This window comes from Rhinolophus sinicus, linkage group LG15, assembly GCF_036562045.2.
Source record: "Rhinolophus sinicus isolate RSC01 linkage group LG15, ASM3656204v1, whole genome shotgun sequence".
NCBI lineage: Eukaryota > Metazoa > Chordata > Mammalia > Chiroptera > Rhinolophidae > Rhinolophus > Rhinolophus sinicus.
Window position 1 is genome coordinate 49,964,433 of NC_133764.1, and position 138,735 is coordinate 50,103,167.

The 138,735-nt window shown below is 43.9% G+C and overlaps 5 protein-coding genes and 1 long non-coding RNA gene across 18 annotated transcripts; 3 read left to right on the forward strand and 3 right to left on the reverse strand.

Annotated features, from left to right (window-relative positions):
* The first annotated feature begins 13,611 nt into the window (after nt 1-13,611).
* Nucleotides 13,612-26,582, forward strand: MEIOC (meiosis specific with coiled-coil domain). Its single transcript, XM_074319415.1, has 8 exons — nt 13,612-13,958; nt 14,523-14,654; nt 17,350-17,507; nt 19,455-19,559; nt 20,476-22,345; nt 22,843-22,977; nt 25,744-25,924; nt 26,343-26,582. The coding sequence occupies exons 1-8, from the start codon at nt 13,893-13,895 to the stop codon at nt 26,570-26,572; spliced, it is 2,877 nt and encodes a 958-aa protein (XP_074175516.1). The 5' UTR covers nt 13,612-13,892; the 3' UTR covers nt 26,573-26,582.
* A 2,794-nt stretch (nt 26,583-29,376) lies between these two features.
* Nucleotides 29,377-37,107, reverse strand: CCDC43 (coiled-coil domain containing 43). Its single transcript, XM_019752313.2, has 5 exons — nt 36,864-37,107; nt 34,797-34,884; nt 33,492-33,627; nt 32,165-32,223; nt 29,377-30,989 (listed from the first exon to the last, which is right to left on the reverse strand). Exons 1-5 carry the CDS (start codon nt 37,065-37,067, stop codon nt 30,802-30,804), a joined length of 675 nt encoding a protein of 224 aa, XP_019607872.2. The 5' UTR covers nt 37,068-37,107; the 3' UTR covers nt 29,377-30,801.
* Nucleotides 37,108-44,704: 7,597 nt separating this feature from the next.
* DBF4B (DBF4B-CDC7 kinase regulatory subunit) lies at nt 44,705-64,595 on the forward strand. 3 transcript variants are annotated; one of them, XM_019752330.2, is made up of 13 exons: nt 44,705-44,899; nt 45,371-45,433; nt 48,259-48,416; nt 50,493-50,678; nt 51,121-51,171; nt 51,695-51,782; nt 52,925-52,998; nt 54,622-54,655; nt 56,132-56,177; nt 58,438-58,554; nt 61,210-61,318; nt 61,469-61,593; nt 62,480-64,595. In XM_019752330.2, the coding sequence occupies exons 2-13, from the start codon at nt 45,400-45,402 to the stop codon at nt 63,423-63,425; spliced, it is 1,968 nt and encodes a 655-aa protein (XP_019607889.2). In that variant the 5' UTR covers nt 44,705-44,899; nt 45,371-45,399; the 3' UTR covers nt 63,426-64,595. The 3 variants fall into 3 exon arrangements, with proteins under 3 accessions (XP_019607889.2, XP_019607890.2, XP_019607891.2); XM_019752331.2 differs by lacking the exon at nt 44,705-44,899 and adding an exon at nt 44,913-45,010; XM_019752332.2 differs by lacking the exon at nt 44,705-44,899 and adding an exon at nt 45,042-45,207.
* LOC141568870 (uncharacterized) lies at nt 51,184-57,679 on the reverse strand. The gene is made up of 3 exons (XR_012492105.1): nt 57,515-57,679; nt 51,673-51,804; nt 51,184-51,295 (listed from the first exon to the last, which is right to left on the reverse strand). It is a non-coding gene; the product is annotated as an uncharacterized LOC141568870 (long non-coding RNA).
* Nucleotides 64,596-70,220: 5,625 nt separating the features above from the next.
* On the forward strand, nt 70,221-89,854 carry ADAM11 (ADAM metallopeptidase domain 11). 4 transcript variants are annotated; one of them, XM_074319576.1, is made up of 27 exons: nt 70,221-70,494; nt 70,945-71,120; nt 79,258-79,334; nt 79,522-79,588; nt 80,585-80,670; nt 80,755-80,830; nt 81,192-81,258; nt 81,331-81,398; nt 81,760-81,834; nt 81,909-81,980; nt 82,168-82,334; nt 82,841-82,925; nt 83,041-83,131; nt 83,265-83,316; nt 83,833-83,932; nt 84,014-84,085; nt 84,200-84,292; nt 84,606-84,686; nt 85,258-85,308; nt 85,422-85,485; nt 85,711-85,810; nt 85,995-86,114; nt 86,206-86,374; nt 86,464-86,578; nt 86,666-86,756; nt 87,302-87,319; nt 87,829-89,854. In XM_074319576.1, the coding sequence occupies exons 1-27, from the start codon at nt 70,431-70,433 to the stop codon at nt 87,842-87,844; spliced, it is 2,313 nt and encodes a 770-aa protein (XP_074175677.1). In that variant the 5' UTR covers nt 70,221-70,430; the 3' UTR covers nt 87,845-89,854. The 4 variants fall into 4 exon arrangements, with proteins under 4 accessions (XP_074175677.1, XP_074175679.1, XP_074175678.1 ...); XM_074319578.1 differs by lacking the exon at nt 87,829-89,854 and having other exon boundaries at nt 70,243-70,494; nt 87,302-87,486; XM_074319577.1 differs by lacking the exons at nt 70,221-70,494; nt 70,945-71,120 and adding an exon at nt 72,588-72,735.
* Nucleotides 89,855-106,257: 16,403 nt separating this feature from the next.
* GJC1 (gap junction protein gamma 1) lies at nt 106,258-136,449 on the reverse strand. Of its 8 annotated transcripts, none has more exons than XM_074319628.1 (4): nt 136,123-136,449; nt 135,085-135,127; nt 112,886-112,961; nt 106,258-111,970 (listed from the first exon to the last, which is right to left on the reverse strand). In XM_074319628.1, exon 4 carries the CDS (start codon nt 111,948-111,950, stop codon nt 110,760-110,762), a length of 1,191 nt encoding a protein of 396 aa, XP_074175729.1. In that variant the 5' UTR covers nt 111,951-111,970; nt 112,886-112,961; nt 135,085-135,127; nt 136,123-136,449; the 3' UTR covers nt 106,258-110,759. The 8 variants fall into 8 exon arrangements, with proteins under 8 accessions (XP_074175729.1, XP_019607838.1, XP_019607833.1 ...); XM_019752279.2 differs by lacking the exon at nt 136,123-136,449 and adding an exon at nt 135,664-135,986; XM_019752274.2 differs by lacking the exon at nt 136,123-136,449 and adding an exon at nt 135,664-135,986 and having other exon boundaries at nt 135,085-135,192.
* Between the last annotated feature and the right edge of the window lie 2,286 nt (nt 136,450-138,735).

Sequence of the window (138,735 nt, forward strand, 5' to 3'; positions counted from 1 at the left end):
TTTTTTTTAACAGGTGAGGAATTTTACTAGGACTAAGTGCCTTGTCCAGTCACAAAGGTCACAAAGCTGCTAAGAGGCATTGCTGCATCATGAATCAATACCTTCTGTTTCCACACCCAGGGCCTTTGTCCTCTGAGAACTCAGATCCAGGACTACACCATCCCAGAAGTGGCCTGTCTTTCTGCAGCTGCAAGAGGGAAGTTAGGCTGGTAGGAGCAACTGATTAGGATTTGCTAAAATACCCCAGCCCTGCCATGCCATACTTAAAAGTCCATTTGGTCTTGGTCCCATGTAGTTTCCTTTCCACTTTAAAATATGAATCTCTTCTGAGGGAAAGCCAATCCATGTGTTTCTGATTCATTTACACTTAATTTCTCCAAATAGTGCTCACCCTGACATCCCTAAGTTTCACAGATTTTCTAGAAGATAGGAAACAGGGAGACGCCAAGTGTGGGAAGAGATGGAGCTCCCAGGCACCCACTGGGATTATCCCCCTTAGGACAATAATGTCTCCTATCCTTACAGTGGAATCTGAGTTGAGCCTGACTTCAACTCCATTTACCAGCTTCAGCTCTAGCCAAGGTGATAGTTGTAACACCTGGGCCAGCCAGCATGGGACTCCATCCGGAACATAGAACATAATAAAGCTAGAAATGAACTTGATCCTTGATAGCTTGGCCAGGACATGGAGTAAGGTCATGTGTGAGAGAAGCAATGATTCTTTGGTGCTTCCACTATCCTAATCATATTCCTCAGCAGGAGGGCTTCAATGTCCCCTCTAAGCAAATCTGACCATAACAATGACATAGAAACATGAACTGGAATAACATGATAGGTAGCCCTTGATGGAGAAAATATAAGGAGACAATACAGCAAAGTGGGAAGTGCTGTGTAGTAAGGCAAACCTGGGTTCAAAGCTTGGATCCAACATTAAGCCCAGGGAATTTAGGCAAATTACTTAACCTCTGTGAATATCATCCATAAACCCTCACCCCAGAAGATTGTTGTAAGAATTAAATGAGATTCTGTGTATGGAGGATAATTAATATGCACTTAATAAATGGCAGCTAGTAGTGTCATATTATCTGAAAGTAAAATGCCATATGGTGAATTCATTCTTTATTCCCATTTAAATCATGCTCTAAGCAGTCTCCTTGGACCCTGTTGAGTCCAATATGGAAGTTTTGGTAATAATCAATCAACAATAATCTAATGAGAATGTGATGTTGTAAAGCTAGTGCTGGATGTTATGAGGGTGCACTGGAGAAAAGAAAAAAAGTAGCAGGTTTACAACGTTGTTGAGGAGACATAACACTAGTCGCAGATGCTTGAGAAAAAAATCACAAAATAGTTTAGCAGTAGATTAACAGAATCCAAGTTGAGCCTTGTGCTACTGGGGATGCAGAAGCAAGCTCGGGGGACACAGAGGTATGCTGCAGGATGGCCTTAATCAGGAAAGGCCTCTTTATAATTTTGAACTTGGACTTGAATTTTAAGCTTCCTTAGTACACTATGAACCTGAAGCCTGGGATTTTATAATAAAAGTTCAACTTTTTTTGTGTGTGTTAAAAATTTATGGAGAGGATGGAATGGGGGGAAACTGCTTAATGGGTATGGAGTTTCCTTTTAAGGGATATTTTGGAACCAGATAGAGTTGGTGGTTGCACGACAATGTGAATGTACTCAATGCCACTGAATTGTTCCCTTTAAAATGGTTAACTTTATATTACATGAATTTCAACTCAATTTAAAAACTCAAGGAAATAAAATTATATTTTTAAAGGAGTAGCTTTCCCAGTTATTAGAAAATATTTTTAAGCTACAGAAATTAAAACAATGTGTTATTGGCACAGGAATAGACGATAGATCAAGGGAATAGAATGGAGTCCAAATGCAGACTCAAGTGTATTTGGGATATTAGCTAAATAAGACAGTTAAACTCAGTGGGGAAAAGATGGATTGTTCAATAAATGCTATTGGAACAAGTGGCTAACTATTTGAGAAAAAAAATAAAGCTAGACCCATACCTCACAGTTTATACCAAAATGAATTCCAGATGGGTTAGATAATTAAATGTAGAAGAATGGAACTATGAGAGTTCTAGAAAGAAAATATGGTAGCACGTTGTATAATCCTGGGGTGATGGGGGATTTTTATAGGCTTGACATGAAACCCTGGAACCAAAAAGGAAAAGACTGATAAATTTGACCATACACACAAAACACACAAATAAAAGCAATTTCTGTATGTTCTGCACGGCAAAAATTACTATAAACAAGGTTGAAAGACAGATAACAAATTGGGAAAATATTTGCAATTCTTATTATAGATAACTAATTTTTTCAGTATACAAAGAACTATTTCAAGAGAAAGCCAATCACTTCTGTTGAAAATAAGAATGGGGCCGGCCTGGTGTCTCAGGCAGTTGGAGCTCCATGCTCCTAACGCCTGAAGGCTGCCGATTCGATTCCCACATGGGCCAGTGGGCTCTCAACCACAAGGATGCTGGTTCAATTCCTCGACTCCCGCAAGGGATGGTGGGCTGCGCCCCCTACAACTAACAACAGCAACTAACAATGGCAACTGGACCTGGAGCTGAGCTGCGCCCTCCACAACTAAGACTGAAAGGACAACAACTTGACTTGGAAAAGGCCAGGAAGTACACACTGTTCCCCAATAAAGTCCTGTTTCCCTTCCCCAATAAAATCTTTTTTTAAAAAAAAAGGAAAGAAAATAAGAATGGATAATTTATAAAAGAAAAACTGAATGGTCAACAGACATATAAGAATATGTTAACCTCATTAGTAATTAAAGAAATGTAAATAAAATCAACAAGGAGATTGTATGTATTACTTACCAAATTGATAAAAGAATTATTACCCAGGCAGTAGATCCTCTGTACTTCTGGTAAAGGTATAATAAAATAGTATAACTTTCCTGGAAATTTTTTTCTTTTTTTTTAATCCTTCTAAGTCTATAGATAGACTTAGAAAGGTCTTCAGAAAATATTGTCTGGTGAAAATGGGGTACACATCACAATGTGTCCCCCATCTCTTTTATAACATTTTCCAAAGAAACCATGTAATAACCATAAGCCCCAAAGGTAGGAAATTTTTATAACCACCCTAAGTGTAATAAAACACACACACACACACACACACACACACACACAAATATGTCCATGAACAGGACAGCACATGAACCCAACTATATAAATTGTGAATTGTAATTTTAGAATTTTCAGGACAGAAGCTAAAAATAAAAATATTCTTTCAGCACCATCTCATAGAAATATTTACCACTATTATGTTAAATTATGCCCCAGTGTTTCTATTTGTGACGAGGAAAATTAGATGACATGTGTTTTCCATTATGCTTTGGTGCCTGTGTGTGTGTGTGTGTGTGTGTATACACAGAAGAAAGAGACTGAAGGCTTTGACAGTAGGGTGGGATTTCTAGGGATTTAAAAAAAATTTTTCTTTAACTTACTCTATATTGTTTAACCTCTCCAGAACAAGCAGTGTTATCTTTGTAAACTGAAAAAAAAATTTAAGAAAAGAGAAAAAATTAAGGTGCAATGGATATATATTTTTAAGCTGAGTTTTTTAGTAACTGCTTCCAGCATGGGAAATTTCTGAAAGAGAAGCAGTCGCTATCAAACAATGTTAAATTCATTGTAACGGGAAGCAGGAGGTCAAGGTTGTGGTCCTAGTTTTGCTGTTAACAGTGATGAGATCACTCACAAGACAAATCACCTCTCCCAGCTTCGAGGTTAAGAGGAGACTAATACCTTTTCCGCACAAAGTCAGGGCCTGAATCAGATAATATCAAAATTATCTGTCAAAAGCTTTGGGAACCCCTGATCTCAGTTCAGTTAGTATTCATTTTGATAATAAGGTGGCGAAATTGTTCTTGGTCTGGCTTACAGGGAGCGAAAATAACAGCACTCCAATTCATCACCATCACCTGCATCATTCACTGAATTCACCATTTAGTACTCAGCCTCTTGACTGAAAGGCATGGACAGAGCAGAAGTTCTCAAAATGTAGTCCTTGAAGCCAGAGGTATCAGCATCACTCCTGAATTTGTTAAAAATGCCAATTCTGGGGCCACACCCCAGATCTATTCAATCAGAGAGAATCTGGGAATTGAGCCAATCAACAAGCCCTCTAGGAGATTCTGATGTGGGTTGAAGTGTGAGAACCACTGGCATAGGTGAAGCTATTCAACTGATGGCTGAAACCAGCCACGTTGCTTATAACACAAGAAGTACTGTTGTGGGGGCGGCTGGATGGCTCAGTTGGTTAGAGTGTGAGCTCTCAACAAGGTTGCTTTAGGTTCAATTCCCGCATGGGATGGTGAGCTGCGCCCCCTGCAACTAAAATTGAAAATGGCAACTGGACTTGGAGCTGAGCTGCGCCCTCCACAACTAGACTGAAGGACAGCGACTTGGAGCTGATGGGCCCTGGAGAAACATACTGTTCCCCAATATTCCCCAACTAAAATTAAAAAAAAAAATAATAAAGTATTGTTGTGGCAGATCAGAACAAGACGATTGGCACAGAACATAGCTTCTAAAATGTGTTCAATTCCTAAAATTTGTGTAAAATAGCCACACATATAACTGGTGTCTTATTCCAAAGGTCCACAGCATTTGTATGTTTTATGTTGAAGAGCTACTTTTTATTGTCTTAGAATCCTTGATTGTGTTTGTTATAAAACTATATATATATATATATATATATATATATAAAGAGAGAGAGAGAGAAGGGATGAAGTACAGTGAGAAAAAGCATTATCGTATATTACGTTCTCCTTCCTACCAAAACAACTGATGCAAACCCTGGACAGTTGTTTCTAAATTTATGGGTAAATATCTACTAGTCAGGGAGTCTGATCTACCTCATGCCAAAACATCTAAGTAAATAATGAAAAATTTCACAAATGAAATATTTGGTGCCATGTAAGCTTTAAAATGTTGGTTTTTAAAAAAAACCTTATATTTTTATCTTTGTAAAAGCAAACAAACAAAAAACAGTATTAGTGTAGACCTACCTGCCTCACATTTTGCTGATTATTTCCAAAAGACAGAAGTATTATCCTGGAAATTATAGATAGTAGGAAATTATCTTGATGGCTGATTATGATGGTGATTACATGAGTAGATAATTGTGAGAAGATAATAATGCCTTACTACAGACTGAGAATTAAAACAAAGTGACTGTGATCTTATAAATGTCCATTTCTCCAGGAGCAATCCTTGTGGAAAACATGAGTTCTAGAGTCAGCTCTGGCACCTCCACTTCTGTGATTTGGACTTCTCTGAGCCTCAGTTTTCTCATGTGTACATTTGAGGACTGAGTCAAATGACCCTCAAGGGCCCTTCCAGATCTAAAATTCTATAATTCTATGGTTCTAGCAACTTGAATTTTTCTGTATTCTAATTTTGTGAGGAAAAGAAATTATAAACAAAGCTTTCAGGAAGTAATTTTAATTATATACTGTTAGCCCAGTCCTATCTCATCGAAAGCTCCAGTGCTATACAATGATTATGAGTTCAGAATCTATTCTGAGGGCACTGTAAGAGACTGAACCACAAAGTTTATGTTATGGTTATTATAATTATCCTATTGGGCATTTTATTCTGTTCTAGTTATATAAATATTTGCTAATACGTATATGGTCTAAAACAACTTCCATTTAACCAACATATGGAATGCATTGGAATACTTCATTTCTTGCTCATTCTGATTAAGTGGGAGTTCAGTGAATTTCTCTCTCTTCTGAGGAATTCAACAAGTTTTTATGTCTGGCAGTTCATTAACATCACTCAATCTTTGAATGATGAGGCTAGAAATTGTTGTCTCTAGGTTATAGATGGGGATGTGGAATCAGAACAATTTAGAGTTGTAAGGAACTTTAAAGGCTGACTAATCAGACCCTTTATTTTACAGCCGAGAAAAGTGAAGCCTAGAGAAGGCAAAGGCAAAGACCCAAAATTTGGAGATCGTCTGGACAAGACATGGAATAAAACACTAGGCCACTTGATCTCCAGCTTATTTTCCAACAGAAACTCCCCAATACATTTCCCTTTTGGTGCCCAATATTTAAGACCTACATAGGAAAAGCTAGTTTTATTTAGGGTTTACCTATGTTATAGGTAGTTTCTATCTCTTCCCAACCCCAGCCTAGGGCCTAAATTCAATTCAACTGTACAATGGTCTGGAGGAGAGAGTTCTTAAATGAATGGAGATGCAAGACCCCTCCTTAACTTTGACAATGAAGTGTGGTTGAAATGGAGAGCCCCTTTTAATCGTTAATATTTACATAATCTCAATGTTCAAGGAGGTTGCTTACAAACTAGATCATATTAGAGAATTAAACAGTCCTTGGTACAATCAGTAGAGCAAGGAAGAAAAGAATGAAGGATGCATGTGTGTTGGGGAGGAGGGAGGAGACTGAGAACTCCAGACTGGTGCAATGTATTAAGGAATGATATTATGGGTAGAAGGAACAGGTTAGGGAGGACAGCCAGGAAGAGCACTGTTGCCAAGAACTGTTATCAATTAACATTCTGGAAACCACAGCCATACTTCTCTTCTTTGGGGATCCTATAAAATGAGACCATAAAGATTCACTGAGCCAACAGCGCTGGGGTTGCACATTGGTGCGGGTGGTAGGGAATAAGGATCAAGAGGCTCACAAAGGCATCCAGACGTCTGCTTCACTGGAGTGGAAAAACCATCACAGTGATTTCTACAATACATCTGGCAGGACAAGGTGCCGCAGAAGCCAACTAAACTAGCTGAGAGTAGGCATAAGCTGCACACACAGAGAGAGGTTTAATTCAAGAGGTGTTGCTGAGTTGTGAAAGAAACGGGCCTGCCCTAAATCATAGGCTCACCTCTCAGTCTGATGGAAATGTCAGTCCTGTGTTCTCGTCCTTTAAGAAGGAAGGCCCTACCTTTGGAGAAAGAAGCTATTGAACACCTCTGTTCTCATTTGGGGGGTCCATAAGTTCCCTGTGCAGTTCTAGGAAGCCAAGAACATTATGGGCCTGCCTCTTTGTAGCCTAAATAATGCATAGGTCAAATTTTGTCACTCCAAAATACCACTGAGATTTGGGCAAAGAGTTGGACCTAAAAGCTATGCAAAGGTTGGCAACAAAGAAAAGGGGCAAGGTAAAAGCAGGGTCCTCTCCCAGGGAGTATGTGGAAGCTGAAAGTCTAGAACAGGAGTGGGCAAGCTTTTTCTGTAAAGGGCCAGATAGTAAATATTTTAGACTAGTATGCCATAGTGTCCTTGTCACAGATACTCTACTGCCACTGCACAGCAAAAGCAACCATAGATGATACATAAGTGAGTGTGCCTGTGTTCCAATAAAACTTTATTTATGGACAATAAAATGTGAATTTCATATAATTTTCAGATATCATTTTTTGTAAAAATTATTTTCAACCACTTAAAAATTTTAAACCATTCTTAGTTCGTGGGCCATATAAAAACAGGCAGTAGACCAAATGTGGCCTGCAGGCTATAGTTTGTAGACTCATAGTCTAGAATAATGATGTCCAATAGAAATATACTGACAGCCACATAGGCAACTTAACATTTTCTAGTAACCCCTTGTAAAAACTAAAAAGAAACAGGTGAAATTAATTTTAATAATATATTTAACCCAATCTATCCAAATATTATAATTTCCTTATGTTATCAATACAAAAATTACCAATGAGATATTTCATACTCTTTTTTCATTCTAAGTCTTCAAAATCCAGAGTATATTTTATACGTATAGCCCATCTCAATTCATTCCAACTATATTCTAGGAGCTCAACAGCTACACATGGCTGGAGGCTACCATGTTGGACAGTGCAGATCTAGAACAGCATCAGAAACACATGGAGAGCTGTTCAAATACAGATTACTGGGCCCCATCCCCAGAGTGTCTCACTTAGTAGGTATGGGTAAGGCCCCAAAACTTGCATTTCTAACAAGTTGTCCGGTGGTGTTGATGCTGTTGGCCTGGGGACTATGCTCTGTGAACCACTTGTCTATAAACTGGAGCAGAAAGAAAAACTAGAGAAGCAATTAGGAGCCAGGAATATGTAAAAGGAAGAGGTGAAAAATAAATACTAAACAATGAGATATCATTATACACCTAATAGCCAAAATTCAAAGTACTCATGACACCAAATGCTGGCAAGTTTTTGGAGCAACAGGAAACCTCATTCATTGCTGATGGGAATGCAAAAGGATACACACTTTGGAAGACACGTTGGCAGTTTCTTATAAAACTAAACATACTTTTACCATACAATCCAGCAATCATGCTCTTTGGCATTTACCCAAATGAGCTGAAGATATGCCTACACAAAAAGCTGCACTTGGGTATTTATAGCAGCTTTACTCATAACTTAGAAGCAACCAAGACGTCCTTCAGTCGGTGAATGGATATACAAACTGTGATACGTCCAGACATAAAATATTATTCATTGCTAAAAGAAATGAGCTATCAAACTATGAAAAGACATGGAGGAAAGTTAAATGCATATTACTAAGTGAAAGAAGCCAATATGAAATGACTCCATACTATATGATTCCAACTATGTGACATTCTGAAAAAGATAAAATATGGAGACAGTAAAAAGACAGGTGGTTACCAGGAGTTAGGAGGGAGAGTGGGATGAAGAGGCAGATCACAGAGGATTTGCAGATCACAGAGGATTTTTAGGGCAGTGAAATTATTATGTATTATACTGTAATGGTAGCTACATGTCATTATACATTTTTCAAAACCCATAGAATGTACAACACCAAGCATGAACCCTCATGTAAACTGTGGATTTTGGGTGATAATGATGTGTCAATGCAGGTTCATCAATTGTAACAAAGGTACCACTCTGGTACATGATACTGATATTGGGGGAGGCTATGTGTGTGTGGGAGCAAGGAGTACAGGGGAACTCCCTTACTTTCCACTTAATTTTGCTGTGCACCTAAAACTGTCTATGAGAGAGAGAGAGAGAGAGAGAGAGAGAGAGAGAGAGAGACAGAGAGAGACAGAGAGAGACAGAGAGACAGAGAACACCAGATTATTAAACCAGACTAGCAGTAGGACTCCAGATCAGAGGAAAAGAACTGGAAACAGAGGTAGAGCCTTACAACTGGGACAACCTCTCTTACTCCACCCTCCAAAGCAGGAGTTAAGGAAGTAGCTTCTCCAGATTTCAATTTTGTAAGTGTCCTGGGGGAAGGACAGAGCTGGAGAACCCTGCCTAATTAGGGGCCAGCTCAGAATGTGAGTCTGTTTTAAAAGCTTTTGCAATGGAACAATTATCTCCAGCCTCTGACAAACTCCAAAAGATTCCAGAGCCTCTTCTTGTTTAACACAATGATCTACAAAACAACCCAACCATCGTATTGGACTTATATGTATGTCCTCTCACAATACCTCAGACTGCTGAAATAGAAAGTGAGATAGATAACATAATATAGAAATGTGGGCTTCTTAAAGATTACAATAATTAGGAGGGCTACACATTTTCAGGAAAAGTCTATAAATTCAGAATCTATTTCCCCCCCTTAAGGGTATATAATCACGCAATTTGGAAAGCACTTCTTACATGAATGTCCTTTGATTACCCTTTGGAAGAAAGCTTGCTTGCAGCGGTACATCACAACACATAAAGCTTTCCCGGACCTTTAAAAATGGGTCCCCTCATGAGTCCTTGAACCTTGTGGCCTAAATTAAAACTCTGAATCTTACCTTTTCTTTTTTTAAAGAAGCTGTTGTCTGGTCCACTGGTGTCAGAAGACTCTTCATTATAGTCTCAGGGTCGCTCAAATTCACGAGAAATTCAAAGGTCTAAAGAAAATTTATAAAGATATCTTTTTAAGGTGTCTTTTTCTGGTGGCACTCTTCTATGAACACTTTCTAACATCTGTTTCCAATCAAATACTGAGAAATAGAAACTCAGTTTTTGAGGGCAATGAAACAGAGATATTCAGAACTTTTCATTTTACAATGAAAACCCTAGTTCAATGTCTAATTCATCTGTTTAAATATCAAATATAATTCTGTTAAAATCCATTCAAGAAATGTTATATTTAGAAAATATCAAAATATAAAAAGATGAGAAAGAACAATAATTCTGACCTCTGAAGGGATAGGAGACGTTTGCTATAGAAAAAGCACATTAATATTATCTTTGATAAATATTGATCAACTCAAGTATCTTTCCCCACTCTAAGCAGAAACATTTACTCAGCAAAGGCAAATGCATGAATCTTTCAGGGTCTCATCTCAAACTAAAAAGAAACATACAAGTTTTCTGGAGCACAGATTAAGAGAGAGTGACCTGGAACTCCATTCAAAAAGCAGAAAAGCAGAAATAAGCTAACCTCATACAAAGGAAGAAGCTATTCAAATAATGCTGGAGAGCCAGAAAAACACTAATTTGAGTATCCTAAAAAAGGAAAAGCAGTTTCAAATAGGTTTAGAAAGGAGCATTTTGTAAGACTTCCAATAAGCTATTAAAGGTTGAGAAACCATATCTGGCAGCCCAGTTAATTTCAGAAGGAATAATTAAAGGAATTTAGTCCCTCAAGTCAGAGAAGCCTGTGAAGAATTGCATAGTTTGAATTGCAGCAGGTTTGCAGCCCATTTAGGTCATTGGATCACTAGTCCATTAGGAAACTGGAAAAACAATTCATTTGATACTTGTGAGTATATATAACAATCCTGCAGTCGTTAAATTATATACTGATTTGGAATTATATCATTGCTCTTTATCAAGGATTAATTCAGAGTTCTCTCTTTAGCATGGAAGTTGTGCCCCCATACACCTTCAACTTTCAAAAATAAGTGCTTTATTCAAACTCAGAGTTTTACTTGGGAAAATAATGAAATTATTTACTTTATCACTCAAAACATTTCTAGGTGGCAGACTGACTTATTTTTAATGAAACATAATTTTTTGTTCCAAAACAAAACGTTTAAGTATCTGTAAAAATATAAAAAGGACTTCATTAATGTAACTGAAGAGTACCTCATTGTACATTGTCTTCCAGAGTTGAAAAAAAAGTTAACCTTTAAATATATTTTGGAGGAGAAAGTCTGCATTCTGCACTAAGTTTTCAGGATGAAATAGGCTTAAATTGTTCCTAGTTCTATCAAAGAATGTTTTTAAATATCTTTTTTAAATATCCAACCATAAATTTATATTCACTTAACTATCCCCAAAATAGCAAGGGGTAAAAATGAGTTTGTTACTTGAGGGCACCATCATTCTGAGTTGGGTCAAGGTTACCAAAATGTGATCAATCTTATTATATAAAAATCTTTCATGGTTGCACCTATATAGGGACATTTAATAAATGGAGAGAGAAGGTCACCATTGCCCCTCAAAATTTTAAATTCAGATGAAAGCAGAGAAAACATAAAGCAATTGAGTATTTCTAACTCCTTCTCGCCTTAATCTGAAGTTTGTGTATATCTTTGGATAAGATTGTGAAACCAATCTCACCCACATCTCAACATACACATGCAATGAATGAGATCTTCCAAAAAAAAGATACTGTATCACATTCTCTAGAATGGCTATACTTAAAAAAAAGGAAAAATGTTGGTAAGAATGTGGAGAAACCCTGGTGGATTGCTGGTGGGAATGTAAAATGGTGCAGGTGGTGTGGAAAACAGTTTGGTGTTTCTCAAAACGTTAAACAGAATTACCATACGTGCTGGCAGCACACGTAGCCCGCCAGCCCAGCTCCAGGGAGAGTTGTTGTTCACAATCATAGCTGTAGAGGGCACAGCTCACTGGCCCATGTGGGAATCGAACTGGTGACCTCAGCTTTAGGAGCACGGTGCTTCAACCACCTGAGCCACCCTGTAGCAGTATTATTAACAATAGTGAAAATAATCCCAATGTCCATCAACTGATGAATGGGTAAATAAAATGTGGTATACACATATAGCAGAATATTATTCAGCCATAAAAAGGAATGAAGTTCTGACACATTCAACAATATGTGGATGAACCTTGACATTATGCAAATGAATAAGACCATCACAAAAGGACAAATACTGTATGATTCCACTTATTATATATGAGGTCCCTAGAATAGGCAAGTTCATAGTGACAGAAAGTAGAATAGAGGTTTCAGGGGTGGGAGGTGAGGAAATGGAGAATTGTCTACTGTGTACACAGTTTCTGTTTGGGATAATGAAAAATTTCTGGAAATGGATAATGGTGATGGTTGCACAACACTGTGAATGTACTTAATGCCACTGAATTATACACTTTGAAAATTATTAAACCAAAATATACAAGGAACTCATGAAACTCAACAACAAAAAAACAAACAACCCAATTGAAAAATGGGCAGAGGACCTGAAGAGACATTTCTCCAAAGAGGACCTACAAATGGCAAATAGACATATGAAAAAATGCTCAACATCACTAATCATCAGAGAAATGCAAATAAAAACCACAATGCGATACACCTCACCCCAGTTAGAATGGCTATCATCAACAAGACAAAAAAGGAAAAAAAAGAAAATTATTAAAATGGTAAATCTTATGTATATCTTATTACAATAAAAAAGATATATAAGAAGATGCACAGTTTTTCAAATTCTTCTTGGTACGCCAGGAGAGAGACAGAGAATAGTAAGTTCTCAATGCAAGGAGGAGAAATGAGCTCCGTGTCAGCAACTTAAGGGTGAGGTAGGGAAAGAAATGTAATTGGTACAGCCACATCACCTGGTCAGCTTTCTAAAACCAAAACTGAGTAGAGATCCAAAATAACTATGAAGACAATATGGGCCAATAAAACTCATCCGACTACCCTATTTCTATTTGTGCCTGAGTTATAAGAACATCTTCCACTTAACTGAGTGCCTCTCAAGTTTTCGTTTTAAATATAAACACCTTAGAGGTGCTTACTGTGTTTACTTTTATCAACTTCAATATTTCAGTGCACACAAAAAATTTTTTAGCATTGGAGACAAAAACTCGCATTTTTCTGAGATACCACATCCCCAAATGGGACTGCCAACGTAAATGACTGGTTGGGTGCGGATAAGTGTACTTTGTTCAAGAGTTATATTAACAGCAAAATGCCTTCACACCCACTGTAGCCTGGGGCTGACGACAGAGACCGGCTCTCCCTCGGAAGGGAGTCCCAACAGGCAGCTCCAAAAGGGGTCCCTCACCCTCTGTAAACGAGCACACGTCTATTATTCTCTGGGTGGCTCCAAAGGATTCTGGGAATTGGGGAGGGGCAAGGGGCAAACATGAAATGTTGGCACAAGGCTCACAGCGGATAGGTTTAGGATTGTCAGCCAGTTGCTGAGCTATTTCTCACTTCTCACACCCGGTAGACCCGCGTTCCTTCCCCACTCTCTACGCCCCGCCTGTTTGCCCTATTAGCCAATCATCGGGCTAGTGCTTGCCAGTCTGGGCCAATCCCGGACACGTTTACTTTGAGCGGGAAAGGCTCAAAAGCTGCAGGAGAGCGAGGGCCGCTAACCGCCCATTCTTGGCCTTGTCTCTAGGAGGTAACAGGCCCTGGAGGCAGTTGCCCATTGGCTGGGCAGCGGGCCAATGAGGGGGTGCGAAGCGGGGGGCGGGCCTCACAAGAGGGGGCGGGGCGGGGCGGTGGCGAGTCGCGTGCCGGGGTTGGCATGTAACGGCCTGTCCCCCCCGCCCATCCTTCCCTTGCTTTGACCCCCCACTCCCCCGCCCACAGACCCGCTCCAGGCAGCGCCCGGGGCGGCGGCGGTGGCGGCAGCGGCGGGGTGCGGGCAGAGGGAGCCGGGCCTCGACGCCCCCCTCGCCCCCGTACCCCAGAAGCTGTACCTAGTCCCAGAGGGGCTAGGGGGCCCCATGGAGGTGAGAGTGGCAGACCTCTGGCCGCCCCTTCACCCCTCAGGCCTGAGGGAGGGACTTGAGGTAACCGGTGGGGACGGTCCGGGTCCGGGTGGCGGCCAGGCTTGGAGGATGGCGACGGTGAGGAGAGGCCGAGGAACGGGTGCATCCGCACATGGGGTTCTCTGAGGAGGCCGCGGCAGGGCGGGAGAGGGTAGGTCGCTGGTGAGGAGCCCCGACGGGGCGCCCGGGCCGTGCCGCCAGGACCTGCGCAGGAGCGAAGCGACAGGTCGGGTCGTAACTGGGGATCGCGGTGCGGGCTGACAGGACGGACCGGGTGGGACTAGGGACGCCCCGGCTGCCTCCGCCGCCGCCACAGCCGTCGCCTCCACGTCGGGCAGCGGCGGCGCTGAGGTGGTGGCCCGCAGGGTAGGCCTGTGTGGGCGGGTGAGGGCGGCGCCTCTGCGTCGACCCGCAGACAGCCTGAGGGCAGGGAATCCCAGCGACCGAAGCGCAGGCTCCAAATTAGCGTCGTCGGGGATTCCGAATTGTGCTAGGGGAACAGTCGAGGGGAACAGTCATCCGCCGGCCGTTTCGGCCGTGACTTCGCACTGCGTGATGTCTCTCTCTGGTTTCCTGTTCGTGCAGCCCAAGGTAGCGTTCCGTGGAGGTGCGAATCGCTGCTGGAACCTCAGTGCCGACGCCAGCAGATTAACGGATGTGTTCAACAGCGTGATGCTGACCGGCTCCACTTCCTTCTATGATTCCTACAAATCTCAGGTGCATTAATCAATTGCCCTGTGTTTGAGGATTTATTCTGAATCAGATCCGTTTACCCGAGCCGATTCATATTGGTGTTTAAATTGCTCCATTTAGAACCAAAAAGCCGTAACAGTTTGAATAGTTTTTACATAATACATGTTTTGCTTTAAAAATAATAAGCTTTTTCACTGATTCTTGCTTTCATCTTGTGTTCAGCATCACATGATGCCAGATATGTAAGAAAATCCATATTTTCTTACTGAGACCTTAAAATACTTTTTCCTTCAAACATTTATTGTTAAATACAAGATTTTTGTCCCTCCTTTATTATCTGGCTTTAACAATGTCTTACATTATGTGCTACCTTTTACCTCACCTAAAACATTTAATTTTGTTAGGCATGTTAAATTATTAGTCTTAGGGCAATGTAAGTCATTTTTACTTGAAATCATTTAAGCAGGACATCAATGTTGATATTGTTATTATATATTAACAATATCCTGAAATAAATTATTTAATACACACTACAATCTTGTATTGTGCTCACTGTACAGACTGAGAAACTGAGGCTCACAGAGCTTGTTTTGTGCTCTAAGTGACAAAGACCAAGTGGAACCCAGATTTTTCACAGCCAAGACCAGCATTCCACTGCTCTCTGTAATGTTAACATCGCTACTAAAATTTACTTGAATTTAATTTCAGTTGTTTTAAGTATATCAAGGATATAAGTGATGCATTTTGAAGTTACCCAGACTAATTAATATGCCAACCCCAAGTATTTGCATATTTAATTTCCATAAATGTTTTAACTGAAAAGGATCCAGGTATTTATGTTTGAATCCACCACATTACTTTAGTTGCTTGTTTTATCCTAGAACCTGAAATTTAAATCAATCTTTTAAAAGGATTCATTTTTTTATTGAAAACTTATTTTTAAATGTGAAATATATTTGAAAAAATACTCCCAATATATATTTAGTTTCCAACACTATTTACCTCCTTATTACATAATCTGAAAATGCTCCTTTTGTTTAAGCAAATATTTCAAGAAGATGAACAATTATTTATGTCGCTTTGGATACTTCACACCTAAAAAAGAGTCAAGGTGGGCCTATGATAAAAACTTCAGAATTAAAAGAAAAAATTATGAAAGGTTCTAAAGGTAAAAGCTTTTGTAAAAGTTCTAACATCTGGAAAGGTAGTTTTTAGTGGCACTCTTAGCAAAATTTCTTTTGTGCCTCAGTTTCCCCAGCTTTAGACTAGTCATCATAATATAAGCTATAAACAAGAAAGTTGTATAGTTCAAACAATCACCATAACCACAATTTAAGCAAATGGTTGTAAAATATTTGAGATTCTTGGAGATTGGATAATTGGAAGGTGTTAATTTTCATATTTTATTGCTATAGTATAAGCTCAGTGTCATATATTTTAAATGTTGTTTTTCAATTATGTCTATGAAGAACAAAAATTTAGGAATACTTTGATCTAAGTATGTCTTCTCTCAGTGTATAAATTTTGACCAATAATAAAAGCAATTAGAAAAATTTTTTAGCCAGTATTATATTTCTTCTGTATTTATAAGAAAATATAATTTCTACTGTGTTATGTTTGGATATTATCGTTATTACATCTCAGGTTTTAGTAGTTCCTATTTGCACAGTTAAAAATACTTTCAGACGTCTTTAAAGAAGCATTTTTCTAGAATAAAATACATCTAAACGCTTAATCTTTTTTATTTGTTGTTTATTAAATTCATTCTACTATTTAAAGTATTTTTAAATTTTTCAGTGTACCTCAATCCATTTTGTAAGGAGGCAGGATTTTAAATAATTCATTAAAATCTTAAAATTCAAATGTTTTACTGCATTTACTCAAAGTTCATTATAGAAGTGTCATAAGAAAAAAATGAACTAGTATTTTTCTTCTAATTGAAGTAATATCTTTAAAATTTCTGAAAAGATCATAACATTTTATATATCATCTCATTTTGCAATCTCTTGGAAATAGAGACTGAAAATTAAAGATACTGTTTTAAAAGGTCCTAGAGTAGAATTAAGAAGACCTTGAGTTTGGGTTTTAGTTTTGTTAGCTATTGGCTCACTAACTTATAGCCTCAGTTTTCTCACTTTTAAAATAGAATACCCGTATCACAAGGTTGACTGAATACAATAACATATATGGAATTTCTTTGAAATTCTATATAAATGTACATTAACTTTTTTAACAGATTGAATGCATTAAGACTGAGTTTTGTAAATGATTTATTCAAAGTAACATTGATAGTTTCCACATTATGCTCCTCTGTTCAAAAAATTAAAACTGCAAAAATTGTAGGTGTTTTATACTAGGGATAAGCAAGAAGTATCCCCCAAGGGCTACATCTGCCAAGAGCCTGTTTTTATAAACAAAATTTTATTGGAATACAACCCTGTCCATTTATTTACATATTGTCTGTAGTTGCTTTGGTGCTACAACAACAGAGTTGAAGAGTTTCAACAGAGACCGTAGCAGCCAGCAAACCCTAAAATATTTATCTGGCCCTTTACAGAAAAATTTGCCAACCCCTAGCGTAAAGTAAGCTTAAGTAAGTCTAGATTTGATTTTGTCTCCCAGCTCTTACGCATGTGTTATTTCCTCCTATTTTGTATTATATCACTAATATTCTGTAATAAATATAGTATTGATGTGTCTAATTTTTTTTAAATTTCAGAGTGAAGACAATGTTGACTTAAGGCAGACCTATACTCCACTTTCTTCATCTACAGAATATTCAAGTTCTGTAGATTCTTCACTTTTGTATGCACCATGGTCTACTTATGGAGATGATATTAAACAGCCTTCTAATTCTCAGATCAATGTAAAAAACAGGTAAATTAATAAATTATATTTCTCTGGCTAAGTAAAGTGTTTTTAGTTTGATTATATAGGATTAGCTCTTTGTTCCCTAGATCAGCATTTTAATTTTTATACTATGGCATTATAATGTTATGTTTATCAAACTTTTAGGAAACCCTCAACTGGGAAGTCATGTGTATATAATTGTTAGCTTATTACTTTTTTTTTATTCATTAGAGACAACCCTTAGTGAGTAAATCTTAAGTTCTCTTTTGAAAGATATATAAATGAGTCACAATTTTTAGATTTTTTTTCATCCAATTCTAAATTTTTTTCCTTCACACGTACACAATAAACAGGATTTTATCAAACATAAGATACTTTTAATTATTGTTCTGCTCAATTCCACCAATAATAAGGGCCTACTCGAATCAGATTCTCTCCTACTGGGAATATTAGCATTAACATGGCAAATATTATCCCTGCCTTTATAGATCTTACAATAATGATGATGATGATGACTTGCTAGGCACTGCAAGTATAGTGAGATTGAAAAGAGGAAGTATAAAATATTATGGGAGCCTATTGCAAAGAGAAGTCTAAGGGACTGACATCTACATTTATTTTAATTATACACAAGGGAGCAGTTGATAGAGGCTGATGTGTGTTTAGTATAAGCAGGAAATAATTCTTTTAAAAATCTTATTTAAAAATTGTTAAAATTTTTAATTTTTTTGTAAATTCTCTATAAAATAGTGATTTTAGAAAGACTAACATAATTTTATAAAAAGCAAAAGTATTTTTTAAGTTGATACATGTTCATTGAAAAATTAAGACTTTACAGAAATATATAAGGGAAAGTAGAAGTCTACCTTAACACTGCCTCCTCATCTCCCAGTAACAACTATTAATAGTTTAGTATATATTACATTGAATATTTTTCTAGATATATACTAATATGCTATTATACAGAAAAACTTTATATTGAATATTTGTGAGATAACATGTAGTAGAAAAAGCATTAGACTTGTTGGCAGACCATTTTGTTTAGCACGTATAAAGTTTGGCAAATCATACACCCTTGCAAAATACAAGTTTCTTAATATCATAAATGATCATTCATTCAACAGCTGAATGATTACTAATACTTGCCCTTCTTGTGTTATGAAATGTTTGAGTTTCGTGCAAATATAAGGTATTATTTCTAAAATCTTCTAATATTATGAAATGTTAGAAATAAAATATGAGAAAACAAGAAGTTACAATTTAAAACAACATATTACTTCTAGGAACAAATCACTCCAAATCCACAGGAGGTAAAAAGGCACCAATTTTCCATCATTTGCTTTTTACATTTTGTATTATTTAGACAGTATTAGTAAGTCACCAGGTAGAATTTCAGGTACATGGAACTCCAGTGATCTCTTTGGCAAAGATTTAGGGATAGCCCCCAAATATGTTACTTTTAAGGAACTGCAATATCACTGTAGTATTGACAATAACCATATCACATTTCACTTTTTAATCCAGCATTTAGTATAAAGAGACACAATAAGAGAGCAATGGGTCCATCTGGTTTTCAAATCACAATGAAAAAAACTGAGCAACTGTTGATGGAATGATGTATAATAGAACCAGACATGCTCTCAAGAGCAGCCAAGGTACTAAGTATCATAGGTCAGAGATTTATATTTTGGTCACCTAAAATGAATAGCATGTGTTTTGGAAAAATAAGAGGTAAGCATACATTGTGAACTAGACATAGGATTTGAAATGAAGGAGAAATATTTATGTAGCATAGACAGTATGCTAAAGGAGAAATTATTCTTGAGTTCTTGTTCCCTCTTTATTTGAAATGATGGTATAGATTCAATCCAAATATTTTATAGAAAAATAATGGTAGAATAACTCTGGAAATAAAAATCAATATATTGTATTTCATTGTGAGTAAAATAACTTACATGTAATATTTATTTGTAGGATTCAAACAGAAAGAAATGACTATGGCAGTGAAACAGACTTATATGGACTTGTGTCTAACATTTTGGAAGAACAAGATAAGTCACAGCCATATTTTGCTGATGGGTTAGTATATTATATAAGCTATATAGTGTACAGTAAACTTTCAAATTCACATATAGTAGATTACCCTATTAACTTTTATTTTTACTTAATAAAGGATCATCTGACAGTAGACATCTTAATTCAAATATCTGTTTTTTGGAGCCTTGATTTGTTAAGGTCCTTGCCATACAATTGAAAGTTTCAATCTAAGGTTTGATTTGCTATTAAGAACTTTCATTTGGAAAATTACTCTTGCATAATTCAGAGCTATTTCCCATGAGTTCATGAGCTAAAATTTGGCTTAAAGAGTATAAATTCCAAGGAGCTTTTATATCTATATCCCAAAGAATAAAACTATCGTTTCTGCTTTCCAGAAATCCATGTGGATTTTATTCACTGGTAAAAAATGTTTAAATATGCTTTAATTGTTTTATTTGGGTATGAAAGCCATATTACCCAAATGCCATATTTCATAAATAGGGAAATATGTAGCACACATGTAACCAATTAAAATATTTTAATTTCAATAATAGTTTGAGCAAAATACATCTTTTTTCATTGAAAAAATTGTGGTCAACACCACTTGTATTATGTTAATAACCTAATTAAAGGAAAAACTTGTTTTCTGCTTACAATAGATGAAAAATTTATGTAAGATCATGCAGTCATCAGCCTCAGGCCTTAGTTAGTGACTCTTGGCAAAGTATAGTGAAGACATGTTAAGATTAAAATACATCATTTATAGAGCAAATAGCACATTTCAAGTGATAGATAATTATTTGGATGTCAATTATTTGGTAGCTTATAAGGCAAGGTTGGAAAGGATTAGAGAATGGTGAGGGGGGTAACATAAATGTTTTTGAAAACCTTTCCTTCTCCACTGAGGAGATAAAGTCTTAAAACCTAAGTTGTAATTAAATATATTTACTTGTTCTAGGACCTGCTCCTCCAATTTAAAGTCAGTTTGGCCATTGAACACAAGCAGATATGCAGATCACCATGACCTCTTAACAGAAACCAAAAGGCCAATAGATACAGCCATCTCTCAGCAAGCTTTTTATAGTGGTGAAACTATGTCAGCAGTGGAAAAGCAATACCTGCATAATAGTAATCTCACACCACAACAAAAAATAGATGAACTTTATCATGGATTTACTGGTTTAGACCTTGAAGAACAATGGATGTACCCTTCACGAAGCGATCATTCTAACTATTACAATATTCAGACAAATGATACAGCTAAGACAACATTCCAAGAATATCCATTTATCAAAAACTGCTTCACACCACAAGCTGGTCTGTCTGACATCATGAAAGAATCAGGAGTTGATACTTACCCTTACGGAAGAGAGAAAATGTGTGTTAAAAGTCTTGAAGCACCATTACAGCAGAAAAGGGCAGAAATCTTTCTTTCCCAATTTAATAGATACAATGAAAATGCAGATTATTGTAGATATCCAGAATATGCTCATCCTAATAAGGCTAAGCTTAATAAGTGTTCGAATTTTAGTGTCCAAGATAGTAAAAAATTAGCCAACGGCACACCTGAAACACCAACTGTAGAAACAGATACCTACACAAAGTTATTTCAGGTTAAACCAGCAGGTCAGAAAAAAATGGAGGAGACAATACCTGACCAACAGAATTTCACATTTCCAAAAACTACACCACACCTGGCAGAAAAACAGTTTGCAAAGGAAGCAGCATTCACTGCTGATTTTGGCTTAAAATCAGAATATGGACTAAAACCTCACACAGCTTGTCCAGCTAATAATGATTTTGCTAATGTCACAGAAAAGCAACAGTTTGCTAAACCTGACCCCCCAAATTCTGAGTATTTTAAATCAGTGAATTTATTGTCAAACTCAGCAACATCTGCAGCAGGTATCAACTTAAATAGACCAACTTGGATGAATATCCAAACAAAAAATAACACTCTTATTCCTTATCGAAATCAAGGTAACTTGATGAAATTAAGTAGTCATTTAAGTGCAGCTTCAAAAGGTTCTAACCATTCTTCAGATTTCCCCCAACTATCATCCACAAATTTAAACCCAACTAGCAATTTATTTCAGAAGTATTGCCAAGAAAACCCTTCGGCATTTACTAGTCTTGATTTTAATTATAATGGTGCAGAAAGAATTCAATCTGTCAATCACATGGAAGGACTGACAAAGACTGCAGAAGAAAACCTCTTTGAATCGGTTACTGATAAAAAACTAAAGCAACCAAATGGATTTTGTGATAACTATTCAGCTCAGCAGTATGGGATCACTGAAAATGTAAACAAACATAATTTTCAAGCCAAGCCCCAGAGTGCGCATTATGATCTTCAGGAAGGTCCAAAGCATTTAGATGGTTTATCTCAAAATACATACCAAGATCTGTTGGAGGCACAGGGTCATTTTAATAGCCACAGACAGGGAAGTGGAGACAACAATATTAATAGCCGTGTGAATCACACACAGGCGTCATGCTTTTCTAATTACATGATGGGAGATTTAAGGCATAATCAGAGTTTTCAACAACTTGGTTCAAGTGGGTTTCCCCTAAGATCCACCCACCCATTTGGCCATTCAGTTGTTCCACTGTTGGAGTCTTATGATTTGTTTCCTTATGATGACTTAAGCCATTTATATCCTTATTTTAATGATATGATGTATGGTGATAATTCCTTTTCTGGTTTCGTGCCAACTCTTGGACTTCAAAGACCAATTAAAACCCGTAGTGGACCAGCCAGTGAACTTCATATTCGTCTAGAAGAGTGCTATGAACAATGGCGAGCATTAGAAAAGGAGAGAAAAAAGGTAACACAAAGCTATCCATTTAGAAGTAACTTAAGAAGATAGGCAGCGTGTCCCTCTGCCTATCTTCATTTTGTTTACCTTAGTGTAGTTTGAGTACTTGCCTTATTTCCAAGCCGAATTCTCTAATAAGTAGTATTTGTTAAGTCCACGACTATAAGAAATTAATTAGGTGACTTAGACTAAGAAAGCTTGTGATTTAAAAAAAAAATTACTTATGTAAAGTTCATTTTGCCTATGAAGTAGACTTTTTCCTTAATGGGTTAAAAGTTAATTTCTTTGAATTTTTAAAGTATTAAACTGTTGGGAGTGTTCAAGTATTTTATTTATTAAGTATGACAGAAAAATACTGTGGGACTGTGGTTTGTATTTGCTGCCTTTTGATACCAAAACAGTTTTTAAGGGAGTAATTTTCAATTTATTGCTTAGGCCTATGAGAAATATTCACAATTGAATCATATTTGGAAAATTCAGCACCTAAAAATTATAATATTTTACAGACTGAATTGGCCCTTGCCAAGAATTACCCAGGAAAAAAAGTATCCAGTACTAACAATACTCCAATTCCAAGGCTGACTTCCAATCCATCTAGAGTTGATCGCTTAATTGTGGATGAACTTCGAGAACAAGCCAGGGTAAGCTATAAAAACATCCAATAGTGGATTTTTAAATTGCTTAATAAGATTTTAAAACATTTCAACAAGTCAGAGTTTTAAAGGATTTTTAAATCACATTTATCTGTAACTCTCTGAAATATATTCTTTTCCATGTTTGGTCCTAGAACTATGATTAATATTTAGGAAAGGGAAAATAGCCCCCCTCATTCATTTAAAAAGTAAGTTTAGTAACTTAAATGGTTCCCCTTCAAACCCAAATTGGCAGTGGAGCTAATCCTCAACAGAAAGAAATTTTTTAAAGCAAAAACCATTTTGAATATTATTTATAGGGAAAGTCCCATTTCTTTGTCACAAGCATTTGTTTTCTAGATTGATGAGCAAGCTGTGCTTGCATTATAAAGATGATAAATTAACAGGGAATTACCATATTTAATTTTCTTAACCCTGCACTCATGTAATTCAACAAACATTAAGTATACACAGCAGTGTATTAAATACTGACAAACAAGTATGTAGGTATGCATAATTTTATAAAATAGCCTTGTTTTGGAAAAGTAGTATATCATTTCAAATCAAACGTAAAGAATCCTGACGTTAAGTCCTTTTGTAATTTAACGAATTATTATTCCTATTATCTCTTATAATTTCAGAATTTTCTAATCAACTATAATAAATTCTTTTTTCTTTTTTGACCTTCCTCTCTTAAAAAGTGAAACTATTTTCCAAAAAGAATCTGATGAAAATGTCTGAGAAAAAGCATGCAGTGAAATATAATGCTTCTGTGATTGAATAATTTTTGGAATTATAAAAATCAACATAACAGTCTATTTTATTGAACATCAGTTTCTTACTTTTACCATACTGTCTTTAAAATATAGATATGAACTATTTCAGTGGAAAAAGATTGATTTTACCTAGCTTTCAGCCTTAGTCAGGTGGGATTCTTTTATCAAATTTGTAAATTTGTACAATGGAATTTATCAATGGTATAGTCAGATACTGATATGGGTTACAACCAGATGTTATGTTAATAAAAACTTCAGTCTTTTATGATTTTTTCTTAAAACTGTTCCAAGTTAAAATTCCTTTTTCTTAATAATACATTTCTCAGCAATAAATTAAAGGATTGAAAACTGTGGATATTGGATTAGAAAGTGCAAATTAGTAGACACAATATAGTTATGGGGATATAAAATACAGTATGGGGAATATAATCAACAATGTTGTAAAGATTATGAGTATGTAAGGTGCCAGATGGGCACTGGACTTATCAAGGGGATCACTTCATGGTCTGTACAGATGCATGACCAATGTGCTGTATACCTGAAGCTAAAGTAGAATAATATTGTATGTCAACTATAAATACATATGGTCACGGGAGGTGGAGTATATATAAGATAGTCAATGGTATTGTTAACAGTTATGTAAGATGTCACTGGGGTAGCAGCTTGAGGGAGGGGGGTTATCACTTTGTGAGGGGTGTAAATGTCTATTATGTTGCTTTGTATACCTGAAACTAATAAAAAGACTGTGGATGTTAAGAAATACACTTTTACCAGCTTTGGTTATGCATCCCATCAATTTAGGTTATGTTTATAGCTGTTACAATAATTTTGTTTTATGTATATTTAGCAACATTAGATCAATAATACAGAGGGCAAAAATATTTTCATATGTACTACTCTCTAGGTTGCTAGTTAAAAAATATTTTTAAAGTTTATTAAAAATCACCAGTGCAAATTTCTTTATACTGATCAGTTATTCAAAATGATTATTTTAAAAATATGTAATTGATAGTTCACTGGAGTTATTTTTAATATCTTTTTTTTCTTTTGTTGTTTTGTTATCCCTTCAAGGATCTAGGTGGTTGTACAGTTGGGAGCAAAATATTTAATACTTGTACACTTTTGTTTTCTCCATGGGCCTGAACCAGCATATACTTATTCCAAAGAAACTTAATATGTATGAGTGTGAGGGTAGAGGTGTTCATTCAGGTGCCTTTAGCTTCTTAATAGAGAGGTATTTTCCTAGTCTCTTCAATCACTAAACACCAAGTGCTTATGCGAATTTTAAATCATTTAGTTCCCAAAGGAAATTATTCAAAAAGTTCTTTCCTCTACCTTTCAAGATTAGAATTTGAAACAAGTTAGGTATATACAACTATGAAACATTCTCCTTACTGATCTAATATATCAGTGCCCTTTTTAAAGCTTAATTAACCAGAAGATTGAGAGACTTCCTAATTTTTCTTAGTTCTGATAATCGTAGGATTCATTCTGTATTATTTCAACATAAATTTAAAAAAGTATTTTCTGGATTAGGGATGCCTTAAAACTACAACTAGGCAATATCATTATCTGAATATTTGTGATTTCCAAAAAGAAAACATTGGAGGCCAAGAGAAGACTTGCTGAGGTCAGGATTAATCAGTGTAGGACTTCTCCCCTTTAGCTTAATTTTTTTTCCCTTTAGATTATAATACCTCCTCACAACACTATTTGCAGGCTACTCTGCCAAAAACAGTGTCGGATCTATATTTGCATTTACTGTTAATGACATAGGAATGTTTGAATGTTTGACTTTTTCATTGTTGCTTTTTCTCATTAATTGGTTACCTGAAAGATTTTAGAATTAATATACAAGTAGGTACTGAAGACTGACTTTCCATCTTTGTTTCCTCCAGCATGATATCAGGACACAGTATTGAAGATATGTTTTTACCTAAGTTAATGACAAGGCTATGTGGTTACATGCCCTTATCAAAATTTAAAATGTTTCCCTCAGGTTGTGACTTTACTAGGCAAAATGGAACGTCTTCGAAGCTCTCCCCTTCATGCCAATATCTCTACTGCTCTTGATAGACACTTGGAGTCCATTCACATTGTACAGTCACGTAGAAAGGATGAAATTGTTAATGCTTCAAATCGACAAAGGCAAGGAGTTCCTAGATGCCAAGATGACAGAGGTACAAATATTAATGCAAATTCTTCTGATAAGGCAATGAGATAGTTTGAATGTTAATAAAATCAGATTCTAAGGTTAAAAGGTTAGAGTGCTATAATTTACACTTATCTAAAGAATAAATTGGTAAATGCTGCCGACATAATCTACTCCAAAAGTACCTTGATCTATTCTATCCATTTAATTATAGTAACTCTGTCAAAGTCTGTGTTCTACCCAAAGCATAGTTGTCATACAAGTCAGAAATAAAGTATTAACACTTTTAAATATTACGTCAAGTACTTTGGTTAGCTCAGTCAATACCCATCCTTCGTTTATAAAAATAATGTTTGATCATTTAGTAGCACAGCACTGGGTCTTAAGAATTAAGGGTTACTTAAATGGTATCTAATGTGAACTGGCCCTGAATGTTTCTTTTATAGATGTTTTTGCCCTTGCTTCAGCAATTAAAGAGATGTGTGTGGCTACTCGGAAAGCACGCACTACCCTGTGGTGTGCACTGCAGATGACCTTGCCAAAAACAGCCAGTACAGCTGGCCAAACAGATGTGGAGAAGTCTTTACAAGATATAGTAAACTGTGAAGATAAAGTCCATGAAAGCATAAATAGTAGCAATCCAGTGAACCAGAGAGGTGACGCAAACAAACATTAAGGAAATGAAATGCCAGCAGAAAGACTAAAAAGCTGATAAGTAAATGTATCAAGACATGCTAAAAAACTTTAATGAACTTGTCAAACTTGAAAATTTCAGTACATTAATTTTCTTTCAGATTTAAAGTTAGTACCTTAATGAAGTCTAACTTCTATTTAAAAACCTTCTGTTTGGAATGAATCAGATACAGTTTAAAGTGAACTCAAAGGTAAACTTGACTACGAGTTCTGAGTAGTCAAAGATAAGTTTAAGTAAATATTTCCTAACAGCTAAAATATTGCTTAAACCCATTCTGCAGTGCAGGTAAATGCAAAAGTGAAATTCTTCTAGAAGATAAGTTTCATTTAGGTCTGCCTTAGTAAGTATAATTCCAAATAATGACTCTAAATGACTGTAACCCAATTATGGCTACAGTCTAGTAAGCAAGACAAGTTTCGATTGTGATATAAAAGTGTTTTCCTTATATAACTTGATAATACCTAGGAAACAAAGGAAAACAAAGATGAACCCAATATTCATGTAAAATTTTAATATTTAAAATACTACCATATTTATAAATTTGAAATCTTAGTGCCTAAATATATGGAGGGAAATGCAGCTGATTCTCCTAAATTAGTGATAAAAGTGCCAGTGTAAAAACCATGCAAGTTACTGAATATAAAACCTGTTCAAATCATTTGTGTACATTCTTAAAATTTAATTACACTATCAATTATTAAATAATTCCAATTTTAAAGTATTTAAATTGAATCAAAACATTTCCTTTTTCGGGATCTTTTAGACTTGATGCACAGTAACTAAAATAATGACTTGTTTCAGTACCCTTAGTTTGCTGCCTTTTATGAGGGTATCACGAAGTTCTAAAATGTATTTTTTTAAGGTTAATCTTTAGTTTGCAATTGGTTAGTGTATATTTTATGTAGTTGTGTTCATTAGTTTGCTTCTGTATTTTTTTAAAAGAGCTCTTGTAAGCTTGGCTTTTTCTGTTTCTCATCACTTAATAATATCTTTGTATGGAACCCGAGTAATTTATTCATTAATATGAAATGTTGGTATTATGTGACTCAGAAGATCTTGGGTTTTAACATTTCTAGCATGAGTTAAACTATAATATAATGTACTGATGAAATTTATTTGAACTATCCTTGACTAGAAACACTGATGTTTTAAATGTTGGTGTTTTTCCTAGTTTTAGAAATCCTGGTATTAAAAAAAAAAAAAAAAAGTGTAATCACACCACATAAATTTTCTTTAGATGATGTGCAGAAGAAACTGATTGAGAATGCAGGAGTAACTGTAGGGAGAAACATTTTGATCACTGATATACCTTAGAACTACCCAAATGAATTACATTGAGGGTAGTCAAATAAAATAGATCACCCCACCAGTCACTGCATAGAAAGTGGTTAAGTTTGACATAAGACATGTTGGATGTTATGAAAACAAATATTGTACTGAATTTAGTCTCTCAGGAAAAAAAATAAATTACTTTGTTGAAAATATTTGGTTTCCATTTTTTGCATGTTTGTATTATTTCTAACCTTAAGATTCATTCATGTCAGAAAGCCAGACAAATTTCACGTAACTGATAAGAACTGGTGCTAAGTTTTAAATTTCATTACTAATTAACATGTAAGTAATAATGTTGGTAAAGCAATGCCATTCAGATATGCTTGGATCTAACCTTACCTCCTTCAAAGATGAAATTTTTGCTCTGCCTTTATGCTAATCCAGGCAAACCAGGATGAAAATTCAGAAATGAAACACTAGTCCATGAACAAAAACCAAACACAAAAATTCCTTGAAATTTTGTTAATCACATCACCCTGTAGATAATTCTCAAATTGGTTCGTTGTCCCTTTCTATGGTATACCCTCTAATGGATGGTTTCTTATGTACTCGTATTTCTGAATTACATAAAAGCATTATAAAATTAACATCACACAAGATTTGTGGTAGAACTGATAAAACTACTGCTCTCATCATTTCTAATCCAAAAGAATTTGGCATACTCCCATTTTTTTAAATAGTAAAAGCACTTTATATAAACGTGGTTGAAAATTACCTTGAATTATATCAGTGTCCTTTTCACTTGAATAATCTTTTACTATGAAGTTTTAGAGTTGAATAATGCTATGAATAATGCAGTGAATAATGTTATGACTGAAATCCCAATCTGGCTTAAAGTCATCATACCATAGATGATGTGGTTGTTTAAAATTTGCCCTTTGCAATACTGAACATTTTAGACATAAAGGATTTATTAGCACCTAAGTTACCTAATGAGTTGATCCTTTTTTTCTGTTTAAACATTAGTTCAAGTGTACACTTAACTACAACATACAGGATACAGTCCCAGAAGAAAGAATTGACTACTGTTACAGCAGATTGAAGTACCCTTCAGAGGTCCATGGATATAACCTGACTGTTTCAAAGACCCAAATAAAGAAAACAAAAATCCAAAATCAGGGGTTAGTAAATTAAAATAGGCTCTCTCGTACACTATCATAGTCACAGCCTGTTGCCACTGTCACATAAAGAACTAAGTAAGACTCCAACAGTACTTCAAAGAACTTCAAAGCAAATTTACTGACTACGCAAAAAACAAGGTAATCTTTCTGATCTCCTAATACCCAACCTCACAGGCAGAGAATTGATAGATTTCAGGAAGAGGTTCTACTAGTAAAAGATTAGGGCTAATCAAAACAAAGCATAAAGTAAAATTTAACACATTCCTAAGAGACTATCCACACACAATTCATTTCTATGGATAGCTGGAAGGAATCAGAATAAATCAGAAGCCACTGATTTAAATAAAGTTTATTTTTTAAAAAGGTGGTTTTAAAAAATTTTTTGCAATGCCACGGTTATAGGAGTGTTGATAAAGGTAACACATCTTTTCCTTAACCATGCTTCTGTTTACCTTCTGCACAAAGGTAAAATCTCTAATGGTATAAAACAGACGTCGGCAAGCTTTTTCTCTGAAGGGCCAGATAGTAAATATTTTAGGCTTTATAAGCAACATAAGGTCTCTGTCATATTCTTTCTTTCACAATCCTTTAAAAATGTAAAATCCATTGTTAGCTCGCACCACACAGAAACAGACTGAGCCAAATGTGACTTGCAGGCAGTAATTTGCTGACCCCTGGTATACAGTATCTACTTTGTCTTGTCAGAGAAATTGCTCTCTGTAGGCTTCTTGAAAGACTGTTGCCTAAAGTAGAGAAAGGACTTATTTAAAATTGAATGTGACAGAAAGTAGAAATGGAGAGTTCCTGCTCACTTTTGACTCTCCCAAGCAATTTTCCCATTTACTTAGTCAATTATATTGTTGAGCTCCTACTATGTACACTCTTAAATATCTTTGTGTTAGCAGAGATTTCCAGTGTTTCTTCCTTAAAAGGGTGGTTCCTCTAGTTTCTCTAAACCTGTAATTATCAGGTCTTTATACTCATATGCTTTAGGGCCAACCAGCATTCAAATCTCCACTAGCAATTGAGGATTCATGATTATAAAAAATGAATCTAGCTAACAATGATATCCTTGCACACAATACTGACACACATCCTTAAACTCACAACCTAGACGAGGAAAAATGTAACTATCTCCACTTAAAAAGATACTTCTTTTCCTCCCATAAGCTGAACTTTAAAAATTTTTTTTCTCAAGTCTAGAACATCCATCAAATAATTTCTTCTCATTTTCCTAGTTTGTTGCCATGTAACATAAAATCTGGATCCAGGTAGGGCTCTCCATTAGCTTTCCATTCCAGCTGTAAAATAACACATTTAGGGGTGAATATTACTTCTGAAGCAATTTACACTCCCACATTTCATTTCAGGGAAGGAGTGGTCATGATTCTGCTCCTTTAGGATAGAAACTGTAACTTAGCTTTCTGAATATTCCTGCTGTTTATCCAAGGTGAGGGAAGACTTTTGAAAGTGGCCAAAAGTTGCACAGGATTTCAGTATTAAAATATATAAAGGTTGCCCCCATTCCAGATCTTCGGAACAGGCATCAACAATAACCTGATTACCCACACCACAAGAGACATGGCACAGTTTGTAATTAGAAGTGTTTGTCATTTTCCTTTTGACCATGTAAACAAAAGTGTAAATGCCTCGGGAAATCACTCTGCAATGTTCTCTCATTTCTCTTAAATAACGCATGTGCACAACCAGCTCTCCCTTTGATCAGTTCATGAGGAGAAAGGATAGAGTGGACTGAGGTTATCGCTTTCGCTCCCCTCTTTGTGTCCTTTTCTTTTCCTTTTCCTTGCGCTCCTGCTTGGCTAGTTTGTCCTTCTCCCTCTGTAGCTTGTCCTGTTCCTTCTTCCTTTGGGACTCATCCCGAAGCGAGTCTCGCTCCAGCTTTCGGGCATTGAGGACATCTTCCACATTGGTGTTTCGGAACAGAGCTACAGTGAGTTAAGGGATGAGGGCAGAGGTCACCCAGGTCCCAGCTACTGCTCTCTTTCCTCATTCTTGCTGTCCCCTCTACGTGCTGAGTGTTGAATACTCTCTACCTACTCCTAGTTTGTTTTTGTTTTTTAAATCCTTACATTTATCTTTGGTCTAATGGGAAATCCTAAAACTACCATTACAAAAGTTTAAAACTAACCCCCAGGATAAAAATCTCATTCAGACTTATCTAAACATTTTATGAAAATGAAATTTCATTCCAGAATAAGTGCTTACATCATTCCATGGCAGACTATTGTTGGAGTAGCTAAGCTAGTTTTAGTGAATAGAATGTTAATATAACTGGCAAAACTTTTACGTAATAGGCACGGTTAAAATGCCTGAAGAGTAAAATAAGTTGTTTAACGTTACTAAACTTTATTTCAATTTGTTTTCCTACACCTCTAAAGCTTAAGTGAAAACCATGTTCTGACAAACACAAACTCTGAATTTATAAAAGATATAAAATAGTAAGTTTAGTCAGTTAGAAAACTACCTAGCCAAAAACTTTACCCTTCATTTCTTACAACTTTAAAAACAACCTGTTAAGCTCCTCTCTACTCTTAAAACATCTTATTTCTGCTTTAGTCCTTTAAAAATAACGATGTCTCCCTAAAATTACCATCCCTCTTCTCTAATAATCTACCACACTTCTCACCTTTATGGAGGTGGATTTCTAAATCCACTTTCTCTGGGAAGCTTCTCATAAGTGACTTTGCTCAGCTCATGTTTCAATCTGTCCATATTTTTAGCTTCAAAATATTTGGTTTGTGTTCTCTTTCCAACAAATTATAAGGTCTTTGAGGACAAAGACCAAAACTGCAATATTATTTTAATTGCTTCCACAGTGCTGGGAAAGCCAGGGCTATCCACGGAGAATACAGATTCCTACTTCCCTGAGCAATCCTTCCTCTAAGCTAACCTTTTCACAATACATGTTAATATGCTTTCTTTGGGGAAAGTTCTTGCTAAATTGACCAGTTAGGGCTGTCCTAGAAATGGGGCTCACAATACCGGCCTGACATGAATTCCTGGAAGTACAGGGAGCCCCCAGCAATGACAGCAAAGTAAAAAGTGATCCTGAAGAGGATTCTACAGAGAAACACATGGGGATGGACACAGAGAAGGATACACTTGTGAGAACCAATGTTCAGAGTGGTGGCCCCTGAATCATCCTTCTCATCTGCTTCGGTGAGTGACGTTAAGGAAAGTCAGATGAAAAACAAAGGTTAGCATATCCCAACCCGGTATCAGAAAACATTCACTAAACTGATGGGTCAGACAAGCGCAGTGAATGGAAGGACTCTGCCAGGGGCGTGGTAGTAAAGCCAAGAATCATCTTTAGAAGTCTCAACTTGAGGAAGATTGTTCAGAGCTTCTGTAAAATCCTTTTCTCTTGGAGGCTGAAAAGAAACTTAAGCTGGTCTGGGCGGACTGCCACATTACCTGGAAGCCAGCGGACAGTGAAATGACCTGTGAAACAGTGGTTCTCAAAGTGTGGTTCCCAGAACTCCCTGAGAACTTACTAGAAATGCACATTCTTGGGTGTCACCCTGGACCTAATAAATCAGAAACTCTGGGAGGTAGAGCCTGGCAATCTGTGTTTCTACAAGTCCCCCAGAGAACCACTGCTTAACATACTCTTTTCTAGCCTGAGAAATGAGATTTTGTAATTGGAACCATAGCTATGCCAACCCTGGCAAGAAAAATCATGAGGGAAAACTATAAGAGAAGTTGGTCCAAAAGAGCCTAAGAATTCTTTCCTAAACTAGTGCTTAGACAGCTGACATTTCTGGTATGATGTCCACACCATTCAAGTGGGCTCAGGAAACGAAGCATTTCCTAAAGAAACGTCAGTGTCACAGGGAAGTAAACCTACTTCTAGCAACACTTTTCTTTTTACACAGTCCTCACTCAAATTCCAGATTTCTGGTGTTGCTTGGGGGTCCAGTCTCACTTTTAATTATGTGGTCACCAGAGTATTAAAAAAAAAAAAGAAGATTCAAATGAAACTGCTTCAAATTTGGGAATCCTTCACCCCAAAATTTCGAGGTTCTAGTTCTGATTTTGCCACGAATTCTATGAATGTCTCTGGTCACCCATTCATCTCTTTGTGCCTTAGTTCTTTATCAACTGAGAAAGAATATAAAGACGGTTGTACGCAACACGGTACTGCATAGAATGGTCAAGAATCACAGCTCTATCTTGTTTTCTGAAAATATAAATGGTCCATTACTAAGGCATTGTTTGTTTTACACTTAAGTTTTCAGGAACATTCTGATTACTTGCACATGTTGAAAATGTTAGTCTAGTATCAACTCTTCCAACATTATTCCTCATACCCATGAAGGGCCACAGATTACTGCCGTTTTAGAAGAGAAAATCAAAGCTCACTGTAAAGCAGTAAACAGTTCTGGCTTGAGCCTCTGGGAATGGTGCCGAGACTCCGAAAAGGATATTCCTCTTCATCTGTCACGTCAGCATACTGGGCCAGGAGGGCAGCTTTTCTCTGCTTCTCCTCTTCTGATACCATCTTGGGCTTCACCACAATCTGTGCCTGTTTCTCAATTAAAGTGGCAATGGCCTGTACCTCATCTGGGAGGTGGTGGAAAGGGAGGGAGGGACAACAAGGTTGTATGAGAAAAAACAAGCTCACCACATCACTAGTCCACCTAGACAGTGCTCGAAGTAAAAGAAAGGGCATCTGCTGACTCCTTAGAGCCCTGGGGTTCAAAGGAGGTACCTCGAGGGCCAATGAGAAAGGCAAGGAAAGGCCATGCAGGCCAGGCTTTAGGTCTTGTATCACTTCAATCAGAGGAGCTCTGCTTTTACTTGTTTTATATATTGAAGTTCTGCTCTTAAAAACAAAAAAAGGTGAAAAGCACTGCATTACAACTGTAGGAAATTAAGCCTCCAAACATGCAACTGTCTTCTCGCTCAACCCAGAAACCTAAAAAGGAATCTAGAATCAACTTAAGCTGGTCCCTTTCATGTTGCTAATTGTACCAGGTGAAATCTTAAGATTATTTTAAAATAAAATCAACTATTAAGTTCTCCATTCTCCCAGAAAAGACGTAATAGTGTCAAGTAGCAGGTCTCTTGCCTGGCTGCACATTAGAATCATCTTGGGGAGCATCTAACATAATACCAATACTTGGGCCCCCACCCCAAAGATGTTTATATAATTGGCTCATGGTGTGGCTCAGGGACTGGCATTTTTAAAAGTACATCAAGTGACTCTAATGTACAGTCAAGACTGAGAACTATCAGTGTAGAATAAATTTTATTAATGTTTGTTTTTCATGATTTGAGTTTTCTGCATCCGAATGGTGAGTATATTCACTCACTTCTCTTTCATTTTAAAGGGTGACGGCTTTAGCTGAATAAAGGAAAAGACCAATCATAATTTGTGTTGTGAAACGAGAATATGAAAAAGGTCAGAGGTGGGAAAATATAGTTGACCGTTCCCCCCCCCGCCCCCACACCTACAATGCAACTCTACAAGGGGCAGTGGGAAAAGGATGAAAAAGAAAAAAGCAAAACCACAGTGAAAATAACTGTGGTCAGCTGAAGTGGAAAAGGGGAAAAGGAAACTAATATTCAGTTGAAAAGTTAAAGTAAGCTGCTGGGTGTTTGCCAGTTTAAACTATCTTAGGGAAAATGAGTATCCGACTGAGAAAACTAAAAACTCTCACCCTGACAGCTGTAAAGTAAAGGTTGTTGGAAAAGGCACTGGAGGTTAGACATCAAAACTCCAACTCTACCTTCTTTTTTCACTTTGGTAACAACATTCTGAGTCTCTGTCCATCGTTCCACAATCTCCTTGCAGATGTTAAGGAGGGAATCTTCTTCCTAGTTGGAAAAGTAGACTAATTAATTTCCTGAGAGGGCCCTCAATTTGAACCAAACCTATGCAGAGGGCACAGCTCTCCCTGCTGGTGAGAAGAAATCACCAGAGGGTTTGGGAGCCACGGAATAGAGTCTGTCTCTCTTCTGAGGCTCTGGTTGCAGAAATAATCCTGTGTGAGATTCCCAGAATCCATCCTGGCAAGCTTCAGGGAAAGGATTCCCACCAAGTCAGGGCAGTCTTCCTCACTCTTTTGGAGCAAAAATCTGTTACCTGAGTCCAAACCCTCCTCTGTGAAATCTTCCTCTGCCGATATACTCAACTTACTACATTCTCCAAGGTTGATCACTTTCATGCTAAGAAACTATTAATAGGGGCCAGCCAGGTGGCCCAGGTGGTTGGAGCACTGTGCTTTTCTAATGCCGAGATTGCCAGTTCGATTCCCACATGGGCCAGTGAGCTGCGCCCTCTACAGCTAAGATTGTGAACAACAGCACTCCCTGGAGCTGGGCTGTGGTGAGCAGCCAGTGGCCAGCAGCCAGCGTGAGCGGCCAGCAGCCAGTGTGAGCGGCCAGCAGCCAGTGTGAGCGGCTGTCAGCCAGCGTGAGCGGAGGGCAGCCGAGAGCTGCTGTGAGCTGCTGTGAGCAGCCAACTGACCCCCTCAGCCGTGGAGCGCAAGACTCATAATACCAGCATGGGCCAGGGAGCTGTGTCCTACACAACTAGACAGAAACAATGGCTTGAACCAGAGTTGGGGGAAGGAGGAGGCGGAAGAAAGGGGGGGAAAAAAGAAACTTAATAGTTTAAGGCAAAATTCATGCCTGCCTTTATCAGCAGGCATACAGCTCCAAATAATGACACCATGAAAATAATAGATTAGGGAACTGGTACCGATGGGTACCAAAATTACTTCAACCTTTTTTTTTCATAGAGTATTTAGAAACTTCTCAGTTGGAAATAAAAACTAATGTAAATTGCTTGCCTCCAACTCTTTCTCCCTATAACCTGCAATGTCAGGGTCCAAGAAAATAATGTATGCCACTGGGTTGTATTTCTACTGAAGTTATGAACTGCATCACAAGCTGTGTTAAAGTTTTCCCAATATAGGTCAATCTCACCAGAGCAGGCTCTGGGACAAAAAGGGGTCCCTTACCAGTAGGTCCTGGGACACCTGTCCTAGTGTTATATTTCAACCATGTGCCCAATCAATAAACTCCACCTAGTGTTAGTGGAGATGAAGGCAGAAGAAATGATCAGGAAAAGTGGACAATTTGGTGACACAGCTCAAAGTACACATTTCTGAATTCCTGAATCTGGCTTTAAGAGGCTAAGTGTCAAGATTATCTCTCTTCTTTAAAAACTGATCTCTTATTCCTACATCTACTCCCCCCACAACACACACAACAATGGTCACTGCATTTCTAAATAATATAAAGGATAAAGCACAATATTTGCTTCTGTTCTGCCTAAGCATCACAAGACCTCTACCGCAAGCTTACCTTTTTGGACGCCTACCTCCAAAATAGGAACCGAGAGGGTACTTCCTGCAGGCTTTAGACATGGGACAGCCCTGGGCATTGCTCTTGAAAGGCACAGACATCCTAGAACGCTTTATTCCCCTCCTTCCCCACCCCCGCCGCCATGAACAGTGTCAATGGATGGGAATGAAATTGGTCGTTAGACGTTTATGATAAAACTCTCATTTAGACATTTCAACGCCTTTAGAAGAATACTCACCCACGGGCATGACAGAGGGCCTTGACCCCCGAAATAAGGGAAAGCCCTTTCTTTCTATGCACCTGCACATTCCGGCTTCCCAAAACCCTGGATGGGGAGCAACTCTCTTCCCCCGCGGCCCAGAGCTCAGAAGAGTATCCTTCTCCCAGGTGAGACCACTAATCTTCTGGGGCACCGGGTAGAGGAAAGGGGATACAAAGTACTGACAGGAGCTGGCAAGAGGCTAAAGGAATGAGTTTGGGCTTACCAGGAAAGCAGAGAGGATACTCTGCAGAGCGTCCAGCTTCTCTTCTTCCTCTTCCTCCTGCAGAATACCCAGGATGTAGGAGCCGTAAACGGCTCGGTCCACTCCCAGCGCCTCCAACCGTCCGTCCAGCCAGGATCCAAAGCCGCTGCCCTCGCCATCGCCTTCGCCCGAGGAAGCCGCGTCCACTTCACTGGGCGCCGCCATCTTGGGGTCAGGGTCCTGCCAGCCTCTAGGGCGCCTACCGCAGTGCCTGACGGGCCGCGCCACGGGCCAACTGCGCATGCTCAGAGAGAGAACCCAGGCCGGGACGCTTCTGGCTTGAGCCGGGTGAAACTCTACTGAGTGCCCTTGGCGTTTTTGACCTTGCGAATAGAGTGCGTCGTGGCTTGCGCACCGTCAAGTGGTCTCTCAGGGACACTGACGGGTGACTGTTCGTAACAGAATCTTTTTTACAGTTGGGGAAGTTCTGACAGCTTTAGTAAACTTGGCGAAAGTCACGCGGCTGATAACTAAACAGTACTGGAACTCAACTTCGATTCCAGCGCTTCGGCCCACTTCGTCGAGCTGCCCTTACGCGCACCCTCGTGTGATACTAAGCCACCCACTCGCACACAGCTTTCAAGCAGGGACCTGCTGACTCTGTCCAGAGTACCCACCGTTGCTATCGCCTTTCCAAACTCCTCCCCTATCAAAACTCAAACTTCAGAAAACCTTCCTTGATTCTCCACCACTAAGGTGTGCTGCAGTTGCTTCTGTTCGCTTAGCATGATGTACTTAACGCAATACCGGACACATGATAGGTGTTCAATAAATGCACAGGCAACCTCAAGTCATTTCTTTCATTCATTCATTCAACACTTACACAGGAATATCTTTGAGGCGCCTTCTTTATCTTTTGCCAGGCCCTGTACTAAGAGCTTTTGATGCTTTGTCTCTTGTAACCCTTCCAACAATCCTGTGAGGAGATGCTTTTATTGTCCCTTTATTGAAGATAAGGAAACTGAGACCCAGAGTCACACAACAACAGAGAGCCTAACCAGAGGCAAGAGCTGGTACACAACAGCCAGCGCTTCAGCTGACTTTCCAAAACACTGGGCTGAAATGAATTACCTAAGAACCTGGGTTGGCTTTCCCTGAACTGCAGAGGAGGGTGGCAGGTCACTGGCCTGACTCCTTCCTTCATTCACTAAATATTGAGTACCTACAGCGTGGCATTGCTCTTAAACACTGAAGATACAAAAATGTATGTCACAAAATCTCTGCCCTCAAAGGGTCTTCAGTCCAGTGAGAACAGACATGTTTAAAAATAATAACATGAGATAAATGTGATAATGGAGCTTTGGCTAATGGAGGTTGCAGAAGGATGCCTAGAAGATTAAATTAACGTTGGAGTGGGGTTGGAAGCTGTGGAGATGGGGGACTCAGAAAGTCTTCTGAAGGGAGATGATGCTTACACTTTTTTGAAGAATAAATAAGAATTCTTAAGGCAAAAAGACTGGAAGAGAAAGGGAGCAGATCCAGATGGAAACTATGTGCAAAGTTTTGGTAGGGGCCCTCCAGAGAATCGTGTTTAGCTTGGGCAACAGAGTTCAGATGGAAGATATTCAGGTGATGGCCACAAAAAGAAGGGGAAAGCCTTGTCTACCTTGCAAAGGGCCTTTTTCGAGAGTTCTCTACCCTTATTATCGTTGAGATAATAATGTAAATGAGTGGACATGGAATACTATAAAGCTCAGTAGAAATACAGGATAGTGTGAATACTCGCCCCATGACTTCTGTGTTCTCACTGAATTAGAATGTGACAGGAATGGAGCCAGAAGCCAGAGTCAGCCCCCAAAGACTTGCCCCAGTTTCAAATCCTCAGATGTATCTATTAAACCAGTGGCTGTCTTGCAGGTGGGGGCTTGTCAGTTGAGAGAAGTGGTAGCCATCATAACTCAAGAATCATAGTTTGAGGTCAGTGCAGTGGCCCCACAACCAGAAAAGTTGTACTAAATTATGTTAGGGTTTTTTTGTTTGTTTTATTCTTTTACTTTTTATTTTGAAATAATTACAGGCTCACTGGACGTTGCAAAAATAGTGCATAGAGACCTGTGCACCTTCACCCAGTTCCCCCCAATGGTAACATCTTACATAACTATAGTATAATATCGAAATCAGGAAATAGACACTAGTACAATTCACAAAAGTTTTTTGAAGGAATCGCAAGCTTCTCACAAAACAGTGAAGCCTCTTCAGACCCTGCATTAAAAAAAATATCCTCATTGGCTACTTTGTTACAAAAGTAATCTCTCATGGTTCAAAACAGCATTCATACTACTAGACAAATGACAGCTTACAGAAAAAAATCAAAATGGCTTTTTACACTACAAAAAGATGCTGTAGCATTTGTAATTGTAAAAATATGCAAATTAAACTTGTGATAAGATACCATGTTTGCTTCTCAGGTCAAAAAGTCTGACAATACACTGTGTTGAGCTGTGATTGGGTAACAGGCACTGGAAAATGTTGGAGCAGGAAGTAAATCGGTACAATCTTGTTGCAGGGCAATTTGAAAAGACCCAGCATTTCTACTTCTAGGAATTTATTATAATGCATAGTCTATGCAGAATGACATATTTATAAGGATATTCGTTGCAGTGATGTTTATTGTAGTGAAAGGATGGTAATAGTCTACATCTATAGGAGACTGGCTCAAAAACGCTACAGAAAGAAGTATTGTGCAGCTGTAAAAATGGAGGAAACTCCTTATGTACTGATGTGTGACAAAATTCAAGATATGTTTAAAAAGTAAGCTCAGAACAATATGTAATGTTTGCTACCATTTGTATTTAAAAAGAAGATGGGCAGGAGGGATTACATATAGATACATGTCCTTGCATGTGCATGATATATCTCTGGAAAGATACACAGGGATGTGAGGATGGTTGTTACTGAGCAGGAAAACTCAGGGAAATTAGTTTTAAAGCATCTTGTTTTAAAGGTATGAGTTATTTGTTATATTTATCTATCTTCCATCTTTTCTTTTCTTTTTTAAAGAAATAAAGCCTACTTGAAACATTTACTCCAGTCTCATTTTCCTCCCTCTGTCCCCAGAGGTAACCACTATTCCTGGATTTGGTGTTTATCTTCCTCTTGAATGTTTTGAAACATAGTACTTATTGCTACATATGTAATACATATTATGATATATGTGTGTATGTATCCATCCATGTGTATGTATCCATAAACAATATATAACTTTTTTTGCATGTTGGACTTTTTGTGCTTTTTTCACTTTTTTGTGTGTTCTCTTTTCACTTAAGATTGTTTAAAATATTTACCCATGTTGATACATGTAGCTCTTATCCATTCATTTAAACCACTGTATAGTATTCCATTGCTTGAATATGCCCCAGTTGGTACTTTCCTCTGCTGATGGACGTTTAATTTTTTTCCAGATTTCTGAACAGTGCTTCAATTCACATTCTTATATATGTCTCCTTGCCCACCTTTGGGAAAGTTTCTCTAGGCCAGTGAGCATCAGATATATTTTTGCCACATACTCTTAGCAGTAAAAATATTTTCACCATGCACCCCTAATGTATGAGTATATATTTATTTATAAATTAAATATGTGAACCAATATATCAAATTAGTATGTCCATCATAAGATGTACAAAAAGACAACGATAAAAAGTAAAGTAAATAATATATAGCAAATATTTATTTATTTGTTTTATAAAAATCCTTAGTGAAAATAATGTGGTTGAATATGTTTTATTACTTTCCCCCCTCCTTATATATTATTTTTAATGGTGGTAAAATGCACATGACATAAAATTTACCATTTTAACCATTTTTAAGCATACACTTCAGTAGTGTCAAGGATTCATTACTGGCAAGGGTTTTTCTTGAACTTCAGTGATTTTTTCACTGTCGGCTAGCCGACTCCCTCTGGATGCTGATTGGATTTTCATTGAACCTGAGAGTTTGTACCTGGAGTGTTCACCTGGGTATGAGTCATTAGGATTCTTTGTAATCTTAATGTTGCTTCTTTGAAGGAATTTTGTTAAACCCTAGTTCACTTTGGGAGGCATTAGGAAAATCCAGATAGCATAACCTGTAAATGCATTTATCTGGGCATATGTAAATTGCATAGAACACTGAAAAATAAGCACACCATGGAGCACAGAAAGAAAACACAGACACAACCCCTCCAAATAGGAAGCCCCCCTTGCCCCTTACCCAGATAACTAATTTACTACGTAATCCAGGATGTCTGACAGGAGAGACCCACGGAGGGCGCCAGTATCAATCTGCTTACTAAAGATTAGTCAAGTTTACTTGGTTTTCTTGTAGAGAAAAACAAATTTAAATTCTAATACTTCCTTTTAGCACTTTGGTCATTATACTGTGCCTGAGGGATGCACACCTCTTTGGAGACCAGAACATCCCTAGAAACAGAATTGCTGGGTTGAAGGGAATGTACTGAATATCATCAAATGGCTCTCCCAAGCACTTTGCTCCAGTTTACATTCCCACCCTTTTCTTCAAACTTTTATTGAAACTTGGTTTTAATATACTTTATTTTTTTGCCAGCCAAAAGGGTGGGAAATGACATCTAATTGTTGTTTAATTTGCGTCTTCCTAATTACTAGTGAGTATGAGCATTTTTTATGTTTATTAGCCATTAAAATGTCCTCAATTTGGGATTGCCTGTTTATATCTCTTGTGGATTTTTCTTTTGGGTTATTTGTCTTTTCCATACTGATTTGTAGGAGTATACTTTTACTTTTTTTCTATTTTATTAATTTCTATTTATATTGCTGACTATCTGCAATTTGGGGTACACTTTGTTCATTTTCTAATTTCTCTAGGTGAACACTTAGCTGATTCATTTTCGATCTGTCTTGTTTTCTAATATAGAGTATACGCTTAAGGTCATATTTACCTCTAGGTATTTTAGCTGGATGTTATTTTTTAAAAAGGAATCTCACAACTTTTGATATGTAGTTTTTCATTGTTGCATTTCTAAATATATTACAATTTCCATTGTTTTATTCTCCTATTATGAATTCTTTAGAAGTATGGTTTTAAATTTCCATAAGTATGCATTTTGTTTTATTCCTTTTTTGAAAAAAAATATCTTCTTCTTATTGAGTTCTAACTTCATTATATTCTGGTCATAGGATATGTTCTGTATGATATTGATTCTTTGATACTTTAGTGGCCTGGTGTAAGTCAAATTTTATAATGTTCCATATGTACTTGAAAATAATATTTGTTTTCTAATATTTGTATATTGAAGTTTGTTAGTTATATCACTTAATCTTTTATATGTTACTGATTTTGTTTTATGTTTGTTCCCTCTGTCATACTTTTTAGGGGAAAAGTATATTAAAATGTCTCACTATATTTGTACATTTTTCAGCCTTCCCTTGTATTTCTGCTTTAAATATTTTGATGCTTTGTTGTTAAATTCATATAAATACTAGGTTATTATAGTTCTTGGTGAATTGTTTATCATCAAGCAATGACACCTGTATCCCTTAAAGTCTGTTTTGTCAGATTTTAAAATCCCTGTATCAATTTTCTTTCTCCATTTTGCCTTAAATTGGGAGGCAGCAGAGAGCAATGTTAAGAGCATGGCCTTGGAAGTCAGACTGCCTGGGTTCGAATCCCAGTGCTAATACACCCTGGCAGTGTGACTTCAAGCAAGATATAACCTCAATATTCCCACGTGTAAAATGGACATAGTTATTACCTACCTCCTAGGATTGTTCTGGGGATTACACTCATTACTATTTTTAAAGCACTTTGAACATCATAGAAAGCACTCCATCTGTATTTGTAAAATAAAATAAATACATCTGCATCCCTTTTCTGTGTCATTATTTCACAGGTATAAACACCATACGGCCAGTAGATACTGAAATGCTGCAGTAGATACCTTTATTACATAAGTCATATCACATATGTGTGAGTATATCTGCAGAATAACAATTAGACATGGGGTTGCTGGGTGGAAAAATATGTACATTTGTAATTTTGCTAGATAGCGCCAAATTGCCTTATACAGGAGGCTGTACTAGCAAAATTGATCTTTTCCAGTCTGTTAAGTGAAAAATGGTATTTTGGTATAGATTTAATTTGCATTTCTATTACTTTAAATGAGGTTGAGCATATTTGAATGCTCTTTGTATTTCCTTGTCTGTGAATGTTCTCTTTCGCTTACCCATTTTCATTTGGGTTGTTGGTCTTTTCTGTATCTCTCTGTACAAATTTTTAAGGAAATTGGCCCTTGTTCTGTGCTATGAGCTGGATTTTCTTTTTTTTTTTTTTTTTTAAATTCTAAGCACTTCCCTTCAGGAATCAAGAAATATGGTGAGAAAGAAAATTTTGAATTATTATCTCAAAATATTTTCTGCCACATAGTAAAAGCTGCCTTTTTCTGGTCGTTGACTTTGTGCTAAACACATCTTTAATCTTTAAAACCTCACTACTTGGTAGAAAATATTATCTTCATTTTACAAATAAAAAACTGAAGATCCAAGAAATTCATTCATTCATTCAACAAATAATCATCAAGCACCTACTCTGTTCTTTACTTTAGGGATATAACAGTGAGTAAAACAGAAAAGGTCTTTGTTCTTATAGGCTTACATTGCCGGGGGGAAGGGGGAATATAGAGATTAAACAAGTAAACAAATAAGATATGTTCTGATAGTGGGAAGTGCTGGGAAGGAAATAAACCGGAGTGGTGTACCTGGCAAGGAATGGGGGAGCCACTGTTAGGTTGAGTGGTCTCAGAAGTCCTATCTGAAAAAGTGAGATTTGATCTGATGCCTAAAAGGAAACAGAAGATCTGGGAAGTGGAACTGTTAGTGCAAAGGCCCTGAGGCAGGAAAGAGCTAGGCTTGTTCAACACAGAGAAGTTTGGTCTGAGGAACAAACAGGGAAAGCCACCAGGAGTTTTTGAAAAGAAAGGTAATTTGATCCGATTATATTTGCATCAGTCAGGATAGGCTAGGTTAGCAATTCTGAAAGTTTTGGTTTCAGGCCCTTTTCCATTTTTAAAAATTGAGGATCCCAAACAGCTTTTTTGTTTATGTATTAATTATCTGTTGTTGTGTACAAGTCACCCCCAAATTGAATGACTTAACATAACAATAATCATTTATTTTTCTCTGGATTCCTGTGGACCTGGAATTTGGGAGCAGCTTGGCTGGGATTTTCCAACTTGGGATCTCATGAGGTTGCAGTCATCTGAAAGCTTGACTAGAGTTGCAGGATCTGCTTGCAAGATGCCTCAATTACGAGTGCTGGCTGTTAACAGGAAGCCTCAGTTTGTCTGCACAGTGAGCTTCTTCACAGTGTGCTCATGTCATGAATGCTGGCTTCCCCCGTAACTGGCCATCCAGGAAACAGCAATACAAATGTTGAAATGTCTTTTATGACCCAGCCTCAGAAACCGTACATTGTCATTTCCTCCTTATTCTATCAGTCCATAGCCCTATTTGATGTGGGCATGACTGCCAAGAATCCAGGATCATTCCAGACCCTCTTGGACACTGGCCACCACAATGTGGGTACATGTATTCTTAAATTTATATTTATACAAATATATGGTGATGGAAGGAGAACTGACTCTGGGTGGTGAACACACAATGTGATATATAGATGATGTAATACAGAATTGTACACTTAAGCCTATGTAACTTGACTAACAATTGCCACCCCAATAAACTTAAAAAAAAAAATCACTAAAACTAATCCCAAACTTGCGGAAGGATTCGCTGAAGTAATATTGTCCTTCTAGGGCTCCCGTAGGGCAGTCCTGCGACTATTATATTGTTTTAGGGGCGGAGCCCACAGGAAATTTAAACCGTAGCCGCGACCGAGGGCGCCTAGAGAATGATGTTATAGTTGCAGAGCAACAGCCAGCGCTCCGGAGTCTGAAAATGCTCTTGGCGTCCGCGAATGTAATACGACGGCCTTGAAAAACGAGTACGGAGGCCGAGAAAGAGCCGAGAATTTGGGGGAGCCGCGAAAGGGTACGGATGCCGGGAAGGGGAATAAGGCGTGAGAAGGAAAGCGGAAAAGGGTCCTAAGAGTTGTAGAGAGGATAACGGGGTCGGGTAGTAGGCACAGGAATTGGAGAGTGGGTAGGTGCAGAAGGTGGGGAGGTCAGAGGGGCCAGGAAGCGTCGCAGTTGAGATCTGAGGGTGCAGAGGGACTGAGGGGACAGGAGCCTGGAGGGAGGCACGGGCTTTGAAATGTACCAGGGGTGGCCAGGAGGCCCCGGGAGTTGAGGAAGGAGTCTGAAAGGAGGAGGAGGGACTGAGGGACAATTGCCTGGAAGGTAGCGCGGGAGTTGAGATGGGTTGTGGGTAGGGGTGTACTTACGTCTTGCTGTTGCTGGTAGCCGCGTTGGGGACTGTGCGGGATTTGGGGGGCGAGGGAGGAGATGGTGGAAGGTCGAAGGCCAGGGAAGGTGGTTCAGCTGCTGTTTTGTCCATTTTCAGGCGACGATTGCCTTGAGCTGGAGAATTCAATGGCTGAGAGTAGGCTCCGGCCTCCGGACCTAGGTAGGTAACAGATCAAAACTAGTGATGCGAGAGGTTCAAGTTGTTACTCCTGCCCCAGAGCCTCTTGGGAGGAAAAGGCCGAGAAATGTTAGCCTTGTTGGGGTATTCTTAGTGGTTTTGTGTGTGTGGTTATGTTGAGGGATGTCATTGATCATTTAGGAATTCACGGTAAAGGTCAAACAAGAGCTTTCTGTCTGATATTACGAACAAGATTAGCAGACAGATGGGCAGTCAGTGTAGAGCTTATTAAAGCCCTATTCATGGTTATTTTTACCGTAAAATTCTTAACTTTATCAATAAACTTAAACACCCCTATCCAATTATGTAAGTATTTTAGTCACTTCCCTGGATACTTTCCCCCTCCCCCTCCCAGTATCATCTAGCTTTAGTTCTGGATTATTACGGATACACCATTTGGTTGTTGCCTTTTAAACAGTAATATCCTTTACTAAGTTACTTACTCTTCCTTCCCATGTCTTGTTGCTTTCTTCGGGATCTATCTCTCTTTTTGCTGGAGAACTTTCTCCAAAAGTGTTTTCAACAGGGGGCTTTCGGAGGCTTGTATGCCTGAGAAGATCTTTATTTCACCTTGTATTTAAATTCTTGGGTCAAAGTGTTTTTCCTTCAACACATTAAAAAACTACAGTAATTTCTTCTTGCAAAAAGTAGATGCTGTTGAGAATTGATGTCAATCTGATTCTTGTTTCTTTGTACCTGCTTTTCACTTTAGAAAGTTTAGATTATTCTCTTTATATTTGTTCTGAAAATTCAGTATGACTATGTGTGGATTTCAGAGGGTTTTAGTAGTTTTGTATTTACATTATTATGATTGTGTAAAGGTTATTCACAGCTGAGCCATATAGTAAACTGTGAAATATGCTCTGTTTTCTGTGTATGGATCACTAATTCACGTCCAAACTCTTTACCAGAAGCCTTTTTTTTTTTTAACCAGAATCTTTTCTCAATACTTTCAAGTTCATCAGAGAATCTGTCAGTTTCTTCTTTGTCTGGGAGACATACCTTCTGAGACCATTTGTCTTAGTACTCAGGTCTCCTCCAGCTGTGCACTAGACCTGTCCCACTGATTTCATCCTAGGATCTCCCTTCATCATTCTATGGAATTCCCTTTGCTTCTTTTCTATGTAGATTCCCTATATGCTAAACTCCATACTTTCTTCTCTTTACTTCCTGTTTTGGATAGAGTACATCTTCCAGTATACTTTCCTGAGGAAGGGTACATTCAAGGACATTTTTTGACATCTTGCAAGTCTGACAGTTCTATGCTATTTACATTCAAATAATAATTCACCTAGGTGAAGAGTTCTAGGTAGGAAATAGTTTTCCCTCAGAGTTTTGAAGACACATTCCATCTTCTCTTAGCTTCCATTGTGCCATAGTAAAAAGTCTGATGGTGTAAATATTTTCTAGCCTCCTGAATACTCCAAGGGCCTAGACTTGCCCTATCTCTGACCCACCCCTCCCCTCATCTAGCATTATTGATCTCTGGCAACAATCTTATTATTACTGACTATCTTTCTAACTTCCAAATTACTCATTATTATTATTGGTTTATATGGTCAGTGGTTGTTTAGATTTATACATATTTTTACCAGTTTTTTTGGCATTTCACTCCTTCCTGCTAGGTTCTGTTTCCTTCTTTCCAAAGTACACCTTTTGAAGTCTTTTAGTAATAATTGGTTGGTGATAAACTGTCTGGAGTTTTGTTTATTTGAAAAATGTATTTTATCCCCATTCTTGAATAGTTGCTTAGTCGGATATAAAATTCTAAGTTGACATTTATTTTCTCACAGCATTTTAAATACTTATTTTAATAAAATTATTTACTAATGTAAATACTTTATAGTCTATAGCTGATCATTCTTTTTGGCGCTCTCAGGGATCTAATCTGGCTGTCTCTTATCTCTGGTGATTCTTATCCATGGAGGCTTGTTTCCTTCGTGTATTTTATAGTGTTAAAGAGTGAGCTAATGTTTGATGATGCTTTTATCTGAGGAACTTCTGGGAACTCTGACTGAGCTGTCCACCCCTAGAGTTGTTTTGCTTTTGATTCTTAGAAGTATGCCCAAAGTGTTATTAGCTGGGATTACTTTTTACATTAATTTCTGTTTGGTGGTGGTGGTCGTAGGTTCTTAGACCAACCACATAAGTGGTATGAATTTGAATTCCAAACTCTTGGGAGGCCTGTGGTTTTGAGCTCTCAGGGAGACTTTCCTTTCACGCAGAGCCCAGGCTAAAATAGATAATATTCCTTTTTGTCTCTTCTGGTAGATGGATTATTTTCTGTTTTACCTTTTCTCCTAGATTCATGCAAGAGTTCTCAATACTTTTCTTTACCTGCTATTCCGGTTTTTATGATTCTAGTATCCTCCCTTGCTTTTTTTGAGGATATTTATCATCCTTTAAAATTCTTTTTCTGTCTGGTCCATTGCTTACAACAGATAGATAACCTATACCAAGGAAAGCATCTTTCATAGTACTTGCTTTCTTTAGTTGCCTCATATTTTCTTAAAAGCTAATGTTCGTTCACTTGAGACTATTAGCTACACTGGTTGGTAATGTGCTCCTGGAAGGAAGATCCAAAGGCTTAGACCCAGTCTTATGCCCCTCCAGTGAGTTTAGGGACTGGGGGTTGGATAGAGGAGGAAAACCAGCCCATGGCAGGAACACTAACCTCACATTTGTCTTTGTATGCCCAGGGCCTAGCCGGGTGCACACCACACACAGGCTGTTGGTGAGGGTGCTTGACTTGTAGGACTCCGTCTTACCTTAAGTTTCTCACTTTGTTCCTCTTTGTTGTTTTCTAGGGGCTCAGCTAAGAGTTTCCAGTTGTCTGGGAAAATGCCAGAAAAGCTCACCAGATGCTGGGAGGCGGCAACCCTTTTCTGGAAAGTCCTTTTACTTGGATTTGCCTGCTGGCAAGAATCTCCAGTTTTTGACGGGGGCCATCCAGCAGCTGGGTGGGGTATGTAACCTGCTTCTCTCCTGTGGTACCATGTGCCTTGGCAGGTTGTAGGGTAGGAGCTGGAGATGGATTATTATCTGTGTCTTCCAGATATGAAAAGTGGTATCACTACATTTTCCAAAGCAATTTTACGTATAAACCATTTTTTTTAAATAAAGTTAATTTGTTTGCTAATGAAAAAAATATATAATATCTGTTCATTCTTGAAATTTTGGAAAATATGGATCTGCTCCAAGTGCCAACAATTATTTTGATGTATTTATTTTCTTCTGGACTCTCTTTTCTCCCTTTTCTCTTTCTTTCTTTCTTTCTTTCTTTCTTTCTTTCTTTCTTTCTTTCTTTTTCTCTCTCTATTTTCTTTCACGGCTTTACTGAGATAAAATTCACATACCATACAATTCACACATTTAAACTATATAATTCACTGGTTTTTAGTATATTCACAGAGATGTGCAGGTGCGATTACACAGTCAATTTTAGAACATTTTTATCACCCCAAAAAAGAAACCCATACCCATTGTCAGTTACTCCTCATTTCCTCTCAACATCCCAACCCTGGGTAACCACTTATCTACTTCAGTCTTTTTTTCCTGTGTTTTTTTTTTTAATGCTTATTTTCTGTGTAGCTATGATCATGAATACATTTTTAATTACCAGCGTTTTGCCCATAACCTTACAACATTAGCACTTTCCTATTATTATTGCCCCTCATATGCATTATTTGTATTGAGAATATAATATTCTTTTGAGTGGATTATTAATTTACTTAACTTACCCTATGGACATTTAGATTATTTCTAAATTCTAGCTCTTACAAATAACACCGGTGAACAACTTTGGGTAAAAAGCATTTGCTGTATTTGAGTCCTTTAAAATATTTTTAAAGCAGAGTTATGTCATGTGATACTTTTAGTAAAAGGTTGACAGGGATGTCTCTTGTGTTTAGGAAATAGGATGACAGTGCTTGGTCCAAAGTGGGCAGGTAACTGGGGAAACTGCCCGAATAGGCTTGGGATGCAGAGGCTCTTTGGTTGTCAAACTAACAGAAACTCAAGGATGTAGAGACTCAGCAGTGGGGATGGACTGAATGACAATTATATACACAAACTGGCCCCAAATTACAGTTTGAACTTTTAATCTCTTCTGTCATTTAGCCTTTGCTGTATAAAAAGCCACCCTGGAATTTGGGCTTAAAACAAATGATTATTTCTTACTGTTCTGTGGATTGGCTGGATGGTTTCACTGCTGGTTTCATCAGGGCCTCACTCCTGCAGCTGCATTTGGCTGCAGGGTCAGCTGGGCTGGAAGGGCCTCACTCACGTATCTGATAGTTGGTTCCGTCTGCCTCTGTGGCTTCTCATACTCATACATTGCATGAGAAGCTTCTTTTATGCACTGTATGAATTCTATTGTGTGGATACAGTAAGTGAGACCAGCCAACATACACAGTGGTCTCAGGGCAGCCTTCCCTCCAGGGAGGTGAAGGGAGAAGCTACAAGGCCTCTTGAGGCCTAGGCTTTAGAACTCACACCCATTACTTTGCCATGTTGGGCTCTCGAAATACAAAGATGAATCAGACCCCGTCAGTGCCCATGAGGGGCTTATAGGTAAGGTGAGCAACACCTATGCAGCTGAATAGTAGCCAAACCCTTTCTGGTTTCATATTTTAGGTTTCTTTTGGTAGTGCAGTCAAGTTTACAGGTGTGGTGTCTGGATGTCCCAGTGTATCTTCATGGAAAAACCATGGCTTACCCAAGCTACCCTTTAATCCTGTCCAGCCCCTTCAGTGTGCTGTCGTTCTGTACAAACTTGAACTGGTCAAATAACTGAAAGCCTATGGCCTGGAGCATAGGCAGTTCTGGAGACAAAAACCTGTATTATATTATATTATATATAATCCCTATTATATCTCAGGATGATGTCTCCTTGGGGGCCCAGCGCAGAACTGCATTTGGTCTATTTAAAGACATTGATTCTAGAACTTCTGGCAGCCAAGATTTCCTTCCCCAAGCTCTCAGTATTGATGATTCCACATCTGCCCTTTGGTTTTCAGCCACCTCTGTGATCTGGTTTCAGGTAATTGAGGGTTTTCTGAGCAAAGAAGTAAGTTACATCGTGTCTAGCCGCAGGGAGGCGAAGACAGAGAGCAGTGGGATGAGCCACAGAGGGTGCTCCAGCCCCAGCGACGTCAGAGTGGAAATGTCGTCCATGACCGATGCCAAAGGCAGCCACAACAGGCCTTCACAGAAACCCGTAGACTCGGTAAGAACCTCATGGAGCAGGAAAGGTGTGTTCTATACACAAAGAAAGGAAGCCTCGGTGAGCCCTTTGAAGCAGTCTCTGGTTTTAGTTTCATCCAGTTTAATTGAATTTCTCATTTGAATTCTGGGGCTAAAAATATTTTATCACAACTCTGGATCTAAACACTTCACAACATGCTCCCTCCATGGTATTTCTTTTATGATGTATTGTCATCTTTTATGGGACTGCAGAGTCAGGTTCAAAAATAACACCCTGTTTCCCTGAAAATAAGACCTAGCTGGACAATCAGTTCTAATGCATCTTTTGGAGCAAAAATTAATATAAGACCTGTTATTACATTATATTATATCACATCATGTCATATCATATCATATCATATCATATCATATCATATCATATCACATTATAAGAGCATGCCTCATTGCTCTTCTCTTCCCATCAGGTGCCTATGAGCAGAGGGAAAGAGCTTCTACAGAAGGCCATCAGAAACCAGGTGAGCTGAGGGAGACAGGTGGAGGTGAATGTCTCTGACACACGGAGGGTGAAGTGGCAGGAGGAGGAGTTACGGAGATCTTGTGAGAAGAGTCATTAAAGTGACATCAAGATGGGTGCATTGGCTGTGATGAGAGAAGATGACTTGTTAGACGTGGGCTGCAGGGCGGGAAAAGTCTGCAGCCAGCATAGCTCCCTGCTCCACCGTGGTGATGGGTATTTATTGCTGCATGCTGAGAGCTTTCCTCAGAGGACCTTCCAACAGACAGCTCTCTTCTAAGCTGGTGTTCCTTCCTAGTTACAAAGTGGCCGGAGCAGAGCGCGCATGTGGATAGACCAGCAGTCCATCACCGCCTGACGTGGCCTGTGTGGAGGGTGGGGGTCTCCCTGGGGGTGGGGGTAGACTCTTCCACAACATCCCTCCATGTGGATGACCCAGAGCTCCCAGACAGGACAACCTGTCTCTGTAGTGTTCAGGTTTTGTGACGTGTCATTCTCCTACCTGACGGCTTTGTCTTTTCCAGGGAAGCAGCAGCGGAGGAGGCAGTGGGAGCAGCAGCAGCCTCCTGACCAATGCCCGCTCCTGGGGAGTGAGGATTCTGCATGTGGATGGTACCGTTTCTGCCCGGGGTTCCTGTGGAGGGGAGAGTTGGTGACTGACAGGGAACGTCCGCTTTTAGAGGGATCACAGTTGTGGAAGCTGGCTGGAAGCTAGGTGGACTCGGTTACTATGTCGATCCACAAAGGTGGGAGGGTGTGGAGACCAGCAGTAATGAGAGCAGAGTGTCAGTACTGGAAGGTGCCATTCCGTTTAACCTGCTCAACAGCATTTCCGCAAGCTGGTGTCATGATCTGGTTTTACAAATAGGGAAATAATCCTAATATCCACTAATGACCACTTATCAGGTATTTACTCTGTGCTAAGAGTTACCTCATTTAATCCTCACCGCAGCCCTCTGCCTAGCATACAAAGGAGGAAATTGAGCCTGAGAGGGATTAAGTAAATTATCCACGGGCTCACCAGGAGTGAGTATTGTGGCCCAACCTGGTTTGGCCCAACTGAAATCCACATTCTTTCTTTTCTATAGGGTTGCCTCACACTGTCACCACCTGTCTGCAGGTTGTAATAAATTTACACTAGAATAGCTGTCCTGAATCGGCTGGCAATGACTGGCCCCCCAACTCCAGTTTGAGTCTGCGGGTTTTCTCTGATCCATGAAGGGGGCTGGTCCAGATCCAGCTTGCGATCTTCCAGTGGTTAGAGAACTATGTGGGAAGGTGCAGGTCTGGGGTGTGTGGGGGTTCCATCGTCACTGGAAAATCAGCCATGTCTGACTTGAAGTAGTTTCCTGCCTTCCTGTGTGTTAGAGAAGCTCCAGCATGTATAACCCCTGTTGGGTCTTCCCTCCTAAGGATACATCTGAGTAACTCAGATGGCTTGGCCTGCCCCACAGAAACAGCTCTTTAGTGGTACCTTAAAGCCCTTTGTGAGCCATAAGGCACCTCGAGTTGTATTCAGTGCTACAAAAGAGTGTGGAGCCAGTTCAGGTCCTTTCCCAGAGATGGAGGACCCAGCCCTTTCTTTTATTATCAGCAAGTGCAGAAGTGCCACATAGCCAGAAGGTGGCAGGCCAGGCTGGTGTGATCCAATGTGGCAGGCCGGGTGAGACTTTTGAGTCCCCCAGCCCCAGGAAGGGCCTTTGCTGGGGAAATGAGCGGGAGCCTTTCGCCACAGCCCTCTGTTTTCTCCACAGAAATGATGATGCACGTGCAGCAACTCTCTCTAGATGCTTTCTGTGTGAAGAAACAAGGGCCAAAGAAGCCAGAGGTAGGTCATCCTGCCGAACCGAAGGGAAATAAATGGATGGTTTGCAAACTGTGAAGTCTGTTACTACTTTACTAAATCTATGACTGCCCCCTCCTCCCGCCAATGGCCATCCTGGAAAGAGAAAGAGGAATGTAGCCTCTTAGTTAGCTCACCCCTGGTGTCCACAACCTGGCCTCTCTCCCCCGCCCCACCCACCCCCGTGCTACCTGCAATCTTCCCGTGATGCACTGAGGCATTCACTGCAGCCAGGGTCATGGACTGCCTGTGGGTAGTCCTGGCCTAGATAAGACATAAATGCGCATGGCCTGCTGGCCAGGCTGCCTTTCTGGGGACAACTCTTGGCCTGGGAATGAGCCTGCAGATAGCATGGGTGGGGGCAGGGGTGTGCAGTCTGAAAGAGCTGCCATATTCCAAATTCTGGTTTGGCTTTTCCTTCCTTTGCTGGAGTCAGAACTGTGTGTACCACATCAAGAGAGCCTGGGCTAATTTAAAGCCACAGTGCCTTCACCCAGCCTGACTCTGAGGAAGGACTAAGCCCTGCTGGTTCACCCAGGGCCTGGCACCCAGGAGCAGGACCAACAGCAGTAGCAGAGCACATCCATACCTGATGAAGCGCGTGGCCTCGGTGCCCCTCGCTTCACACCGTATGGTCTGGGGGTCTTTTGCTGCTGCTAAATAGATTTGCGTGGTCACAGTTGGAAAAGGTAATACAGTGAAAGTTTCTGCCCTCTACCTTCTGTTCCGCAGCCATCACACTCCCTCCCTGAGATAACAGTGTGAGTAGTTCCTCAGGTATCCTTCCAGGACTCATGCATTTACAAGATGTGTCAAAAATTCCCCCTTTTATGCAAATGCACGGTATTTTCACTTTGCATTGTTCACTTAATCTATTTTGTAGATAATTGGGAGTCTTGGAGTGAGTTCTGGGTGCAGTCGGCTCATTGGAGAGGGGATGTGGAAGGCTTCTTTGGGTTGTCTTGCCCTGGACGTGTGGCCTGGAGGAGGGCTAGCCGTCCCGTGGGCTCACTGGATCACGCATCCCGCCCCCAGCCCCCAACTCTGATTTCTTCATTTTCTACCATTTAGTTTTTAGTATTAGCTTTGTTTGACCTTGGCCTGAATGTTGGTTTTCACCAACAGTCAGGTTACACAAGATAGGGCACAGGAAAGCAAAAGGCATTGTCTTCACGCTTGTCCTGTACACTGACCTGGAATGGCCTTGTATTTACAAGCTACCATTCAGTGAGCACCTGCTCCGTGTTAGGTCCGTTAGCTGCTTTTAATTTCATTTGCACCACATCCGATGAGGTGGTGAGTGCTCCTCACATCACAGGCCGTGCAGCTCCAGTTCCCGCCCAGGCCTGTGGGTGCCACAGTTCTTGCTGTTGCTCCGCCCTGCATTCCCTGCACAAAGTCAGCTTGAGATTCACACGCAATGCGCACCCCTCATCATGTCCCTGGAGAAGCGGAGGGAGCCATTGTGCTCAGGTCTGCTCTAGCTCAGGGCCCAGCCGACAGGAGGAAGCCAAGTGGGGCAGACTCACAGCCACTCAGCTCACCAGCCCGGCTCCTCGACCCCCCGGGCTCCCTCACGTCCCTAACCTATTTTCCCTTTCCATTTAGGGAACATGTCCAGCAGAGTCAAGAACGCGGAAAGGTCAGTGTAGTAGCTGTTCCTCATCTAATTGCAATCCCTCCCTCCCTAAATGCTTCCCTGTGACTCCTTCTGTGGCAGCATCTGCTCACTTTTCTGCGGCAGGAAGTGAGTCCAGGTTGTGTTGCCCAGTTTGGGCTTTGGAAAGGAGAGCAGTGGGGGAGGGGCACCCATGAGCCAGTCTCGAGCTGCTGGGCTGGGGTTCTCCTTAGATCCAAGACCCCATGCGGTCACTCTGGCTCCTGTGTCCTCTGGCTATTTCTGGCCATCGATTGAAGTTCTGAATCCTTTTTCCTCTGATTCAGGAGCAGTTTGGGGTGGGCAGTTTGACAGCTGCCTACCACTTTCAGAAATGCCAAACTCCCTGAAATTGACAAACAGGCAGATTGATGGGCCCAGCTCCCGGCTTTTCTTGGACAGCAGGAGAGTTTCTCCCCCTGGATGTTTCTCCCAAAGATGCTCTTTAAGTAGCATTTATTCGTGCACAAACAGGAGCTAAGAAAAGTCACTTGGCACCTCTTGTGTTTGAAATCTGTGGGGAAATTGATTTTAATAACTGTCTCTGTTAATTAGAGAAGGAATTGCCCCCAAAAAAGTAATTAAAGGGAGCTGCTGCCGTGCAAGGAGAAAGGCTGCTAATTTTTGTTTGGGGACTGGTGGCTACCTCGAGTGGACTGGAAGCTGTGAGGTGCCAGCCTCTGTGGAGATTTGGTGGCTGTTAGTTCTGCCCAGGCTTCCAGCCCCTTTGACAGGACTTCTGGTCACCATGGGAAGGTAGAAGTGGTTCTCAATGCTTAAGAGATTTTGTACATTGTGCAAATAACTAGCTAGTAGCAGAGAATGAGTCTCTTGATTAATTGACTCCAAGTGTGTCTTCCCAGAACCCCTTTGCCCTTTTTTGTTTCCAGAATCAGATTTCACCTTTGATATTTTTTTTGTTTGTTTTTTTGCTATCCTTCTGCTAAGATCTCTAAACACTCTTCAGCTCTCTTTCTCTCTGCTCCTCCCTCCAAAAAACCCCCAGGGTCCTCAAGGAGAATTCTGCCTGGGAGTGTTTGCAGGCCCCTCAGGATTCTGAGACACCAGGAGTAAAGGTCTGGGAAGGAGCTGAGGCTTTTAGCAGAAATGGGCAGGGGCTGGGGTTTTCCCCCCAGCTAGGTTCCCAATGGTTGGTTGGCAGCCTGCAGAACCCACATGCAGAAGGGTCCTCCGTCCTGCTGAGGGATGGCACGCCTTGGAGTCCCTGCAACCTCTCCCCACAAGAGTAGAACTCTTTCTCCCAGGGTAGAGGCTAGATGAGATGGGAGTGGGTGCCTCCCCTCTGCCAAATGGAAAGGCACACCTTGGGGCAGCGTGTGTTCCAGCTCTGAGGCTCTTAGGCTTTGGCAGGGCCTTGCCTCTCTGAGCATTTCCTGTGTGTGCAGTGCAGGCTCTGTGCCGGAGCAGACAGATGCTAATGTGTGCACTCTTCCTTTCCAGTGGCCAGACTGAAAGCACCGTTCCTCAAAATCGAAGATGAGAGCAGGTGAGTGGGGCCTCCTCCTTCTCCCCTCACCCTGACCAGGCCCACGTGGAGGAGAGGTCCCAAGCTGAGATGCCGTCAGCCCTGCACCTTTGTCTTCCCAGAAGCTGGTTTCTCCCTGTGTCATAGAGAAGTCTCACACAGACCAAGAGGAGCCTCTGAGGCGTGCGCAGCCGGCACTCCTCTTGGTCATGAGTCAGACAGAGGTTAATGACCCTCTGTGTGAATTGCCTCCTCCGAATGCTCGGCTTTTACGAGCTCATCATGTCCCATCCAAGCTCATTATTTCTTTGCATTTTCTGCTAGGTGAATGCTGACACTTACTATCGAATCATGGCTGGGCCCAGTGCAGTCATCTTGGCTGATGTGAGGGCGCTAGGGGTGGTATTGGGATTCCCTTTACACCTGATGAAGCCTCTTGGTTTTGCTGTGCAGAACCCTTGATATGTCACGGTATCTCGTGACAACCCTGGGTGGAAAATAGCATGTGGAGAGTCCATCCTCTTACTAGTGGGGAAACTGAGGTCAGAGAAATTAGGGACTTGCACGTTATTAATGAATCTTAGCTGAGGCTGGAATCCAGTGTCCTGACTGTCCTGCCTGGCGCTCTCGCCACTCTGCCCTGTCCACCATTAGGGCCTCTTCTTATCTAGAGCAGGAGGGTCACGTTGATGATAATCTGATGAGCCATTAGCCACCTGGGTTAGCACTGACTCTATAATAGATACCGTGTTTCCCCGGAAATAAGACCTAGCCAGACAATCGACTCTAATGCGTCTAATGCGACCGGGTCTTATTTTACTGTAATATGAGACCAGGTCTTATGTTAATGTTTGCTCCCAAAGACGCATTAGAGCTGATTGTCCGGCTAGGTCTTATTTCCAGGGAAACACGGTACTAAAGCAAAAGTCCATGTGAATCTATAATTATTTCAAAACAAAAAGTTTTTTAAAAGAGAAAAAGCCCATGTGTGCCCAGCAGAGACTCCTGGGACCAGAGTTTTCTGGGTCCCTCAACCATAGGCAGAACAGCTACATACCCAGCCCTGGGAGCCTGGCATGCCTGCCCATCCTCCAGAGGGGCTTGGGTGCCCTTCTGGCCCCTGAACATGGTATAGAGTTGGCTTTGGGGGCCCAAAGTGAGGGAAAGAACACAGATGGCAAGAGGTGCTGTCCTCTCCAGTTCCAGTGGGATGTAGTACACGTCCGTTATTCCCAGCCCCTTCACAACCACATAAATACAAGTAGTCACAACTCGAATGCAGTGGATGAGAGATACCGCCAATGCCGCAGCATCTCTCATTGCACATGGCAAGCACCGGTGATGTCACTGTCACTTACGTGCCCCTAGCATCATAGGCAACGGGATATCCAAGTGGAGCTGAGGTTTCTCGTGGTTCTTTTTATGTGCTGTTCTGAAGCAGGTGCTCTTCGAAGTCCGATCAACTTTCCAACCTCCTAAGCAGAAACAAAACAACACTGAAAAGAAAGACAGCGGGTACCAGGGCTGTGAAGAGCATCCCCTTCTCCTTAAGGGTCTAAGAAGCCTCATTGTTAATTTCAGTCCTGGGGCCACAGGGCTCTCACCACGCCCCCAGGAATGCCTGCACGCTGCCAGGAGCACAGGCCATGGTACCAAACATGGGGTGCCCACAGTTTATGAGCAGGGTTTGCTGAGTGTCCACACCACCAGATCTGGCTCTGAAAGTCTCTTGAATGTGAGCAACTTGAGGCAGACCACCAAAACTACTCAGTATGGATCTGACTACCAGAACCTGCACTGCGCCTCTTTTCCATTTAGAACCACCCCTCAGATGGCGCAGGGGAGCCAAAGTGTTCCTTTTCATGGAGCAGGAAAGTCATAGCTCTAGTGTAAACATCCTTACCTTTAGATTCTGCTCGAGTCCTCAATGGTTGTTTAGGGTCAAGAAACAAAATGGAAAGGTGGGAAGAACTAGACGTGCCTTCCAGTGGCCACTCACTAGGCCACTCACTGGGTCTTGGGTGAGTCCCAAAACCCTTTGGGCTTCATTTCCTCCACTTGTTGCACTCGGGGTGGCTATAGGATTCAGCTGAGGCTTGAAAAGTCGACGGGGAGAACATAAGTATTCATTTAAACCTAGCAAGGGTGATGCGTTTGAGATCCTAAAAGATGTGTGGGTGAGCCCACTTTATCAGGATTGGGACTCTAGGGGTTGGGCTGCTCCCCCTCCCATCCTTTCCCTTCCCCACTGTAGTCAAAGTGGAAGTTTTCTGTGTTTCAGGAAGTTTCGTCCTTTCCACCATCAGTTTAAATCCTTTCCTGAAATTTCTTTTCTGGGACCCAAAGCTGCAAGTCCCTTTGAGGCTCCGACGACCACGGGCAGCTTGCACCGTACCAGGTGGGTCTTTCTGGTTCCTGAACAACAAGGGCTGGTTACAGGCCAAATTCCACTTGGGGGCCTGCTGGTCAGATTTGGGAATGGCCATGTGTTAGCTCCTTAGGCGAAGTCTATTCTGGGAACTTCGCCCAGGGAAGAGAGACATGAGGAGTGTAAGAGTGTTCATCCATCTTATTCAGTGTTCTCCATTCCTACTGAAGAATTTGACTTGTGTCCAGAGGACAATCGGCTGGTTTCTAAAACTCCGAGCTGTAACCACCTTCATCAGAATCCCCTGGAGTCCCATTAAAAATGCAGGTTCCTGGACTCCACACCTACAGAATCACAGTCTCTGGTGATGGAACCCCAAAAGCTGCATCCTCCCAAACTCCCCGGGTGATGTGATACACATCAAAATTTGAGGCCTTTGGCCTAACCGTGAGGAATAGCTAAGGTTATTAGTTATCTGGGGACCTCCTGCATTGTGTGGCCCAAAGTGGCTTGTAGGCTTGTTGGTATTCCTACTTGTCAGATCTGTGAGAATGTGAGCTTTTACTGACCAAAGTGCAGAAGAAACACCGCTCAGGTGATAACCTACGTGCCTTCTCAGACCTTCTTGAACTTCTGGGCCACAGGGTTAGTTCATAAAGCAGGAGAATAGGACAGGACAGACTCTCAGCCTGAGAGTTCCCAGGGCCAAGGAGGGCCTGCGGGTTCCACCCGCAGACAGAGGTGGCAGGGTCAGAAAATAGTGCAAATGGGAGGAAAAACAGAAGGGAATGTGGCAGTAGATGGGGAAGGGAGGAAGGAGACAATTGGCAGAGGTGAAGTCCGAGTGCCCTTCACCTTTCCCCAGAGGCACAGGGGATACCATAGAATGCCAGCCAAGGGGCAGGGGGCTCGGGGCTAGGAGGTGGTGCTAGGCCTGGGGTGGCTTCAGGATCGCAGAGGAGCAAGAGGTTGTAAAGGGAAGCTGAAGCAATGGAGCTTGGTGTCTACACGTGAGGAGCATGGGGATGTGTGTGTGTGGGGTGTGTGTGTGTGTGTGTGTGTGTGTGTGTGTGTGTGTAGAAAATCTGTGGGAGAGAATGTTTAATTTTTTTTAATTTTAAAATTATTATTTTGGTTCAAAATTCAAGTGTTACAAAGGGCTTGAAGTGGAAAGTCTATATCCCCCACCCACCCTCTAATCTCCAGCTCGTGGGTCTGTCTCCAGAGACTGTGCACTTCTGTGCGCAGAAGTACGTCGTGTACCTCTCGTTCCTCTTGTTACATAAAGAGAAGCTTAACATTCACTGTGCTGGATCTTGCTTTTCCCTTACTACATCCTACATTCATTTCCTATTAGTACCTAAAAAGCATCGTCATTCCTTTCTATGGCTGCAGGGTATTCCACTGCCTGGATTTTTTATTTAACCAGTCTCTTACTGATGGATGCTTAATTTCCAGTTTTTTTGCTATTATAAACAATGCTGCAGTGAATAGTCACGTTCAGAGAAAATTTGATTGTTCAAGTACATTTGTGAAATAAATTCCTAAAAGTGGAAATGCTGGGTCAGAGGGCGCCTGCACTTACAATTTTGATAAACGTGACCAAACTGCTTTTCACGGAGGGGGTGCTGGTGAACACTCTGACCCGCCTGTTTCCCCACCCCCTTGGCTCGTGCTGTCAGCTGTCAGAATTGGTGACTCCTGCCAATCTGATAGGTTACAAACCGTATCTCAGTGTGATTCTAATTTTGATTCCTTATTATGAACGAGGTTAAGTATGTTTTCATATGTTTTTGGATCATATGACTCTCTTTGTGTGCACCTTCTGCATACTGTTTACCCATTCCTCTATTTGGTTATTGATCATTTCTTAGGGATCTGTCAGGGGCCCTTCATGTAGTAGGGAAATGAGCCCTTTGCTAGGTTGTTAGTTATAAATGTTACCGCCCCCACACCTAGTTTGTAGTTGGTCTTTTAACTTTGCTTATGTTTTCTGTCATGCGTTTTTTAAAACTGCGTGTAGTTGAAGTGATCAGCTTTTTTGGGTTTTGTGTCATACTTAGAAAGTCCTTAAAGGGGAATGTTTTGGATTTGTTGAGTTGGTTGGGACAGCCAAATATTAATAGCAATGCCCTATAGGCCATTAGAAGACATAGGAACTGAAATTCAGACGAGAAGTCAGGTTTGAGAAAAAGATGTGAAAGTCTTCAGTGAACATGGCAGCTGTGCAAGGGACAAGTAGTAAGCAGAAGGGAGAAGCCAGACTGAACCAAGGGAAGGGGACATCGACAGTGGAGGGGGTCAAAGGCAGGACAGTCCCCCCTGCTGTTAATGCCTTTTCCCTTTCATTTCACACATCAAGTGAACGTGGGCTTCGGTATGAGCACAGAACTGCACTTGTCCTTCTAAGGATTCTTGCTGCTGCCACCCCCATTCCCACCTGTGGTTTGAGATGTGTGGGTAGGGAAAGGACAGAGCTAGGACAGGGTGCCCACAGGGAGGTCTCATCTTCCTTCTTGCCTCTCCTGCCACCTTTGGACGAGTGGTGCTGAGTGGAGCAGGCCTGCCTGTGCCTGCCCAGCTCTGTCCATTGCCCCCTGGCCTGGGCCCCAGGCCCTGGAGTAGCAGTTCCTGCTCTGAGAGCCCCAGCAGTGACCACTTTGTCCCACCTTGTACCCTCCCCAGAGAACCCAAGGACCGAGAACCAAGCCCACAATCAGTGGCTCGCACCATGCCCAGGAGGAAGAAAGGCTACTGCGAGTGCTGCCAGGAGGCCTTTGAGGAGCTCCATGGGGTGAGCCCCTTCCCCGCTAAGCAGCTTCTCCCCGGGCTGTTCTGAGCGAGCCTTTCCCGCCTAGTCTCTCCACCCTGGTGTGGCTGGGAGGTCTGCGGGCACCCTGCCCTGGCCGTCTAATGCCCTGTGCCTCCTCTCACCCCCGGACAGCATCTCCAGAGTGCCCAGCACCAGGGCTTTGCCCTAGAAGCCCACCCATATGCACAAGTCGATCGGATCATTGCCCAGCTCAGCCACAGCTTTGCAGACATCCCTTTCCAGGCCACTCGCCCCAGGTGAGCGCTGCGGTGCAGCCCTGCCAGGGGTGACAAGCACAGCTGCAGTCACTTTTCTGTTACCACCCTCTCCAGGTGGGAAGGAACCTCAGGTTGGTGACAGCATGGACCAAGCTATGGTATTTTTCTCTTTCCTCACCTTTCTGTTATGTTTGATTTAGAGATAAAGTCAGAGGGTGGGGAGAGACCTCTGTTTGTGGCTTTAGCCGATTGGGACTGGGCCCAGACCAGAGCGTGGCTGCCTTCCTCACACATGGGCATTGCCACAGTTATGGGGGCTGAGAAAGCAGCTCGGCATACCTCTGGTCGTGTGCCTGTCTGGCCTTCTCAAGTGGGGAGAGGGGGTTCCTGGGTCCCTCCCAGGTGAGTGAAGAGCGAGGTCTTTCTGCCTCTCTAAAAATTACTCCCAGAAAGGATTGCAGGGGTTTCAGTGGAATTCCAGGGCTCAGTGAGCTTCCCGCTGCTGCCCACCAAGGAGCTGTAGCTTTACCTCTCACCCCAAGTCTGTACCTTGGGGTGACTCCCTGGGCTCAGCTTGGACAGCCAGGCTCCGTGCTACTTCCTGCAGCCGCCAAAGGGCACAGCTTCCTCTCTGAACTTACTCAATGGAACAGCCTCTAACCTGTCCCTCTGGCAAGCCCCGACCACAGGCCACAGAGAGGCTCAAACAGTGCTGGCCACTACTGCAGGATCATACCCCAAAATCAGGCCTTTCACAGGGCCCCAGAGTGGGCAGCTCTCTTCAGCAACCGAAAACCCAGAAAGGTAGTACCATGCATGCTCCACCACCTCCCCACCTTGCCCTCAGCCTGCTGGGGAGGATCCCAGCTTGCCCCCTGCTCTGGAGTTGAGGCCTATGACATACAGTATATTTCTGTCCTCACAGGCAGCCAGGCTCGCCGGCTTCGGATCATGACCCTCTGTGTCCTGAGACTGTGCCTCGCAGCCAGCCCTCCGATGCCGGGGCATCATCTTCCAGGATGAGGGAGAAAGACGACCACCAGGCCCCAGGCATCCTGGAACAGGATGGGATAGTGGGTGGCATGAAGGCACCAGCTGAACACATGGGGGCTGGCAAGACACCTGGACCAGCAGCAAGCTGCCAAGAGCTGGGGGGGTCGGTTGGTACCACTGTGGACCCCCCAGGGACACCGGTGTCCAATAGCCCTGCTTGCCATTGCCTCCTGACCAACTCCAGTTTTGCGGACCTCTCCTCTGACACAGACCTGGCACGTGTTGGCCACAAAAGGAAGGTTCAGTTCTCTAGTGGCAATGCCGAAAAGAGGCCAGGGGTGCCCTGGCCACAGGCCTCATTCTTTGCCCCAAGAGGCCCCCGTCCCTGTGGCACCGGGCCAACCAATAGCAGACATCTTTCTTTTCCCCTTCCAGGCCATGAACCCAAGCCTCTGGCCTCCCTCCTGCCCTCTTGCCACCCACAGACCAGCCTCTCCTCCTCCGACCCCTCCCTCTCGCAACCCACAGACAGGCCATCAGAGCTCTGGGCCACACAGCCCCCCTGGCCGGGAGGAGGATATTCCCCAGGACCTGAGGATTCTGAGTGTGCAGCCCCTGGCTCTGTCTCCCAGCAGGCTGACCAGCTTCCCAGCTGCCCCGCAGGTCCAGGCCAGCTGTCAGCCCACCTGCATTCAGCTGTGGGCATGCAACCCCCAGGAAGACCTGTGGAGAGCCAGGCTACCTCTCTCCCCCACTGTCTGCCAGCCAGTAGGGGAGCCAGCTGCTCCCGATGGTTGTGGGGCCCCCAGCCTCTCCCAGTCCCTTGCCTCCCCGTCTCCCAGCCCCAGCCCAGCACCAACAGAGAACTGCTCCTGTGAGTCCCTGAGGGCACACAGCTCTTCATGGGGCCAGACAGCTCCTGACTCAGGGCCAGGTACACAGGTAGAAGTTATGCCTCTGCTAAGTGTTAACACACCCAGCCAGGCAGACCCATACGGAGGAGCAGTGCCCCAGTGGAGCCAGAAGGAGTCCCAGGGCCTGGCCTTTGAAGTCCAAGGGAACAGCAGTTGTCATGGCCAAGCTCTGTGGGTCGACAGAGCCAGTCCTTCCACCCACACAGTCTTCAAGTAGGATGGAGAGTCTGGGCTTGGGGGCTGCCCTCCTACTCCTACCTCCAGCCATGTTCCTGACCCGGCCGTGATCTGTGATGGGCTTGTCCATCACTTGCCAGGAGGCCAAGGCAAGGTTGGCATAGGGGGGAGTCACAAGCTGGAGCAGCAGAAGCCCTGGCCCCGCTTCCTGTCCCTCCGCAGGCACTTGCCTCGGGTTAGTTATCAGTGTTCCCTACCACCAGCCTCCTTTCCCACAAGCATGTGGCTCTCCTGCTTTCCAAAATGCCTTGTTTGTGTCCCCTCTTCCCCCCCCCCCCCCCGCGCTGTGCACTCATCCTCAGGAACATACGAAGCAGAGGAGGGGCTCGGCTGCTGCACTTGCAGAGCTCCCCCCCTGCACTTAGTGGGGGCCCAGCACTGACCTTTCCCCTGAGCCCAGGATACGGCCAGAGCCCCCTCGGGGAACAGACCCCTGTCTGCTCTTCCCTGCCTCAGTCCGGGGTTCTGTTCCAGGGTCAGTGGCTCACGTGCCAACTTCTCCATCACTCTCTTTCCTCCCTCCCCAAGGACCTCCCCCCATTTCTTTCAGCCAAGCCATTAATCTGGAGACAGATAGGTTTGCTATCGATTCTTTGGCCACTTTTTTTTTTTATTACATTTTGTACTGTGGTTCTATTCATCCTTCTGTGCCTGTGTGTTTGTCTCTTTAAATGTTGAAGCTACCAGAAGCCTGGTGCTATTCTGTGACTCCTTTTGGAGGAAGAAAGGGGGGGCCTAGCTGTGGGTGAGGACCTGAGTTGTTAGTTTGGAAATAGAGCAACTGTGTGTATAAGCCTCAGAGGTCATGTTTGGCCTTTTTATGCCATTCCTGTTAAACTTCACAATTAATTTGGTTTAGGAACTAAATAAAGTTGTTAATGACAAATAGCAAAGAAATGGGGCTGGAGTCCAGTGTGCCAGGCCTTCATCTGCCCTCCAGTTACCCAAGCAGGGCTGAGGGCCCAGCTGACATGGACAGAATAGTTGGATGGGGGCCTCCGGCAAGTGGGAGAGCATGTGAATGCCACCACCCTCCAGAGGCCTGGCCCCTGTGGGCTGAGGGCAGGTAGGGCTGCGTCTGTCCAGTTTCAGGTCACTCACTTGGTCCTACTGTCCACTGAATGGCGGCCTGCAGAAGGCATGTTCGCCACCCACTCCCAAGAAAAGGCCTTTGCTCTGACTAGGTCCCTAGGAAGGGCCCTCTTCCCTTCCCTGGGGCCTAGACAGTGACTTCCTTCTGTGCCCTGGTGTGACATGGGGATGCCTCGTCCCCCAGTGCCTTTCCCATAAGGCTGCCTCTCTGGATGAAAAGTTCCCCTCACCCTCTTCTCGGGCCTTTCCGATACCCTCACGTGCTGCTCACTCTGACGCACCAGGTTCTGACACCCTCGTCACCATCTGCCCAGCACCTCACAGCCGACTGTGGGGCCCTCCCCTCTCATCTCAATGGTTGTGACCTTGGATATCACATCTCAGCTAGGTCACCACAGGCACATCTCTGTTCCGGCCTCCAGGATATATTTATAAATTCAGACGAGGCCCAGAGCAGAGGGTGCTGCCTGACATTGGGCCCCTTGGCATAGGGACGGGTAAAACCTACTCCCTCCCTCTCAGCAGATGACTTTAACTCAGGCTCAGCAGGCTCTGCCTCCTCTTGCTCTCAGTCCCCCTTCAACATCTGACTCAAAGGAAGCATTTTCCTTCCTCCCCAAGTCCACCATCCCTGTGCTTTCCAGCCGGCCCCACCAGCCTTGTCAATCTCCTCTCAGATTCACCACCTCTCCTTCCCTCTGCCTGAAAAACTCCATCCTGGAAAACACTTGCATTGATCCTGCAGCTTGAGGAATGCTCCCTCCTGTTCTCTGGCTGCTTCCTGCAGCCTGCAGCCAAGGTCTCCAGGATCTACAGCCACTGCCTCCATGGCGTCCGCACCTCCTTCCCCCTCCAAACCTCACCGTGGAGGCACTCTGCTGGGATTCTGTCCCAAGGTCACCACAATTCAGGTTCCTTTGCTCCTGTCCCACATTCTTGAAACCTGGCTCCCCCACTCCCAGTGACTCCAGCTTAGCCTGGTTCCCCTCTCTGCATCCTCCGCCCTCTTTACACATTCAGCACAGGCCTGAGGTGTCTGCCCTCCGTTGCTCCCAGAGCCCTAAACAGTCCTCCTGCCCTCACTGCTTCTCCAGACGAGGGCCTGGGATCCTTGTTATCAGGTCTGCGCACAGGGTCTTTCACTTCTTTGCCGTTGTGCTCTGAATCGGTAGCTCCCCGTCTGACTCCCTTCTGAATTCTAGTCTTCACCTGTGCTAGGTGGGAACGCAGGCGACCTAGCCACCACCCCAGCTCACATTGTGACTTGGAGCAAGTCCCTTTACTACTCTGAGCTTCGGTTTTCTTACCTGAGTGAGGGGCTTGGATGAGGTGATTTCAAGGGCCCTTCCTTTCAATAATAAAATACAATGACCAACAAAACCCCTCCTATCCTGCTGCCATCACAGACCAACTTACCTAGGAACTCATTCCTGGTCCAAGACTGGCTCCTTTGCTCTGTCACGTCTCTCCCAGCATTCTCTAATTCCTGTCACCTCAGCCATTCCAACCAGTCCCAGGTCCTCCTGTTCACTCTCCCTGCTGACCATCCCCCCTTATACCTTCCCCACCTCCTCATTCTCTCCACCACCTCCTTCCCCCGAACCCCATCCAGTGTCTGACCACTGTAGGCAATCCAGCCCCAGGATCTTTGCTCTGGGTCCCTGCCCCTCAAGAAGAGCAAGAATGCCCCACTCTTCAAGTTTATATTCCATATTCTCCATGAACACTGTAAGCCTTCAGGCCACAGTGGCCTGAGTTCAAATCAGATTCTGCCACTTTGTGACCTTTGATAAACTCCTGAAACTCAGTTTTCTTAATCTGAAAAATGGAGGTAATAGTAGGTGCTGCCTCACCAGGAAATCACAAGAATTAAATCAGATATTTGTGAGGTACTGGGCACAGCTTGGCACATTGTAAACACTCAATTAACTAACGTATTACCACCCCATCCCCACCTCCCCACCCCCCACACACACCTGTGATGCCAACTTCCTGGACATTTCGATTACGCTCATTTTCACTAATCTTCCACCTGTGACAGCTCTCTGACCCGCACCCCCACCTCAGTGTAAATTTGTGGATGAAGCTGCTAAGGGGTTCTGTGAGTCACCCCATCCCTAGGCCCCCTTTATTCTCAAGGCCAGTTCCCAGAACTCCAGGAAGATCCCTTGTGTGGGGGAGAAGTGACAGTGGGATGGGTGCTGCACCCCTTCTCCCCCCATAGCATGTTAGGCCCCTGGGAGCATGGCTACATTTGTGCACTCTAAACCTCTCAAAGGATGGGTGTCCCGGCATTCTGACACCCCAGGTGCCTCCAACCCCTCCCTGAAGCGAGGCATCAGAGCTTCAGGGATTCTAGAAGGGGGCCACTTGGGCAACAGAGAGGGAGGAGTACAAGGCTCCCCTCAGGGGAATACTCAGGTGATAAGAGCAGTTCTCTCCTGGTGGAAAGGACGGACACTGGGCTGGGATCCAGGCGGAAGCACAATGAACTCCTGTCCCAATGCTGTGGGCTTTTCCACTGCTCCCCAGTCCTCAACATTATGGCAACAGTCTCTCCACATGCTGGGTAGAGAGGGCCCCAAGGTCCCCAAACCTTAAAGGAGTCCCTTGGGTCCTGGACAAGGGCCAGGAGGCTGGCTTTCTCCCCAGCACCTTACGGTCAACACGAGTGGCGCAAGCTCAGGATGAGTGAGCCCTTTCTATGCACCAGGCACTGCTCTGGGACCCCAGCTCGTTGCTGGGAGCCCTGAGTCCTGCTCTTACCCACCATTCCACCCTGCCCCCTTGTCTGGCCTCACAGACTGGGCACAGGACCTGGACATCCTCCCTTGGCAGGAATCACTGCCCATCACTCTGCCCCAGAACTGGGGCAGCCGATACCCCTCCCTTACCTGCAGCCGCTGGGACTTGGTCTTGGCCTCATATCAGCCCAGCTTGACCCCTGTGCAGGAAAATTGGAGGGAAGAATTGGCAGAAGGGCAGGAAGAACTGCAGGAGAAGGAGGCCCCAGACTTCCTAGTGGTGGGGGCTCCTGAGGGATGGCTAGGGACCAGAGCCCAACAGCTCCTTCAGTAGGGGTGACCCTGAGGGTGGCATCAAGACAGCAGGAACCGTGGCCACTGTTTTCCAGAGTCCCCAGGGACTCCTGCGGAAAAACAAGCAATGCGCAGAAGGGAGCAAAGGGGCCTGCCACCTCCATCTCGGTGGGATTGGGTTGGGATTCCCCCAGGGACCCGTTGTTTGGGGAGAGGCTGCTGCTACAGCCCCTGACCTCAGGAGAGAAGGTGGGGGAGGGAATTGAAGCCGGCTTCCTGCTTGGCAGAGGCATGCAGCTCATAGCAGAGCTGACCAGGAGGACAAGATGGGGGAAACAGCATTGGCCTCGGGAGTGGGGTGTGGTCAAGGGAGGGTCGATGTCCAGCTGGGACTGCTCAGAGCTGGGGAACCCAGGAAGATGAGGCACGGTTGGGGGTCGAGGGGCCATACAATTGAGCCTCCACTGGAGCTGGCCCAGAATGCCACCAGAGAGAAGTCACTCTGGGGTCCAGGAAGGTCCACAATAGGAAACCCGAGAAACCAGGGCCACACAAGTGGGAGGAATGTGCCTCAGACTTGGAGGCCTGGCCACAGATTAGGCTTGTCGTGTGGTCTTGGGCACTTGGTGGTGTGGGTGGGGGATCCAGGCTCCCTCAGGCCCAGGGCACCGCACTGTGAAATGACAAATCCCGCCTATCCTTTTGGGAGGTATATCAGATCAGGGTTCACTAACGTGGCCCTGTAACATGGCACAGATGGGGCAAGACAGACACACGCTGATGGTGTGTGTGTAGGGTGAGGGGGCATGGGATTGATGGACCAGATGGAAGGCAGAGGTGGGGGAAAATGTGGCGAGAGAGGAGTGGGACCCTGGATATGGGATGCACTTCTCACTGACCAGCTGTGTGACTTTGGAAAGCTTGAGTAGCCTCTCTGAGCCTCAGTTTCCCCATCTGTAAAACGAGGAGCACAATTTCTCCCTCTTGGGCTAATTGTGGGATTCCAGGCAGTATGACATAGGTCTTTATCCCCCTCGCCTCCTCGCCCCTACACCCTGGAAGACGTTTCCAAGATGTCTCCAGAGTGAAGGAACAATTGGGTCAGCCTTGCTGAGCATCTGGGTCTGGAAAGGCAGGTGGTTGGAGGGGAAGAGTCACCCGTTCCCAGCATTGATATCAGCGCCTTCCGGGAAATCACCTTCTCACCTCTCCTGGGCCTAAAATAGAGCTGGGGGTGGGGGGTGGGGGGCGCTGTCATGAGCCAGAGGCAATTCCCCCAACCCTGGTGGAAGCCCTGGGTCCCCAGGGAAGCAGAGGACCCAGTAAGGGGTTCCCTGCCTCCACTCCTGTTAGTGACCTGTGGTCTCCAAGGGTGGGTTCAAGGAGGTTTTGGCTTTGGGCACAAGGTCAGGGTGGGGCCTCACCAGGGGTGCCCACACCCTACCACCCCCCACCCTATTGAGGTCTCTGGCTCCTGGGATTTGGTAGCAGAGGTCAGAAATCCCTGCCCCAGTCTGGGGACCCATGTTGCCCAGGAGACTAGGAGCTAGGCTGGAGGGGCCCAGCTCCAGGGTATGTTGGGGGGTCAGGTGGTTTGGAGACAGGGCAACCTAGTCTGGCCTGAGAGGGAAGCTGGGGGGCTCCACAGGTATTTTCTGCTCCTCAAAGGTTTGACTTGGCTATTTTACATGATGTTTAGGGAGAAGGATTGTGGTGCCCACTGTGAAGGACTCAGGAGGCCAGAGACCCCTCCTGGAGGGGTCAGGTGACAGCAAATCCTGCAGCCCTCCTGGAGTCAGGAGCCTCTTGGGCTGGAAAAGGAGCCTGCAGGATGGAAAGGGATCTGGACCAAAGGTGTGGGAGGACGCCACAGTAATCTGTTCCGGGCAGTGGGCGAGAGATCCCAGAGGCGCCCAGAGGGGCGTTAGGCAAACGAGCCTCTGCCCCTCCGTCCCGTCCCTGGCCCCCAGCCTTCTCAGCTCAGAAAGCCTTCGGTCGACCAGGGCTGGGTCCGGGGAATCCCTATCCTGGGTATCACGACCCAGGGGCGAACATGGGTCGGGCAGCCACGCCCCCAACACCTCGATAGCACGGGTCCCCAGATGGGCGGGCACCAGGTCAGAGCCCGGGGTCCTTGTGTATCCTCCGTGCCTCCCGCTACAAATCTGCCGGTCCTCGGCGCTCCACAGGCAAGAGGTGGCCAGGGAGGGGGTCCCGAGATGGGGACCCGGTGCGCCCCGCCCTGCACCTGCCGAGGGAGACAGAGGTGGTGCGAGAAGGCCGGCCCTGGGGCGGCGCCTCTTTTGTCCTCACGTCTCGGCGGCCCCGGCCCTGCCCCGCTGGTGGGGCCCCGGGGGCGGGGGCGGGCCCTCGGCTCACGTGCTCGCCGCTCGGCTCTTAACCCGGCCCGCCGCCCCGCCGGGATGGCCGCGGCCGGAGCGCGCTAAGCCGGGCGCCCTCCCTGCCGCCGCTAGCCTCGCCCCCCGCCCGGCGGGCGCCCCCGCCTGCAGCTCCGCAGCCGGCGCCCCCGCCCGCGTCCCGCCTCCGCCCGCGCCGCGCCGCTCAGCTGCAGCCCCCGGACCGGGAGGATTATGAACGAGCCATGAGGCGGCTGCGGCGCTGGGCGATCGCAGCGCTGCTGCTGCTGCCGCTGCTCCCCCCGCCCGGTGAGTGACCCCCGCCCGCTCGCCCTGCCCCCGCCCCGGGTTTTGCGGCGGTTTCCGCTGCAGCCACATTTTCCTGCAGTGTTCTGGGTGCCAGCGGGTCCAGAGCGCGGGAGGGTGGGGGCGGGGGAGGAGGGAGAGTGCGGACACCCACCTGTCCCCATCTGGCCCGCCCCACCGCGGCCATCCCCCTGCCGCTGGCCGGCGGACTCTGCAGGTCTCTGCGGGTTTTGGGGGGGTGGAGGGAGTCGTGACGGTAGTGCAAGAGTGGAGCTCCTGGCCCCCTCCCCATCCCATCAGACTCTTCCCTCTGCAGGGCAGCATATCTCCCATCCAGACCCCCCCAGGGTTCCAAGGGCCACACCAGAGTGGGGGGTGGGGGGTGCCCACCCCATTCCCAAGTCTCTTGCCCCAAGGTGGGCATTGCCTGCAGCAGTGGCCTTGTCTCCCCAGGTCTTGGGACCCCGGGTGCTGCTGGAGCTCTGCACTGGAGGGTATCACCCCACTTGTGGGGCCCGGAAGCCCCTGAGGTCACAGAGCCCAGCCGCCTGGTGGGGGAGAGCTCCGGTGGAGAGGTTCGAAAGCAGCAGTTGGACACCAGGGTCCGTCAGGAGCCACCCGGTCGACCGGTGAGTGGGGCAGAGTGGGGAGGCCAGGGGGCTGAAGCAGGCCTTAAAGCCCAAGGGAGGCGGGGGGGGGGGGGGGGGGGCAGCCAGGGGTTGGGTGCCTCCCAGGCCACTGGCTCCCGCTGCTTCCCCCTTTGTACAATGGGCTACCAAGTGGGTGCTGGAGACCACTAGTGGGAACACCCCCACCTGCCCCACTCCAGGGCCCCTCCATCATGGTGGGGTTCCTCTGCCCTCAGTGGACCGTCATGCCCAGTATTCAGTCCAACCTTGGTCAGCCTTCTGCCGGCCCTCACGGTTCTCCTCCCAAAGCAAGTGGTTCTGCTCCAGATGGGGCTTGGGTAGGGCAATAGAGGCAGGGAGAAGCAGCTGAGCCCAGTCAGGGATTAGGGTTCCTGGGTTCTCGCCACAGCCACCCTTAGTGGGCTTCTTGGGAACAGCTTAGTGCTTGTTCCTGCCTCAGTTTCCCCCATGCACTGATAGGTTTGTTGTTCTCCTTCCTGTCCTCGCTGAGGATGGGGCCTTGGAAAAAGGTTCTGGGCCCCCAAGCTCACCCACAAATGCCGCCCACCCCCTGTCCCTTTCAGCTGCCAGGCCCCTCCTGCTTCCCAGAGGAAGGTTAGGAATGAAGGAGATTAATTGCAATTAATAATTAATTAATATCATGTGAATAATAATCATCCAGATGGAATATTCATTCAGCACGCCTCGGCTCTCCAGGAGCTCGAAGCTGAAAGTTAGCCAGGCCAACGGGGGCGATGGAGGGAGGGATGGCGAAGGCCTGGCAGAAGTAGGAGATGTAGAGGAGAGACTCGGCGGAGGTTTCAATCAAGGTCTGGGAAGTTGGGGCAGCTGGGAGTGGTGGGAGGTATATTGGGCTGGGCAGAGGGAGGAAGGAGGGAAACGGAGGCTAACGTTGCAGACATCTGTCAGACTGGCATCTGGCCTTGCCTAATGTACTTGGTTAAAAGCCCTTAGGGGGGGTGGAGGGGGCTGTGGGGGGTGCAGGGGGGGCACTCGGGAAATGGAGTGGAGCAGGAAGGCAGCATGCATAATAGATGGACCATCACTCAGGGCTGTGCAGAGGGGGGTGGGGGTGGTTAATGGTCCTGAGCAGGCAATTCTGGGTGGGTTGGGGGTGGGGGCGACGGTGGGAGTGTGGGAGATGCCTTCAGTACCTGCCCAGGCTCCCTGGGAGGCACCTAGTAGATGGGCAGTAGGGATGGTCCCAGGGCCAGAGCAGGGGTGTCCTGGCTGAGTGTGGCCCTTAGATCGGCTTTCTTCTCTGGTGTCCCCCCACCTGTAAACTATGCACCCCAGGGCTATGTTGTCTGGGAGTTGACAGCCTGGCCTCATTGCCAGGACTCCTGGCCAGTGCTTTAGGGATGTACAGATAGGAGGATGAGGTGATGCTGTAGGTGGGGTCAGAGGGGAGGGAAAAGCACAGAGCCAGGTAGGGAGGAAGAGTGAGTGCGCCTTCAGCCTGTGCTTCCTGAAACGGGGTGTGTTCTGGGGGATGGTGGTACCTGTGACACTGGAGAGAGCAGGACGGGTGCAATTGGACTGGATGGGCTGGATGTTCAAAGGAGAGGGGAATCTCTTCGGGTCATTTTGCTGGGTAAGTGGGTGGCATGTGTGCATGTTTGATGTATATGAACGACAGAGTCTGAATATGCCCAAGGGAGTGCCTGAGGAGGTGGGTGTGGAAGGTTCTGTGGATCTGTGAGGCAGTGGTCACTTCCAGTCGGGGGTCTCTCTGAGACTGAGCCTTCCTAGGGACCTCACTGCAGCCTCCCCAGGGGACTTACTCAACCTCAGATTCCCCTTAGGTGGAATTCTCACAACTCCGTAAGGCAGGTAACTTTTGTCTGCCCATTTTGCAGGTGAGCAAACTGTAGTTCAGACAGATTAGGTAATTTGCCCAAAATCAATCAGATCTTAAGCAGTGGAGTAATTTTCTCCAAGGCCAGGTACTTCCCACAGCACCATTCTTATCCAGTAACTCTGTGAATTTTGGCACAGGGGGCATGTCCCCAACCCCACCCAGTACAAGGTGAAAGGCCAAGGGGGACTAAAAGACATGTCCAGAATATTTCCCCCTGACTGGAAGGAGACTTTGCAACCCTCTACCTCCCATCTGGCACTTCTTCCTGGAGCACTTCTGGCCTTGGAACCTCTGGGCTGATGGTGGAGACAGTACAGCATTGAGCCCAAGTGTCCCAAGGATGTACCCCACCCTGGCACTCTTGAGCTTTGTCCAAAATTATTTCACTGGTTTGGGACCTGAGGCAGAGCAAGGTGATGGGTCAGCAACAAGATCTCCATCTGCTTTGGCGAGTGTGGGGGCACATGATGGTGGGTAGGGCCTGGGTGGTGGGCCTGGGGGCTAACCTGCTCTGGCTTTGGGCTGGTCACAGCACCTTTCTGAGCCTATCCTAAAATCAGGATGATGATAATATTAATCTCAGCCCCACTCACTACCATGAGGTGGTGACAGGAAAGGGCTTTGTGTATGAGGACTCCTGGCTTCTGTGAGGGGCAGTGAGGGAAAGGGAGGGTGGTCAGGAAGGAATTAGAAGCTAGAGAAATTAGTTTACTGAGCCCTCACTTGTGGCAGGCACTATTCTGCCTTTATATCATCTTCATCACAATTCTGGGAGGTGGGGCTATTATCATTCCCATTTCACAGGTGGGATAAGAGGCACAGAGAGGTGAAGTAACTACCCTAGGTCACACAGCATTTAAGTAGCAGAATCAAGATTGATACCCAGAGCAGCACTCTTAACCAGTGAACTCCCTGCTTCTTGCTTAGAGATATAGTGAAGAGGGGCACAGGGACCCTTTGTCCTCTTTGTCACTGCTCTCAACACCTCACTTCTGTCCAGTTTGGAAACAGGCTGGACCCAAAGCTCACAGAGGTGGGGGAGCTTCTGGAAGTGCGGAAACCTGGGGTTACAGGGAACCTGCAGCTGAGGGCTGAGACAGAAGGACTAACAGGACCACAGTGTCCCGTGGGGCTGGTTGTTCACTGTACAAGGGTGCCAGGGCAAGTGGGCTGAATGCAACCGGTGGGCTCATGAAGCTGCATGTGTTCTGAGGGGACCTTTTTTAAATCCATACAAAGCTGTTGTGTGGGTTATGCCTGCACATGGGAAACTCAGACTCCTTCTGAACCAAGGAGAGGGTAGGATGTGGGTAAGAAAACAGGGCAGGTGGGTGTAGGGTCTCAGGCCCAGAAGACAGACCCTCATCTGAGCCAGCTAGGGGAGGGGACCTCAGTCACTGGACCGAGTTCCTATGAGAACCGCCCAGACCAGCATTTACTGGAGATGCCACCCTGGAAGCCCTCGGTTGAGGATGCATGCTACAGTGTTTGTGTGTTTTTCCTGCATAGGGGTGGGGGACAATTGGGCAAGGCTGAGTCCCCAATTCTTGCAAGATGGCAGCCAGGGGCAAGGAGCCACAGGATCTGTGTCTGGAGCCCTAGTACCCCACTAGGGCCAAGGCCACAGTGGTCTCTACAGCCAAGGTTGCAGTGCTGTCCTAGGATGGGAGGCAGGAGAGGGTCCTGGGAGGGAGGCCGGTGGCTGGAAGCCAGGGCTAGGGTTTGTGCTGGGTTCAGCTTGCTCCAGTGAGGGCTACAAACAGAGCCTGCATGAGGCTGTGCAGAGAAAGAGTTCACGCAGGAAGCTAAACTTCTACCTGAAAGGCTGCACATGTGGCTTCAGTGTGGAACAACCTCAGTGGGTCCCGGCGCCACTGCTACTGACTGAGTGGCTTGGGCAAGCCACCGATGTCTTCCGCATCCATAAAATGGGGATAATAGTAGTCTTGACTTCACCTCAGCCGCTGCAAGGATCAGAGGAGATGACGTGTGTACCAGTGTCCGGCTGAGGATCTAGTAAGCCTAGGTGTTCTGTGAGGACTGCCTTCCCTCCTAAGGGTCAGGGCGAGGTGCTGGCATGAGGGCTGGGTGTCAGAAACAGGAACCGGGGCATTTGGGGTTACCTGTCAGGTTCTGGGTGGGGTTGGGGGGACAAAGTGGAGAGGAGTCTTGAGGCCTCCCAGCCAGACTCTGGCGTGTGGGCTCCACCTCCTTAAGCACCCCTGCTGGCTGCCTAGAGGGACCCAGCTGCCCAGAGTCTGTTCTTAGAGGGACTAATGACCCTGTAAGGAAGTGACTCTGTCCTAAAAAATTTAGGTCAGCTCCCATTATCAAAAAGTCATCCAACTATTCTCACTGTCTGGGTCTCCCACTGCCCTGCTGGTAAGTGGAGTCTCATCGAATCTTGGGGCAAATGGGGCTGGGGGAGTTGGCTGCTGCGGGGAGAGGATTTCTCCCAGGTGGGGCCCTGCCTCTGCCCTATCTGCTGCAACCGGCTCACGCAGTTTATCTCGTTCCTCAAAGCTGGACCATTTACCCTTCCTTCTTCATGTATTATTACGTATTATTACTAATCTTTGTGACAATAACATGTTAAAAGGGGCTTTCACTTAATCCTCATGACAACCCCATTTCACCAATGAGGAAACTGAGGCTTAGAGAGGTTAAGCAGCCGACTCAGGACTTCTGATGGCTTTCCAGTCAACATGAGTGTTGAGCCCTGGCAGGGAAAACAGCAGGGGTTGCCGTGCCCCAGGGGACTAACGGTTGCCCATGTGAAAAGCTGAATCAGGACGTCAAGAACTGGGGGACTAAGGGCCCGGGAGCAGAAAGGGACAAAGCCTCTGAGGGTTGGTGGGTGCAGACTTTGCCACTGAGGGTGAGGAGATGGTCTTAGGAGAAAATGGAGGTTTGGGGAAAGAGATTCAGGGCAACTATAGGAGGGCAGTGCCTGGATGCTTGAATTTTCTAGGGCGTTTGGGAATTCTAAAGACCTTTAGTCTCCCCCTTCCCAAGACTGATTCTGCGGGTCTGGGGGAGAGGCCTGGCCTCTGTTCTTGTGATTCTGGGACTTCAGCAGTATCTTTGCCTCCTTCGCTCTGCACCCGTATCTGGTCAGGTCTGCCACAAGGTGCAAGCAGGTGCCTGGGGAGTGGGCAGGCCAGCAACAGGGAAGCCTGGGGGAGGGCACTGTCAGCCCAGCCAGATGGCCACTGCTGCCATGGTAGACGGAAATTCCAGCCAGAGGGTGAGAATTGACCCCACACCTCCCCAGCATGACCCTGGGACAGTCACCTCCAAGTGTCTTTCCCTGAGCCTTGGCCTGGCATTTGTAAAATGAGCACTAGATGTCCTGGGCGGGTTAAGATCAAATGAGCTGGAGCACGTGACAGCTGGATGGCTGGGGAGCAAGAGGCAAGAGCAGGGCACAGGGTCGAGGCCCGGCTGGCCAGTCGGTCACCAGCTGCACTGAGCTGGGTGCAGAGGAGGGCAGGTGACAGGAGGGGCTCCCAAGGGACGGGCGAGAGGTAATTGGGAAGGTCAGGGGCAGGTCAGGGGTAGGAGGCAGGCCAGGCAAGGAGCAGTTTGGCTTTGATAGAACACAGGCCTAAAGCTTGGCTGGGGAGTGGGTCTTAGGACTCTGGTGCCAACAGAAGCCCCCTCCTCAGATGCCTGGGGTACAGAAGTCCTGGGGACGAGGTGGGTTTGCCTGTTCTTTGTCATCCTTTAGACAGGGGGTGTCCCCCTGTGCCCTCCCACGGTTGGGCCAGGCCAGGCAAACCCACCCAGCTATTTGGGCTCCCTCCCCTTCCTGCCACTGCCTTTGGTAGGTACAGGAAGTGATGGGGTCGAAAAGGACCGGGTGTCTACTCTCCTACGATTCCCCAGAGTGGGGGTGGGGGGGTGGGGGAGTGAGGGGGGCAGCTTTCTTTGCACAGAGAGGGGAGAGGCCAGCTAGGTTAGCTCGCTGATTTCCTGAGGGCCAACTCTGCCAGAACCGTCCAGGCCCAGGACGACCCCCACCACACAAGCCAACCTCACAGCCTTGCATCTGGGCTCATCTTACCCTTTTCAGTGGAATCATCTGAGGCTCAGAGAGGTTGCTGGATCGTCCCTGAGGCTACACAGACTGAGAGAGTGGAATCAGGGCCAAGGGTCTGGACAGGCTGCTCCTTTGCTTAGCCAGTGTGGGGGTGGGGACGGGCTTATCAGTGGGGTGGGGGTTGGGGGCAGAAAGAACAAGCAGAATCAGACCTGAGGGCAGGGAGGTGCAGAGGTGGTCCAGGCTGGGTTGGGTGGGAAAAGCAGAACTAGTCTAAGCCCAGGAAGGGAGATGGAGGGAAGGGATGGTCCAGGCCAACGGTGGGGTGGGTGTAGAGCTAGTCCAGGTTCAGGGACGGGATAGCAGAGATGGTCTAGGTCATAGGGGGGAGAGGGAAACTGTGACTCCTTGTCCTTGAATTTTCATTTGAGTCTGGTTGATGCTCTAGGGCAGGGGGGTCCAAACTGCGGCCCGCGGGCCAAGTGCGGCCTGCAATCCATTAATTGGCCCGCAGCAAATTCCAAAAATATATTTACTTTACTTAAATAAACCAGGTGAGGAAATACATACTTCACCTCAAGTGAGTGGCCCGGCTGTTTGTATTTTAACGCATATGGCCCTTGGTAAAAAACGTTGAAAAAAGTTTGGACACCCCTGCTCTAGGGGCTCAGGACAGAGCTTGGAGCCCCAGTCAGCCTGGAATGGGGTAAGTCAGTGTCCTGGAGGCTCAGAGGGCTACCTACCTAGGCTCTGGCCCTCTACCCCACCTAACCCCCTCTCCTAGGGCCTCTTATGGACACTGGGCCATTTTAAATCTTATCTCACCTTTGGGGTGAGAAGGCCCTGGAAGCTGATTCCCTAGGTTTGAATCCCAGCTCTGCCATATCTTAGCTCTGTGACCTTAGGCAAGTTAGCTGCCCTCTCTGTGCCTTTGTTCCCCCATCTATCAGATGGGGATAACAGTAGCATCTTTCCCACTGGGTCATTGTGAAGATCAGATATGATAGTACTTGTAAAGCATTTAGAGCAGTGTTGGGCACGTAACTGCTCAGTAGAGAGTAGAAATCTAGGTGGTTGACGAAGCCAACTAGCACCCAGCTATGGGATTTCATGACCTTGAGGCTCCCCTCCATCCTGCAACCTGCTCCCCCCAAAAGAAAGGCACAAACAAATTCTGCCCAGCCCAGTGGTGGCACCCTCATCTGGGGGCCTGCATTTAAGTCTTCTTAAATGGACAGGGGTAGGAAGAAGGTTCCATTCCCTCTCAGGCCTCTCCCGTGCTCTCTCGTCTGTTTTAGGACCTGAGGCTTGGGATGTGGACACGGGAGCCGAGAAGACCAACTCCCCCTCAAACTAACCTCTCCTGCCCCTTCTTCTCTTGGGGTGGCTTTCCCTCCAGACACACTAGCTTCAGGTCTGGAGTTCCCCCGACCCAGGCCAGGGAGGGCAGCCATCTTGCTCAGGCCTAGTACGTTGCCACGACAACCTGGATCCTCCCAGCCCAACTGCAAAGGCCCCTCTGAAAAATTTATCAGGAAAACTTCCTTGTTTAAAAATTAACCATGAGATTGAAATATTAAAGATGAGCTGCTTTGGGCAAGGCAGAGAGCAATGGACTTGGGGGGAGACGAGCCAAGTTCTTTCCTCCCGACAGGATGGCATCTGCCCATCGCCCCAGCTTCCAGGGGCTTCACGATCAGTTCCAACCCACTCCACCCGTCTGCAGAGTCCGACGCCATCTCCTTAGATTGAGGCTGGGGCCAGGGTACAGGAATAGGAAGGAAGGCTCTTGCTTTAGCAGGTTCCTTGGGTCACACTGCACCCCATCTCCTTTTTGGCCCTTTCACATACTACTTCTTAGGGCCTCCCTTTAGTCCAACAAAAAGGAGGGCCTGGCCCGAGGCATTGGCAGACTGAGCTGCCCCTTTCCATTCCTGCTGCTCCCAAAGACTGGCCTCAGAGAGGCTAGGCTGGCACCTGCCCCTTTCGCTGCTCACTGTGCCCTGACCCCACCCCTGGGAAAGGAACAGGGTCTTGGAGAAAGATGAGTTTATGCAAAGCATCTTCCCCCAAATCGATGGTCTGCACAGCTACTGGGCTGGGCCCCTCCCCTCCCCAGGGCTACTCCCTCTTCTGGAGCTTCCAGGATTCCCCAATTCCCACCTACAGGCTTCCCCAGGTTGACTCCCCCTCTGCTTTTCCCCCACCCCCAGCCTGTCCACCTGGCCCAGGTGAGTTTCGTCATCCCAGCCTTCAACACCAACTTCACTCTGGACCTCGAGCTGAACCAGTGAGTGTGGTCTTGAACCTGGGAGGAAGGGCTACAGGTGGGTGGGCAAGGCAGGGCCTGGACTTGGCTGGCGTGGAGGGGTGCTTCGGCTGGGGCAGGGGACCTGGATCTGGGCCGGGGGCGGGGGATCCAAGCCTGACTCCTCCCCACCAGTGACCTCTCCTTCTTCCTGCCCACACTGTTTCAGTCACCTCCTGTCCTCACAATACGTGGAACGCCATTTCAGCCGGGAGGGGAGAACCCAGCACAGTACCGTGAGTGTGTTTGGAAGGGGACAGGGGAGGTGGAATGAAGGGACAGATGACCACTGGCGATGGGCCCGGGGTATACTTTACACTTGGGATGGGCCTGGACCCTCGGGACCCTCCATCTCTCGCCACCTTGGAGGCTCTGAGTCGAAGGGTGTGGAGCCCTGAGCTCCCCTCACCTAGCTCCAGAGGCCTGACCCCAGCCAGCCTCTGCCTGGCATAGAGGTACTCAAGTACCCTTACTGCTCCATGCCCAGACATTCCGGGAGAGGGCAGTTGGGGAAATGCCCTTTTGCTCAGCATCAAGGTCCTGGGACTTCTGGCTGCTTGGGACACGAGGGTCCCAGCCATGGAGGCCCAGGGGCCCAACAAAGATGAATGAGTATCTATAAATACCCCCCCCCCCCCAGCCTGTTCAAGAACTGGAGCACAAGTAATTCTGCCAGATGTGGGGGGAGGGGGTGCTGGTCCCCTCTAACCGGTGAGCCGGGCCCGGAGGACATGCTGTTCACAGTTCCTCAGCCACAGACCACCTATCCAGGGGTGGTCCATGGAAGTAGTGGTCTGTGAAGAAACCTTGTGTGAAATCGCATGTGCATGCTGGGGGAGAGTCCACAGCCTTCATCTGATTAAGTGAGCTAATCCACGGTAAGTGCTTAGAACAGAATGGCATGTAGTAGGTGCTATATGCATGCTAGCTATTCTTCTCAAAGGAGTCTGGGATCCCTGCACCATCCCCAACAAATGGTTAAGAACCACTGGTGCAGTCCAATGTCCTCATTTTCTAAGTGAGGGGAAGGAGGTCCAGAGAGGGCTAGGAACTTGCCCAAGGTAAAACAGCAAATTAGGAGCACAACCAGAGTAAAGCCAGGCTGCAGATTTCCAAGTGTACCCAGGACTGCAGCCACCTTCATACAGGGCAACTTCAGTGGCTCTTACCCATCCTGCTGCCCTCATGCCATTGTGAGGGGCATGTTTGCTCATGTGCTGCTGTTCCTCCAGGGTGCTGGAGACCACTGCTACTACCAGGGGAAACTCCGAGGAAACCCCCGCTCCTTTGCTGCCCTCTCCACCTGCCAGGGACTGCAGTGAGTATGGGGAGGGGCTGGATGGCTGAGCAAAGCCTCCAGCCCCAGGCCTGGGGACTGTGGGGAGCGCCTCTCTTTCTGCAGTGGGGTCTTCTCTGATGGAACCTTCACCTACATCGTGGAGCCCCGAGAGATGACTGGGCCTCGGAAAGCCCCCCAGGTGAGCCTTCATGGTCCCCTCTGACAGTCCTGCTCATTCTGATGGCTGTCACTGCCTCCTTCTCCTCCCTCGGTAACCTCAGCCTCACTGCCCTCCTCAGTGACCCCAGCTCCAATGTCCCCTCTGTCCCCCAAGTAACCTCTCATCGGGCTCCAGTGTCCTTTGCCCCTATCTCTCAGGGCACCCCCAGATCTTAACCCCGGAATCTGAGCATCTGGGAGATCAGATCCGACATGGGAGCTCTGGCCAGTTCTGGGTCACCCTGGGGTGGGGTGGGGGTAAGGACTGGAGCTGTCCCCCCACAGCTGGGCTCAGAATAGACCTGGTAAGCTCTCTAAGAACTAACTTCCCCTCATTGCAGGGACCACTTCCCCACCTCATTTATCGGACCCCTCTCCTCCCAGCCCCCCTCGGATGCAGGGAACCAGGTAAGGGAGAGGAAGCGGGTCTGGGGAGGGAGCTGGTTGTACCCCTCTTTCACCTGCCCCTTTCCAAACCAGGCTGCCTGTTCACTGCCCCTATCCATCCTGCTCCTCTGAACCGGCCGAGGCTGAGAAAGAAAAGGCAGGTACGGGGCCCGCACAGACCTCGGGCTGCAGAGACCTCAGGCTGTGGTCCAGAGCAGGAGGACACCCCCATCCATGGCTGGGGCAAAGGAAGACTCTAATGGATGTGGCTGGGGGCCAGGGAACCATCTCTGGGAGGAAGCGCCCCACTCCATTTCCTAATGCCCGCATCTACATATGTCCCCATGGTGGGCTAACGGGAGCTGCCAGCCCTACTACCAAGGCTGGAGAGGGATGGGACACATGCCAGTGAGGGGCTGGCATTGTCCCTGGCTGCAGTCCGGCCTCCCCAGTCTGACCACGGCTTGGCCACAATGCCAGGCATGGAGAGGACCGATTCCAAGTGCCCCCCCACCCCCCCAGGTCCGCCGGGGCTACCCTACAGTGCACAGTGAGACGAAGTACGTGGAGCTGATCGTTATCAATGACCACCAGCTGGTAAGTTCCCAGGCTGGGGACAACTGGGAGGAGAGGCTGGAAGCAGCCTTGCCCTCCACCCATTCTTCTCCTAGTTTGAGCAGATGCGACAGTCAGTGGTCCTCACCAGCAACTTTGCCAAGTCCGTGGTGAACCTGGCAGATGTGGTAAGCCGCCCTCTCCCTCTCCCTCTCCTCCCAAGCGCCCACCCAGCCGCACACATCCTTGGGGTGAGCTCTTGAGGGCATTATCAGCCACTGACCCCCACTTCCTGTAGGTATAGACTTCAGCCCTACCCCCCACACCTACTCCCACCCTCCAGCCTTCTCCCCATCTTCTCCCATCCGGGCCCAGATGTACAAGGAGCAGCTCAATACCCGAATCGTGCTGGTTGCTATGGAAACGTGGGCAGATGGGGACAAGATCAAGGTGCAGGATGACCTCCTGGAGACCCTGGCCCGGCTCATGGTCTACCGGCGGGAGGGCCTGCCTGAGCCCAGCGATGCCACCCATCTCTTCTCGTGAGTCCCCCACCCCATGTGTCCTGCCAGCCTCTGCAGGGTTATTGAACACGTGCTGAGTCAGGTGCTCTCAGGTTTTGGGACTGGGCTTACCTTGCACCTGCCCCCAGCCACTTGCAAGAGGTGGGGCATCCTCCCCTGCACTGTAAGCTGATGCCCCTTTTCCCTGCCCCCAGTCACCTGTGCCATCACCTCTGCCCATCCCCTTCCCTTCATCCCTTCTCCTTTCAAACTGCCCCAGCATCCCTTTCTCATAGGGGAAAAATCTTTTAAAAGGTCCTTGCAATTAGAGATGATTTCATAGGAACCTCTCATTTGGCTTATGGGCAAATGAACCCAAAGAAGGGAAGAGGCTTCCCTGAGGTCACACAGGCTGATGTGAAGGGCAATACTCACCTCCCCAAGGAAGGGCTCTCGTGGGGGAGGCTGCCTATCTTCCCCACACAGCCCAGGGGAGTCACTATGGGTAGGGCAGGAGGTTTTCCTGACAGCTCTCTCCCTTCCAGGGGCAGGACTTTCCAGAGCACCAGTAGCGGGGCTGCCTACGTGGGGGGCATCTGCTCCCTGTCCAGGGGTGGGGGTGTGAATGAGGTGAGCAGTGTGGGGGCATGGCTGGGGTGGGGTGGAGAGGGGCTGCTAGGGGCATGAGCCCTGTACCTTTTGGAGGGATGTGGACATATTTGTACTCCATCTTCCCCACCCCAAGTACGACAACATGGGGGCCATGGCGGTGACCCTGGCCCAGACACTGGGGCAGAACCTGGGCATGATGTGGAATAAACACCGGAGCTCAGCAGGTATCAATGAAGACCCCTTGTGGCCCCACAACCAGCCCAGACCCATACCCAGCAGCTCCAGAAGAGAAGAGGGCGTCTGTGGGAGGGGGGCGGTCATCTACTCTCCCTTATATCCACCTGGCTCACCTCTCAGGGGACTGCAAGTGTCCGGACAACTGGCTGGGCTGCATCATGGAGGATACAGGGTGAGTTCTTGGGGACAAACCGGGGGAGGGTTTGGGGCGAGGAGAGTCCTAGAGCAAGCACTGGGTGGCAGTCTGGACGCGACGGCCTCAAGAGGCCTAACTCTCAGGACCACTCAGGATTCCAAGAAGCCCCCTTTTCTGCGGGACTTAGCACAGGGAGACCCAGATTCCCCGGCGGGACATCCAAACTGACGAGACTGTAGTGCACACTGTCTCCACCGGGCGCCGCCAAAGCCTCCTTTGGAGGCACTGTCCCTCCTTGGGGCCCCAACCTCTGACTCGAAGTCCTGAGGTTGGGAGGGAAGGGGCCGGAGCTACATCCCCCGCCCACTCCCCCTTAATGGGCAGGTGGGAGGATTCTTGTGCAGTCTCCGGGCACACAGACCCTCAGCTTCCTGGACAGGGTGACCAAGTCCCTGGTGCAGCCATCCCCAATCTTGAGAAGGAGCGAGAGCGTGGACTGTTGGGGATAGCGTGGGCCGGGACCCAGCGGCACCGTCCCTCACCCCTGCCCAGGTTCTACCTGCCCCGCAAGTTCTCGCGCTGCAGCATCGACGAGTACAACCAGTTTCTGCAGGAGGGCGGCGGGAGTTGCCTTTTCAACAAGCCCCTCAAGGTACCAGACCCAAGGCGTGGAATCAGGGAGCAGGAATTGGGTTGGTCCCGGTCAGACTCCCCACACCCCTTCTCTGTCCAGCTGCTGGATCCCCCTGAGTGCGGAAACGGCTTTGTGGAGGCAGGGGAGGAGTGCGACTGTGGCTCGGTGCAGGTGAGCGACCAGTGCCAGGTGGGGGACAGGGGACGCCGGGGTGGGTGTGAGGGAGGCTCTGGGTGGGGGGTCTGGGCCCGCCTGCCTCCCTCCCCTTCTCCCCGCGTCCCTCAGGAGTGCAACCGCGCGGGCGGGAACTGTTGCAAGAAATGCACCCTGACTCACGATGCCATGTGCAGCGACGGGCTCTGTTGTCGCCGCTGCAAGGTGAGAGACCCGCCGCTGGAGCGGGAAGGAAGCGGGACCAAGAAGGATCCCAGCTGCTAGCGATCTGATAAGGGGCGGGATTTAGGGAGGAGGAGTCGCTGGAAAGCGCCAATGAGGAAGAGAAGGGCGGGGCTGTTGAAGGCGGGGCTGTGAGGAGCGGGGCGGGGCACGTTGCAGAGAAGGGTTGGAAAGTGCAGAGCCTTGAGCTGGCCTGGGAGCGTCTGAATGCTCTAGGAGCCGGCGGGGCCGAAGAGGCAGCCGGGCGCGGGGTCCGAGGTCCCTGCCTGAGCCCTGAAACGCATCCCTTCCTCAGTATGAACCACGGGGTGTGTCCTGTCGCGAGGCCGTGAACGAGTGCGACATCGCGGAGACCTGCACCGGGGACTCGAGCCAGGTCCGCCCTGCCCGGCCGCCCTACGGAATCCCGGGCGAGGCAATCCCTATTCCTATACCTATCCCTATCCCTATGGTTTTGGCTCAGCTGGGCGACAACTATTCTCCGTGCCCTCTGCTCTGCTGCTGGCGTCCCCGCAGATGATTAGCCTCAGTTTCCTCATCTGAGAATGGGGTTGTTTGTGCCTCCTGGCTTTGCTCCTTCAATCATAAACCTGTGTTTATAGTCTGGCTGTTGTTCCCAGCACCTGGTACAGTGCCTGGTGTGTGCTAGGGATCCGACTGGCTGATAACTATTAGTAAATATCTCTCAAATCGTTATTACATGCCAGGCATTTAGTTCTCCCAGCCCTGGGACGGAGGCGCAGGAAACAGGGAGACTGAAGAGCCCATGGGACTTGCCAACCTGCATGGTCTGAATTCCAGTTCAGGTCTCCTATCCTTGACACGGAAGAGCCCTGAACATGAGACCCCACATGGGGGTCATTTGGCACCCCTTCATTCTTTCTTGAGGCCCGCCTCAGCTCTCAGTCCTGGGGCTGCTCTGCTCAGCCCAGCCCCTCTCTCCACAGTGTCCCCCTAACCTGCACAAGCTGGATGGTTACTACTGCGATCATGAACAGGTATGATGGGATGGGGGCTCCTCCCCCTCAGGACTTCTGCTCAGTACAGTCTATTATTGTCTCCACTGTGGCCAGTCAGTGTGTCAGTCCCTGGTCTCCTGTTTGTCCCTTAGGGCCGCTGCTATGGAGGTCGCTGCAAAACCCGGGACCGGCAGTGCCAAGCCCTTTGGGGCCATGGTGAGTCTGGCTAAGGATGGGAGAAGGGATTCTGGAGAACCCAGGATCGAGAGGCTGGGGAGGGGGCAGGTTCTGGCTAAATGTCCCCTCTGCCAAATATGTGGCTCCTCAAGCTCTCAGGGACCCAGCCAGCCTGGGGGTCAGCCAGAGTGTTGGAGATGCAGGCCTGAGGTCCTAGGGCGGGTTCTGGGGTGACGGGTGACACCTGGCATCATCTCTTTACAGTTGCTGCTGATCGCTTCTGCTATGAGAAGCTGAACGTGGAGGGGACGGAGCGTGGGAACTGTGGGCGCAAGGGGTCAGGCTGGGTCCAGTGCAATAAACAGTGAGTTGCCAAGGCTCCTGGTTGGGCCTCCCCAGCTCCGGGGCCAGGAGGGTTTTTTCAGAGATGGAGCAGCAGGTTCTTATAGGATGTGCCTGTGGAGAATACGTGGAAAACTAGGGTGTGGGGAAAGAGCGCATTTGAGTCGTCAGACTTGGGGCTCACTGCTTCTATGCTGCGCCCACAGGGACGTGCTCTGTGGCTTCCTACTCTGCGTCAACATCTCTGGAGCTCCTCGGCTGGGGGACCTCGGGGGAGACATCAGCAGTGTCACCTTCTACCACCAGGGCAAGGAGCTGGACTGCAGGTGTTGGCTGGGACCATGGCTGGGGAAGGGGAGTTTGCAGCTGTAATGGAGTGGGGGGCATGGGCGGAGGCCAGCTGTGCTGTCTCCCCAGGGGTGGCCACGTGCAGCTGGCTGATGGCTCCGACCTGAGCTATGTGGAGGACGGCACTGCCTGCGGGCCCAACATGCTGTGCCTGGATCATCGCTGCCTGCCAGCCTCTGCCTTCAACTTCAGCACCTGCCCGGGCAGTGGGGAGCGCCGCATCTGCTCCCACCATGGGGTAGAAGCCTGAAGGCCAGGGATGGCGGGAGGGGTTTACAACAGAGGACAGGGCCCTGCTAACCTCCACTGGCCCCACCCCACCTCTAGGTCTGTAGCAACGAAGGGAAGTGCATCTGTCAGCCAGACTGGACAGGCAAAGACTGCAGTATCCACAACCCCCTGCCCACATCTCTGCCCACTGGGGAGACGGAGAAATATAAAGGCAAGTCTGGTGCTGGCCGGGGTGGGGCCCTGTCTTTCCCCTTCTCCATGCCTGCCCCTGCCAACTGAGCCCTGCCCTCCTCCCCAGGTCCCAGCGGCACCAACATCATCATTGGCTCCATCGCCGGGGCTGTCCTGGTTGCGGCCATCGTCCTGGGCGGCACGGGCTGGGGATTTAAGTAAGAGACACACATGTTCCCTACAGCCCCTGGTGTCCCGGGGGAGTATCAGAACCCCAGGATGCTGAAGCTGAGGGGCCTTCCTGAGAGGGTAGCTAAACCAGAGCTCACACATCACCAGCCAGAGATTTTACATTAACAATGCTGACTTCCAGCTTCTGTTGAAACATGAGAAGACTGGGCCTCGCTGTGCCTCAGTGTGATCCAGCACGGCCAGATAGGAGCTAAGCAGGGGTGCCCGAGACAGGGCCTGCATCCTCCCCCCGGAGACCCCACCCAGCCTACGGTGTTCCGTGGGCATCTGAGTTTGGGGGCCTGGAGCTGGTCTAACTCCCTCAATGTGCAAAGGAGGGACCTGAGGCCCAGGGTCACGTAGTGAGTTAGTTGCAGAGTTAGAATTCAAATCCAGGTATCTCTCCCTGGGCCCCTGGCCTATCTCTGGGGCAAGGGGCCTCATGGGGACCAAAGGCCCTTCCCTGAGAGAAGGGTAAGTTCACAGATGGCTCGTTTTCCTTTCTTTCTGTCTGTCCTCTTGGCTCCTGAAGAAACATCCGCCGAGGAAGGTATGACCCGACCCAGCAGGGGGCCGTGTGACAGTGGCCACGTCATCCCTCCTGCTGTACCTGTCTCCATCTCATTTGTCACCTCACATTCCGTTGATGGGGAACTGGGAGCTGATTTCCCCACACCCATCACTGCTGTCACTACAGGAGTGGGAGAACCTGCTCCAGGAGGAAAGTCCTCAGCCTGCCCTTGCCACTTGCCACTTCCTCTTGCCCACCCATCCATCCCCTCACGCCTTGGTCCGTTGGCTCCTGCCCTTCCTATGACCAGGTGGATCCTGGAGCTGTGGCGCCTGCAGCCCTCGTCTCCTGGGAAGGGAGCCTACCTCTGCATCCCATCTGTTTTGTCTTTCATTTCACCACTGTCTGACATCCTGCCAGACCCCCTCCCTGGCCAGCCTGTGACTTGCTGCCTTAGGGCCCGGCACTGACCTCCCAGGGCCTGGCTTGGGGGCTCTCCCTCTGGGCCCTGCCTCATATGTGCCCCTGATGCCCCCTCTCCGTTCCAGGTCTGGAGGGGCCTAAGTGCCACCCCCCTCCCTCCGAGCCTGGCGCCCACATCTCCGCCCTGAACCACAAGGCTGCCCCTGCCCAGCCATGGAGGGAGGCACCATGCAATGTCTTCTGGCCTAAGCCTTTCGACTCTTGACCCCACAGGGGTTTGGGTGAGGGGCTCTGGCCTTGCACCACCAGGGTGGACCAGGCCTGGGGAATTTCTCTTATGGTCCCCCACCCCACCTCATGCGGCTTTGGCCTTGCACACCAACTTTCCCTGTGTGAATGTAGCTTCCATCATCACAGACTCCCCAAGTGGTGGGGAGAGAGCTAGAGGGATGCCCCAGTGGGCATGGCCTGGGATGGCCCCACCTCAAAACCAGGCAGCTGGGACCAGGGTTTTAGCTTTCTGGGACTTAGGGAGAGGGAGCTGACATCTACAGCTTTTTCCTTTTTGTTTTTTGTTTGTTTTGCTTATTCTTAACTGATGAATGTAACTCTGGGGGTGCTGGGGCCAGGGCAGTTGTGGGGATGTTTTGCCATTTGCAGCAGGGACTGGAGGAACTGAGGCATGACCATCCCCGGGGCCCTGCCCTAGGATGAACACACGTGGAATCCTCTCACTGCAGAGATGTCCCCAAGCCAGGCAGGGGCTGGCATCCTTGCTTGCTTCCTCCTCCCAAGCCCTGCTGAGCTTGGAGAGAAGTTTGAGTGCTGATTCAAACCAAAGCTGCCTGTTCCGTGCCCAAGCCTAGGTTATGGGTGCGGCAACCACACATCCCAGGTTGTCTTCACTTCTAAAATGACCATCCCTGCTGTCCTTGCCAGGACGCATGTATTTGGGGGTCTAGAAAATACCGTCCCTGAAATAAAATGGCACATTCCCCCTTTCAAGAAAGGTGATTCTGGGGCTGACTCAGGGTTTAGGTGCCCCCTGGCATGGCCTAGAGGTCCCAATCTGGGACATCCTTCCCAGGGAGGACTCCAAAGTAGGGAAGGCCAGTGGCTGGAGGGTTAGGGGCTCTGCCTGTGGTGTGCATCAGGAGGTAGGACAAGGCAGGTCTGTATAATTAGCCTCTAGAAAAGTCCTCAAGGCCCTATCAAATCTTGCCCGTTACCCCTGTCCCAGGGCCAAGTTTACGGTTGTTTTCCCCATTATGTCCTCTGATCCCCACTGCAGCCGAGCCTGAGAAATAGGCTAAGGCTGTGCAGAATTCCTCGGTCCTCCCACAAAGTCCTGCCCATGGCCTCCCCTCACTTGGGGCAGAGGAGCTCTGCCTCCTTGACCGCTGAAGACCAGCTGGCAGGGGCAAGATGGGGGTCAAGCTACCTACGGATGAAAGCCAGAAATGAATGGAGCCCCTCTCCTGGACTCAGCAGGGGTTGCGGCACACCCCAGGGCCTTTGAGCTGCCTGTTTTAGTCCCTCTGCTTCTGGGGCATCTTTGAGGAGGACTCATGCAGGAGATGGCTCCCTGTTTATCTTCACTACCCGTCAGGGCAAACGGGACTGAAACCCATTGACACCCTTTTGGAGGGTTGCATGCGGCTACAGTGGGGCCCTCAACGCTGAGCCCAGGTGGCACTGCCCAAGCGAGGGGGATGGGTGGAGTACCCTCTGGCCAGTCCTGCTCCCCCAGCCCCCCTAAGCTGGGGCGGGGGCAGGAGGACAGGGACGGGGTTTTGCGCTCTTGCTGCAATACCTTACAGCGCCCTCTGGGGGTACACACGCACAAGTGGCGATGCAGCTGGCACAAGCGTTTGGATCCACATCTCTGCACAAATGTGAATACCTCTGCACGCATGGACACGGCTGTGTGTGCGCACGTGGGCGTGGGGTTGTGGGGAACTCGAGATTTCCTGTGACCAGGCTACTTGGCTCCCAGCTGTCTACATCCTCTTGCCCTCACCGTGGCAGCACCCAGGGACGACTGGAGGCTGAACTGGCTCCATACAGCATCCTGTAAATATGTCATCTGGGGCTCAGGGTGGGGAGGTAGGGACAAGAACACCAATTAAAGATCATGTCTGGGGGCTCACACACACCTGTGTATCTCTTTCTGTAAATGACAGCACTGTGACTGGAGAACCCTCCCCTGCCCTCCTTGGCCCTGGAGGGAGCGTGCTGATGGGGACACTGAAGGCAGGAAGTGAGCACCCAGGACTGGGCTTTGGACATAGTGTTCCATTCATGGCCAGGAAATACGCACGGACAGGGTGGAGGGTCTGGCCCTTCTGCTGCTTCTGATCTCCCAACAAAGCAGAGCAGAGGTGAGATGAGACTGACAGTGTCTTAGTAAAAGGCAGAAGTCCCACTTCCCTTTTATGGCTGAAGCCAGAAAGGCCACTCCTTACCTCCCAAGAGATTCCAGAGACCTGGATAAAACCGCTAATCTGGTCCCCAGGGCTCTGTGCTCTGCCCCCTGCCCCCAGGGAGAATTTGTTCTTTTCCCACCTATGCTTCCTCCTGCTGTGCCTGGGGCAGGAAGGAACGGAGCAAGGCTGAGAGCTCCTCCCCTGTTGGCGGCCAGGTGGAGCCAGAGAGATTCCTAACGTCCCCTCCAGAGCCCTTTGGGCCTGGGGGTATGTGGCTCCGGAGTCCTGCTAGTTCAGGGGAGAGATAACAGAGAGGTGGGGACAGGGAATGAAGGAATGGAAGAATAGAGGACATGCTGAGAGCATGAAATAGCAGCCGGCAAGGGCCTGCCTGGGCAGAAGGAGCCGCTGGAAACTCCGGGATCATAGCCCCATTCCCAACGGGCAGGACCACCTCAGTTCACGTGCAGAGTAGGATGCAGGGCAGCGCGCTGCTCTAACATTTTAATCGCCCAGGACATCTGGAACATCTACCTCTAGTCTCCCCCACGGCAGACGGTCAGCTTCTTCCCATTCCGCTCAAGGATTGAAGCAGCCCAGCTACAATCTCTGGGTGCACCAGTCATGACCTGAGTGTGGCTTGCCCTCATCTCTGCTCTGGGCAGGAAACCCAGTTTTCACCTTTCTTCATTGTCCCTGCCTCTCAACTCCACCCCTGTGCTTACTCCTTGTCGGTGGCCAGTCTGTCATGACCTTCAAACTCAGTCTGATGTGTCGTACAGCTCACCCTTGGGTAGTGAAAAGTGGCTTTTGGCAGGCAAATGGCAGAGGGCACAGGTGAGGCCCAGCACTTGTGGCTCTTGAAGGTCGGTGCCCTGTTCCTCTCACCACCTGTCTCTCAGCCTTCAGCCGAACACTGGAGCCACAAGTGTTACCTGCCCAACGGATGGCCCCTGATGCCAGTACTCCTCCCATCTGCCCAGGCACAGGGCTCTGTAGGCTCGAATGGAACATCAGATTTGTTTCAGATAGATACTCTGAAAAGTACTTTGGCTTCAAAACACGTCACAGGCAGTTCTGGCAGAGAGGTTCCCAAAGCGTGTGGAACCAGAACTTTGAGATTTATTGCAAAGGCCACTTCTTGCAAGGGATTCCCAGGTACTTTTTTTTCCCAAAGGTAGAAAATCCTTTGATAAGGTCACTACCCCAGGCTGTCTGTCCCTAAACCAGCGCTCATCTAGTGAGGATTTCTGGGTAGATCGTGGGTACAGATTTCAATCGCAGTTCTATTTGTTCAGGCTGATGTGTGACTCCCCTTGGTGCCCTCACAAGTTAAAGGCAGCCAGGATGGAAAGCTGGGGTCATTAAGCCCACTTTGCACCTTGCAGGCATTCAGAATCCACTTGAGTTGAAGTGATAATACATTCCTTAACGGCCCACGCCCATGTCTAGATCTGCACTGTCCAATACAACAGAATGCAGCCCACGAATGCAAGATACATAAGTATTTGTACATTTTCTAATAGTCCCATTACAAAAGGAAACAGGTAAAGTTACTATTAATACATTTTTTTGAGGACCAGCCCAGTGGTTCAGGTGGTTGGAGCGCTGTGCCCCTAACGCCAAGTTCACCTGTTCAATTCCCATATGGGCCAGTGAGCTGCGCCCTCTACAGCTAAGATTGGGAACAACAGCTCTCCCTGGAGCTGGACTGTGGTGAGCTTGCTACATTGGGCTTTTTTGTTTGTTTTTTGGGATTTGTTTTCTGCACTAAGCCTTTGAAATCAGAACTGTATTTTGCACTTCAAGCACATCTCAGTTTGGACTAGCCACATTTCAAGTGCTCGATCGCCACATGTGGTTGGTGGCTACCATATTGGATAGTGTCGGTCAGACAATAACTGAGGCTGTTAAGCAGCATTATCTAAACCCAGGAAACTGAAATAAGGCAAGGACACAAGGGAAGTCACAAACTACAGCAGGAAAAACTTGGATCCTCTGCAGTGAACAGACCTCATTTAAAGGCAGAGGGAATCTGCGTACTTTCCTAGACGGCAAGCTCGGAGCTGGGATGACTCTGGCAGGATTGGGAAATGGTAACTTAGTGAGAGACCTAGATGTGCCCTGCCCTGAAAGCAGCTCTGGTCCCCCAGGAACTTGCTGTAGATAAAGATTTCTATCAACTTTTTCAGAAGGTCAACAGGAGAACAGAGGAAGCCCCGGCACGGAGGCTCAGTGCTTAGGAAGCCACTTCCTGCCAAAAAGACTTTGAGGCAAGTCAGTGACAGCTTGAGCTTCAACTTTTGGCCATTGAAGGTGGAGATTCCCATTTGGGGGAACCACGAATACATTTAAGGAACTGAGATCTGCACACCACCTCACACAGGTCCCTGAGGACTTCCCCTCAAACCCAGAAACCCTCAACGCCCCTGACCTTGGCTCTAGCATTCATAGGGATCTCTTCATGCCTTCTGGTGTTGAAAGCAAAGGCTGGAAGTACACGTAGGTTAGTCCATGACTCAAACTACTGCTACTGTGTCCTTTAAGAGGCGTTTAAGACGTTATACACCATCCCTGGTGACAACTCCTGTAACGTGCACTGGCCGCCCTTGCAATGTTGCGGAAGTGCTCAGGAGGGCCCTCCACCACCTGAAGCTTCGGGACAGAAGTGTCTTCCTGCTCCATGAGTCCATGAGCCCATGACGCCATGATACCCTAATCTGCACTTCCCTAATCCCTGCAGAGCACAGGCGAGAGCCTCCCCCTCAGCCACACGCTGAATTCCAGGTCAGCTATTTATAAGGGGACAAGGTGCCACTAAGCCCCCCAGGATGCTGACAGGACACCCCAATGCTTGGCTGCCCTTTGCTTTCACACAAAGCTCTTCATGTGGTCCACCTGACCATGAATGGAGACCAAGCCTGATCCACCCCGCGTGAAGGCACAAGGATGGCAGTGTCCAGTATACTCACTGGCTCCGTGCTGCCTTGGGGACAGCCCTGGCCGCTGGGCTCCATGCTGGGGCCCCCACTGCCTTCTCGGGCAATGCTTCAGTTGGGCTCTGAAGTGTTAACTGCTGCTCCCCCCACCCCCAGTCCGACCCCTCATGCACAGTCCTGGCGTTTCGCCACCTGAACCCTTGCCCACTTGGCAGCCTACAGGCTTCCTGACAAGTGTCTGACCAGCTGCCAATCTCTATTCTCCCCAAGAGCCGTCTGCTTCTCCCTGGCAGCTGTAGTGCCCACTTGGGTTTAAAAATAACTCACTGTCTGCCTTTCTCCCGCCTGACCCCAGTAACTCCCTCCAGGTTGAGCCTTTGAAAATAAGGTGCCACCATCATTCCAGAGGCCACCGCAGGAATATGTTTCAGCGCCTCCATAGACTGTATAAAGTTTGTCCCGGGAAACTCTGTTTTGTCGAGGCACCTGCCATTTCCCTAATCTGAGGTTCATTCCTGGCTTGAGGATTTAAGCACAAGAGTGGGGTGGTGGGAGGCAGGGCTGACCTTAGGGGGAGAGAGACTCCCAGGGGGGCCCAGACTGACATCATTACCAAACTGTAGTCGCCAATCTCAACTGGGTGATCACAGCAATGGCCTCGGCACACCTGCATTTACCTGGCTGGTGAACCCCCCCCTCCCCACCATTTAATTCTACCTCCTTTGCTCCCTAGCAAACTCACCCCATCTTATCCCTTCTCACCCAGATAACCTCTCTGCTCAATCAGAAACCCCATTCTTTTTTAGTATATATATGTGCTGCCGAAGCGAGCACGAGAAACCCCATTCTTAAAGCCAGGCCAGCACCCCACTTGCATTCTTTTTTTAAAATTAAATTTATTGGGGGTGATATTGGTGAATAACATTACATAAGTTTCAAGTGTACAATTCTATAATACATCATCTGTATATTGCTTTGTGTGCTCACCACCCATCGTCCCACTTGCATTCTTACCGGCGCTCTTGGGTACTTCCCCCAAGGGCCAACCCCTCCCCTTTACACTGAACCCCAACCCCTCCTGCCTTCTGAGGACATCATCCAACCACTTACCAATCCTCTCCTTGTTATCTCCTTCCCATAACCCAGGATGTTTCCAGCCTTAAAAACAAAACCCAAAACCTGGCCACTGGCCCCACATCTTCACAGCCATGTTTCTTGATAGAATTGCCCGCTCCCACCATCCCATTTCCTCACCACTCATCCAGCTCTTGGAGCAAACGCTGCAGGTTGCCAACTCCAAATCCATCTCCTTCTCCATCCCATCACCTGGGTTCTGACAACAGCCAGCCCCACTTTTCTGGCTGAGCCCTTTCTAGTCCCTCCTCAACCTGGGAGCTCTGGCTCACCTGTTGGTCTGCTACTTTCCTTTCCAGCTCATTTCGGGCTCATTGTCCCCGGTAGGCTCCAACCTTGGGAATGTCTTTCAGTTACTTGAAGGTTCTCGCCCTTGGACCCTCTCCCCATTTATGACTTCACCACTTTATCTGGCTACCTAAACATCCCTTAGGTCTCAATTTACGTTGCTTGCTGCGGAAAGCAAGCCTGGGTGGGGGTCTCTTCCATGTGCTCTTGGAGCACTTCCTCGTTCTACTTTCTAGGTCAGAGAGCTCAGCACACTGCATTGAGAGCCTGTCCAAACCCCGCCTCCCCATAGGAAGCATCAGCTCCATGAAGTATGGGGCTAGGGCTACCTTTCACAGTGTCGTGTTCCCAGCAAGGAATCTGGTGCCTGCAACATTCATGGTCCTTAATAAATGTTTGTTGAATGAAAACAAATGTAGTGCCAAGGTTATATGTTGAGCTAGGAGGGAAAAAAGGGAAACACAAAATTGGACCTGAAAATCCAGCCTGGCCTACAACTGTCCGGGTCACTGGAGTTGAATCTGGAATTTGAGTGATCTTTAGGGTGTAGAAGCAAAATTTTCATCTGAGACATGCTCCTTGGCATGTACACTGGAGAAATTTACTTCCCACTACACAATAGAAAGGATAACTGACTTGTTGCTATAGAGAAAGAATGGGGATTATATTCCCAATCCCACCCCTCTACCTCAACTAACTTCTCTTTTAGCCTTTCTAGATTTATCAGTGGCAACGTCACTCTTCCAGCACCAGGCATCCTAACCTACGACGCCTTAGAACTCAGCCCCTGTGATCGCGTGCTTCGGCTGGGCGCTGGCACAGCATCCTGGGTGAACCTCACACTCACCAAACGTGGCAGGTCTAGCACCAGCCGCACTTCCCAGGTAAGGAAACCCAGCCTTAGAGGTGCCCCCTTAAACTACGTGGCTTGTAATACTCATCTGACAATTATGTAAAGGTCCTGTTTTCTGCAATGATATGCCCCCCAGAGTCTTGTTGGCCACCTCTTTGCACCTCCCGCACAGCCTTTACTAAGACCTTTACGTCAGATCACCTAACACATCCCTGTTGGCGAGGTCGCTCACGCATGGCTTTTGCTGCGGCCCAGAGGAGACAGCCGAGCACGGAGGTAGAACAGGCCTGCTCCAACACGAGGGCCAGCCCCTCCCTTCACAGGACTTTTTATGGGTTCTTCCCTTTTCCGAGTATTTCATAAATGTCAAAGATTTATAGTGTTTACTTACTAAAACACTTGTCTGGCATCTCCAGGTGCTTAAGGGGAAACAATACAAGAGGTAAAGAAAAAATCCTAAGAATCCGTGTTGTTAAAAGGGGATGGAGAGCAGAATCCTGTTTATTCATACAGAATTGCAGAATCCGAAGATGAGACGGACCTAGGACAGTATCCACTTCCCACTTGATTTCTCCTGCAAAACCCCCAGCTTGGCTTTGGTGTAAATTCCTATAGTGACGGGAAACATACCACCTCAAAAAGCAACAGATTCTTTATCAGAAAACTTAAATTGTAACCATGTTCTGCCTCCCTATCACCTCACCCACTAATGCCCCCTCCCTAGGACGGTCCTATAAGTATGTGAAGACGCTTATTCCTCCAGGCAATTCTCTTCCTCAGGCAACAGGGCCTTTGTGTTCCCTTAAGTGCCCCTCATGGGCCATGGACCCAGACCTTGTTTTGTCACGCCCCCATGGACCCGCCCCAGACTACCCACTTTCCTCCTAAAGCATGTTGCCCAGAAATAAAGCGAATACCCCAGTGTGTCGTGGCCAGCAGAGCTGAAGCCCAGTGGGCCATTACCTTCCCTGATGGGGAAATCTTATTTCTATGGAAGCAATCACTGCTCCTTTTGGTAAGCGCTGCAAATTCAGATAAAAAATTCACTCTTTCGTTCTCTTGAGAACACGGGGCCATGGTGAGGCCATCGTGTTACTAGCAGCCGGAAGTATGAAACTGAGAGCGTCCACAGTTGTGCCATCAAGTAGAGTGGTCATTAAAACGGCAAAGTAGGTTTGCAAGTGTTTGTAGGAAAAGCACTCCAAGATGTAGTAAGTGAAAAAATAGAAGAAGTATTTATAGGATGACACTTTATATACAGGTTGATATACTGTTTCCCCGAAAATAAGACCTAGCCGGACAATCAGCTTTAATGTGTCTTTTGGAGCAAAAATTAATATAAGACCCGGTCTTATTTTACTAAAATATAAGACTGGGTTTTAAAAATAATATAATTAATATAATATAATAATATAATATCTGGGTCTTATATTAATTTTTGCTCCAAAAGATACATTAGAGCTGATTGTCCGGCTAGGTCTTATTTTCAGGGAAACTGGGTATGCATAGAAAAAAAAACCTGTCATAGAGAAGTCACAAAAATGGACTAGCCATTATGCTCGGGGACTGAAACCATTAGGAAAGGGATGTTTATTTTTCATCCATTTAATACATTTTGGTAGTTTTCATTTTTAAGACATGTGCACGTATATTACTTTTTAAATATCAACAAGGGTTATTTGAGTGTGGAAGGTGGACCATTTTTATTTCCTACATACTTTTCTGTGTTTAAAGATGTATAAATGCATGTGTGCTTTTTAAAAAGACTATAGTTGATAATGGCTTCTTAGGGACTGGGCGATTATTGATGTCTTTTGTTTTTCCTGAAGTATCCAAGGTTTTTATAAGGAGCATGTGATAATATCTTTATAACCAGAAAGAGTTATTAAAATAACCAAAAACAAAACAAAAAAACAGCAGGCAATGGTATTTGTAGTGAAAAAAAGACACCAAAGTCATTGAATTACACAAAATTACACAAGGAAAAAGGGCCCATTCATTGTCTGTAAATTATGCCCCCACAAAGTTAATTTCCATAACTTTAAAAAACCTTTAGAGCTCTTACATTTCATTTTACATAGTCTGCATTAAAATGCATTAATTATAATGTTTATGGAAAGTTCATTCATGTACACTAGTAGATGTTCCTGGTAAAATTTCTAAGTGTTTCCTTTCAAGACAATTAATTAAATTTAAGTAAATTCTCTAATTTTGGTCCCACCAGTTTTGGATTTAGGGTCTGGTAGCCTGCTATTACTAAAGATAATTGTAATGCTGTTGAATAAATGCTTTGCTAAGCAAAGAATAGATACGTATATGCTTATATGTGCATAGATATTTCTGGAAAGAAATGTTAACTAAACAGTGATTAACTCTGAGGAATGGGAGTAGGAAAAAATATGAGGAGGACTTTCACTCTTTTATATCCTTTAGTAGTGATCAGAATTCTTTTATTTTGTTTTAGTAAATTATTATTTTTTAATTGTGGTTAAAAAAGTCATAAAATTTACCCTCTTAATGATTTTTAAGTGTACACTTCAGTAGTTTAACTATAGTCACATTGTTATGTAACAGATCTCTATAACTTTTTCACCTTGCAAAAGTGAAACTCTATATCCATTGACAAGTCCTCATTTCCCCAGCCCCTGGCAATCGCCATTCTGTTTTCTGTTTCTATGATTGTGACTAATTTAAATATCTCATATAAGTGGAATCATACAGTATTTGTGACTGGCTTTTGTGACTGGCTTATTTCATTTAGTGTAATGTCCTCAGGCTCAGCCATGTGACAGGATTTTCTTCTTAAGGCTGAATTACTAGTCCATTATATGTATACACCATGTTTTCTTTATCCCTCCACCTGTCAATGAACATGTGAGCTGCTTCCACCTCTTGGCTATTGTGAGTAATGCTGTAATGAACATGGGTGTGTAAACATCTCTTTGAGATTCTGCTTTCAATTGTTTTGGATATATACCCAGAAGTGGGATTGATACATTAAAGTTTTTTTTAAAATAGGTTGGCTGCTATACCTGAGTTTGGGTTGACATAGCTATTAAATTGCTGATAAAATTATAGAATCAAAAAAATGGTTTGCATCAAAGGAGAATTGCTATAACAGGGAAGACCTAAACGCATTCTTCCTTGAATGATTTTTTACCACCTTTCTGTATGAAGTGACCCAGACTCAGCATATAGTTAATGTTCACAGTTTTTCTAACAGTTGACTAAAGCCTTTTCCATCCTCTGTTACCAGGCCTCAGAGCACATGTGTAACGCAGGGTCTCAGCTCCCGCTCCCCATATAAGAACGCAGGATATGGTGAGGCCAAAAAGGAACACCAACGGAGCCATAGATAGGGGAATCATACCACTATAGTCTCGATGGCGGCTGGTCGAGACACAAAAGCAAACATCTGCCAGTACCCCAACGAGGAGTCTTCCTGCGCTTGTCTCGCTGGTGGCCGGGTGAGATACAGGAAGTAGCATCAAAACAATCCACAATCCGCCTACTAACTGCACTTGCTAACTGCAATCCGCCGTCAGCTTCTTGCCAACCAACCAACCAACGTAGCCACAGCAGTTATATTAGTGGCTAATGGCTAACCGGTAACAGCTGATGGCCAACTAGTCATAGTTGATGGCCATCTACTACCCAAGCCAGCACCTTTCCACGTGAGGTTGAGAGCCTGGACACTGCTTTCTGGGACTCTGTCCCCACAACATATCTGAATCAAGGTAGGGTAGCCAGTTTTAGCAAACAAAATTACAGAACACTCAGTTAAATTTGAATTTTGGATAAACAAAATTTTAAAAAAATATCTGTATGTTCTATGCAATATATAAAAATTATTCACAGTGGATCCTGTGTTTTATCTGGCAACCCAAAATCAAGGGTACTGGGTTCCTGCCCAGGACATCTATTCCAGACTAACCTATGTTAACCTACTCACAACCTCCTCTGGCAGTACCTAGTTGTGCTATGGCATTTCATATTCCCCCTTACACCCCCCCCGCCGCCACACACACACACACACACACACACACACACACACACACACACACACAGCTTATATCTATGCTGAATGGTCTACACTTCCTTCTCCAAGCTATTTCCCAGGATCCTAGCCTACTACTCAGAAAAGCTGGCTTGAGTGGCCGCTCACAGCCTAAGGACAATGAGTATAAGTAAAAGTCCCCACCTCACATTCTGTCTCTTTTAAGTCAACGAGCCCTTAGAAGCAAACCACTGGAATTAAACAGCATAATCACAAGCTGGTCTATAATCATGACTGACTCCAACAGCTGCAAATCTTTATCCACGATCATTTCCCTATCTGAATGTGAAGTAAACAATCCATTGACAATTTGATGTTGCCATTAAAAAAATCTTAAGAAAAAGAGATCCAAGATGGTGGAGTAAACACTGTACCTGCTTCCTTCCATGAACACATTAAAACTGCAACAAAGTTATGGAACAGTCAACCTGGAGAACCATATGAAATCTGGCTGAACATAAGTTTTAGAACTAAGGATATAAAGAAGCAGCCACGTCGAGAATGGTAGGAAGGGCAGAGACATGAAACCAGTTCGCCCCAACCTTTGTGTGACAATTAAGACCTGGGGGGATATCTCAGCCACAAAAGGTCCCCTTGGAGGAGCGAGAGACCCCAGCACCACACCAGCCTCCCCAGCCCAGAGTACTGGTGCCGGGAAGAGAAGCCCCCACATCTGACTGTGAAAAACAGTGGGGATTCCAACCATTCGGGTAGGATGGAAAGCAGCGGGAAACCCAGACGTCCTCTTAAATGACCCAGGCACAGATTTACTCGCTCATAGGCACTCACCTTAGGCTCCAGTGGAGGGACAGTAACTCGGGGAGCACTGGAGGCATATGGGGCGGGGGTGGCAGACTGACGTGCATGGCTTCAAGATAAGGGCTGGAGGGCAGTCCGCATTTTCCCTGTGTGCTGTTTGCTTCCTGGGCAGCCTGTGGGCAGCTGCCATCTTTAATGTGTTGAACCCGCCCCCTAAGCTTCCGGCCAAATCTGAATCTGATTGGTCTGGTGAGCTTCACGGCTCCGCCCTGTTGACTCAGTAGAACCCCTCCCTACCCAATTCCCCCAATGCCAGAGGCACTTTCTCTGAGAGCAGCCAGCACTACTTGCATTTCACTCTTTCTTAAAAAACTATCGGAGTCCACAGGACCCTGATAGGCGGCAGCTGGCCTTGCTGCAGTCTGAGACTTTTGCTGAGTAGCTCCAGACTCCGCACTGGCACAAAACCAGAGTCTATATTAAGCTAGTGACCACAACTCTTCCATTCTAGTGACTCCTTGAGACCCTGCCTCATCCAACTCATGTACCGCGCAAGGCTTTCAGTGGCTGAACCTTAAGGGATCCAGCAGGTGGCAGCAGGCCTCAGGGTGTCCTGGCTTTTTGCAGAGTTACCCCAGGCCCACTACTGGTGGCAGCCGTCCTCAGTTCACAGCGTGGTCTCTCCCATGTCCCTCCAGGGTCAGCACAGGCAGGAAAACAACCATGGATTGTTTTGTAGCTCCTACCAGGTAGGCCCTGACTGGTCACAGGCAACGGGTGACCAGGGCTTGCACTGAAGCCCCTCCCAAGAGGCCCAAGAACCAACATGCCTAGAAGTTGGCTTCAGACCACAGCAGAGCACCACCCACTTAGCCCCACAAGTGGCACACCCAAAGAGCAATCTCAACAGGAACCAGAGCCCATAGGGGCGAATACCATTCAGTGCTGTAAGCCTCCCTCACAGCAACCTGTAAGCTGTGGATGTGGCCAAACCCCATAGCCAATCAGCCTGAGGATCAATCCTACCCATTGGCGTGCCAATAGCAATCAAAGCTCACCTAGAACAGAAGGGCACACACAACCCACACAAAGGACACGTGTGGAGCACCCAGAACAGGTGACCAGGGAGACTGTGCCAGGGCCCACAGGGCACCTACTACATAAGGCCACCTGGCCAAGACTGGGAGACATAGCAGATCTACCTAATACATAGAAACAAACAGAGAGACAGCAAAAATGAGGAAACAAAGAAATACGTCCCAAATGAAAGAATGGGAAAACTCCAGAAACAGAACTAAACAAAATGGAGGCAAGCAACCTATCAGAGACAGAGTTTTAAAAAATGGTTATAAGGATGCTCAAGGAATTTAGTGAGAACTTCAACAAAGAGATGGCAAGCATAAAAAAGGGCATAGAAACCATATAAAAGAACTGGTCTGAGGTGAAGACTACAATAACTGAAATGAAGACTGCACTGGAAGGAATCACCAGCAGAACAGATGAAGCAGAGAACTGAATCAGCAATTTGGAAGACAAGGTAGCAGAAAACACACAATCAGAAGAGCAAAAAGAAAAAGAATCCATGGAAGGAGAACTGACTCTGGGTGGTGAACACACAATGGGATTTATAGATGATGTAATACAGAATTGTACACCTGAAATCTATGTAATTTTACTAACAATTGTCACCCCAATAAATTTAAAAAAATAAATTAAAAAAAAAGAGAGAAAAAAATCCACAAAAAGGAGGACAGTTTAAGAGACCTCTGGGACAACATCAAGCATGAAAACATTCACATCATATGAGGGGTACCAGAAGAAGAGAGAAAGCAAGGGATTGAGAACTTATTTGAAGAAATAATGACTGAAAACTTTCCTAACCTGCTGAAGGAAATAGACATACAAGTTCTGGAGGCACAGAGAGTCCCAAACAAGATGAATCCAAACAGGCCCACACAAAGACACATAATTAGAATGGCAAAGGTTAAAGACAAAGAGAGAATCCTAAAAGCATCAAGAGAAAGGCAACTAGTAACTTACAAGGAAGCTCCAATAAGATTGTCAGCTGATTTCTCAACAGAAACTTTGCAGGCCAGAAGGTGTTTGCACAAAGTATTCAACGTGATGAAAAGCAAGGACCTACAACCAAGATTACTCTACCCAGCAAATCTATCATTTAGAATTGAAGGATAAAGAGCTTCCCAAACAAGAAAATCTAAAGGACTTCCTCACCACCAAACCAGTATTACAAGGAACATTGAGGGAATTCTTTAAGATGGAAAAAAAATGATCAAAATTATGAATAATAAAATAGCAATAGCTACATGTCTATCAATAATTACTTTCAATGTAAATGGATTAAATGCTCCAATCAAGACAAAGGAGGGCTGAGTGGGTAAGAAAATAAAACCCTTACATATGTTGCCTACAAGAGAATCACTTCAGATTAAAAGACACACACACTCAGAAAGTAGAGGAATGGAAAAAGATATTTCATGAAAATGGAAACTAAAAAGAAAAGCTGGGATAGCAATATTTATACCAGACAAAATAGACTTTAAGCCAAAGACTATAACAAAAGACAAAGAAGGACCTTATAATCCCACTTCTGGATATTTATCTGAAAAATCCCAAACGCTACTTTAAAGGGATGTGTGCATCTGTATGTTCATTGCAGCATTGTTTACAATGGACTAGATGTGGAGGCAGCCTGGGTGTCTGTCGATGAAAGGATGGATAAAGAGGAGTTGGTACATATATACAATGGAATATTGCTCGGCCATGGAAGGGAATGGGTTCTTCCCATCTGCGGCAGAATGGATGGACCTAGAGGATACTGTGCTGAATGGAGTGTAAGACAGAGAAAGACAGATGCAATGTGATTTTGCTTATATGTGGAATCTAAAGAACAAAATAAACAAAAGAGAAACAAATCATAGATACAGAGAACATATTAATGGTTGCCATATAGGAGGGGACTGGGGGTGAGTGAAATAGGGGAAGGGATTAAGAAGTACAAATTGGTTGTTACACAGTAATCATGGGGATAATGAATATAGTCAATAATATTGTAATATTAGGTTGGTGCAAAAGTAATTGCTGTTTAAAAGGTTAAAAAAATTGCAAAAACTGCAATTACTTTTGCACCAACCTAATAACTACGTATGGTGTCAGATGGGTACTAGATTTGTTGGAGTGATAAATGGGAGGGGGTTGGGGGGCAGAGTGAAAAATGTAAAGGGATTAAGAAGTACAAATTGGTATTTACAAAATAGCCATGGCAATGTAAAGCACAGCACAGGGAATGTAGTCAATAATATGGCAATAACTATATATAGGCCAGGTGAGTACTAATCAGCGGGATCACTTCTTAAATTATATAAATAGCTAACCACTATGCTGTACACCTGAAACTAATATAAAATATTTAATGTCAACTGTAATTGAAAAATTCAAAGGGGGTGGGGAAGATGAAGGGGAATAAGTGGTCCAAATTTCCAGGTATAAAACAAGTAAGTCATGGGGATGTAATATACAGCACAGGGAAAATAGTCAATAATATTGTGATACATAGTACAGTGTCGATGGTTGCTGGACTTAGCACGGTGTTCACTTCTTTAGGTAAGTGAATAAATATGGTGTATACCTGAAAGTAATATAATATTGTATGTTAGCTATATTTTAATAAAAATATTTTTAAAAAATCTTAAGGAGCCCAAATCCTCATGCAGACCACTCTGCAGTCAGTGGTGACGCCTGCCACGGCTCTTAATGGCACCTGGGTACAGGATCCAACGTTTCTGCCTGCTGGGCAGGAGCCACAGCTGCAACATACTTTCAGAAAAATGGGCCAGACCAAAGGAGCCCCCTGTCAGTGTTTCTCAGTGTTCCCAGTGCAAAGATAAAATTTTACTTCCACAGGACTACACAAACTAAAAATAAAACGGAAAAAAACCTACCTAGCTCTGTATCCTTTTTCCCCTTGGTCAGGTCCCATTCAGGTCACTGGCTATGCATGGAAATCGGTTATGAACAGTTGCTTGGTTCTGCCTCGCCTGGAGTTTCAGGCTGTCAGCCAGCCCATGCTGTCTGTGATGGCCCCGGAGAGCAAACTGGACGAGGACACTTGTGGGAGGCGTGGCCCGTGGTAAAGAGGGAATCCGGTCAGCATTTCCTTGAGGCATCGGCACTGGGCTTCCTTAGGCTTTCTTTCACAATCCCCAAATACAGTTTAATGTAAGCATAGCATGTCAAGGACAGGGCAAGGAAATGCTGTGCCATGTCCTCAGGATTGCGATGGCAGGTGAGCAAGCTGACAGTGAATGCTTGTCACCATCTCATCTCTTCTTCCTTGTGTTTTCCAATCCTGAGTCACTTCCTATTTCTAATTTCCTCAAAGATATCATTAAATGTCGGGTGGAGACATTTCTAAGTAATGATACCAACTCATTCCACACAAGGTGGGATGGTTCCTTTCACGGGGGCTCAGTCAGAGTCATAACGCAGAAGTCCTGACTCCACATTGAGTCAGTTTTCCACAGTTCTCCACTCCAGGCAGCCGTGTCATTCTGAGCTGGCAGATGACATGATACTCGTGTGCTGTCAGGTCTAAACCTTCTTGAAACAGAGGAAATCATTCAAAACAACCCCCGACCCCTTTTATTCTGGCCCATACTTCAAGTTTTTATTTCTTTTTCCTAAGATAAGTGGTTCTCAAATCTTAACCTACATAAGAATTACCTAGAGATAATTTCTGGGTGATGCAATTCTTATCTTCTGGTGGTGATTACTCAACTGTATTCAACTATACACTAAAAAGGGTGAATTTTACATGTAAACTGTACCTAAGATTCTTTAAAAATCACCTAGAGAACTTATTAGTTCCGATTTGCAGGCCTGAAATGGGTCCAAGGAATCTACACTTTAATTGCTATTCCGTTACTTCTTACACAGGTGGTCCAACAGTCACATTAGGAAAAAAACGCTATCCACACAGCAAGGCCCACCCTTCCATGAGCAAATCCCATTAACAGTTGCTTCTGCACACGCCTCTAGGAAGACAGCAAAGGACATTGGACTGAGCCCCTGGGCAGTCAGTGGGCAGACCTGGCTTCTGTTCCAGGCCCCGCCTCAACCTCCGTATTCTTCATGTCCGTGTAACATACCTCCTAGCTGAGATAACTAAAGGAAGCAAATCCTAAAAGTATTGCGTATTAAAATTAACGTAAGGCCCTAAAACCTTACTGTTTTAAATTCTATATAGCAAAGAAGGCAAATCCTGAAAGTATTGTGTATTAAGTTTTATGTAAGCCCCTAAAACCTTGTTTTAAATTCTATGTAGCAAAGAAAATAGGTTTTAACTTTAATGCCAACCTTTTCCAGGTATTAGTCTGTTCTGATGACAAATCTGACAAAGAATGCACTTTCAAAACTAACAGTCACTTAACTGCCCCAACAGCTTCCAAACAGCCCAGAAGTTTATTACCAAATATGGTTGGCTGGCCAGTTTACAACGTGTGCTACTGATGTGGGCTCTACGTGTGCCCTACCAGTCGGCTCTTCTGTGTCTGGGGGAACAGAGGGCATTGCTGCACCAATGCGACCCTCTCCCACACCCTTCTCTTGTGGGAAGGTAGATAAGACTGGTCTGGGCCCGTGGGGGGCATCCCTCTCACAAGGCACTCTTGGAGAAAAGGCCTTGAGAACCAAAGGGAGCCAGAGACAGACAGGGTGTGTTCCGTTTCCGTGCTTAGACCTCAGCCTCCCCCTTCCCACACTCGGTCACCTACCCTTCCCAGATTATGACGCCACAAACGCGCTGATCCATTTAGCTACAGCAATCCCAGAGGAGTTCTAACCCCGCTGTGAAAGGGCATCTTTTGAGCCCGAACCTCTACTTGGACATTTTCCTGTTCATGTATTCCCACTGCGATCAACTTACAGGTGAAGGTATGAGAAGAGATTTTCGTATCAGGTTTTCCGTGTAACCCACTAAGCTCCTGGGTGTTATTTTATACAAAGAACGGGGTGATATCCTCAGTATGACATTTCCTGGCAGCTGAGTTTTCAAGTTTGGGAAAAGATGCACAGACCACAAATGACTCTTCTAAACTGTATTTGAAACTGACAAATCATTTGGAATTGAAAAAACAAAATCTTCCCAGAGACAAGGCCCTGAGCACAGAGTCTGTCCCCAACCATAAAGTTTACATCAACTGTACACAACAAAATTAGCAACAAGCGATCTTTGGCACTAGAATGGGTAATTTCTTAGCTGTTCATACAATATCCAAACTGCACACCACATGACATTAAATTGGAGGTTAACAGTTGAATTTTACATTTCGATTATCTTAAAAAGTTGGAAGTCTTAGCTAAGTTTTTCAGTATCAATATGGTAACCATATCTAACACTTAGTGCCTGAGGTAGAGACTTCTGCAAGAGATTTATTAAACAAAACACAATTGAGAGTACAGCAAAGAAAAAGATTTCCAATCTTGGAAGCATATAGCCAAATGTCTCTGTTGGGTCAGCAAGCCAACACTGAAATGCAGAACTCTTACTTCTTTTATTTCTGTAGAGATTTTGCACGAGAGTAGGACTTTCGTTTGGACTCCTGGGTTTTGGGATACTATGGATTGCTTCTCTAAAAAGTATGATTATTAACATGGAATGTGCATGACCCAAACTCAACGTCATTATTGAAAACAACACAACTGCATTAAACAACAAATAAAATCTTAAACTCTCCATGATGTGTGGCCAAAATGAGTGACAAGTATGCAACTCAACCTAATGATTCTAACATTTGACGGTGACTTTGAATTACTACAGATTTATGACATATAGGTGAGTTGAAATTTTGTTTCCAAACACTGTACTGTATAGGTGCAGGGACTTTATTTTCAGGTAGTAAGACTATTCATAAGATTACATGATTTTGTAAAGTTAAAATTAATCTAATACCTGGAAACTTCCAATTAAAATGACCAGTAACTGTGTATCTTTGACTCCAGGTACTTTCCTCATAGTCAGGAAAGACTTTACAAAAAGGCATTTCTTGAAGTAGGTTCAAGTATAACATACTTCCCTTTTACTGAAAGCTGGTTGGCCAAAAATGTATCAAAAACTACAGATGTTATTTTTAGAAGTATACTGTCTCTTAAATGAGACAGAAAGCATAAAGATGGACATTCATAAGGATAGATATGACTAATAGAAATATTTAAGTCCATTCTTGGTATAAACTGATTAGAGCAAGTGTTTTAAACCATCACTGATTCCTGTGATGAAGAGCACGGGAGGACATCTTACTACCGTCATAGTTCTTTCAACTTTTTTTTTTTGAAGTTCCAAGCTCAGACTAATGACCAATAATAATAATTGGTATTTTAATACCTTTTACTATAGGCTTTCTAACTACTTCATAACATGTCTGAGAGGTCAGTGGCTCCTGAAACTTGGAAAAGTTAACTGCCTAATTTCATAATATGAGGAAATGAGAGTTAAGGTACCTAATATTTTTCTCTTTAAAGATATAGGTGTCCTTCTAAAAGGCAGATATGTGGGAGTCCTAACCTTCAGAACCATGTTAGATGGCAAAGTTCACTTTTATCAAAAAGTAATTCTACAGTTATCAGTCATTAGTCAAGGAAAATCCCCAGAAAACTGACTTCAAATGAAATAACACTCTTGTGGTTTTAAATGAACAAATATAGAAACAGGCGAAACTAAGTCAAGCGAACTCGAAGCCACAAAATGAAGATGAACATTTCTTTAGGGGGAAATGTTACCTAATTCTGCTCTCCAATTTGAACTAAGAAAAAAAGCATGTTTGTTTCACAAATATCTCTGAATAATAGATTTTAATGAAGATGAGCCAAGGACACACCGTATCTAAATTAATTCAATAGTATGTTAAGGAATATAACCATGTTGATGACCGTATCCTGACTCTAGTATGTGAAGGGACTAAGCACTCAGCCTCTATTTAGAGAATCCAGCATCATATATGGCAGAGCATGTCTTATACAATAATTCAAAGGTATGTGATTCTGAAAAAATGCGGACAGGCTTTTTATACAAATACCTGCAAGTTCTAGAATAATAATAACCAGCAGAATATTTTCATAGATTCAATGAAGACCCAATTAATGGCTTAAGCTAGACACTGATAGGGCCATTTTCTTAATGTAGATTCATGGATATCATTAGGGGGAAAATGGCTTTGGCAAACTTCTATGTCCAAAGGCTGAAAGAAATATCCTAAGAAAGCAGTGAGAGTTGGGAAACTCATGTTAAGTAAAACTTTTGTGAGAGAATAAAAATAGACTTTAAACGTGTACATACATGTGAAGTGACTTAGAATATCTTTCTGTATACTTTAAGAAGTTGAAGAGTTATCCAGACACAAAAGATAACATTCTCATCAGAACAAGCCAAGATGAAGCACCAGGGGCACCGTTCACAGAAACTAAGTGGATGCTTCTGGCGCCAAATGTCTGTCTAGCATTTCTGCTTGACTCCTTCCCTCGCCATCACTCTCAAATCACCAACCTTTCCGCTGGCAAAGCCACACTGCTCTCCTTCAGGCTCTGAAGAGATGGATATGAGTGTATATATATTTTCTGTCCTCCAATTAAGAAATCTGCTTGAAGCACTAGTGATGTGAGAATTGGTAGTTCTTTATCTTAGTTAGGCTTAGGTATATAAAATCTTGTCTGTTTTCTTAGAATAGTTGAATTTCCTTATTAAACATTTGGTGTGAAGGAAACTGGCATGTCTATATATATACATGTACAGTTTTCTCAAATTTCCCCTTCAGTCTCACCTGAACTTACATTTTGCCTAAGATGTTTAGAGACCCTGAGGAACTTCTCTAGGCCAAAATTTATAGATGGGGAAGAAAAAAAAAGACAAAATAAAGGTAAATACATGGCTAAAAAACAAGCTTACATTTTTCTACTGAGTTTCTTTTGTTTGGGGGAGATATGCAAAGAAAAGAAAAAGAACTGCACAAAGGGTACTGTTCTAGGATTCTCCTAAATAATGGAAAACTGGTGTTTTAAAATAAATTTATAAAAAACAATACTTTTAGAATTTCAAAGTCAGAGGTGGCCTGTGATGGCTTTCTGTTAAAAAAGAGTAAGACACCCAAAATGAAATGATCGCTCATGAAGCAAAGGCCCCTTCCTTTAAATCGTCACCAAGCTCTTACTCAGACGCTCATAAACCATAAGACAAACAACATGAACGTGATGGGAGAGCAAAGCTCCCCAACAGAATGCAAGGTTGAAAATGGCAATAAAATACTGCAAATTATGAGTGTTGCATGAACAATGCTTGTCATTAACCAACAGATATACCTACAGATATATTTATAGGGAATAAATACTGAAATTCTCTTTAGGTCTATTTACAAATAGAATCCCAGGTGTGACTGGTCTTCCAGGCAGAAACCTACATTGGCAGAAGTATATAAATTACAAAAGTTCCACAGTAAATTATAAAAAATAAGGAATTTGGATTTAGGCTTTCTGCCATATGCAGTACAAGTAGCTTTGAGTATTCTTAGCCTATGAAGGAATTTTTTAAATTTCTAATGTTAACATATAAAGAAAATATCCATCACTGGCTTCTTAAGAAATCAGAGAGAGGCAGGTTTCTGGATAGAGACTTAAGGCAAATCAAACAGCTCCACAACTACACATCCTATTAGGGCTCATTTCCCAGGCGTGGCTTTGCTTTGTGGTAGAGGAATTTTAATACGAACTCTAGCAGGGGTTTCCACAGGCTACAGAACTGGGGACACCTTTGTTTATCAGCATTTGGAAAGAATTAAATGATACACACACCATCAAAGCATACACTGGCAATGCTGGATACTTAAAGGAATCCTGCAGTGAATCAATTATCTCCTTTGAAAATACAAATGGGTTTTCAAAAACTAGATTCAAGTCTGGGCACATGAATAAGATTCAAAGATTTCTCAAATAAAGGGGAGACGATTTCAGCCTCCTGCTATGGACTTTCTTTCCAGGACTGAAAACTGACTCCTCCTCCTGCAGCTCCTTACGTATCTGAAATCATCCCTGCGACATGAGGCACTTTTATTAGGTGTAGCATCTATTAAATCTTTAAGCCCAGGGTGGAACTCGCTGAACAAAATAAAACACTAGCCTAACAGGCATTACCTTAGGATTTCCCCCTTTAATATAAAAGTATAACTACAGTGGTCCAATGTACAAGTACAAAAAAAAAGTTCTCATACTAAAAAAAAAAAAAAGTACCATAATACTGTACATACAAAAACTGTTCAACAAGAATGATTTAAATATATCTGTTCTTTTCCAGATGTGGAAGACACAAATGTAAAGTTCTACAACTGTATTATTGCTGGAACACCTGCCCAGGAACACTGTTTCCCTTCTTCTGCCCCTTGTCCCAGCCCTGCCTTCAGAGTCCCCTGAGCTTGGATCATGAGCCAACAGCATCCCTGAAGAGAGCCAGAGCCAAATGTTTACTCAATGGAAGTCATTATTCAGTGAGCCGCAGCTTACCATAAACTATGAAAAGCACAAGTTTTAAGCACAGCCAAGATTAAATCCAGACGGAGGTTTTCCCATTCCCTGATTTGCTACTCTCACTGCTTTTGTTGGAGCCAGCTTTGGAGCCCACTTTGGTTTTCTTGTTCCGGGGGCCATGGGGGTTGTTTTGGTGATTGTAGGCCTGGATTGCCAGATCCAAGCGTTCCTGAGCCACCCGGATCTCCCGCTGCAGTGTCTCCAGATCAGCCGGGAGCGGTTCCTCATGGCTGCCGTACTGTTGTTCCTGGGCAATGTTGGCCTTGTTTTGCTTGTAGGCGATCTTAGCATTGGTCAGTTCGGTGTACTGGATCGGATCTGGTTTGACGGCAATGTTATAGCCAGGGGGAGCAGACGGTGTATTCCAAGTGAAAGGATAATTATAGACACCCGGATCTTCCAGTTCCCTCCTTTTACTGTTTAGTGAGTCTCGAATTGTCCCAAACCCCAAATGAAGCATCTCCCAAATGTTAAGCAACAGGCAGAGGCCTGTAACACCGTACATTATAAGAAGGAAGATGGTCTTTTCAGTGGGTCTAGAAATAAAGCAGTCGATCTTATGAGGGCAAGGAATTCTGCTGCACACGTAAGACGGGTGGACTTGGAAGCCATACAGAAAATACTGCCCGATCAGAAAACCCACCTCAAACACGGTCCTGGCCAGCAACTGCAGCACATAGATTTTCATGAGCCCGTCCTCCCGAATCCGCCGTCGGCCGTCATGCTTGGGTTTAGGAGGGTTCTGCTCTTTATTTTCCTTTTCACTCTCTAATTCCATTTCTGGATACATCATGGGATCCTCTTCATGGTCCTCTTCTGTTTCTTCCAGAGCCCGGTGCTGCTTCCAACGCATCGCGTAGGGTTTGCTCCGGGCTGCCTTCTTGTCTGCTTCCCCATGCTCCATTTTGGCAATCTTATGGATGGCGTAGCCCAGGTACATGACCGAGGGGGTGGCCACCAGGATGATCTGAAACACCCAGAAGCGTACGTGGGACAGGGGTGCAAAGGCGTCATAGCAGACATTCTCGCAGCCCGGCTGCTCTGTGTTGCACACAAATTTGCTCTGCTCGTCATAATAGATGGACTCTCCCCCTACAGCTGTAAGAACAATCCGGAAGACAATCAAGACAGTGAGCCAGATCTTGCCCACAAACGTGGAATGGTTGTGGATCTCCTCTAGCAGGCGAGTCAGGAAGCTCCAACTCATGGTGACTGAATTGGTTTGCCCTGATAAAAATGGGAAAATACCAAAGGAAAAATATTAAAATCATTAATTTTTTTTTACTGTCTCTAGCAACTAGTTTTCTGCATACTTGAACCCAACTTCAAGGCTTGTACTAGAATGACTGTTAGAATAAACAGCATCACACTCTTCTACTCTCAGGTAGGAAATTCACCTCAGTCTATGAGCACTTGTTGGACTACCAAACTGGCAAGTCTGGTTTGCTTTCATGTCTTCCCTAGTTTAAAAGGTAAAACTGCAGCTATCATTTCAGATGTGCTTCTCAGACACAGTCCTGGATCCTTTCCATATACTATTATTTCATAAGGCCTTCAGAACTTTGTGATATAGGTAAGAAAACAGCACAGAGGTTTAGGTATTTGGTCCAGTCATGGTAAGAAATAATGGGGAACTTGGGTAAGATGCCATTGTGAAGAGGGACCTTGTTAGGAAACTTAAATTTTGGACCTGGTGACAAAGTATTAAGAATTATTTAAAAGGTGGTATAGCTGCAAATAACTGGCAATGATTAAGAACTAAAACAAGACAGAAAGGAACTAGGAAGATACTCCCTAGCTAGGCTGCAAAGCATAGCAGATGTTAGGATTCTGTATTATGTTTCTGTGTTTTGTTTATGATGAATGTTAAAAAAAAAGTCTGCAAATTGAATTGTGACAACATTAAATCCAATCAATAGGCAAGTCCATTTACGACAGCATTTGGAAAGATAGTTTTATTCTGAGGTTCTTAGAACTATGCCCAGAATCCTGGCAAAAACCAAAAGGTAATGCATATAAAATCCCTAATGCAACCTCTGATACTAAGTCCACGTAGCTTTTCTCCTTTCTCCCCCTCCCAGTTTACTTCTGCAGATTAGAGATGATTATCAGCATCACTAAAGAAGTTTAAATACACTTTACCTGTTACGCAGAACTTCTGTTATCCAAAATTTTCTTAGAGAAATGATGTTTTGCTTACAACTTTTCCAGATTCCCTCTGGAAGAGGAAAAAGAAAAGGTCATAAGCTTCCTCCCACAGAAAACAATGAATCACTAAAATGTCATTTTCAGGAAGAAACAGTTTTCTAGGTACCACAGAAATCAGTCAGCATGAGATGGAAACAGGCTTGAGTTTGAATATCACTGTTTTCTCCTCCCAATATGTGTGCTAGGAGAAACTACGTAACAGTGACCCAAAGATTCGTAAGTCATTGTAGTCTAAGAAAATATGACAGGAAGATGAGTCATTTGTGAAAAATCTTAACTAGATAAACTCTGGCACCTACAGGAAAAAGCCGAAGCAGAAAATCGCAACAAATTCAAACCGGGTCACCAAAGGCCTTGTGCAAACCCTCACCCTGCGTGCTCTGTTCCCTGGAAGAGCCAACACCTCTCACTGCGATTTGAGTAGCCAACTAGGCGCAGGCTGTTTAGTTAAAACACCCAACAGCTGGCTCTCAGTCACTGGGACACCCGTGTCCACAAGAGGTGATTTACAGATTCAAATGCTTACAGAAAGAAAGCAGCTGCATCTGTATTGAGATTTAAAAAAAATAAAAAATAAAAAATAAATTGGGCCAGCCCGGTGGCTCAGGCGGTTAGAGCTCCGTGCTCCTAACTCCAAAGGCTGCCGGTTCGATTCCCACATGGGCCAGTGGGCTCTCAACCACAAGGTTGCCGGTTCAACTCCTGCAGGGGATGGTGGGCTGAGCCCCTTGCAACTAACAACGGGACCTGGAGCTGAGCTGCGCCCTTCACAACTAAGACTGAAAGGACAACAACTTGAAGCTGAACGGCACCCTCCACAACTAAGATTGAAAGGACAACAATTTGACTTGGAAAAAAGTCCTGGAAGTACACACTGTTCCCCAATAAAGTCCTGTTCCCCTTCCCCAATAAAATCTTTAAAATAAATAAATAAATAAATAAATAAATAAATAAATAAATAAAAAATAAGCATGGGCTTCCTAAACTCAGTGACAGCATCACCACTGCTTTGATCTACTGAGGACTCAGTAGGTTTTTCTCTGATACTCTTCCCCTTCCAAATCCCCTTCCTCTCCTTGTAAGCATCAAGAGAACAGCTTAAATGTCATAGAGTATCTTTACTCCAATGAGATGGGGGGTGAAATGGAAGGACGGGGGAGGGAGAGAGGGGAAAAATGAAATGAGTAGAATGGTGGGACAGGGAATTGACATTTTGAAGCAGATCATGTTACTGCCAAGTGTGGTCTCGCTGTGTTCTTGCTCCACTGAAGCTCCCTTTTTTCTGAACTATTGTTTTTGCTCTGCTATCAGAAGCCTAAGATTCAGGATATCGTCTTCTCTGGCTACCCTGCTTCTTCCCTGCTTCAGGAAAAGAGATGTGGTTACAGAGCAGCGGGCAATTAACCTGTGAATGGCTTTCATGAAAACAATAAAAACCAATTCCACACTCTGTCTATGAATGGAAAGTGACATGGGAACATGTGACAGGTGCTGGTAAGAGATGGAGGAATGCCAAACACCCAATTTGATTTTTTAAATAAGTTTTTTATTTTTTAAAACACCCCCAATTTTTTTTTTGATAATTAGGAAAGCCTTAATTGATTTATATGTACTTTTATACTCAATATTTTCCTGCATATACCTTTAAGCTTTGGTTGAATGTATGCATAGACAAATTCTAGGGAGTGGTATTATTAGGTCCAGGAAATGTAAACCTGCGTGGTTTATATTTGTCATTAATTGTCATTCAATTTTCTAAAAAGGTGCTAACAGTTTACAATGCCTGGTAACAAATGATTACAATTTCACCTCAACTTTATCAGCATTGTCTGTTATGCTACTTTACTAGATGCAAAATGGTATTTCAAAATTATGTCAATTTGTATGTTTTTAATACAGCAGGATACACGTCCTCCATATTCCCCTCTATTTGTGGACTATTTCTATCCTTTTGCTGATTTAGCTGCAGAATGTATTCTTAATATAGTACACATATTAACCATCTGACATCTAATATAAACATCTTATTTGATTGTCTTCCTTCAAATTTTATCATTTTATGTACTCACATCAGTCAATTTCTTGAATAAATTAAAAGTTGGAAAAGTTTTTCTTTCAAGAATGGCTTTTTAAATAAAGAATACTGTAATTCACAGTAGCCCATAATTCGAAAGGATTCTCTCTCTCTCAGAAGAAAATCATGTTTGCTTATATAACATTTATTGGACAGAAACCAAATGTGCTATTTTTAGTCTATTTTCCAAATAACTAAAGTTACAAATCTACCTTGTCTTGCACTAGAAAATAAAATTTAAAAAAATTAGTTGGCTTCAATATGGTAATACATTATGTAATTCCCTCCCCAATTCTTTATATTTGAAGTTTTCTATTAATTATATCCTAACAGGATCAAGTCAAAGTTCACTTCATTTTTCTGTAAAATAGAATTCATAGGATTTTTGGAGATTAAATGTAAAGCACATTATTTGGATGATCTCAGGGAGTAGATTAAATAATTAGGCCCATTTTAAAGATGAAGAAATGAGATCCAGCAAGTTTATAAAATTGACCTAAGATGCTCCAGTTATTAAGTGGTGAAGCCAGAATCTGAAATCAGCCTGTCTTGCTCCAGAATCTGGGCTCTTAACCACTAGTAAAGAATTACTTTACAGATAGAACTAGGTGCAGGTTCCATACGGACACAGAAAAGGGGACTGCCTCCTATTCTTTGGGATGAAAGTTTAGCCAAATAATAAAATAAATTCACAAAGATCAAAAGGAGAAATTTTAGAGTTTAAGATCTTACATATATAGAATTAGAATTGAAAGTTAAAATGCAAAACCAAAAAGGTTTCTTGGCAATTGGGAGGGAAGAATAAAAATAGAAAAATGGTATCTTCAATAAAAATTATTTAATTAAGGATAACTTATTTGGGCATTGAGAATAGGGACTAGAGAAGTTGGTAAATTCAGCTGAGGGTACACAAGTCTGAGATGATAGTACTTGCTAAAGGACGGCTACGCAGATGGTATTACCTATGAAGTGCTCGCTATGCCTGGCCTCAAGGCAAATACCATCATTCCCATTACTATTGGGGCTGCTACAATTTTTAATCTTGTCCCCTCAACTGTACTGGGAGCCCCAATGTGCAATTTGTGGTTATGTCGATTATATCTCAAAAAAGCTGTTTTAAAAAACAATATGAAATAAAGAATTTTTCAGACATACAAAAGCTGGCATAAGTCATCCTCAGCCAGCCAGCACAAGAAATGTTAAAAGAAACCTTTCAGGCAAACAAAAAATGACATTAGATGGAAATTTAAATCTATACAAGGGAATAAAGAACCATAAATATAAAAGACATCTGACATCTTTTCTTATGTTAAGCATTTTTTAAAAAGATAATTGGTTATTTAAAGCAAAAACAGCAACACTCTGTGGGATTTTAGATAGAGGTAATAAAAGTATGAAAACAATACCACAAAAGGCTGAGAGGAAATGGAAATATACCGTTGTATAGTTATTATTCCACACAAGAAGTGGTTTAATACTACTTGAACAGACTGATAAATTAAGGGTGGATACAGGAAACCCTAAATCAAGCACTAAACTAACAAAACAATGTTATACGGTGTTTCCCAAAAATAAGCCCAGTTAAGATCGTCAGCCAGACGGACACATTTAGTACATTATGATGATGTTCCAGAAGAAGATGACATGACTGAATTTGAATAAATGGAGATTGTTGTACAAGAATAACTAGGACACCCCCTGAAAATAAGGCCTAATGGAGCAAAAATTAATGTAAGACCTGGTCTTATTTTTGGGGGAACATAGTAGCTAGTAATCTAACAAAGGTGGTAACGTGGAATCATAAAAAATAGATGAGGCAAGGAGAAAACAAATAGGAAGATGGTATATTTAAACCCAACCATATCAACAATCACGTTACATGTAAATGGTCTAAACATTCCAAGTAAAAGGCAGAGACTGCCAGACTGGATTAAATAAACAAGATCCAACTACTATAAGAAACCCACTTAAATGTAAAAGCCACAAAGAGATTAAAAGCAAAAATATGGGCAAAGATGTAGGTGACATGCTAATAGTAATCAAAAGAAAGCTGGAATAACTATATACACTGTTTCTCTGAAAGTAAGACCTAGCCGGACCATCAGCTCTAATGCGTCTTTTGGAGCAAAAATTAATATAAGACCTGGTCTTATAGTAAAATAACAGCATTATCTGTTATAGTAAAATTATGGAAGACCAGGTTTTAATAGTAAAATAAGACTGGGTCTTATATTAATTTTTGCTCCAAAAGATGCATTAGAGCTGATGGTCCGGCTAGGTCTTATTTTCAGAGAAACACGATATTAATATCAGACAAAACAGATTTCAGAGCAAGGAATATTACCTGAAATAAAGAAAGTCCTTTCACAATAATTCATCAACAGGACATAAAATTCCTAAATGTTTATACACATATTAACAGAGCTCCAAAAATATGAAGCAAAAACTGATAGAACTAAGAGAAGCAATAGATGAGCCCACAATTAATAGTAGGAGATTTCAACACCCCTCACTCAATAATGCATAGAACAAGTAGAAACTAGTAAGCATATAAAAGAAACAATACTATCCACCACTTTAATAAGTAAACTGACAGAGTACATTCCACCCAACAGCAGAAAGAATTTACAATTTTTTAAAGGACACAGAGAACATTTACTGATCTAGACCATATTTTGGGTCATAACAAAAACCTACATTTAAAATGATAAAATCATACAAAGTATGTGCTCTGATCACAATGGAATTAAATTAGAAATCACTAAGATTTAGCTATCGTCCCTTATGGTTTCTTATCACTGAAAAAAATCTTCACATGGATGTCTTACCAATCGGAACATATTCCAAAAGAACTAATTTTCTTTTCTTCTTCCCTTCCATCCCTAAAATTTACCACCTACATTTCCATTATCAATTAACAGCATTGTGACTTTTTAAAGAAAGCAATCCTTGCTTTCCCTATAAAACAACCAACCATTTAGAATTTACTAAACAAGTATGTGGCCAAGAACTATCCTGGGTACTCATTTATTTTAATCTTCACAAAATCTTATCTTTTAGATAAGAAACAGGTACAGAAAAGTTAAGCAACTTGGTGCAAGTCAGAGCTACTGGCACAGGTTGGTTCAACAGGTTAGTTTAACTCCCGAGTCTTCTAGTTTTGCTATGCTATATTATCTTAACTCCAATATCCAATAAGCCAACTTCATGATGCTCTCAAATACATCTGGATCTGGGTATCGGAAATACCTGAAGAATTGAAAACTACCTGATGAAAACTACCCGAATTACTAATCACTGATGATGACGAGAGGTGAATAAACCATGGTAACATCCACATGACGGAACAGCACCCACCAATGAGCCTTCATGTTCCCAAACTCGCGAAGCTACCCTTGCCACTGATAACTTCTAACTGCCAAATGCAATGATTAATTCTCCTATTTAACCTTTTAAGCCATATTTGATACAACTGATCACTCCTTCCTTCCTCCTTGAAATACTCTTTTTTACACTTGGCCTCCCTGATATTATTATACTCTCTCCTCATTATTATTTTCCAGTGTCTAGTTCAGTCTCACTTGTCCTTTTCCAAACTTATAAATACACACACTGATTTTTATCCTGTCTTATTAGCCTACCCTTTTTAGTGTTCTTTGCTGGTTCCTCCACTAGAATTCCAGCTATAAATGATATCCCATTTACTCCAACATCTCCCTTGAACTTCAGACCTGAAATCCAGCTGCTTCTCTTGGATGGCTGCTAAGCACCTGAACTTTAACATCCCCCAAAGCCATCCCCCATCCTCCAAAGACCTACCCCATCTTCAGTGTTCCCAATCTCAGTAAATGGCTCCACCAGTCAGTACAGTTTCTCAGGGCCAAACCTCAAGTCAACCTCACTTCTTTTTCTCACTTCACAGCCAAACCATCAGCAAACCCTGTTAAATCTTATCTTCAAAATATATCCACAGTTCAGCCACTTCTTACCACCGACACTTGCTACCATTCTAATCCAAGCCACCTTCATCTCTACCCAAGATTACTGTAAAAGCCAAAGTCTTCTAACTGGTCCCTGAGATTATGCTCTTATTCCTTTCAAATCTATTCTCCAAAAAAGCAATCAGTGTAAAGCTTTTAGAAATTATGTCAGATCATGTCCCTCTTCTGCTTAAAACTCGCTAGGAATAAAACCTACAATCTTTACCACAGTGTAAACATCCTTTGCCAGTTCACTTTCTGGCTTCATCTCCTTCCACGCTGCCTCTTGCTCATTCTGATTCCGGAATACCTGCACCCTCGCTATTCCTCAGCTCATACCAAACGTGCCAGGCTTTGGCCTCAAGACTTCTGCACTTGCTGTTTCACTGCTTTGAATACTCTTTTCATAGATACTGGCAGGACTCTTCCTCACTTTATTCAAGTCTTTGCTCGAAAGTCACCTCCTTAATGAGACTTTCCCCCAGACCACTTCCCTCTAAGTTAACATTTGTCATCCTCTAGACCCTTTACTCAGCTTCAATTTTCTTTATAGCACTTAACCCTCAAATAATATATACATAATTTTGATTGTATATTTTATAATTTATAGAATGTAAGCCCTATGAGAACAGGATTTTTTTTTATTCCCAGTGTCTAAAACCCCACAGCCAAATGGTAGTAAGTTCTCAATAAGTATCTATCCGTTCAATAAATAAATTCAAAAATTTAGGGAAATGCTCATGATGTAGTAACTGAAAAAGTAGAATACAAAACAGAATTATCCCAATTTGGTGAAAACAAAATTTATGTATTAACACTGTAGAACAAAAACTTTTTAAAAAACACTTAAAGGTTTAAACCAATACCCAGTCTACTTTCTCCCTGCTTGAGCATGTCTCCTACATCTCCCTGCACTAGAATTCTCTCTCTAAAATGGATATGTTACTCCTTTGCTGAAAGGCCACTGGTGAGAGGTGGCTCCTCACACCAGTGGGGCAAAGACTGACTTTAATTAACAGTGTTTGGGCAACAGGATAACCACCTGGCAAAAAAGATAAAAGGAGAATTCATACTTCACATCAGATATCTAGATAATCCCCAAATAAAGTAGTTTAATGTAAAAACTGAAACCATAAAAAGTGTTAGAACAAAACATAGCTGATATCTGATATAACTCTGGAAATGGAAAGAAAAGAAAAAGATGAATCTGACTACAAAAAAGAGTGTCTCCATGGTTAAAAACAAACCAAAAAAACACCATAAGCAATACTGAAAAACATTGAACTGGAGAGAAAATTTTCAGTAACTCTTTTATAGGCAAAGAGCTAATCTCCCTAATAGAGTTAAAAACAAAAACAAAAAAACTACCAAAACTCCACTAGAAAATTGGCAAGGGATACACAGATAATCCACAGGAAAACAAATACCAATTCCTCTTTAAAACGATGCACAACATGGATGAACCTTGAAAACAATGCTAAGTGAAAGAAGTCAGACACAAAAAAGCCACATATTGTACGATTCTATTTATATGAAATGTCCAGAATTGCAAAGCCATAGAGACAGAAAATAGATTAGTGGTTGTCCGGGGCTATGGGAAATGGGACGTGCCTTTATACAGCATATCTTTTGGGGATGATAAAACTGTTCTAGAATTAGACAGTGGAGATGTTGGTTGCACAACCTTGGAATATACTAAATACCACTGAACTGTACACTTTATAAAGATGAATTTTAAGGCATGAGAATTATATCTCAATAATAAAACAAACTACTTTAAGATATAATTCTGTTACATTGGCAAAAATCCAAAAATTGGGGAAGCTGTGGAGAAACAGACATTCTCATACATTGCTGATGGAGTGGTACAGTCTCTGGTGGCAATGTGGCAATACCTAACAAAACTACAAATGTCCTTTAACCCAGTCATCAAACTTTTGGGAATAATCACACGATGGCACTGTTTCTATAAACAACTCAAATGTCCACTTGTCAAGGGAATGGTTAAATGTACTATGGTCTATTTACACAACAGAATACCATGTGGTTGGAAAAAATGAGGAATGTTCTCTTTGTATTAAAAAGATATCCAAGGGGCCGGCCCGGTGGCTCAGGCGGTTACAGCTCCATGCTCCTAACTCCGAAGGCTGCCCGTTCGATTCCCACATGGGCCAGTGGGCTCTCAACCACAAGGTTGCCAGTTCAATTCCTCGAGTCCTGCAAGGGATGGTGGGCAGTGCCCGCTGCAACTAAGATTGAACACGGCACCTTGAGCTGAGCTACTGCTGAGCTCCCAAATGGCTCAGTTGGTTGGAGCGCGTCCTCTCAACCACAAGGTTGCCAGTTCGATTCGACTCCCGCATGGGATGGTGGGCTGTGCCCCCTGCAACTAGAAAAACGGCAACTGGACCTGGAGCTGAGCTGCGCCCTCCACAACTAAGATTAAAAGGACAACAACTTGACTTGGAAAAAAAGGCCTGGAAGTACACACTGTTCCCCAATAAAGCCCTGTTCCCCTTCCCCAATAAAAAAAAATCTTTAAAAAAAAAAAAAAAAGATATCCAAGACATTTAATTAGTGAAAATAGCAGGGAATACAAGTGCATATAGTATGTGCCTTTTACAGAAGGAGAAAAAAAATCTATGTTTCTGTTCCTATCTGTATAAAGGCTACATTAAAAAAATAATGAAAGTGGGGGAGGAAACTCAGGAGGATGGGTAGGATCGAGATTTTGATCATATATCTTTTAATATTGTTTTGTTTTTTTGAACCAAATATACTGTCTTTTTAAAGGAAATACCCCTAAAGACATTCCATGCCCTACAGAATAGGCTGCTTGAGATTTGTAAAAAATTCTTTTGTAGACGTTTTGAAGTTAAAAATAACTTAAATATTTTTCAAAAATGAAACGTTTTATTAAAAATGTTAGTTTTACTTCAAATTTTAAACTATCATATTTACATCCATTTACACTACACATCTGCACATGTGCATTGGTTGTTTCCCACCGTTAAACCCACTTCCCCCGCACACGCTCTTACTTTGCTCTCCCTCCGGTAGGGAGGCCTTCCCTGCCCACCCACCTGCAATGACGTCCCTCCGTCACTCTCTACGACCTGCCCCTGCCCTTTTCCTTGAGCACTGAACATTACCTAACACATTTGTTAATGTGTTCATTATCTGTCACCCCAACAGAATTTAAGCAAGGCCTTTGTTCTTGTACCCCTGGCATTTAGAACAACTATTCACTGAGTGATTTCATAAATTTGAATCTCTGCTCATTGATTTTTCTTTTCCCCACTTTAAATTGTCTTTCCACTGCCTCCTGCCTGGAAAAATTTTCATCCTCTAAAATCTAGCTCAAAGGTCACCTCAAATTTCCTTGACCTCCTCAATTAAACTGCTCTCCAGAACAGTCCATAATTTTTGGATTCCACCAACATCAGGACTTCCTCTATCAAATCAAGGTTAGTGGTATGGCTGCTTCTGCTGGAATATTAGTTCTTTGAGGGGAAAGTCCATGTTTTTTAAAAAAAAAAAATTCTGTGAGCCCCTAGCGCCCAGCATGCTGCCCAGGACACAAAAAGCACTCAGTAATGTTCCCTATATTAAACAGAAGAGTTGAATGAATTTGTAAGTAGAAAATACAAAATATGTTCACTAATAAAATCATACTTCAGGACAGAATACAATAAATAGCATGAAAGTACAAAACGTGAAAATACTCAGAAAAGGGAAAGAAACAAATTCCTAAGAATTAAAGAGTATAAGCTGTCAATTATATCTCCATAAAGCTGAGGGGGAAAAGTATACGCTTACTGCAGAAGACAAGTGGGTCTCTGAAGAATGGGTTATGGTTTCACCAGGCAGAGCTGGGGTGGAAAGGCAGATGGAGAAAATGGGGTGAGTGAAAAGTTGCACAAGGCTCTCAGACTGGAACATGATGGAGGACGTTTGGGAAGCAGCTGCAGAGAAGGCTGAACAGGAGAGTCAAAGACCAGTTTGCAGAGAGCCTTAGCACCCCATGGGACCTGAAATTAAAGCACGTGAAAGTAATGAGTAAGTGCTCCTCACATGTGGTCCACAGACCAGCTTCATCAGAATTATCCAGAGCGCATGTTGAAAATGCCGGTTACCAGGACCCACTTCCCCAACTCTCACTCCCAGGTCCACTGAATCAGAATGTAATCCATCTGTAGTTAGACACTTTACTTGTCTAAAATAGTTTGCTACAATACTTACAACTTTGCACATATCCCCAATTATAGATTTAGGGTAAATTTCTAAGAGAATTGCTGGGTCAACAGCTGTATGAATTGTGAAAAAATGTTTTGTGTGTGCTAAGAAATTTTGCCCATTACCCTCCCCAAAATTTTATAGCTGTTGATATGTATTACCAAATTACCCCTCCAACATACTGCGATTTATATTTCCACTACCAGAGTATGAGTGTGCTGATTTCCTCACTCCCTCACCAATGATTTTAATATATTTTTTAAGAAACAAGGTTGGGGCTAACCATACTTCAGGACAGAATACAATGAATGGTATGAAAGTACAAAATGTGAAAATACTCAGAGAAGGGAAAGAGACGAATCCTATGAATTAAAAAGTATAAGCTGTCAATTTAAACTATAAGACGTTTTAGACTATCGCTAATTATTAGGAAAACGCAAATAAAACCACACTTATTTAAGAGAGAGAGAGAGAGAGAAATAATAAATGTTGATAGAACTACAGAAAAATTGGAATCCGTGTGCATTGCTGGTGGGAATGTAAAATGGTACAGCCACTGTAGAAAAAGTATGGTTAAGATTTCCTCAAAATTTTAAATACAGAATTACCATAGGATCTAGCAATTCTACTTCCAAAAAAACGAAGCAGGGAGGCCAACACATATTTGTACACCATATTCATAGCAGTATTAGTCACAAGAGCCAAAGGGTGGAAGCAACCTAATGTCCACTGACAGACGAATAGATAAACAAAAACAGTGCACACATACAATGGAATATCATTCAGCCTTATAAGGAAGGAAATTCTGACACATGCTACAACATAGATGAACCTCGAAGACATGCTAAGTGAAAGACGTTAGTCACAAAAGGATAAGTATACTATTCTACTTATATGGGGCTGGAAGGAATGGGGAATTAATGTTTAATGGGTGCAGAGTTTCAGCTGGGAAGATAAAAAATTCTGGAGATGGATGATGGTAATGGTTGTACAACAATGTAAATGTACGTAATGCCACAGAACTAACTACATACTTAAAAATGATAAAAATGATAAATTTTATCTTATGTATATTTTATCGTAATAATAAGGTTTTAGACTAAAATTGATTCACGCAGTATTTACCTAACATCAGGAAGTTTGCAATCTAGTAGTTTATAGGAAATTCACAAATACTCCAAAAACTACAGTTGTATTCCAGAGGTATTTAATGTAGTTACAGATGCTATGCAACAGAAAACTAGAGGAAGTTAACTGAAATCATCTGTTCAAGTTTAAACATATTTTACAGTGTACTGACTCTACAGGGAAATGCTTTCCTTTCCAGTTTATCTGATTCATTTTTTCCATTACAATCCCTTTATTATAATCTTGGGCATAAAAATACCATTAATCCAAAAATATCACTTTCATATATATATATTTGGAAAAGTGTCTCTAAAAGACTCTTGTGAAAAAAGCTCCCAAGGGTTTCAGATCAACAACTGAAAACAAACTATAACTTGTCCCCTGTCAATTTTTAATGCTCACTAAACTATAATAATCAGGAAATTAAAAAATTTTAAGTAGGTAGTGCTATTCTTAATGTTTTGCAAATGCAAAAATCAAGTCCAAATGGGTCAGAGTCAAGTTTTAATTTCCTTCTAATTAAAAAAAAAGCAACAAATCTAAAACCTACAATAGGTAGACCAACCACATTTTAAAATCTTAATTTCTTTTCTAAGTAAACACAAAATCCAGGATAAACTAAAATTAATGTTCTAAGAAAGTGATTCCCAACTCTGAATTTTGTGAAACTGAGGCAGAGCAAGCACTGAACTAGGAGCCAAAAGATTCTAATGGATGCTTTGGGAACAAGTATTACCATTTTTCATTTGTGGAATAAGTGGAGAATATCAGATTAGATGATTTCTTAAGTCCCTTCTATTAACATTTGATGAAAAGCACTGTAGGAAACACAAAATTCATAAAACAACCAACAAATTAATGGCAGTGAAATGAAACAAGAGTAAGACATCAAATTTTCAAGAAGGCATTTCCCAAACAGTCATCCCAGAAAATCTGTGGTTAGACTAAGAAGTCTCAGCACTGACTCACTAAATATTAACTATCTGGGCATCCTAGATCATGAGCTGAGCAATCCACTAAGGATGGTGCTAGTGCCTCACTCCTGAATGAGACTGCTTTATGTGCAGAGACAAGAAATCAATTAAAGGGTTTACAATGACGTTTTGTTTAACTGGAACATTTTAAGTGGACGTTAATTCTGCATGAGCGATAATAGATGTTTAATAAGTAGCTAGTGACAATTTCTAAGCATTATGGCAGCTAACTAGCAAACAGTAATTTATGTATTACAAACATGAAAACAACTTGGTTTTCAAAAGAGCTCTTGGCTATGGACAATATTTGAGAAACACAAAGTATAATTTATTGTGAATCAAATTATAAAACCTAATGAAAAGAAAGTGTTTTGAAATCTTGGCTCTATTAACCAACAAAGAAACAGAATACACCACCGTGGGGTGAAGTGTCAATTTATGCTGGCAAACAGCCATTCTAATTTGAACACAAGAACCTTCAGGAACCAGCTGGAGAAGTACGGGGAACCTGGGATGATGCATTCATTCACAGTGCATCTTAAGTGGTGCTGTCTTCATGTAAAAAAGGGCAGTGCTGGCACACGTGTCCAAAACAGCTTAAGCTTAGGCCTAACCAACTGTCCGAACAACAGTCAGTCTAGGAAAACAACATAGCTAAGATAAAATGGATAATAAATACTAATTGCAAACATGACTAGGTTCACAATACAAAATTTGCAAAAAAACACTGATGGTGAGGATGGTATGGGACGATCTTTCTGGAAGGCATTATGATGATAGTTAGCAGGAACTGGAGAATGTTTATATCCTTTGATCAGTAATTCCACCATCTGGTAACTTATCCTAAATAAACGCCCAATAAAATAATTTTACATAACTTATGAGCTAACCTGTATGATGAAATATTGTACAACCATTATAAACCTTATTTTAGAACAGAGATCACAAAATTCAAATGTGTACAATTATATAGAGACAAAAAGATTAGTGCTTGCCTAGGGATGGGGGGAACGGCGAGTAACTGCTAATAGGGATTAACTCTCTTTTGGGGGGAACAAACATATTCTAAAATTAGATTGTGGTGATAGCTACACAACCCTGTGGGTATACTAAAAACACTGAATTGGATACTTTAAACAGGTGAACTGTATGGTATGTGAATTCTATCTCAATAAAGCTGTTTAAGACATTTTTAAAATGTCTAAATACCAGTGAGGTGATATAGTAACTGAAACAGGAAAGTGAGGCCTGGAGAACACAAGCAGCAACGAAGGGGGGTGGGAGGGGCCCACTGCCTATTCGCTACAGCTGAGGGAGCTACCAGGTTGTCGTATCTTTCGAAGGAAGTCTTCAACCTGGATTTTTATGTGAAGTTGGATTTTTTGGTACTTTGATTGAAGTCTAAACTACCTACAGAAAGGTGCACAAATGTTAAGTGTACAGCTTAAAGAATTTTCACAAACTGAACACACCCATGTAGCCAGCACTGAAATCGAGAACAAAACATTACCGACCACCCAGAGCCACAATTATGCCCCTTCATACATGAAACCACCATCCTTACTCTAACAGCACAGATTAGTTTAGCCCAGGGCCAGCTTTGGCACTATTGACATTTTGGATAATTCTCTGTTGTAGAAGTGTCCTGTGCATTGTAGGATGTTTTGCAGCATCGCTGGCCTTTCAGTTGTGCCAAATGGCCCTTGGAGAACAGTGTCACACCACACTGATACCCACTGGTTTCACCTGTTCTTGAACTTTATATAAATGGAATCGTACAGAATGGACTCTCTTATATTGGAATCATAAAGAATATACTCTTTTGTGGCTGATTTATTTTGTTCAACATCTGTTGCATTTAGTTCTAATCTGTTCATTTTCTCCGCTTTATTATATTGCCATTCTGTGAATATATCACAGTTTATCCATTCACTGCTGATTGGTACTAGAGCAGTTTCCAGTTTGGGGCTGTTATGAATGAGCTACTATGAACATTCCACATACGTCTTCTGGTGAACGTATGTATGCATTTCTGCTGCACACCTAGAAGCAGAAATGCTAGTCATAGGCTTGTATATGTCAGCTTTAGTAGGTCAGTACTTTTCCAAAGGGGGTGCATCAAGTTACACTCCTACCTGTCTCCTTTTTTTTTCATATTGACAACTAACAGAAAAAATACTTAAATAATATTGAGATCTTACTGGCTGAAAAATGCCTGCCAACTTGTGGCCTGTTTTTAAAGATTAGTTCATTATGTGGGAAAATGCTCATATGTAACAAAGAGACAGAAACAAGCAAACAAACAAAAAAGCCTAATAAAATAATACGTCTGAGTAGAAATATACCAACATTAACAATGGCTTATGGACAATTTGCTTTTCAGTATTTTCTACAATAAGCATGTAATAATGGAGTTGGCAAAGCTTTACTATGCAGCAAAAGCCCCGAGAGAAATTTAAAAGTAGGTCGGGGTACAAATTTCATTATATTTGCATACATTCATAAAGACCTAGTTAAGTAATGGATACATCACAAAAATGTTAACATCTCATAGAATCTCTAGTACAGTTATTACACCCTCTTGCATAAGGAGGTCCAAGACAGAACTTATATAAAATTATACTCCAGATTAAAATACAGGATGATGAGTCTAGAGGGTAATTCTTAATTTGTCAGGATGTATCAAAAGACAGTAGTGCTCTGACATGATGTCTTATACAGCAACTTATTAGTATCATAATGCTGCTCTTCTCAATTCTTGAGAGACTCATTATAAAATGGTCCAAAAGCAACACAGAAAATTAACATACCCAGTATTTCCTTGAAATACATAATTGTTGCCATTGCTACCTGCTGGTTATTGAGTGTCTGATATTGAGTATTTGGAAGGAGTGACCTTTATTTGATAAATTGATTATTAAAACAGCCACCAATAACTTACCATTGTCCATTACAAGTGAGTTCTATTAAGTGTTTACTTGACACGTGAAAATGTTACAAAACTCACACTTCCTGTCCTAATCACTCCACTTCATTTTCTACCTTTCACATCAAGGATTCTTCAGTTGGAATAAGAATATGCCCATAAGATTCACTACAAACCCAAAAGATGTAATCTCTCAAGATGAAATACTAAATGTTAATATATTGCCATAGATGAACTTTTTAAACCAAAATAATCTGTTACTTCAAGACTGGAATCTAAGAATCTAAGACTACTATTATGAGCACTGATCTCATTTCCATTTTTCTCTCTCAAGAAGCTACACGGATATGTATGTTAATTTCAAACCAATGAAGGTAAAAAAACACACGACAGTTTTCTGAGGCAAAATAAATGAAAAGCAGTAGGAAATAAAGCTTCTAACTATTAAGAGCATTCATTCTACCTGGGGTTCAAGATGCTACAGTTGCTTAAAATTTCTCATTGAACTAGTAACCAAAATTAACTGGTAATCAAAATAGAATATTTTGCAAGCTATGTATATAATTTTCCTCCTAGGACACACTTCAAATCATAAATATATTTTTCCATCCTCTTTTCTTTTCCAAGTTCAACTACAATAGGATATACAACTCAATTAAAAAACTGAGACTCTCCTCCAATTCCTAATAATTTTTCCAAACTCAAAAGAAAGCTTTCCTTCCCAAGTGAATCTGAATAGCACATGTCTGCTTGAACTGCTCCACCTGTAATAAACACAAAGCTCTCATCACGAGCATCTATGACTGAATTGGAATGTGAGGTCAAAGCAAGCTACGTGATTTAGACACACAAACAACAAACTCCCTGTCAGAAAGTACGACATTGCCTCTCTCACTAAAGCATTTTCTGCACAAATTTAGATAGGCTTGTCAATCAGGTCTTTTAAAAATAGATCCCAAGAACTAACAATTCAGACATTATAAGCTTAAAAATCATTATCTTAAGGAAAAAACCAAACACCTTTATCATCCAAATCTTCCACAAGCAGTTTCATAGGTTAATACACTATTAATTGTAAAAGAAACATTAGAGATTGACTAGACTAGTAATCCCCAACTTTTAGAGTCTGGGGACCTTTATGTAAATTGCAAAAGATTTCTCTGGAGCCTTATATAATAGTGGTTACATGTTTATTATGTCTTTGGAGAAAACACATAAAAATAAAACTACCATACACTGGTGAAGTCTTAAAATAAATCTGTAGCTTATCATACCATAACCTACATTTACATTTGAAAAGATCACACATATTAGTAAGACATTGCTTACACAATTCACCAATAAACCGTGCTCAGATTCTAAGCTTATCTTTCAACTATTCTGCAGTGGTCCATTGTTTGACACCACAGTGTAAGACTAAGATCCTTGTTTCCTGAAGGGGATGTCAAAGACCATGATGACTGCGTAAGATCACACAACTAATTAGCTGTAAAGCCTAAATACAACTCGGGATCTAACGATGTTTTTGCTATACTATGTGGGTTTAGTGTTTAATTTTAAGACCATAGAGAAAGTCTCTAAAAAAGTTGATACAAGCTAATGTAACTGTAATTGAAGAAAAGTTGTCATTTAAAATAGCAACAAATAGGGTGGTCTGATGGCACAGTTGGTTAGAGCTCAAACAGCGCAAACTCTCAACAGCAAGGTTGCTGGTTCAATTCCCTTCCAGAGGGGTGGCCGGATGGCTCAGTTGGTTAGAGTGTGAGCTCTCGACAAGGTTGCTGGTTCAATTCCTGCATGGGGTGGTGGGCTGCAACCCTTGCAACCAAAGATTGAAAATAGTGACTGGACTTGTTATACTAACTGGACTTAAAGCATGCCACGCTCTTGGGTACAAAAAGGCACCATATATTAGTTATCCCTAATTTAATCTAAAATGTAAAGTCATCTTGAATTCTAAAAATGCCAATAGGATTTCTTTGGAAGCAAATAAACTGATTCTAAATTTAAAGTGAAAAAAATAGTCAGAATGGTTGGAAAATTTCTGAAAGAGTAGAGGGCATACGAGCTCTTCTAGATATCTATCATAAAGCTATACTAATTTTAAAAGGTGGAACTGGCAAAAAGATTAACAATCAATGAAATGGAACAGAATACTGAAGAGCCAAATACATCTGGGAATTTAATGTATGATAAAGGTAACATTGCAAACCTATAGAAATAAATGATACTGAACTACTCTGGGTAACCATCCGGAAAAAATTAAAGTCGGATCTTTAAATTCCAGATGGAGCAAAGATTTAAAATTAAAAACAAAACCATAAAAGTTAGAAGAAAACATGGACGTTTTTCTATATAGCAAACAATTTCTGGAAAGCAAAAGAAAAAAAAACTACGCAACTTAAAAGATATTAAATGCTTAAAATTTGCAATTCTTAGAATAAAAGACCAAATTCTCTAAAACATAAAGAACTCCAACAGATTAATAACAAAAAGACCACTCAATAGAAAAATATGCAATGGTTGTGAAGAGACAGTTCTCAGAAAAATAAATCAAAATGGCTTTTCAAAAATAAAATACGAAAAGATATTTAGTATCACTTGTAATTAAAGATTTGCAAATTAAAACTACACCAATACTTTTCATTTATCAAATTTGAAAAGATTAAAATATTGCTAACAGATCACTGACAATGAAGGCGTACAGAAAAGAGGCATTCTTTGTGCTTTACTGGAAGTAGTGGGGCAAACTGGTATAGCTTCTCTAAGAGACAACACGGAAATATCAATCTAAATTGAAAATGCACATATCTTTTGACCTAGCAATTTCAATTCTCACGTATGCTCACAGACATAGAAAATAATGTACAAGAATATTCACTGCAGCACTGTTGATAATGGGCTGAAAACAATTTAAAAGTCTACCAGTAAGGGACTAGTTACACAAATTTTAGCACATCTAGCAGTAAAAAAGAAGGAGACAGCTCTATCTGCACTGATATGAAACAAACCAAGATGTATTAGTGAAAAACACAAATTACAGAACAGTGTGTTTAGCACACTACCATTTACGTGTGTGTGTGTGAAATATTAAATGTATGGATAGCTCTAGAAGAATTCACAAAAAAAGGTAAATAGTAATTGCTTTGGCAGAAAAGAAATGAGTGGACTGAGTGAAAAGAGAATAGAGGAGGACTTACTTTTCACTAGGTATCCTTTTAGACCTTTAGAATTTTGTACTAGGTAATACATTACCTACACCAAAAAACAATTTTAAAGCAGTCAATGAAGTGAAATACTCAAAAACAAAACCGTCAACGTCAGCCTTAATATATAACTGTATACTATGTCCAGGTTTCTTGGGACATTAATTATACTGACACTTGACCCAACAAATGGAAGAAATTAAAACCGGAACTTACAATATATCAAAGAAAAAACCTAATCTTCAAATTCTTTATTCCATCTGATAGCCTGCCCAAGCCTAGCTGTGATTGATTACCAAGTCCCCACCGTGTACACCACACCACCGATGATCACTGTATTTTTATCTCTATTAAAACTGCTGAAGATTGATCAGGCCATGACTATTAATACATTTGTATCAATAAGCATTTACTAAGGACCTAACTCTGTACTGGCATCTAAGACTAACAATGAACAAAACCATAAACGGAGGCTTCCTGTTAGAAGAACAAAAGCTTTGTCAGAAGTTAAGTTACTTCAGTATAATCAGCAACTACAAATAAAAAAGAAGTTTTAGTATACACTCATACAATTGTTGAATATATAAATGAACTGTGGCCTAAGTGCTGGGTACCAAGACAGACATTGATCTGGTAAAGACGCCTACAATGGAGGTGGCAGGGAGCATGCAATCAAGTAGGGAAACACAGAAGACTTCAACTGTACTGGTAATGTTTTATTTCTTAAGCTGCAAGGTGGGTGTGCAAATATTTACCGTAGTATTACTTTTTTCTGTCTTAAATATATCTTTCTTTTTATAAATTTTTTTTACAAAAGTGATTTAGAATGGACTATAGTAGACTTAGGAAAATGTGGCCTAGATTAGGATGGGGCAAGAGTCTGGCCTCAGTAAATTGCTGATAGAGCCACTTACTAAAACAGGGTACATTGTAAAAGGTCTAGGTTTAGAGCCAAGATCAAGGGCTCAGTCTGGGCAGCTCAATTTAAAGTACCTCGAACATCTACGTGGAGCTGTTGAACAGTGAGCTGGAATCAGAAAAAGGGCCCGAACTACAGATTAAAACTTGGGAGTATTCAAAACATGTATGATAACTGAAGCCACAAAATAGATCAAACTAGAGTGGGAATGAAGAAAGACTAAGAACCAAGACTTGAGAAAGACCATCAGTTAAAGATCTGGTAGAAGAGAGGGATGGGGCAGCCTGAAGGAGCAGCCAGAGAGCAAGGAGGGACAATCAGAACCCAAGAGAAGAGAGTATGTCAGGAAGGAAATTTGTGAATCCAAATAAACACCTACTCTGAATGGGCAATTAGGAAAACAAGATCCAAGAATGAGTCAAAGGGAATTCCCTAAAAATAGAGTCCAGATCCACTTAACTCTGAACATTTCCCAAAAGGAATGTTATAAACTCAGTCAAAACTGTAAAGTAACAACAAATTCTGTCAAAACTGATACAGCCTACAAAGGCGTAGATAAAAATAATCTTTGTAACTATTTGAGACTTGAACACAGTTTAGAGATTAGAGGATAAGAATAGGGGTGTGTGAAGTTTATTCATTTCTATAGAGACAAACATCAAAACTTATTCTGCAATCCTACACATTTGTTTCAAAGATTTTTAGATAATTTCCAGATTGCTAAACCTTTTTGGCATGTTAAACTATAAACATTTTGAGAGTAAAAACCACGTATTCATTTTTGAATCATCAGCCATCTATCTAGTTCAGATGTAATGTAAGTGCTTGACTGAAAAAGGGGGGGAAAAGGTTCACTGAATGAATGTGTAGGCACCAGAACACTTTTGTCTAAATTGTGCTGGTGCTACAACAATATAGCCTCAAAGAACAAGGTTTACCTGAGGGTTCTACTCATTCCAGACTACTTCACTTCTTTAGAAATAGAATATTATCTACAGAGATCTCATCTTTGCCTTAGGAAAAAAAACCTTGGGGCAACACATTCCACAGGTCTGAATGATAAACCCAAGTGCTGTCAGCCACTGCAGTGTTTGCAAAACTCAAGGATGTATACTCAGGAAGTCAGCCAGTATTGACTGGTCATTCATTGACTCTTGGAGAGTTGTAGAAAATACCAAAGCTCAGATTGAACAGAGTAACAGAATAGGTCTTTACTCCCACACAACTAAGCTCATCAGTTATAGCAGTATGCTTGAAAAACAATTGTTGGCACTTAGCTGATATTAACAGTTAAGAATTGTTTTCTACGTCTAAGTTTCAGGTTAATGATATCAGCTAAAATTGACCTTCTCATACATATTTTCAAAGGAAGTCTACAAAAGCAAAAAAGGAATCCCATCCTTTCTTTGCCTAAATTATCATCACATATTTTGGATAGGAACCACACGTTTCTTTGTTACCTGAAAAGCACAAGCTCAAAAATACGTAATTATAGTCCCAGTTTCACTTAACTATCCAGATTATTACAAATAACAAAAGGAACACCTCATTTATTTTGAAATGTGAACAAACTTCAAATGAAAAAACAGCTTTTTGGAACTTACCACTGTGCACTTGATTTAGGCATGGAACAAACTACATATTTATTAAGAGAATGATGCCCTGGATTTTAATTATATATTTTTGTATTCTGGGAGCCCAATTACTGAATTGATAGGTGAGCCTGGAGATGGGTGAGCAATTAGGAGAGTGGGCAAATCAGAGACAGACCCTGCATCCCTTCCCTTTGGCTGAGTTATACAATCATGAAATAAGCATAAAAAATAATTATTAAGGGATAACAGCATTTATAAGTAAGACTGTTCTGTTCAAAATATGTTACCCTCTTAAATCCTTTGGATTTAAGGCTAAAATTCAATTCTGCCTTCATGAACTGAATAGAAAGGAGTCCTTTGCTCCTTTTAAAGAAAACTGTGTGGCTACCTAGCACAAGTAGAAAACCAATTCTAAAGTCACACAACCTAAAAAGAAGCTTAAAAGCATTGACTTTTGGAAAGGATGTTTGAAATGCTTTGGAAAAGTGCACAGAAGTGTAAGACATTAAATAATATTAAACCATTACAAATGAGAACAATTAATAAAAGGAGAACTTTCATGTAACTTGGATGTATTCTCTTCAAAATGTCCTTTACCTACAATACTCTGCTCACAAAGATCTGGAGAACACTGAGAGATTTGTTTACCAGAGCTTTTTACCTTTTACCCAGAAGTTATTTTACGTTTCTTTGATTCTACCATTACACAGCACTTAAATCCAAAGCAACTGCAACATACAACTCTATGCTAAATTCCAAAAAACAAAACCAACCCCCCCCAGTAAACATAATCACAATTCACAATATTTTTAGTCAGAAGCTCTGTAATTAAGTTTATTTTTCTGCATTTTTATTCTGAATAGTAATACCTAAAACCTCTTTAGGGGGTAAAGGATTTGATCCTAAGATTACATTATCAATCCCTTTTTATGCATAGAAAGTACTTAAAATGTGCTGTTCTCTGTTCATCAGGGAATTAAAATCCCTTTCATTAGTAGTTTGATTTTTATAGTGCTTTCACATATTTTCATTTAAACGTATACACAACACGAATGTATGACAATTTTAAATTTAAGAATACAAGATAACGCTTACCTAGAACTCATTCCAACTTGATTTACTCGATTCCAACTTGAGGCTAAGAAAATAAAGCGTGAGCACAAAGAATCTGTACCACTGCTACTTCTTAATGAACAAAAATTCCTGCAAATGATAAAACCGATCTCGCCCATTTCGCAAAGAAAAAGAAATCCCAATCTAAGACACAACCGCGAAAAAATAATTCTAAACCACACATTCCCCTAAATCTTTACAACTCAAAGCACCAAACGCTGCGGCCAACCACAAAACTGCCCACAATCACAGCGTTAGCGCCTTCCCTTAGTTTTGAATCTGGAAACGGAAGGAAACACACACACACACAAGACACACAACCGTCGTCCAAAGTTTCACGAAGTGAGAAGAAATCACACACACACACATACACAGTCGTCCAAAGTTTCACGAAGTGAGAAAAATCATCTTAAGTTAAGAAAACGCGTTAATCAAGAGGCGACTATCCCTCTCCCCGCCCCAGCTTCACCCCTTCCAGTCTCCGCACTGAATCTTCTCTAAAACATTCGCGGGAGGCAGGAGTCCTGGCGCCCAGATGTTAGAGGGAAGAGTCCAACGAACCGGCGCCGTGGGGAGCGATGTCAGGGGCCGGGCGTCGGAGACAAAGACCAGCCCGCGGAGCGCCCGGCGCGGCCCTGCGCCCCTTAACCGCCCGGTGGAGTTGCTATCACCGCCGAAGCGCCGCCGAAGTGCGCGCCCAGGGTCCCCCGGGCTCCCCGCCAGCCGCCGCGGCCCGGGCCCACCTCCGAGCCGTTTCCCTCCCAATTAGGGAACCGCGCGATTGGGGACAAAGCGGGAGGGTGCGCCGGGGGCGGCGGCGGGACGCGGGAGGCGACGCCCCTCGGGGCTCGGCGGGAACCTCTTGGCGGCGCCTTGTCCCTCCTTCCAACCCCCTCTACCCTGGACCCCGTCCTCCCCCGCCCCTCTCCGCCTCCCCACAAGTTCTCTCGCCCCCCCACCCCACGCCGGGCCCCGCCCCTAGCTCGCTTCTCTCCAGCCGGCCCTGCGGCCGTCCCTCACCGGGCGGCGGGGTCCCCCGGAGCCGCCCTCTCCGCCGGGCCTCGGCCCGTCCCGCGGGCCGCCGCCTCATGTGCCCCGCGTCGCCATCGCCTTCGCCGCCACCCTCGCCTCTCCTCCTCCTCCTCTTTCGCCGCCGCTGCCGCCGCTGCCTTCGCCAGTCTACAGCCCAGGCCGAAGCGGATCCCGCCGCCGCCCGGACCCGCGGGGAGGCGCCTGCGCACTACGCGCCGCGATGGGGGCGGGGGCGTCCCACCGCGGCCTGGGAGCGGGGGGCGCGCGGCACGTGGCACTCGGGTGGGAGGGGGCGTCCCGGAACGCGCGGGCGGCGGCGTGAGCCTCTAACTTGGTGCGGTCCGGGCTACGCGCGCGCCAGGGCGGTCCCGGACGCAGCGGAGGCGCGGCGTGTGTAGGACTCACCCGCGCGGAGTCTGGACCCACTGTGGGCGCAGACTTATGTGGGACAATTCATTCCTCCAGCTTGATTCCCGGGACCGGGGTGCCCCGCCGGCTGGGCCTCACTTGGAGTGAGCGACTAACGGCACCGTGAGGACACGCCCTTACCTGGGTATCCTGAGTGGGTCCAACCAGCCCCAGAGTTTTCCTCTGTGCGCTCCGTCAAAGCTTTGGTCAGGTGTTATACAGGATGCTGATGCCCCTTTCGAGGTTCTGCTCTACAATTACTCGAGGCGCCTACAAGCCTTCGGTGGGCCAGCTAGCCTGGTTCCTTTATGTCGTGACTTTCAGTACCGTTTCTAGACACATTTGAAGTCCTGGACTTCTCGGATTAGCGAGACCCTACTAATAATCCATTTCCTCTTAACCCCTTGCACCCCAGGAGTCTAAAGACTTCCTAAAAATTTGTAGGCATAGGAATCTCGTCTTAAACTGCCTGGTAAGAATCTGAAAACTCCTCAAATACTTGGAGTAAGTGCCCAACAACGGAAGACAATTAAGGAGGTGCGAAAAGCACTTAACTTTGTATAGTGTTTGACAACTCCCGGACTCCTGAATTATCTCATTTGACCATCACTATACAAAAGGATAGGCTTTTATTTTACCCTTTGACCTGAGAGGAAATTAAGCTCTAACAACTGTAGAGCAAGTAGGAGGTGACTTGCTACAGATCAACCTCCTACTCCCACCCCAAAAGCGAGAGCCTAATGGCTAGTCGAGGTTGAAAACTTTAGGGCTGGACATCAGCCCACAGACAAAGTTTTGTTGGGCCAGTAATTTTACTGGCTAAAACTCATATATTTCTAAATATATGAGTTAATTGCCAAATTTTAAAAATCCGGATTTCTGGCTTCTCACTAAAATGTCAAAAAATTTGCTCAGTTTGAGCCTCCATTTTCAAGTGGCAGCTACTTCTGAGTCACAGCTGTTTATCCAGGACAGCCACTGTCCCTTCTGTACTTAAGTTCTCTTTCCTATGTACTTGTCATGCCACAGTCTCCCCACCATCCCTGATTGTCACATTACCTCTCTACAAATGTACTTAAAATGACGGTGTGAAGACTCTAAATTTTTTAATGAAAATACGAATAAAGAACATATTAGCTAAAATAACACAGGACAACATTATTGTACATGCTGATTGAAATATTAAGCCACTCACATATTGTTGATGTAGTGTAAATTGGTACAAATCACTTTGGAAAACTGGTAATATCTACTAAAGCTGAACCTATGAATACACTGACTGCAATTCCACGGGAATTCCACAGAAATGTGTACAAACGTTCACCAAAATACTTGTTCTAGAGTATTAATAGCAGCACTATTTGTAATAGCCCAAAGACTGGAAACTACCCAAAGTGCCCATCAACCGTAGAAAGGATAAATTGTGTTATATTCACACAATCGTACATTATGCAGCAATGAGAATGAATAATCTACAATTACACATAACAAGACACATGACTCACAAAACCTTCCATTTATCTAAAGTTCAAAAACAGGCGAAACGAATCTGTGCTGTTAGAAGTAAGGATGGTGGTTACCCTAAAGGAAGGATAATTGCCCTAAAGGAAGGGGACGTGAGGGGGCCTTTTGGGGGCTGTTCCTGTTCTGCTCTTAATCTGGATGCTAAATGCACAGGTGTGTTCAGCTGCCATTTCTGAACTGTACACTTTTGTGTGGCATATTAGGACTCAATAAAAACTTTTTAAATGGTGTTAAAACATTTGATTATATATGTATGTATTATATATAAGTAAATAATATAAAAGCAAGTATGTATTATATATTATATGTAAATTATATATATGATCAAATGTCATGAAATATTATCAGGTATTATTTTCTTTTAAATTCCTAGGTGAACCTGCCAGGGAAGGCTTCCCATCTTTTAGCATTGCCCGTTCTCCATGGAGATTGGGAACAATACACTCTATATCTGTTACCTTACTACTGAATGGGTTCAGAACAGGCCTCTCCAAGATGGGCCACTTTGGCATGTGAATTATTTTGAGCTGAAGGCAATTGAGATCCTGGGGCCTCACAAGAAACACTTACCTCTCCCTTAAACAATTTAAATTAGGGGACTTGCCCATAATAAGAGTTATCACCAGAAAAAAAAATTTTTTTTTAATTTATTGGGGTGACAATTGTTAG

What these genes read in the sequence shown, in the direction of transcription:
- MEIOC (XM_074319415.1), top strand. Translation starts at nt 13,893, where the DNA reads ATGGAGGTGAGAGTGGCAGACCTCTGGCCGCCCCTTCACCCCTCAGGC. An exon ending in GCCTGAGGGAGGGACTTGAG is followed by an intron (nt 13,959 to 14,522) that starts GTAACCGGTGGG and finishes CTGTTCGTGCAG; the next exon opens with CCCAAGGTAGCGTTCCGTGG. An exon ending in AACTTCGAGAACAAGCCAGG is followed by an intron (nt 22,978 to 25,743) that starts GTAAGCTATAAA and finishes TGTTTCCCTCAG; the next exon opens with GTTGTGACTTTACTAGGCAA.
- CCDC43 (XM_019752313.2), bottom strand. Translation starts at nt 37,067, where the DNA reads ATGGCGGCGCCCAGTGAAGTGGACGCGGCTTCCTCGGGCGAAGGCGAT. An exon ending in TACCAAAGTGAAAAAAGAAG is followed by an intron (nt 33,628 to 34,796) that starts GTAGAGTTGGAG and finishes ACCACCTCCCAG; the next exon opens with ATGAGGTACAGGCCATTGCC. An exon ending in GACGTGACAGATGAAGAGGA is followed by an intron (nt 32,224 to 33,491) that starts ATATCCTTTTCG and finishes AACGTCACTCAC; the next exon opens with CGAAGCAGATGAGAAGGATG.
- DBF4B (XM_019752330.2), top strand. Translation starts at nt 45,400, where the DNA reads ATGGCTGAGAGTAGGCTCCGGCCTCCGGACCTAG. An exon ending in AGAAGGCCATCAGAAACCAG is followed by an intron (nt 51,172 to 51,694) that starts GTGAGCTGAGGG and finishes TGTCTTTTCCAG; the next exon opens with GGAAGCAGCAGCGGAGGAGG. An exon ending in GAGGATTCTGCATGTGGATG is followed by an intron (nt 51,783 to 52,924) that starts GTACCGTTTCTG and finishes TTTTCTCCACAG; the next exon opens with AAATGATGATGCACGTGCAG.
- ADAM11 (XM_074319578.1), top strand. Translation starts at nt 70,431, where the DNA reads ATGAGGCGGCTGCGGCGCTGGGCGATCGCAGCGCTGCTGCTGCTGCCG. An exon ending in CTGGACCTCGAGCTGAACCA is followed by an intron (nt 79,335 to 79,521) that starts GTGAGTGTGGTC and finishes ACACTGTTTCAG; the next exon opens with TCACCTCCTGTCCTCACAAT. An exon ending in GGAGACGGAGAAATATAAAG is followed by an intron (nt 86,579 to 86,665) that starts GCAAGTCTGGTG and finishes CCTCCTCCCCAG; the next exon opens with GTCCCAGCGGCACCAACATC.
- GJC1 (XM_074319626.1), bottom strand. Translation starts at nt 111,950, where the DNA reads ATGAGTTGGAGCTTCCTGACTCGCCTGCTAGAGGAGATCCACAACCAT.